At 47.0% G+C, this 144179-nt stretch overlaps 3 protein-coding genes and 2 non-coding genes across 5 annotated transcripts; 3 read left to right on the top strand and 2 right to left on the bottom strand.

Moving 5' to 3' along the window:
• Positions 1–34445: 34445 nt before the first annotated feature.
• Positions 34446–58212, bottom strand: LOC8042646. The gene is made up of 5 exons (XM_029978287.4): positions 58067–58212; positions 47373–47450; positions 44544–44745; positions 42396–42602; positions 34446–37535 (listed from the first exon to the last, which is right to left on the bottom strand). Exons 1-5 carry the CDS (start codon positions 58134–58136, stop codon positions 37391–37393), a joined length of 702 nt encoding a protein of 233 aa, XP_029834147.2. The 5' UTR covers positions 58137–58212; the 3' UTR covers positions 34446–37390.
• A 13725-nt stretch (positions 58213–71937) lies between these two features.
• LOC115315312 lies at positions 71938–95143 on the bottom strand. Its single transcript, XM_029974559.2, has 6 exons — positions 94894–95143; positions 94307–94384; positions 86591–86796; positions 78917–79167; positions 77592–77771; positions 71938–71967 (listed from the first exon to the last, which is right to left on the bottom strand). Exons 1-5 carry the CDS (start codon positions 94946–94948, stop codon positions 77618–77620), a joined length of 744 nt encoding a protein of 247 aa, XP_029830419.1. The 5' UTR covers positions 94949–95143; the 3' UTR covers positions 71938–71967; positions 77592–77617.
• A 12477-nt stretch (positions 95144–107620) lies between these two features.
• On the top strand, positions 107621–107785 carry LOC121837897. The gene has a single exon (XR_006078336.1). It is a non-coding gene; the product is annotated as a U1 spliceosomal RNA (small nuclear RNA).
• A 9531-nt stretch (positions 107786–117316) lies between these two features.
• Positions 117317–118264, top strand: LOC115324817 (the record flags this gene model as incomplete). The annotated part of the gene is made up of 1 exon (XM_040213172.3): positions 117317–118264. A coding segment is annotated over one exon (948 nt), but the record flags the coding sequence as incomplete, so codon positions are not given.
• A 17784-nt stretch (positions 118265–136048) lies between these two features.
• Positions 136049–136213, top strand: LOC115329882. Its single transcript, XR_003920180.2, has one exon. It is a non-coding gene; the product is annotated as a U1 spliceosomal RNA (small nuclear RNA).
• The last annotated feature ends 7966 nt before the right edge of the window (positions 136214–144179 follow it).

The raw sequence follows: 144179 nt of genomic DNA, 5'->3' as shown, positions 1-144179 counted from the left end.
CCGTATACACGTTTGCGCCTCATGCAGGGCACCGCCATCCTGCTCAGTTGGGGAGCGCTTGGGCGAGGACATTACGATAGAAGGCACGCGAAGCATTTTACGGCTTTCTGAGAAACCGCACGAATCCGATGGGTTTTTAAGTATCGGTTTGCTATCGGAACGCATCTCGGCCCCTGCGGCACCGCGCCCCGTGGAAAGATAGTGCAACCAGCCTCTGCTGCGTCGCACGATGACAGCGCAGCAGAGGTTGGTTGCACTATCTCTCCACGGGGCGCGGTGCCGCCGGGACCGAGATGCGCTCCGATAGCAAACCGAAACTTAAAGACCCGTCGAATTCTCGCGGTTTTTCAGAAAGTCGTAAAATTCTTTGCGCTCCTTCTATTGTTCTGCAATTTGTTGATTTGGTGTTTTTTGATGATTCAGAGCAATTTCCAATTGAAACCATGCTCTTAAACACAATATTAAAAAGTTAATTACGCAAAAATAATTAACAACCTAATTATTCCGGACTTTAATAATTTTCCTAAATAGCCTTCTGGTCCAGAACCAAAACGTCACAAGCCTTTTTTTGTTGCGGCGAGTAGTTTTCGCAATATCCAATTTGTCCACCTTTCGTGAAACACCCTCTATGAAAGCGTGCTTTCGTGCGTGTGTTTTTTTCACTTTCGATTATTCTGACCACCAAATTTTTACTTCGGAGAAATCAAAAAGACAAATAAACTATGGCCGAAAATTCCCGATCACAACCATTTTCATGAGCAGGACGCGTTACAGAAAACCGAGGAATGCAGTTAGCAAATCTTCTGTCAACATCTTTCTGTTACAGATCGTTTACCTGTTCGAAAACCCGGCCACGGTAGCCTTCTCTATATTCATGGCCCTATGGGGTAAGTCTTCCTTTGGTTCGTTGGCGAGGGATTTGGGGGAACCACGGGGAACCAATGGTATATTTTGCGAAAGCGTATGTTGCACCACAAAGACCTACCAGACCTCACATTGTGAAGATTCGTTCCGCGCATTTTCTATTACATGCCTGAGCTTTCTGTTTGTTTGTTGGTAATTATTTTTTTTTGTCTCACAGTTTGTTTGTTAATTATGGTTGTTTTATTTTCATTTGGTCAAAAAGCTCGTTAGGCTAAAAAAACCTACTTTTCAAAAGCGTTTTTTTATTGTTTTATTGTACGCGCAATCGGGAGAACCTTTCTTTGCATAAATTTCATTTTTTACACTTCGTATCATCGAACAGATGTAATTTCATATTTGGTTCTCGTGAGAGCGTATGGTTGCATAGCATATTCCTATAGCAGACTGTTTTGTAATATTTCCCTTATATGCACCAATAATTCTTTCGTGTGTATGTTAAACTAGATCAACTACGTAATATGAGTGCATTTTTTTTATTATTATTTTCCTCGGCACATGTACGGAGTATAAATGAGACCATATTTCTCGCTACTGCCGGACCACGCCATGAAAGCTTTACAGGTTTTGACGGGTTTGAATTTTTGTATAAAAAATAGACGCAAATGGTATCCTGTTATCATTTTTCCACATCACATCTTTTCTTCAAATACCGCAGCGACCATCTTTATGGAGATGTGGAAGCGGAGGCAAGCTGTGCTCAAGTGGGAGTGGAAGCTCTCCGATCTAGACACGCTCTCGGTAATGATTCGAATTATATCTACGTTAATATTTAATATAAATATTTGTTAATAAGTTGTTGCCGCATTGCGCAAGCCGTCTCATGAGGTGTGTGGTCTTTGTTCTTGTTCGCTTCCTACTCTATCCAAAAATATCTTACCAGGTTTTGATTTCTTTATAGAACTTGATTAAACCTGATTATGAAGCCAGGGCACGGGTTTACCGCCTGAACCCCGTCACAATGGTAAGTTCAAGTTTGGAACTTGTACACTTATATTGCATGTTTTGTTGAACGTTTAATAAAAGAATACTTGTCGGTGTTTGTCGCTGTTTGCACCTCTTTTCGGTGTTTGCATTTAACCTTATTCCCTTGAAGTGATAAATCTTCACACATTATATATACAAAGTATTGTTCCCCTGTAAAAAAAAAAAAGAAAGCTTTAGAGTCTTAGCTTGAAAAAGTTCTGGAGCCCTTGGACGTTAATACTACAAAGCACAGCAGGCAGGACGCAGCACTAAGTTAGGTACGGTAAAGCGCTGAACACTATAGTCATTGACAGGTTTAGAACCTCGTAAGGGTTTGGGTGCGCTTGCAACGAAGCGCTATCCAGAAAGTTTGCGCCTTAACCGGCCACCATTTAATCGGTGACCTTAACATCCACTAGATGCGAAACAAAAGTACTATACCCTATCCGCAACTCCAGCGTCCTATAGCGTCGCCACTATCGAGCAAAATGACGGCCTTAAAGAGGTTGTGCCGTGCCATCTGCCAGCTCAATTCGCAATTAACGCTCCGGTTTCTGTAGGAAAGCAATGGGCTGAAAATGGTTTGCCCCGATTTTTATTCACTGCGTTTCAAACCTGCGGCGATTTGTTGGCGGTGATTCCAAGGGCTTCACCTTCTTCGGAGAAGCGATGGAAGGACTTCGGTGCTGGTGAACGTTGATAAATGCGCAATCTCTGGTTCACGCGGAAGCGTAGCGCTTGCGTTCAGAGCGGCCTGGCCAACACGCTGATACCACATTAGGAACAAAGTCGGCGGAACCACTGTTCCATCGCGCCAACGGCCGACACCATGTAATCACGGAAACCACAATTAGGGACGAACACAAATCGTGAAAGGACCTATAACTGTTTCGTTCAGTTCAGTGTTTTCTCACCAGGTGCCGTCCGTTTTGCTTTTCGCGAGTAGGCCAACATGTCAAGATTGCGCAGAATTCAGATTCAGTGGAAGTAAAGCTTCAGCGCGTGCGCCCTACCGACAGCAGCGCCACCTCAGCGGCGTGATGGCCACGCGGCGCGTTTGTTTGTTTAGCCATGCTAGAAACAAGAAACAAAAAGACTAAAACAAAGCTGTTGTGTGTTTTAGAACTACGAACCCTACGTGCCGTTGTGGGAGAGAATCCTGCGGATTTCTGGCACGACTTCTGTTCTTCTTCTTATGGTAAAGTATATCCTTCAAGGTCACTCGCTACAATAAATAAATTTCATTTCATTTCATTTATTATACCCTCAGGGCCCGAAGGCATTACAGAGGGGGAGAGCAACAAGATTTTAATGCAAATAACATAATACATATTTAGACACACTCAGTAATAAAGTAATTAGTTATTGTACTTTTAAAGAGCTCAGAGTCCGTGATAATGGCGATCGACCGGGGAAGGTGGTTCCACTCCTGGGATGTACGGGGAACGAAAGATGAATAAAACGTGGTTGTGATAGAGTTAGGAATGCCCACCTTATGTTGATGATCAAGACGGGAGGAAACATAGACAGGCCGAGCAAATAATTTGTCGCGCAGGAAAGAATTATGATGATACATTTTATGGAATAGGGAAAAACGAGAAATTTTACAACGTAGGGATAAATGTGGTAATGAGAGAGTTGTTTTCATAGAGGTGACGCTAGCGGTGCGGTGATAGTTTGTGAGGATGAAACGAGCGGATCTGTTCTGAACGGCTTCCAATGTAGATACGAGAGTGACTAGTCCGGGATCCCAGCCTAACCCTGCTTGCAAAAATACTGTTAACTTTAATCATTGTCGACTCTCTTAAAAGATGTTCTCACGGAAACGCCTCTCTTGCGGTGGACGACTTTTTTTTTCTTTTTGCCAAAAGGAAGTGACGTCTTCTAGCCGCTTTTGGCTGCTTTAAAACGTTTTTGTCAGCGTCAGAAATTTTTTATAAACGCAATTCCCTTGGAACAGGCTTATGACAATATTTACTAAAATTTATTCTTCAAATGCCACCTTTTAAATCGTTTTAAAGCGGCCGAAAGCGGCTGAAAGACGCAAACCAGCAAAAAACGCCGTGCTCGACAAAAACTGAGTTGAGGCGCGCGAGTCCGTCAAGATATCTCTTTGTTAATCAACCAAGACAGGACAGAAAAACACAACGCAATGGTGGTGTGAGCAAATAAAAAAAAAATTGTAGCACATGATTTAGGCGGTACTTAGCGCCACCCAGCCTTAAAGGGCTCGACAGAAATAAAATGTGAGATGACTATACTGCTAGAACCCATTGTATGTCCCTATAATCCTGCTAAATTTGTTTCGAAAATGTCGCGATAGTTTCGTGGATAAATCAATTTATATGCGGGTCCGTCGGATCCGCTCCATTCGAAAAGCCGTCGTGGCTGGGAGGCTGGTGACGTAGCCAGCCTCCCGCGCGGCGTCCCCTTGCACGCACTTACAGACTTGGCTCTCTTGGCGTCTCGAGCTTCAGCTTCCTCCTTTTCCTTCCGCGTTTCCAGCATGCGGTCGGTCACGATAACGCCTATGGCATCGCTCGCCTTGTCAAAGTGTTCGACATTGATGGCAGCAGCGATGAGAGTGTTTGCTCTCAAGAGATGTTGGAAGCTGTTCATTTTGACTGCGACCCGCTGGCGACCAGCTTCAGCGAAGGCCAGTTACGGACGAACTCGCCGTGGTCATCGTCGTCCGGGAATATCTCGCAGGCGCATGCAGGGTGGAAGCTGAACGGGCCGGGGGCGAGAGCGAGAATAATGTTCGGGTTGTCGAGTTGCGTGAGCGGTTTTGATTGCACCGCGGCGAGGAGAGCTTGGGCGATCATAGGGGCGCCTAGAGTGAGGGAGCGTTCATGATCACGTGGCTTATGGACACCATGGCTTGACTACCTTGGGCAGTGTTGCCTGGTCACCAGATGAAAATGATAAAAATCCGTAAATTGATTATTGCAATGGACCATATGCGAAATGTAGAGTGCCATCTAGTAGCGCGCCGGGAACTACGTCCGCCATCTTGTTAGCGGCGAGAAAACGAAACCAGACCCGACTGGCAAAGACTTCGTGTGAGAGATGCGATGTCAACGATTGCTGCGCTGGTAAACCTTCGATTCGTGTGTAACGTGAACGTAAACGTGAAAAGGGTTCACCTTCTTTCCTTACTTTTATCTGTTACTTGAGACGCAGCTTTTGACAAAAACAATCGTTGACAACGCGAAGAAACATGCAGACATTACCTCGCGGCGTAAAGCCATTTATAACTATCGAACTGTGCCCTAATCGTTTCACCAAGTTGTACCAAATTTGTTTCCTTCTTTTTTCTTGTATGTGTGTTGTAGTGTCGGCCTGGCCTTTGTCTTGATGCACAAGCAGCTCAATCCATGCGGACGAGGCCAAGGCTATTAAGCGAGGCAAAAAGATTACAGTTTTAATAATCTACGCCACCAACCATAATCGAAGACGCGTATGGTTAACAATGGTGTGGTTAGGTTCATTGCAGTGGCTAAAAGTTCGACGTCGGCTGCGGCAAAAACTTACGTTGCGGACGTCGAATGAAACAACACGGGCGGTGTCAACTTCATTTACAACTTTCTTTTCTTTTTCTTTTTTTGTCACAGCCGAGGTAGAAATTTTGTTTAGTGCAAAGAAACTCGGGGGTAGTTTTGAGAAAGTCACTGCGGTTATTCTGCCAGGGTTGAACAAATCTTCATTAATAGCGCGCAACATCCGTCAACTGTGCTTGAGGTCAATGCTATCTGAAACCAATTTTAGCCCTTTGCAACGCTTGAAAAAATATTGCCCAGGGCACAGTTTCTTTTAGAAACACACAGAGCGTTCCACCAAAAAAAACTTCCGCCAGTAACAACTAAAAAAGAAAAACAAATAAAAGACCAACCTTGAGTCATGTATTTGCGTGGAGCAGTGTACCGCTAAACAGTATAACTTCAAGGTATATGCATCGAAAAAAGAATTAAAAGTGTTCTCAAAGATGAAAGGCACGACGGCCTAGTCCTTTCGGAGGCCTGTGCGCACGCTCGCGACAAGCCGGAGTGCGTAAGCTTCCACAGCAAAGGCGTAGGACATGGTCCGCTGCTTCGACGAGGTTGTCGCCAGTGTGCACAGACCTCTAAGAGTTTTGTCAGACAGTTGCGGTAGGTTGATTAAACTGTTCGTCCACATAATATGATGAGAAGGCGGAAAGCAGTTGCTGTGCCATCCCATATTGCCCGTTCGGCTCTCTTTGATGAGGCCTCCGCCTTGCTACGGTACCGACGGCGCTTGCGAACATTAAAATGTCGACGTTCTCAGTGTTCTCAGACCACAAAGCAATGTCGCATAAGGCCTATTATCAGAGCTCTGAAAATCGCGTAACTTGATGTATATACTAAGTAGTCTATGAACATTCGATTTCAAGAAAGAATAATCTCTCCGTTTAATTTTTGGGTCATAACTCCTCTAAGGACCTTACCTAGCCTAGCTTCTTGCAATTACGCTGCTTGACCCTGCCATCTGGTGGCAAGCGATTTAACCTTCTTTCACGCTTCGCCATAATTTCATGTTACCGTGCAACAATGAGCCTAGTAGGCTGCGTCTAATTTGCTCTTTTTGTGAGCGACTTTTGGTTTCGTGAATGATGTACCACTCCTCCGTGATGTGCCGTTAACGAAGGAATCGTGGCTCGAGGAATAGCAAAGGTAAGACGTAAAGTACGCGAAGTAAGTGGGTTCAGGTTGTTTCCGTCTAACATCGCAGTGTCGACGATTAGAAGACTGAGTGGCTGCTTTCAAAACGCAAGTTTCTTCACCTGCGGGGGACGCTGACTTCGGAAATAAATACAGTTCGTGGAAAGCTGGTGTTATGCTTTTATTAGCTGCTTCTCTCGCCCCGTACAAAAGACGTAGCGTCCTCATTAAGCCTTATTGAGCACGATTTGCTCGATTCGGGGCCGCTATATTGAGATGCAGGCGACCGAGGAACTTTGCTCCCCTGTTTTCAGGATGAAAGTTTCTCCCTTTCTAAAGAAACTTGGGTTACAAGAGCGTTCCTCCTTTTAGGTAGGGCTATAGAGACCCTTTTTTCTAAGAGTGTGGATCGGAGATTATGTGTGGAACTCCGGATATCTTCCTTTCATTTCTGCTTTAGTTTATCTGAAACACATGGGTTTTACATGGATTATCATTCCACTTACATGCCATTGACGTTCCATTTATCCTTTTCCGTTTAAGCATCAATCTCTTCAAAATAAAACTTCGAGGAAGTTCTTTTTTTTTTTTTTCTTTTACCTTTATCGTTCTGAACGCTTAATTATCTGACATACTGCTCCGCTTAAACTGCGAAGTATTTGCGATTATCCGAAACACTGCTCTGTATATGCTACGAAGTATGTGTGGAACGCGGTTCCTCCTGGTTAAATGGAACTTCAAAAAAAGTTTCGGTTGTATACAAAATTTACGTGGAACCAGATAAGAGTCTACCCGCGCCGACAGTGACGGTTTTTTGCAGCTACTACTGGCGCTCATCGCGGTGTTCGGTATCATCACCTACCGCATCATCCTGACTGGACTACTGCTGCGGGACAAACAGTGGCGGCAGTTCGCGCCCTTGACGACCGCCGTCACGGCGTCCACGCTCAACTTGGTCATCATCTTGATCATGGACAGGGTATTTCTCTGCATGCTATAACACCTAGATGACAAGGCCTGCTCCTTTCCCCCTCAAACGTCATCACTGCATGGATGAATGGATGGATGGATGAGGCCTTTTGAATCGGGCGGCAACTTCCCCCACCTAACCAGTGCTGTTTTTTTTATATTTTTAAATAACACACACTCGGCGTTATTAGGCCTGCCGCTTGGCGGCGTAGTCTTGTCGAGGTTCAGCATGCTGCCACCTGGTGCGGGTGGGGGATTCACTAACGATGACGTCATGAGTTGGCCTTGTCTGCTAGGCGGTATTGGTAGTGTTTTTTTCTCCATTCATGCAGGTGGCATCAGAGTTTGTACTACTTCGTTTTGAATACGAATTATCAATTCCAACATAATTATCTTCTGCGCACTGCTATCTTTGTCTACCGGGCTCTGCAGCCCGTTCTGAGCTTGCGCAGTAGCCGCCTTCTGTGGAATATCGAAACGCCACGCGTGTGTCCACAGTTGAAAGACTCGGCACTTTTCGCCCGGGTAATGTGTGTTGGAAATGTGTATATGTACAAAGTCTCCCCCCCCCCCCCCCCCCCTCACACCAAAAAAGAAAAGAAAAACAAATTACAAGGTTTTTCTGCACCACAGACATAAACTACTCATCGCCGAACACTCATTCTCCACGCAAATACCAGAGATCCGGAACGGATGCCAAAGTGTCAGCACTGACCGTTGTCTTATTCAAACGTTTTATGACCGAAAAATTTAGAACATCACATAACCTTTGAATGCGTTAACGGTTATTGCTGAAACTTTGGGCATCTGGTTTGTACCTCTAGCTCTACATTTGGGTGGAGAATTAACGTTCGGCGATGCGGAGTTTATTTTTTGCGGTGAAGAAAACCTTGTACATTTTTCGGTAGAGCACCCTGTATACGGTCGCAGACAGCTTAAGAAACGCAGGGAGTTGCAAGTCCCAATCGCTTTATTAGTAGTACGCAAGAAATGGGACTGCGGCATTGCCTTGTCGATAAGAACACCAAAGACGAATCAAGACGCAAGAAGCGTGTGCGTAATTAAGCACGCCTCCTTGTTTTTTTAAACTATCGGTACCTTTGAAAGTATTGAAGATTTAAGATTTGCTCTAAAATCGAACCCCCAAAAATGCGAGCAGATCTTGGAGCATTTTTTTTCGTTGTTAATCTGCTTGTTATTCTGAATTGTCTTATTGCCTTTCAGATCTATGCCAGAATTGCCAAATGGTTGACTTATATTGGTCAGTCATTTTTGTTTTTGTTTTTTAAGCGGAACGAGTGCAAACAGTTAATATGACTCCACGAAAAAGAAAAAACAAAATGTTTTATTCGTTGAATTTCCTCTGGGAGACGATCTCTAACATTCTCATTTCGGTTCAGAGGTGCCACGGACTGAAGAAGAATACGAGGATAGATACACAGTCAAGATGTTTTTGTTCAATTTCTTCAACACCTACTCATCACTTTTCTACATCGCCTTCCTCAAGGGCAGGTAGGAGACCAACGTTAAGATGAATGTAACAATAATGCCTTCAACGATTTCTTTCGTCGTTTTATTAATGCCCCTTCCTATAACCTCGTCTCCGGTGTTTTCTCGTGTTTAGCCTACACCGGTACGCTTGTCCCCTTTTTTTAAATTTATTTCTACAACTAGTGTTTTTGTTTCATTTTGTTGACGCCCTTGGATAATCCGTATGAACAAGAATGGAATGAGATACCTTTAATTTACGTCATAATACATAAAGTAGAGATGCCTAAGCTACACTTAATTTGAGATAGAGCGAGCTTGGAAATTTTAAAGAAACTTTAAAAGTAATTTTCTGCAGCGGTGCCGCTAATTAAACTAAATATGTAATGGGAGTAAGGAAAGATTGACAACTGCAGACGTACTAATATAGTGAACGAAGAGGTGAGAAAGTGATTATTTAATTTATTTCATTCATGTTAGGGGAAGCAAAGAGGAAAGGGAGCTGGCGAAAAATTAGGCCAGGAGTGGGGATCGAACCTGCAATTTTCGCCTGTCCGGCGCTTGCGGGTTCCATCCCCGCTCCTGGCCCAATTTTTCCAGCTCTCTCATTTTCCTTCCCCTAACATTAATGCAATAATTCAATTATCACTTTCTCACCTCTTTGTTCGCAATATATATATATATCTTCGGATCACACTAACATATCAAATAAAAAAATACAGAAAAATATATATATATATATATATATATATATATATATATATATATATTGTAACGGGCGAAAGTAAAGAAGACAAACGGGGACATTAGGAGAAAGAGGACGAAGTACGGACAGTAGGAAAAGAACAACGGCTGGAACGCTCCTAACAATATATATATATATATATATATATATATATATATATATATATATATATATATATATATATATATATATATATATATATATATATATATATATATATATATATATATATATATATATATATATAATGCCGCCCGCAGAGCCGAGAAGGCAACGCTTGGTCACGGTCTTCTCGAAGATTCCGGGTCATTCTCGTAGCAGACGTAACGTACGGCAACACCCCACGTCCCACGTCTTGTGCTCGACGTCGACGTACATGGAGATCATGTCAGCGATCGTCTTGTTGACCCGCTCTGTTAGTCCGTTGGTCTGCGGATGATAAGCTGTGGTTCGTCGATGTTTGATGTGACTAAGCCGAAGAACCTCTTGAGTCAGGTGTGCCATGAAAGATGATCCTCGATCTGTGATCAACACTTCGGGTGCGCCACGTCGAAGGAGGATGAACTCGACGAAAAACTTGGCGACTTCCAGCGTTCCGGATGGCAGGGCTTTCGTCTCGGCGTATCGTGTAAGATAATCGGTAGCGACGATGATCCACCGATTTCCTTGCGTCGATGTTGGGAACGGCCCAAGTAAGTCCATTCCGACCTGCTGGAAGGGCGTAGTCGGGGCGAATATCAGCTGCAGGAGTCCTGCTGGCTTCGTCGGAGGCCTCTTACGTCGTTGGCACTGATGGCACGATCGTGTGTACAGATGGACTGTTTTCGGGAGTCTCGGCCAGTAGTACTTGTCACGAATCCGTGCGAGCGTCCTGCTGTAGCCGAGGTGTCCAGCCGTCGGGTCGTCGTGGCATGCTTGAAAGATTTCTTCTCGCAGGCTGGCCGGAACAACCAGCAGCCAGGCAGGGTTGCTCGTTCCAAAGTTGTTCTTGAAAAGCACGCCTCGCCGCAGAATGAAGCTTGACAAGTCTCGGGCCAAGACTCGCGGAACTGAACCTCCTTGACCTTCGAGGTGGTCGATCACAGCGCGAAGTTCCGGGTCGTCTCGTTGAAGTGCTCCCATGTCGGTATCTGTAAATGCGCCGAGAAAACGGGTGTCATCGTCGTCGTCAGTGCTTTCGGTAGGAGATTCGACTGGGGTCCTAGACAAACAGTCGGCGTCGTTGTGCTTGTGGCCAGACTTGTGCACAATGGTTACGTCGTATTCTTGCAGTCGAAGGCTCCAGCGAGCGAGGCGTCCTAACAGGTCCTTGAGGTCGGCGAGCCAACAGAGAGCGTGGTGGTCCGTGACAACGCGGAACGGGATCCCGTACAGGTACGGGCGGAACTTGGTTAACGCCCAGATGACAGCGAGACATTCCTTGTCAGTCGTTGAGTAATTTTTCTCTGCCTTGGACAGTGCCCTGCTTGCGTAAGCGATCACCCTTTCTGCTCCGTCTTGCCTCTGCAGCGGTGCAGAAATCTTAGCAAAATCGCGAACGAAACGTCTGTAGTAAGCGCACAGCCCAAGAAATCTTCTGACGGCCTTCTTGTCTGATGGCTTCGGAAATTTAGCAACAGCGGATGTCTTCGCAGGATCAGGGCTTACACCCTGAGCACTCACGACATGACCCAGGAATTTGAGCTCGCCGTAAGCGAACCGACATTTTGACGGCTTTAGTGTCAGTCCAGCATTCTGGATAGCTTGTAGCACGGCCCGCAAACGTCTCATGTGCTCGTCGAAGTCGCTTGCGAATACCACGACGTCGTCGAGATAGACGAGGCAGCTTTTCCATTTCAGGCCGGAAAGAACAGTATCCATTACGCGCTGGAACGTCGCCGGTGCTGTGCACAGTCCGAACGGCATCACTTTAAATTCGTACAGTCCGTCCGGCGTGACGAAGGCAGTCTTCTCACGATCCCGTTCGTCGGCCTCGATCTGCCAGTACCCACTCTTCAGGTCCATCGACGAAAAGAATCGGGCGTGGCGAAGCCGGTCCAGAGTGTCATCGATGCGTGGCAGCGGGTAGACGTCCTATTTTGTTACGGCGTTTAGTCGAGGATAGTCCACGCAGAACCGAAGAGTCCCGTCTTTCTTTTTCACCAGGACTACCGGTGAAGCCCACGGACTTTTTGAGTGCTGGACGATGTCGTCGTCGAGCATTTCTTGCACCTGCTTCTGGATGACTTCTCTCTCTTTCACAGAGACACGATACGGTGACCGATGAGCAGGAAGTGCGTCGTCATCAGTAATAATTCGATGTTTCGCAACCGTCGTTTGGCGCACCTTTGACGACGTGGAGAAGCACTCACTGAACTCGGCGAGAAGATCGCAGAGCTGTCGTGGTTGTGGGGTAGGCAGGACTGGGTCTATGTCAAACTGCGAATGCGGCGTTGCCTCGTGTGGCCCCGAAGAGATGTCTTCTGCTATTCCGGCGATAGCGGCTGTGTCCACGAGTTCCTCGGCGTGACCCACGGCGGTGCCTTTCGTAAGGTGCTGAGCCTCCTGTCGGAAGTTTGTTACGAGTGCAACAGTGTGTGCGTCTTGGAGCTCCGCGATGCCTCTTGCGACGCCGATCCCTCTTCCTAGAAGCAACTGGAGGCTTCCCTCGAGCAGAACGTCGCCGCAGAAAGCCCCGTCGATCCCGATGGGTACAAAAACACTGGACCGCGGCGGTAAGTTCACGTGATTTGCGAGGACTCGGACCGCGGATGACGTCGCTTTGGGTTCCTCCAGCGCTCGAGCAGGTTTTCGTAGCGTCAGCCGGTTTTCTTCGAGGTCGATGACGGCGCCATACTCGCAAAGAAAGTCCATTACTAGGATAACGTCTCTCGAGCAGTCTTGCAGAACGACGAACTTGACAGGGCACGTCTCACCGTGGATCTCGACGCGAGCAGTGCAAATCCCGATTGATGTGATGAGGTGCCCTCCTGCAGTTCGTATTTGAGGTCCATCCCACGGCGTCGTTACTTTTCGAAGGCGGCGGGAGAGCCACCCACTCAAGACTGAGTAGTCTGCTCCGGTGTCCACGAGTGCTGACGCGTCGTGGCCGTCGATGACGACGTGTAGGTTATTGGACACCACTGCAGGGGCGTCGTTGTGGTCTTTGGTATCGTTCGAGTGGGGGCCCCCCGACGTTCGTGGAGGATCTTGGCGTCGGTCGTTTTCGGCAACTCCACCTCCAGGGGTTGCCGCGCCTAGTTTCCCCTGCGAGGACCGAGGGGGGACAGGCTTTCACGTCGTGGTCGGTGCATCGGCGAAGCTGGACGTCGCGGCGACGGCGACCGGAACTCTCGGCGGGACGCAGGCTCGGGGGACTGAGGTCGTCGCAGGTACTCGTCGATCTCAGTAGGGCGTTCACCATGACGGGGGCGCGGGTCGTTTGGGTGGAACCCGCGTAGCCCGAATCGCCGGTACGGGCATCGGCGTTAGGTGTGGTCCGCTTCCCCGCGATGGAAGCACAGAGGGCGTCGGTCGGGCATTCGCCACACGTCGGTCTTGCGGGGTGCGCAAGGCTCCGGGCAGGCGTACTGGACCTGGTCGTCGTGGCGTCGGTTGTGCTGCGGCGCAGGAGACTGACGTCGGGGTGGCGCGACATAGGTGCGACGAGGAGGCGGTGGCCGTCGGGCCGCTGCGGCGTAACTCAACGTCGGTGGTTCCGGAGGGGTGCTGACAAAAACCTCAGGCTGCAGCGCTTGCTGGACTTCTTCCCTGACAATCTCGGCGATTGAGGGCGAAGCTGGGTTTGCGGCGGCAGGTAAAAGCTTCTTGATCTCCTCCCGCACGACGTCCCGGATAATCTCGCGGAGGTCCGGGCTGTTGCAGCTGGAAATCGAGATTGCAGCGACGCCGGGAAGTCGCTGGTAATGGGAGGCCCGTGCTTGAAGGGCACGTTCGGTGTTTGTTGCCTCCGTGAGGAAGGCTTGGACGGTGATAGGCGGGTTCCGCACAAGGCCGCCGAAGATGTTTTCTTTGACGCCTCGCATCAGGATTCTCAGCTTTTTCGCTTCGGAAGCTTGAGGATCGGCGCGGTTGCTGAGTCGAAGGACATCCTCCACGAAGCTGACGATGCTCTCGTTAGGGCCGTGGATCCTTGCTTGAAGAAGCTCGTCCGCGCGTTCTCTTCGATGTTGATTCGTGAATGTTCTTTGCAACTCAGCCTTGAGTTGCTCCCAGAAGTGATCGAAGCTTCGTGGTTCTCGAACCAGTTCCGGGCGGTTGCTTCCAAGGCGAAGTACGCATACTGTAGACACTGTTCTGGTGTCCACCCGTTATGACGGGCCACTCGTTCGTACTGTTGGACCCAGTCGTCGATGTCTTCGTGGTTTTCGCCGTGGAAGGGAGCCGGTGTCCGAGGAGCGACGGGTAGGTAGACGACGGCAGGAGCCGCGGGGTTCTGTGACTGGTTGGCCATCGTCGTCTTCTTCAGCTTGGGCTTGTCCAGCAGCAAACCGTACTCAGGATCCTCTCCCTTGGTGCGGCGGCTTGTCGAGTTTCAGGTTCCGCGGTGAGTGGTCTTCTTGCCGAGCCGGGAATCGGACTTGCACTGCGGGCCCTTGGAGGGGAACGCTGCACGGGCATGCGGTACCCCGCACCTCCACCTTCACCTTACGAAAGACGCCGTGAACTTCGAATGGGGTGGAGAGCAACAACAGGCATTCGACGAACTAAAGCGACGGCTCCAGTCACCACCGATTCTCGGCCACTTTGACCAATCAGCCGAAACGGAGGTTCACACGGACGCCAGTAATACAGGACTCGGAGCGGTACTGGTCCAACGACAAGACGGTGCGGAGCGCGTGATCGCATACGCTAGCCGGACGCTGTCGAACGAGGAACGCAATTACTCGACGACCGAGAAGGAATGTCTGGCCGTCGTCTGGGCCCATCACGAAATTCCGCCCATACTTGTACGAGACTCCTTTTCGGGTGGTCACCGACCACCATTCGCTGTGTTGGTTAGCGAGCCTGAAGGACCCATCGGGACACCTCGCTCGGTGGAGCTTACGACTGTAAGAGCACGACGTGACCGTGGTCTACAAGTCAGGCCGAAAACACAGCGACGCCGACTGCCTGTCCAGAGCCCCTGTCGAGTCAGCTACCGGATGTGCCAAAGACGACGACGATGACCACTTGGCGCGGTGAGCATTCACGGCATGGCAGCGCTCCAGCGGGACGATCCTGAGTTGCGTGCACTGATCGACCACTTGGAGGGACGAGGGGGTACGATTCCCCGAGCCTTCTCGCGTGACCTGCCAAGATTCGCCGTCCGGAGAGGTCTCCTCTATAAAGAGAACTTCGGGGACAACAACTCGACGTGGCTCCTGGTCATTCTTGCTAGTCTTCGAGAAGAAATCTTTTAAGCATGCCGCGTCGACCCGACGGATGGACACCTCGGCTACAGCAGGACGCTCGCACGGATTCGTGACAAGTACTACTGACCGAGACTCCCGAAAACAGTCCATCTGTACACACGATCGTACCATCAGTGCCAACGACGTAAGAGGCCTCCGACGAAGCCAGCAGGACTCCTGCAGCCGATACCCGCCCCGACTACGCCCTTCCAGCAGGTCGGAATGGACTTACTTGGGCCGTTCCCAACATCGACGCAAGGAAATCGGTGGATCATCGTCGCTACCGATTATCTTACACGATACGCCGAGACGAAAGCCCTGCCATCCGGAACAGCGCTGGAAGTCGCCAAGTTTTTCGTCGAGTTCATCCTCCTTCGACGTGGCGCACCCGAAGTGTTGATCACAGATCGAGGATCATCTTTCATGGCACACTTGACTCAAGAGGTTGTTCGGCTTAGTCACATCAACCATCGACGAACCACAGCTTATCATCCGCAGACCAACGGACTAACAGAGCGGCTCAACAAGACGATCGCTGACATGATCTCCATGTACGTCGACGTGGAGCACAAGACGTGGGACGTGGGGTGTTGCCGTACGTTACGTCTGCTGCGAGAATGACCGGGAATCTTCTAGAAGACCGTGACCAAGCGTTGCCTTTTTTGGTTCTGCAGGCGGCAATATATATATATATATATATATTTGTGCATTTTTCAATTTGATATGCTAGTATGATCCTAATTACGTTCTTGAACAGCTTAAATTAAAATAAATTTATTGGCTGGAAAGCTATCTTATAATATTTTATCTTTACTCAAAGTAACTTACGGTCAGTTTTAACATTACTGCTTGCTTGTGTAGGTACCCTTCTATTTTGTTATCAGCTTAAGAGACTGTCACCTATAAAGCGCTTGTGAATCTCCTTCAACAATTTAATGTTGGCACATTTTAATGTCTTTAATGAAGAATTACTCCCTTGTCGTTTAAACTTGATTGTATACTGTACAAAGAATGCGTGGCTATATTTTTATAGTATATCTTTGCTTGTGCCAGCATTTAAAATGATAATGAATGTTCTGGGCACCAAATTAATTAAGAACTTTAGTTGTGTGCCAGTTAACAGTGTATTTTGGGAGCTTGTATGAATGAGAAGAATTCAAATCCAGTCTATTAATTATGCTTCTTTAGAGAGTCAAAATCAGTATTTTGGAAATGTTAAACTAGATCGGGAAGTCTTTAGAGGGGTACGGACAAAGCATTTGGTATTTTACACAATAACTATCGACGAGCCTCTTCTACCCAGAAAAATGTTTCTAAGGGACTGCCAGTGTTGGTTCCTTAGGAACATTAGGTTACAACTGTAGAAGGCTTGAATCAATGCTTCGGAAATAATTGTACCTTTCACTCATAAACGTTTCAGGTTTTCTGGATATCCAGGAAATCCAGGGACCTTGTTCGGTTACAGCATTGAAAAGGTTAGGCACACAAAATGTTTAGTTAAATTTTTTACACATTTTTTTTATGCATGGCGTATTTTTAATACCAAAGGTTCGCCACTATTGTAAGTGCATTTCTCGTTGTTGTGCGGCGCTATACAATTACACAATCACATTAACATTTTTTGTCATAAAACTGAGATGGACCCAACGCGAGAGATACGTATCTTGTGGCGGTATCAGAGTAAACGAAATAAGAACCTTACGGATTATGAGATGTCGTAAAAGATCCGACTGCCTTGTTTCTTCTTTTCGCCTTCTGCTGGCGCAGTGCCCAGGAGGATGCCTCTACGAAGTCTGCGTCCAACTGGCGATTGTCATGATGGGCAAACAATTCTTCAACCATCTCTGCGAAATCGGAATTCCGTAAGACTTGGTTCGACAATTGAAGCACCTTGGGAGGGAGGAGGAAGTGTGCCTCACGCGAAAGCAATTTCGACGCGATGTGTCAAAATTGCTTTAATTAATTTTTGTCTACATGCACTTTTTTTATTAGTACATACTGCCTGGACGCGATGTGTCGTTCACACTTATCAAAAGACGCTCGAAATTGCTGGCCGAGGCACGAGCAAGTTCACGTTAGTTGCCACCTCCCATGCCGGTGCGTGCTCTGGCGTCTTTAAAGGCTTCACGCTAACACCATGTGTTTCTTTTGTTTTTTGTTTTTTGTTTTTTTGTTTTTGCTTATACGACGGGAGTTTGAACGGTACTTTTGGTAAGCACGTGTTGTCTATTGCTTCGTCTAATTAAACACCCCGAACATATATAGAATTTTGAGACACCTCATCCTGCTCTTCACACGCTTAACATACTGTGTATATTTCCTGATGTTTAGATCTATAAGTCTTAGTTTACAGCACTCGATTCCTCGCCTCAACAAAGAGCTTTCCCTGTAATAATCAAATATATATATATAGGCCGAAACGTCGACCAACTTTACCAATAATATGTTTCAAAAACTCCAACAACCGTCTCAGGTGCGTTTTCTTCCGTATATATATATATATATATATATATATATATATATATATATATATATATATATATATATATATATATATATATATATATATATATATATATATATATATATATATATATATATATATATATATATATATGGGTGGTTTCATCTCAAATCGTGCAGGCAAAAAGGGTTGAATTTTTAATTTCGATGAAAAAAATATATGTTATGGCGCCGTTTTTAAAAACGCAGTCGCCGCAGAACGCAAGTTCGTCGGATTTTTTGTTCGCGACTTATGAATTTTTAAAGAGGCCGCGGCGAAAAGCAGTGTTTTTCACACCCGTCGTGGGTCGGATGTTTCGCTTAATCTCCCGCCGTGGATTTTCAGTCCACATTATATTATCTTTTTTAAAGCACTCTGTGGACACATTTAAAAGGCTCCAATACCATAAAATAATTTTAGGCGTTTTGCTTTTTTTCTGTAAAAATGTCAAAAACGCCCCCTCGGTCAATTGTTGACGAACTTTGACAATTAATTACTGGCGATATACTTGGGTTACATCAATACTTTTTATGTCCACGGAGAGCCCAAAACACGTTCTTTATATGTATTATAAAATGACTTGGTTGTATAAAATATTCTTTGCGGTACGTTTACGTTAATGTTATGTGAAAACCAAAAAGTACCATTTTTGAAATTGATTTTCTCAAAAAACCCATTTTTTATTTTTTTTATTTTTTAGTAAAATGTAGATGTGATAGTTTTCTATGCGAAAATCAAGTCTAGAAAGTGTATATTTTGTTTGTATGTTTTATATTTAAGCATCAATATCGTACAAAAACATGTTTTTACGGCACGAAATGGACTTACGAATTGCGCGTCTTCAAAAGCTTGGAAATAGTTTTTTTTATTTTTTTCAACGTTCCCACATAAAAATGAAATACAGTATTTCCACCCTGTTATATTTATTGATTATTTAAATTTTATTATAGGCGGCAAGCTACATTGGGAGGAGTTCCAAAAAGAGAAAGCAACACTTCTTAACAGACCAGCAGGTGTCGTAAATTTTTAACGTGTAGGAGTCGGCAGACGTCGTATTGATTCGGGGCCCTCATTGGCCTGCATGAACGTCCCGCCCTTTCGGAGCCAGCAGATGACCACGACCTTTCGCGCTCGTTGTGTTAGATGGGACGGCCCGTGACAGTAAAGCGAGCAGCGCACCCTGTGTCACGAGGAGTGAAATGGTACGATTGTGTCGTTGACGCGGCGAACAGTGACAGCCACCCAGGAGGAGTCAGTCAGAGTATTGCACAAGGGAAAGCAAAGGAATCGTTGCCTGAAAGGATGAGGACACCATGGCCTTACAATATCGACGGTCAACAACTGTTCTGCCAGCCAAAACAACGCCGCGTGCGCGCTAAAACCGGCGGCGCGGGACAGAAATCCCACAGACGCACCCACGAAGATGGGCCGGTTTCGCTAGGGATGTGGGGAAATTTGAAACCAGCCATCCGTGCATGCGTGAAACGATACTGCCTGTTTGCCCCAGCTTCGAGCGCCCTATCCTTACCTTGAAACGGCCGTGCTGTCTCTCTCTCTCCGGGGAGATCCGATAGCACCGAAGGGTTATCTATTAAACTTGAGGAAGAAAACGAGAAGGGGCTGTTTAAGTTTAATTATCCCCACCAACCCGCTCATTCTGTCCTTATAAAGGGCTATCTCTTTTGGAAACAGCAAAGCCCGGAGACTGACATTAAAACGAGCGTGTTGGTAAATATACTTGTGTTTGTATTTTGCCCGGAGACTAGTTGGGTCGAAGTCAGCCTCCTTGTCAACTATAACCGTTTGTGAAGAGTGGGCTTCTCCCGAGATGAAAAGTCAGCGCCGGCTGACGTGCTCTTTTGAAAAAGGGATGGGGAAAGAGAAAGTTTGAGTAACTGCAGAAACTACCTCGAAAGCTCCTCTCCCAATATGAAGCTTCAGGCATAGTCTCGGTTACCTTCTCGCGCATCGCCTGCTCGAATCTATTCTTCACTTTCTTTCGCACAGCCACTGTTCCTCACAGCCGTCGTGGATGTGCGTAACAGAGGGAAAAACAAATTCGAGCATCATCTGGACGCCGTCATCCTGCCAGACTTCAGTGTCGTGGGACCGACTCGTGTGTGTTTCTTCGCCCCGCTGAACTAAGTTTCTCGGGTGCGTTTTTGAACGTTTTTTTTTTTTTTTCAATGTTTTCTTACTAACTGTTTGTTAGCACTGTTCAGTTGGGTTTATTTTGTCATGGCGTAGCGGCCTAGGCGGTGATGTAGAGAGCTTGTTCGCACGCATTTGGTTGCGTCCCATTTAGGGAATGCCCGGAGGAGTTGGTTTATCTTCTTGCCATGTGCGGCTGAGTTTTCCCGTCTTTATTAAATTATTGATTTTTTGTTTGTTTTACCTTTACGTGCCGTCGACTTCTTTGTCTGACTCTCCACCAGGCGTGGACCTATCGTCTTGCCACCACTCCAACCTAAATACTTTATTTTTTTAACGCAATTTTCGTTAAGATCGCAGTTGGGCAATTTAATTCCTATTTATTTATTTTTATTTCCTACCCCTCTCCATGACACACTCTCTGTGTGTTGCGGACCGTTTCTGTGTCACCACTTTTGTGTATTACGGAAGTGAAAGGACATTCCCTGGTGACCTGTGCGATGTGCGGTGAACAAACCCCCAGTGTTTGGTTTCGGAAAGAATTGTATATAACATATCGACGGATGTGGTGACTTTCTTTGTCTCAGTAATATGACAGCTATTAGCTAATCGTGCTAGTTTACTGTGAAAGGTTTATAAATCGAAAAAATACAACGTCTGTGCCTTTTGGTTATTCAAAGTCTACTAGGCCTGCTGATTTGGTTAGATATGTATCTCGTGGTTCCCGCTCTTATCAAAACATACATAAATATTCAATACCACAAAATTCGTTTATAATTGATTACAAAATGCAGAAGAAAATTCAAGAAAACTTTTTCACAATTCATAGAGACGCATGGGTCGGAATGTCTGACTTGGGTCTTGCAAAACAAAGACGTTTTTTTCCGATATTGAGGCCTAAATATAAAACATACAAACAAAATATACACTTTCTAGACTTGATTTTCGCGTAGAAAACTATCACATCTACATTTTAACAAAAAATAAAAAAAAATAAAAAATGGGTTTTTTGAGAAAATCAATTTCAAAAATGGTACTTTTTGGTTTTCACATAACATTAACGTAAACGTACCGCAAAGAATATTTTATACAACCAAGTCATTTTATAATACATATAAAGAACGTATTTTGGGCTCTCCGAGGACATAAAAAGTATTGATGTAACCAAAGTAGATCGCCAGTAATTAATTGTCAAAGTTCGTCAACAATTGACCGAGGGGGCGTTTTTGACATTTTTACAGAAAAAAAGCGAAACGCCTAAAATTATTTTATGGTATTGGAGCCTTTTACATGTGTCCACAGAGTGCTTTAAAAAAGATAATATAATGTGGACTGAAAATCCACGGCGGGAGATCAAGCGAAACATCCGACCCACGACGGGTGTGAAAAACACTGCTTTTCGCCGCGGCCTCTTTAAAAATTCATAAGTCGCGAACAAAAAATCCGACGAACTTGCGGTCTGCGGCGACTGCGTTTTTAAAAACGGCGCCATAACATATATTTTTTTCATCGAAATTAAAAATTCGACCCTTTTTGCCTGCACGATTTGAGATGAAACCACCCATATATATATATATATATATATATATATATATACTTTTTTTGCGAAATCCGTCTTGAACGATTGGTACGTCGTCAAAATTAATTTTTGTCTACATGCACACTTTTTTTATTAGTACATACTGCCTGGATCTCCTGGGACCAGGCAGGATGGGCAAGAAAAACATCGCACGTACATCCAGCGTGACACTCAGTGCCGCGATTAGAAGGCAAGCGTCACTACTTGAGGCTGCAAGTAGTCTGACTTCTAACTCATGCACATACAAAACAAGAAACTTCGCTGTCAAATCAACTCACATGATATTCACAGCATCAGAAATGTATGACACTTAGAAATCTTTAAAAAAGGTATGGCACTTATAAATCTGCACAATAAAATAATTCGCCAGGCAATGAATTCCAATCACTTACAGTTTGAGGGAAATATAAAAACTTAAATATATTCATGAGTACTCATGATGATGCCTTGTTGAGCTCGTAGAAAGCTGGCTTAAATAGAAACGGGTATCTAGGGACACTTTATTGTTAACGAGCTTATGAAAGAAAGTTAGTCGAGCTATCTTATGTCGGTGCGTGTTCCTCTTTGTCAAGTTTCGCTTTTTAATTTCTTTTCTTAACTGGTGTTTTCTTGTTTCTTACTTAGCAACTACTGCCTAACTCATATCCTGTTAGGTTCCTAGTTCCCTTTATTCGTTTCATGTTGACATTCTCCATGTACATATAACTGAAGATTCTTCGTGACCGCTGCCCTTTATTAATTTCTTCCAGTCCTTCCCCTGCTTGAATTACGTACGCTTTGGCTCGATGTTTTTTTTATCTGCTCCCACCGTGCGCCTATTTAATTCTAAGGTTACTTAGACTGCATGAATGGATGGATGAATGCATGCGGCTGAATCCATGGGGCGGCGGCACTTGCGCAACCTATAACCAGAGTTCTCCATTTTAACAATTTGGTAGGTGTCATCTAGCGGCTGTGAAAATCAAACCTGACAAGGCCAAGGAATCGTGAGCGCGTTGGCCACACCTATAGTCTGCTACAGGTTAAAAAAAGAAGGACGGCCTCTTCCCACAAAGACGCCCACTCTTTCCACTTGAATAGAGTAAACCAAAAAAAAAAGGAGAGGTAGGCGGAAAGGAGAAAACCGCCTACCATGGCGAGCAGAGAGCTGATGGGCTCCATCTTCTATCCTTAACCCGCAACAGACTATTTATAACCACGCAGTTTTCTATACTCCGTTTCACTTGAAGCCCGTCCGCAGCTGACGCTACAATTTCACGGAGCGAATCAAGCGGCGTCAGAAGTGCATCGTGTCGGTGCTCGTTGTATTCGTGGGTTTGCTGTCACGGGACGCACATACAAAACTTGGAGTACGCTTAAGCTATGGTGCCATGAACGTGTCTCCATCTGGTGTGTTTACAGCGTCCAAAAATGTGGTCCCTCGATTTCCGCCTGACGACGTCAAAGGAGGGTCGTGCTGTCGCCAGTGGCGATCCTGGCGGCGTCCCAACAGCTGTGGTGAATGGTTTAGACACCTGTTCTGCTGTAGGTCGCTCTCCAATGTGGCAGTCCACGGAAGTTACGGCAGCCAGAAGTTGGGACGCCGTGACGACAGCGACGCTCGCGTTTGCTCGTGCTGCTCGCAGTTTCTTGTTATTATTTCTACCACCAACCGCCAGGGTCACGACATGCAACAGCATGACATTCCGGCTTCTTTGACGTCATTTGTTGCCACTTCGGGACCACTTTTGATGTATGAGCAGCATAAAACTCTAAACACACCAGTCGAAGACGCGCTCCACGCACCATACTTAAGCTTCGCCTTTAAGAGTGGAACACGATAGCGTTATCGAGCCCCGTTCGCTGCCGCCTTCTCATTCGCTTCCTATGCTCTTCTTGCCAGTGAGCAGAAAGTGCGGCGTACATAGCCCAGTAAGTATCATGTCTGGCTCGCAACCGAAAAGTCGTGGGTTCGAATGTCGCCTAAAATTCTCTAAGGCGAATTAGTTACCATGAAGTGAAATCATTTGAGACACGCGGGGACCTTTAACTCGCATAACTTATCGTGTTGTTGTTTTTTTTGTTTTTTTTTATGTGACTTTTATTCCACACGTGACGACACGTTTCATGTGAGCGTTGTGGCTTGTATGAAATCCCCGCGCGAGGTCATGTGACCGTGACAACATCACCCTATCGACAAATCAGAATGCCCGCGTCACGCCACCGACGCCGGCATTTCCGCCATGGTATACCGACGCCGGCTCTTCTACGACCCGTGCTTGCGCGTTAAACCCCGAAGGATAGCGGCTTATTCACTGTGCGTAATAGGTTTAGCCGTTGATAGCAGACGTAGTACAAAGGCGATGAACGTCGTGAAGATGTACTCTTGGCGCCGTTTGATTGAATCTATCGGATTGTGTACGTTGGCTGCGGGCCATTGAATGTTGCCAATTTTGAGCGAATCGTTCATTGGTAGATCGCGTTGTAGAGATGAATATAGTGATGTTAACGTGTAGTTAGACCCCAGCTGTATAGAAGCGCACCTTTTATACTGTTCCTCGCAGGTTCGTCAAAAACTGGTGGCGCTCGCGGCAGCACGAAAAGGCAACTTCCGTAGATCGACAGTCGCTCGCCCAATGGGAGGCTGACTATGACCTCGAGCCGTGGACAACGCTCTCCTTGTTCGACGAGTACCTCGAAATGGGTGATCACTCGTTGCGTTCGAGAAAGTCATCTCTGTGAAAAGCTTCCAATGTCTGAGACTGCATGAAATCGAACAGGGCCAGGGATTCCGCGCTATGTTATCGCTGCTCCAGATCACAGCTTATTTAATTTCATTTGCCTGAAACTGGAAGAAACCAAGAGTAAATTAAATTTAGGCATTGACAAGTAAACATATTCAAAAACAACATGGAAAACAACATGGCAGAATAGACGTACCCACTGTATATACGTATTAGAGACGTGGTTCGTGCATGCCCAAGGTGCGATACGTGGTATTGTTCGCAGTTGTGGAGCAGTTATCCGCCGATGGTAAACGTCACTGACAGAATGAGAACGGCAGGGTGTCTCTTTCGAACGCCCGGCCTCCGGCGCGGATTCGTTGCCTTTTGTCGAGCTTTGAATACACGTGCGCGCTCAAGACTCACGAGAAACCGAAGAGTTATCGAGGAGCGCTCGCGCTGTAGGCGGAACAACCGAAGTACCTCCCTCCCGTTCTAATTCTGTCAGTGACTTTAGCGGGGTATAGCAAGATACCGTTGCACACTTTCGCTGTTTACTCTCGTGTCATTGTCTTCCAGCGGTTCAGTTCGGCTTCGTCACCCTGTTCGCGATGGCGTTCCCTCTGGCTCCGCTGTTCGCCTTCCTGAACAACGTCATCGAAATCCGCGTGGACGCGTACAAGTACACCGCCCAACTGCGCAGACCCCTCGCACAGAGGGTGCCCGATATAGGTGACGCCACCTTTACGTTCTGCTCAACCACACAGAGAGTTCATAACGCGCATAATAGTGGGTATACTCACTGGACGCCATATTTGAGCGTGCTGTTCACTGCACATGCTAAGAACAGCTCTCACATTTATACTCTGCTAAGATCGGCAAATGTGAAGGTGGGAAATGCATGTTTTAAATGAACCGTGGAAGCTCGCCGTCAGTACGCGCTCAGCTGCTGCGAGCTCATCTGGCCGGCAGTGGATGCCCACTATACACGTTTGCCAGAGAGGCTCCTGTGCGCTGCCATTCTGAGCGATGCTGGCGCCGCGCAACGTTTCCGACATGTTCGGGTGTGCCAGGGGAACTTCAATGGGGTGCGCGAATGTGGGCCAACCAGGAAATGCGGTAGCCATGACGAGTTAGAAGACGTGTGGGTGTGGTGTAGAGTAGGACGGCCCGGCCAAGGGCGCACGAGGGCTGGGCCCTGCAATGGATTGCAGGGCTTGCTCGGATAAATGTTTGTCATTTCTCGGTGTGTAGCCTGACTTATACTTGCGGGCAAGCAGTATGCACTGATCCCCAAAAACGTCAGCACGACGTGCACCTTGATAGCGGACTATTCGTCATTTCAGGAGAGCATTCGCTGGCGGCGATGGGGGTGTGGAAGGAGCTTCTGCCGCATTCTGATATACGCTTTGATACTCGAGATATTTTTCTAATGTTTTGGTTTGATACTGGTTCGGGTATTTTATCTCTTTTGGCCGAAGACAACGCCTGTATGTTCGATAAATAGCTTTTAAGAATTTCTCGTCGCTCAGTTGTGTCTGCTTCAGCAAGAGAGGCGTGGCAACATTATACGACAGGCAGCGAACGTCCTGGTTGGAAAGCAGCTGCCCTCATCTCGGCGCGCGGCTCGAGGTTAAGTCTGAATCTCACTTGCAAGGCTGTATAAACAAGATATGTGCCAACAGTGATTGCCATACAAACGCCTATGAAACTAACCTTGTTAACTAGCTTTGCCAGTGCGGCCGCTGGTCCGCGCCATCTTGCTGTCGGTGCGTGCATATTGTCTGATAGTGTAGTCTTCCTAACGTGTGTCCTTGGCTGCCAAACTGCTAACCCAACAAAATGTTTTTCTAAGTGGTGATGTCCAGAAAACATTTTCAAGCGTGGTTGCTTTCAAACATGCACTCTGTTGTAACATAATATCTGCATAAAAATGCCCGCCCTAAAATTGTTTAAAAAAAAAAATCTCTACGGAGTCGACTTCATAACTCAAACCATTTTCCTAGCGCCAAAAAAAAAAAAAAAACGCCGCAAAAAAATTTGCAATATATAATTTATAAATTGCCAGATTGATGGTGTTTAGCAACTACCACTGAGCAGAACTTGCCAGAAGAAAGCCACTGGCACAGCAGCTTACAACGGGTTGCTGAGGCCCTAACGGTTGCGAGTAGCAGTGCCTGCGAAAGCGACGAGCGAGCACAGGTATCGCGACAGTCGCAAAGTTTTCGCTCACTCGCTGGCTGCGCAGCAAGCTGCAGCAGAGCAGGCGTCTGCTTTACCCACCTCCGCTGCTGTCCCGCCACCAGGATCGCGGCGATCTACATAATTAGACCATTGTGGCGTCACTAGTCGGAAGTTGAAGTGATACAATAAAGACGCGGCAAAGACGCCAGTCGGAGACCCGTCCCATGCACCGTGGTCATGCCTCACAACTTATCTGTGACCTTTGTCCATTTGCTTCGTGGCTATTCTGTGTAGACACTTTGGGTGAGCAGATTACCAGAAAGCTGAAACTAAGGACTTCATCCTTATCCCACGCAGGTTCCTGGCAGGTTATCTTCAAGGGAATGTCATCCTTGGCAGTTATCGTCAATGTGAGCGTGCTGTCCTGGTGTAGACTAGGGCCATTCGCTGAACACAATTAGTTGACACGAAAATTCCTGAATTTGCGGTACTCATTAGAAGCAATCAAACTGCTTGTAGTCGATTACTTTTTGGTGTACTTTTGTAGTCATTCGCCTGCGTCTATCAGGCACTAATCACAAGAGTAATCTGATTAATATTGAAGCACTATGTTTACTTGTCTTTACTACTTTTACCAACTCTTTCTAATGACGCCCTTTGGTTGTACAAGTTTTCTACCAAAGAAACCTCGTACCCAAGCCTCTGACAGGTTTGGTAAAATTGGTGGATAGATAAGATGTTTAGTTTGTAATTCGGTGATTATAATCAAATAATAGACAGTACGAAAGACTCGTTTTGAAGCCGATACAACAATCTTGTGATCGGAAAAGTAAAGCCTACTTTTCAAGCAACGGTTAATTCTGAAGTAATCAAGTAATATAATTGATTTCTTTTTAACCAAGCGTAATTGTAATTGATTATTCTGTTTCGAGTAACGTGTACAAGACTGCGACAAACTAATTATTTGTACGACTTAGCACCACCAAAACCTCCTATCCTACCCTTTCTCAATGATTCCCCAGGTTTATGGCCGACGTATTTGGCCGCAAGGTCCTTTCACTTTATCGATTAATAAAGTTTACGATGATGATGATGATGATGGCGTTCTTCTTTTTTTTTCGGCGACGGTTCTTCACTGAATGTTGACAGATTACACGAGGGGGGGGGGGGGGGGGGGGGGTGATGGTTGCGTCATCTGATCCGAGGTTTTGCTTTGCGTATACGGCAGGCGTTCCTGATCGCCTTCACGAGCGACACTATACCGAGGTTTGTGTATCGGAGCACGTACTCGAGCGACTTCTCGCTGACGGGGTTCGTCAACTTCACGCTGTCTGTCTTCGACACGAGCGACTTCGAGGAAGACGCCCGACCCGAGAACGCTACGCTCAATGGCGTCGTCATCAAGCAGTGCCGGTATGCATCTACGTCCCGGCGAGGACTCGTCACCCCACCAAAGAAACAAGCAGCAAACGCTGTTTGTCAACACGTCAAAGAACACTGTTAACAGCATTTTATTTTTAAAGTTGTCGTGTGATGTCATAGTGCCAGGTGACACAGATTTCACCTTTAAATTTAGCAAGAAAATTTACGTTTCACGTTGTTTTCATGAGACTCCAGTGTCAATTTCCCCGCTAATTTAGCGAGAAAATGAGTATCACGTGACCTGACATCACATGACGTGAGGTCGCGTGACACCGATACCCCTGCTAAATTTAGCGGCGAAATAATCATGATGTCACTTGAGGTTACGTCACGGTGGAACGTCATAATCTCACTCGGCTTCATGCTGTTTTCTGACGTCACCATGTCACGTGATGTGTCGTCACAACTTCCACGCTATATTTAGTGCAGGAATGTGTCCAATGATAAGATTGGTGTTCATCACGCTGGTTTGACCCTTCAACGGACAATTGAATAGTATCATCCATTGATGATCAGACTTCGAATAGGCAGCGTTTACATCGTTTAATACCGGTGTCTGGCCAGCAGCGGTCAAATGCATTGCCTGCTGAAACACCCCAACTTTTTTGGACATTAACGCCCCGGCGCATACACCAAAGTTAAAATTTGAACTGAACAACAACAAGCATAGCAATGTTTCTAGGGAATATTTTATATGACCGTCATAGAATATCAGTAAAAAGTAATTAAACTTTTGGACACGTTAAGTTTTTATTCCAAGTCTCTGCACATTTCTTGCGTTAAATCCAATAAGCCACATTCACAAAGTTATTAATTTCTGCTTTTATTTACGAAGTGTCGTAATATTTCCGAAGACTATAATGTCCTGGGTACCATAGGACGCAAACCAATTAGAATTTTGATATTTCCTTGATAAGATTTTATTTCAAGGAATGTCCAAGAAACATGGCCATGACCTTTGTAAAAGTTTTTCATACCGAACTTGCCTATGACTACTTTAATGAAAACTTGTTAATAACGATCTCTCTTATAGCTAATTTAATTTAAAAGATTATGCTAAAAACTTGACCATAGCGGATTTTGTTGAAACTCGCTACAATAGTGAACTCTATTAAAGCGAATTCGAGGAAAGCTCGGTAATGTTGAAATTATTTTTAGCGAATTTTTATCGAAATCGAATTCTACTATAGGGAATTTAATGAAAACTTCCTAATAGAGACTATCTTATAATGAATGTTTGTTCAATACCGAGTTGTAACGGAACTGTTCGAAAGTCGATCGGTTCGTCAGGGGCTGGCAAAAATAATTTTAAGCTCTGGTTAGCTCAGTTTGTAGAGCGCTCCACCTGTAATGGAGAGGTCCCGGGTTCGATACCCGGACCAGGCGGATTATTTCGGTCGCTCACCAGTCACCTATAGCTGTGTTTGGAGATTTGTGTTTGTCCTTTGTCCCTCTTATTCCCCTTCTCCAGGGATTATTTTCATCATTCTTGTCCAGCTTGCTTGCACCTTTGCATTTAGTTGGATTATAAAAATAGTAAAATGTATACGAATAAGAACTAAGGGAGATGAAGAGATGAGGGTGAGGCTCGTGAAAGCACTCTTGGGATATGTCTCCGAAGTTGGCGGCATGTGTTCCTTGGGTATCTCGGCTCAATAAGCAAAACCGCCTCCTTCTGTCGACGTTATCAGTCATGCTTTTAGTGTGATGTGTCGGTGACGACTGCGGACGATTGGCTCAATTGACATCGTACCCATTATTTTTTTTTTCGGCAGATATTTTGACTACAGAGAACCGCCGGGAGAGGACAACCCGTATTCGCTCTCCCTCGTCTACTGGCAGATCTTCACCGCCCGCCTCATTTTCGTCGTGGTATTCGAAGTGAGCGGTCCTTTGAATTTCAACTGCGAGTAGTTCGCTTTAAACCGCAACCACAGTCACACTCCTTGTACATGGTACAAAAGACACGGAGTTTCTCTGCAGACATGATGAAGAAATTATCTGCGTCTCAAGCACGTCCGAAGATACACGGCTCAGACAGTGTCCGCATACTGTGTCTTGTATTAGGTAGGCAGTGTGACCGCGACTTTGGGGGTTTTGAATGGGCTGTGTGAGAATTTATTTTATTTTATTTTTTTTACTTTGAGATGTTGCTTACAGTTAATTTTTGGTAAGACGCGTTCGGTTTTTTTTCCTCTTTGTGAAATGGCAGTTGCAGAAAACATTATGTGCCAAAAACAGGCAATGCTGACCCACTTAACTCGTTGCCAGACCAAGTGACCAAGCGGTCTGGCGCCGATGGTACAGCGTGTATACACTAACTGTTCGATCCCACTTTGGACAGTCCGCAAAAATGTGTTTCTCAACGTATCGGGTTGGGATTTAGTATACAAAGGTGCGTCTAGGTGGTGCACGCAGGGAGTTCCGGGCGACGCAGACGGTGCTCGTTGACTTGGAGACGCTGCCGACAGATAGCGTATGTATGGAAAGCGCTTGGGGCGCACCAGTTCTGGTTTCAATAACAAATGATTTGCCGAAATATTTTTTCTGTAGCTTTATTTTTCGGCAGCTTCTCCAAGTCAACAAACACCGTCTGCGTCGTCCGGGAAATGACGCCGTAGACTTCCTGAAACTGGTTGTTCTCTTTTCTTTTCTTTGTTAACCAGGTAGCTTTATCCATTGATATTTTATCTCCCTGCGTGCAGGATCTAGATTCATCTCTGCAGTGAATCCCAGCGCGATACGTTGAGAAACCGGTTTTTGCGGACCACCGAAACTAGGATCGAATCGGGGTCTCACTGCTTATACATTATACAAAAGACGGTCTGCATACAGATTCGAACGCGGGTCACTGCGTTCGAATCTGCATCAAATGCCGCGTGGCAATAAGTTCAAGGAGAAAACTTGACAAGCGGCATTCGAACCGCGGAAATCGAGGTGACTCCTGTTTGCAGTCTCTATTTTGTGAGATGAATGAGCAGTGTGACCTATAGTGTAACCCCGCCTTTAGTGTACACGCTGTATACACCACTCCAGTATTTCCAAGTCCTCAGCCTAGCGTGCGACCTCCTCAGCCTGGCGCGTGCAGGTTCGTCGCTTCGCGAAGCGAGCACATCACGCACGAACACTGAAAATGGAACCGGCCTGGAGCACTTTTAAGGAAGGTTTCTATACGTCGCGACTCCAGCGACCTATAGGGGACGCCACTATCGGGTCAATATGGCGGTCTAATACAGGTCGTTCCGTGCCATGTGACAGCTGAACGCTCAATTCTGGCGCATCACCAAGCGAGCCTTGGACTTAAAATGGTTTGCCCCGCTTTTTATTCTCCACGTTTCGAACCTGCGGCGATGTGTTGAAGTGAGCAAGCTTCCAAAAACTTTCTTCTTCTTTTCTTTGAGAAAGCGATGATAGGACGGTTTACAGCCCTTCCATGGTGCTGGAGAACGCTGCTAAACGCGGAATGTCTGGTTCACGCGGTTGCGTAGGTTCCGTGCAGAGCAATGTGGGAACATGGTGATACTACAGTTACGAAAGAGTCACCGGAACAACTCTTTTATCGCGCAAACCACCGACCACATGTAATCACGGAAGCCGCAAGAGACGAGCAGAAATAGCTAAAGGGCCTGATCCGGCGAGTTCAGTGTTTTCCCAATAGGTTCCGTTCGTTTTCTTTGAATCGCGACGGTCTGGGGTACGCAGGGCATACGGGCCGCGTGCCTTGCCAACTCCAGACATTGTTAGAGTTTGGCTATTCCCGCCACAGCAGCAATCGAACTTGAGCCACTACCAGAATGCTCGCCGAAGCGTTGATTGTCACGAGCCAAAGTGGAGTTTTTCTCACGCTGCGCTCTTGTCTAATCTATGAGCCGCATATGACTATCCTCACCATGGGGTTGTCCCCGTGACTACGACGACGCTGCGATTCCCGTGATTACACTATCGAGGAATTTTGCGAAGCAGCGACTGAAAGAGAGAGTCCGGTTTCGTTTCTCAAAAAGTACACCACCGAGACGTGTAGGTGAATACACGCGTTGTACTTTTATTAAATCAGTTTAATGAAGTGAAATGTGCTCAATCAAAACAAACTTCCAACTTTAAAAAAAATGTCCTGAAAAACGATAAAGAAGCGGACTTTTTTTCCGGCAATTAAAGATTTGACATAATTTAACATATCTTCGTTTCCTACTGGGCACATCAAATTTGTGTCACGCGATTCTGTTGGTGTGGCGTTTGCCAACACCACCCAAAAGATGTCTACACCTTTCCCCACTCCAGCGTCATCACCAGTAAATCCACAAAGCGCCAGCTATCTTGCGCCTGCGTCAATGTCATAGCTTCTCGCAGCGTCTTCGCGAGCGGGAAGCCAGCAGGCGACGAGCCCGAGACGCAAGCGTCCGCCACTTTGCAGGGCACGCTCTCCTCGAACTTCAGCGTACTTGCCGCTTGGTCGGGGGGCAATCCACCCACGCTGACGTATAATGTGCAGGACCTGTCTTCTACAAGATGTTTTTAAGCACTATTCTGGCGCAAAGAAACTTGTATAATACGCCAACTCAACTCTCTGAGCTTACGGGTCCACTGCGGTGGCGCTGCTGTTGGCACTGAGCATGTGCACAAGCAGCACGGGTATCTGGTTTCTGTGCACGCGCAGAGCCCACACCTTGTGCGGACTATATGCCGACTTGTTCGCAAACAGCGCGTTGGTCTATAAATACAAACCAATGAACAGACACGAGGAAATTTTTACAAAATGTGTCTTGAGGTAGTGTATTTATCGTACCCAAATTGCACGAGTGTAGGTTTTAAGGAAAAAAAAAACTGCAAGCATAAGAAATCTCGATTTCTTTCCCTATGCAAAGGGACGAAAATGGTAAACATTGCCTGGTTGCCGCTGCTTCTCATAGGTGGCACAGTATAAAACAAAAACGTAAGCGCTTCTTTGAGATGAACACCCCAAAAGCAACTCCAGAAGATCCTAGGGTGTGTGGAAACATCTGGGAGTAGCAGCATCAACCAGACGTTTTTTAGCCATTTTCATTCTTGTGAATATACGAACGAAACACAATTGTTTAAGTTAAAGTTATGTTTTTCTAAAAGCCACACTCGTGAGATTTGAAGATGATAAATGCACAACCTATTGAAACCTCCGAGTAAATTTTTGGAGCACTCCGTTTATTGGTTTATATTATCCCGTTCCTTTTTCTACGCCCGAATCGGTGGAAATACCCTGTAGGTAACGTTGCATTTATATATTCGTTGCAATGACCTTTCCAGCACATCGTGTTCGCCGTCACGGGACTCTTGGACACCATAATACCGGACGTGCCTCGTTCGGTCCAGGAACGTATCAAGAGAGAACAGATCGTGACACAAGAGGTCTTCTCCGAGCACGAACGCACCAGCCCTAGAACGCCTTCCGAAGCTGTACCGAAGACGCCCGTCGCTGCCATCCAGCCGCCTGCCGAATAGCCTGCAGACATGCTCACACTTAACTACCCCTGTCCCCAGAACATCTCAGACAGACGGAAATATCCAGAGCGTCACGGACACGCTTCCCCGTATGTCCAAGACGCTCTGCTTTCAGCAGTCTTCAGAACGTCTTCGAGACATTGTCCTAGACACCCTGGAAACTGAGCTTAAGCATTCCAAACTCTAGAGCGTCTGAGACATGTTGTCCGAATGTCTGAGGTCATTGGGCCATCTTCTGCTTTTGCCGTCAGGCTTCTGCGAAATCAAGTTTATCCAGGTCATAAGTTTGTTACAGAGTCTGCAGAAGATAGGTATCTTTGCGGAGGGGTTAACTGTGAGTATGTCTGCCCTTTGTTGCTGTTTCTTATACTCCGTTCACCGCTAAGCTGACAAGACAGTAGAAGCTGCGACCTCGCCTGTCCAATCAGTTGTCCGGGTTTTATGACCTGAACCCACTCCTGCGCGCAAAGGTCACGCGCGGAGCGTGGCCTTTGTTTGAGCACAGATTCACATGGAGCAAGACTGACGATAGACTGGCCCGAAGGGCACGTAGCTTCTACCGCCCTGTCAGCTCGGGGAATGGAGTAAATCGACTTATTACGAAGTTGGTTTTACTCAGCAATCATGCCGTTTAATTTGGGAACGGTTCTGTGTGGCGCTACATAGGTTGAGTGAGCACTGGAACGTACAGCTTGAGCCACACTCTGCAGTACATTCGATCGGAATTGGCTGTAAATGTTATTTAATTATTTATTTAAGTGTATACCTGCTGCGCTGTTGAGCATTATGCATGGTGGGTACATAAGTGAAAACATCAAAAACATAAAATGCACATCAAAACACGTCTCGATGATATCAAGTGTGGTCTGACACGGTCCTGATACGAGCAAGCTGGGCAGAACATAATGTCATGTGCAGTACTTACGCCGCTCTGGTTTATCTTTTTGTCACACTCTGATTAATCACGGGACATCAGGATGTCGAGTCACGATGTGTCACGACGTTAAGACTACATTTTTTTGTCGCGTATTTGTTTTTGTAAGGGGGGAAGGGAAATCCTACTTTTTATTTGTTGTATGTAAAAAAAAGTGTGACAACAAAGGTAGCTCTTCCACAAGCTTAATTTTCGCAAAGCATGATATTAAAGGAAGGTTAGACACGAGTTCAGAGGATAATTTGTCTAAAATTGGCCGTGCCACTATTTCAACCTTTCTTTCAACCTTTACAGACACTTTCGATGTCAGCCTTTAGTAAATTTGAAAGGGGCATAGGTCTGCTCTCACACTCTGAGACAAATAACGTGTTCAACGTTTTGCTCATACTTTCGAGTATTGCTCTCCAAAGTATGAGCCATAGCAGGATGGGTTTAAACAAAGGAACGTTAGACACCAAATTTTTTCATATTGGTGGACAATATTTATGATCATTTTCAGGTACAAACCAAAACACGCTGACAAACGCACTCTCACACTTTTAAATTGTATGAAAAAAGAACGTGGTTTATGCTCTTTGAAATGGGCTATGAAGTGATTTTTTCATATATACATTAAATTCATGATTCTGACAGTGACATGGGTGCAGGAAACTTTTGGCACTTAATAGGTGACACACAAGTACTCTCAAAATATATGTCTGTATTGAGAGTTTATTTACTTTTAATACTGAAACATAACTTGGGCTATTCGGTGAACCAGCGATAAAGGATATAGTTTTTATTTTTGGTACGAACACACATTATACACCAGAACAACCTGTGCTTTGTTAAGAAGAAAAACGTCCTCCAAGGCGTTCACGTGACTATGTTGTTCAAACTGCCTTGTGTGTGAGTTTTTGTTGATCTATGACGATTTTTCCCCGGTTTTTTTAAAACAACACTGTACACGGTTCAGGGACTATCATACTTCATAGCATTCATGAAGGGTAGAAGTTAATGCATTGAGATTCCGTTTCTACAAAAAACTGATCGCATGGGTGTTTATTAATATTGACATTACAATAAGCTTCACACACTGCTTTAAGGCTAGAAATCATTCAGTAGACCGAGGACATTCACTGCACATAAGGCTTAACCGTGTACTGTCATCATTCTTCAGGGATAAAATGTAAACATACAAAACATAAAACAATGCACTTGATTTACAAATTCTCTCCTGATGTTGCTACATGTTTACGACGTAATGATGGCGTCCACTAGGTGAGTACAAAGATGCTGGTGCAAGCATTCGCGAATAGGCAAGCTTTTAGGTTGCGGATTCGCGAAGTTTAAGCTTCTAACTTTGCGTTGTTAGTGCTACATTTTTAAATAAATATTAGCTTCTTGTAGTATACGGCTCAGTATTCTTATAAACCAAAGCGATCATCCAGGGTTTTGTCTATAATCTAAATAGTTTCTCTAAACGTTTTCATAAAAGCGATGCATCCTGTGTAATGCCAAATGCAACTCCTTCATTTTGCCGATTGCTGGACGCTATAGGCCTTTTCCGTATGCTCTCGTCCCCAGCCACGTAGTTCACACACCAGGTATGGGCAACGAGAGAAACACCAAAATATTACAACCTGGACCGAGTAAAATGATATAGACCAACACGCGGCCCCGACGTCACGCAGCTGCGGTGGCGCTGTCGACGGCACTGAGCACGCGTAGAACCTTCACGCGAATCCTGTTTCTGCGCGATTGTCCGTCGCGATTGACCGATTGACCGTCGCGATAAAATCCTGAACACCTCCCAGTTGCGTGGCGAGGGCATAACGACGTTTTCCCCCACGCCGGAAGCTCCACAATTCAAGATGGCGGCCGCTACGCGCAAAAGGTATTCACTACGTTTCGCCGTAAGTTCAGACGCAGCCGACGCTAGGAGCAGATGAGACCAAACAAAACGCGTCAAAAGCGCACAAACATGGTCTTCGTAATGTTTCTGTACTCGTTCGATCATCGCTGAACCAACCATAAACAGAAGAGGCCTTTAATGACTTGCTCCTTTGAAGCTTTTTGATTGGTCCACTTACCCCGTACATTTGACTGCGTCTGAACTTAAGCTGAAAGGAAGTATACAGCGCGAAACCAACCAATTATTGGTTTGTTCATACAAAGTACTAACCAATATAAATAGAAATCCTCAGTTTGACTTTTATCGCTTAGGAACTGTGCCCTATTAGCGAATTAGTCTCATGTATAAACACTAGAAAAATCTGTCCCTGTGCTCTACGGTCCACTAGCCAAGAGAAAACGACACCGATGTTTTCTTATGTACCGTACTGAGATGTTCTCTCCTGTAGCCATTCAGAGGAGAATGGCAGGGCGTCTCTTTCTGAAGTCCGGCCTCCGTCACGCGCTCGTTGCCTTCCGTAGTGCTTTGGACGCGATTGCACGCTCGAAGCACGCAAGACGCCGACACCTTATCGGGGCTAGAAAGCTGCGTTGGATGCTGGACAACTAAGGACCTCCCTGGCGTTCTAATCCTGTCAAACTATATCACCCTCTTCGTGTTTCATAGCATAGTGGGACACCAGATGTTTCGAACACGTCTCTGACTGGTGCGTTTAGACGTCCACGCGTCGGTGTGGGTGTACACGAAGCGGTAGCGAGACAACTTAAGAAATGTGGCGAATCGTCGCAATCTTGGTGGCTGCTCCTTGTAGAAGCGGAAACATAACTATACATGACAGACAGATGAGAGTTGGTGTCGCAGACGTTGCGGCGTCCCAACCTGTAGCCGCCGAAGCGTAGACATGAGTGTGGAGCATGAAAATTAATACGATTTAAATCTCGATTTAAATTATTATTTATATATTAAACCAGCGCACTTGCTGATATCGTCCCCTGCTTTCGCGCACTTGCCTCCGTCGTCTGCTATAGCCGATTCTATACAGGCTGCTCCCGGCATTCCTTTCGCTCCACCGGTGGCGCTGTGGCTTTGCAAAGGGTCTGCTATCGGTAGCAGATCGAGCTACAGCTGAACAGGCCTCTATCGCACATCAGTATGATTCGCTGCTATCCGCAGCATTCCTTAACTGTGACGTCACCATTTCAAATGGGGAGGACAGGGGACGCGATAAACGTACCAGTCGCAGACAAGTTCAAGGCACTATAGCGCGACTAACGAGCACTGAAAGTTTGCCCAGGTGCCGGGCAAGTCGCCATTCTTACAGGTCCTGTTCACTCCACGCGCGTTTGACTACCGCAGAAGCGATCACAGGGCAAGGTGCGCGGAAGTGCCTAGCGGACTCCCTTGGGTGTGACTTTGCAGACGCAGTGGTGGTTGACGGAGACGTAGCCCCATTTGGCGGTCCGGTCTTCGCCCTCCAGCGGCCTGTAGTAGAGGTACATCCAGCCCTTGCGTTCCGTGCACTCGCTGTCGTAGCTGCAATACAGGCCGGTAGAAATGGCATGTTGATGACCCGAGAGGGAGAAATCGATGCTGGTACAAACAGCACGCTCAAAATCCCAAATGAAACGCGCATTGACAAGTTATGTACGACGTCAGCAGTGATGGCAGGGCAGGCTTTAGACCGGGTTAACAGCGAAAGTTTTTTTTAACAAGACTCCATTTTCTAATCTAATACATGCAGGCATGTCGGCTGCCAATAGCTACTTGTAAAACTGGTGCGTAGTGGTGACAGTAGAAAATTAAAAACACCAAGAAACTGATCTTGATTTTGAAACGATTGCACTCCGACTGTTTTGCCCACAGACAAGCTTGTCTGTGGACGGTTGGAGACATTCAGTCGCCCCCAACAGACACTTTGACAAATTGCCCGAGCACCATGGAGAATACTGAGGACATAGGTGCATATTCACAGTACGTGCTCAACTTATATGTCTAAACAATTTGAGATAAATCATAAAAACAACCTTTACGAACGTTGTAGGAGAAGCGCTAAAGTAGTGAATAAAAGGTTAAAAAGCGCGAACAAACGAGGACAATAAAGAAACACGGACGACAGGACAGGCGCTTCACTCTCAACTGGTTTTTATTAACACCATTGTCACCTATATATACACATTGCCCAAACCACATCGGATTCAATCGCGACAATCAGAGCCAACCTTCCAGAAACACCATCTCACTCTGGAGCAAATACAAAGACGGAGCGCTGACGCAATTGTTTTCTTTCTTTTTTATGTAGAATGCCTCTATAATCTCTCTTTCCGTTTTTTCCTTTGCCTTTCTTAAAAACTTTGTGCCAGTCAGGTCAGGTTTACATCCACATCGCCCACAATGGTCAGCGAGATGGCCCCCCGCGTTGTTGCGCACACACAAATTATGTTCACGTGCTCTATCATTGAAGCAGCGCCCAGTCTGCCCAATGTAGACTCTGCCACAACTAAACGGAATCTCGTACACCACATTGGTGACGCACGCAGTATATTGCACCGCGTGTTTCTTGGAGCACGGTGCCTTTTTCTGCCTTGTCAACATCGGACATATCCTGGCAAGTTTACACGGTGCAGAAAAAACCACGTTAATGTCGTATCTACCGGGATACGGTCCATTCGTCACATGCACACTCGTCACAGGACGATTGGTCACAGGACGATTCGTCACACAGGAACATTCGTCATAGGATGACTCGTCACGCGGCCAACCGGTCCCACAATAGTTCGTCCCCCCAAAAATGTATTGTTCAATTTGGTTCGGGCGGACAAAGGCGAAGAATTTGTAACGAACGTTTTAGCTTCTGATTCGGTCCCGAACATTGAATGTTGGTTGGGCCTCACAAAGTCGGTCACCTCTTATCTTAGCATGTCTTTCGCTTCTCGAGGTCAAGGAATTTGTAACAGACGTTTTAGCTAACTGGGTCCGTCCAGAACGGTGAATGCGGAGGCCATAGAAGAGCGACTATTTTTGAACTCAGACTCAAAAGGATGGAGCTGATCGCAACAGAGAGAGCCATGGTGCTGCACGAGGGGTACACATTCGGCAGAAGGAATTCCGATACTTGGTTTTGTCGAATAGGTGTATGCAAGGCAAAACTAAAAACTAATTTGGCTGCCAGTCGGATTATTGCTCGTTCAAGCCTGCAACTGAGATCAACCTGCTCAAGACCCATAATATGATGAAAGGAAAAGCGGATGAGTATTGTAATATTAGTTTATATAACCATTGGTTTACGTGACAGTGGAAAATCGCGAAACTCCTCATCAGGGTATGTGGGCAGATGTTGAAATTTACAATTTACTATCGTCCCCTGCTCGATCAAGAATCCCGGACAAAAGCTCACCGGACAAAAGCTCACCGGACAGAAGCTCACCGGACAAAAGCTCACCGGACAAAAGCTCACCCATTTTTTCACTGACCCGGACAAAAGCTCACCCATATTTTCACAGACCCGGACAAAAGCTCACCACGAGAAAATTTCATGTTGGTCTTAACACGAGTGCGGACAACTTAGGTGCATGCGTGCGACACAAAAAGGCAACGATAAATTAAATCTGACAGGCGCATGGTTTGTTGATTTTAGTAGAAACAAGTTTATTTATCGATTGGTTAGAAGCGAATGCAGTCCCCCACTAGCTCCAGCAGTCTTGGTAGATCTCGATGTACATGCAAGCCCTCGCAAATATTTCTAAGACGATTCTGCAGGTGCAGAGTAATTTTTCGCACCCGCTTTACGTTGGGCTCACCTCTCCGGGCTTTTGTCAATGCCGTGGCAACGAGCGCCTGATTTTGCTGTAGGCATTCAATCAGCCTCAAGACGCTTGGATGGGCGTGGCCGACGAGCTTTTCTGGAACCCGGTACTCTATCTTTTGCAGGTGTTGCTCATCCGGTCTTTATCTTGAAGAGTGGTGTCGTACATATTCCACCGTACCGGGGGAAACTCCGGTCACCGTCGGCGCAGAGTCAGGCGAAGGGAAGAATTCGCTCTGGGTGCCGCCGCAGATGGAACAGGAGCATAACGGAAGCGGCCGTTGACATACGTTCGATCAAAATAGTCCAGCAGGTAGCCGATGTCACCGGAAGACTTTTCCCTGGTGGTTAGTTCTTGTTGAACAAGTTGTGGTGGAAGGAATCTGAGCCTATCTAAAATCCCGCACAATTTTTTTTTAAATTGGTCATCTGTCTTGTACTTTTCCAAAAGGCCGAACTCCCGTTCTTTCAAAGTATTTTTAAAAAATTCGCAACTCAATGGTGGATGAGGTACAAGTGCTCCTAAAAATGATCCAATGTCCATTGCGTCCGCACTTTATTTCAGCCCGTGTTTCGGCCGGGTACGAAAAAAAAAAAAGAAATCGAGGTGAGCTTTTGCCCGGGTCTGTCAAAAAACGGGTGAGCTTTTGTCCGGGTCTGTCAAAAAACGGGTGAGCTTTTGTCCGGTGAGCTTTTGTCCGGTGAGCTTTTGTCCGGTTACCTCGATCAATGTGACCAGTTGCCCGCATGACGAGTCATCCTGTGACGAATGTTCCTATGTGACGAATCATCCTGTGACCAATCGTCCTGTGACGAATGCGCATGTGACGAATCGTCCTCATCCCGTATCTACCAGCTACCTTTTTTAGATTATGAGATAGGGTATGCATGTACGGAATGACTTGCACTCGTTTCTTTTCTTTACGTGCCTCGCTGCCTTTTTTACTTCTTTTTAGCTTTTGAAGAAGGCTCTCACAACAACTAGAGATTAGATTAGAGGGGTACCACGCGTCTGTTAACCTTTTTGATTGTCGTTCAAAACTGATTTTCATCTGGTGGTCGCAACTTTTTTCCAGAGCCGCACTTAGACATGTCAAGGCTATACCCCTCTTTACCAGTTTAGAGTGAGCACTTTCAAACAACACCAGGCTTTTCTTAGTGCGCGGACAATACTGCCAACAGACATGTTCTTCAGAAAAAAGGATCAAAATGTCTATAAACTGAATGCAGTTATTCACAGGCAATTCCCAGGTAAAATTAAGCCCGCCTGACACCTCCCTAAACAGTCCGACAATCTTCTCAACCGTTTTCTCCAAACCCGAGTCTGTAACTAAAATTAAAAAATAGTCATCTACGTATCTATACGTCTTTAAAACATGGAAATCTGCAAGAAAAGAAACGAGTGCAAGTCATTCCGTACATGCATACCCTATCTCATAATCTAAAAAAGGTAGCTGGTAGATACGACATTAACGTGGTTTTTTCTGCACCGTGTAAACTTGCCAGGATATGTCCGATGTTGACAAGGCAGAAAAAGGCACCGTGCTCCAAGAAACACGCGGTGCAATATACTGCGTGCGTCACCAATGTGGTGTACGAGATTCCGTTTAGTTGTGGCAGAGTCTACATTGGGCAGACTGGGCGCTGCTTCAATGATAGAGCACGTGAACATAATTTGTGTGTGCGCAACAACGCGGGGGCCATCTCGCTGACCATTGTGGGCGATGTGGATGTAAACCTGACCTGACTGGCACAAAGTTTTTAAGAAAGGCAAAGGAAAAAAACGGAAAGAGAGATTATAGAGGCATTCTACATAAAAAAGAAAAAAAAAGAATTGCGTCAGCGCTCCGTCTTTGTATTTGCTCCAGAGTGAGATGGTGTTTCTGGAAGGTTGGCTCTGATTGTCGCGATTGAATCCGATGTGGTTTGGGCAATGTGTATATATAGGTGACAATGGTGTTAATAAAAACCAGTTGAGAGTGAAGCGCCTGTCCTGTCGTCCGTGTTTCTTTATTGTCCTCGTTTGTTCGCGCTTTTTAACCTTTTATTCAGTAATGGACCAACTAGCCCAAACCCAAGTTTTAACGCTAAAGTAGACTCACTCACCCTCACACTCACACTCACACCAGAAAAACGGTCACTCACGTCGCGCTTCTCCTACAACATGAATATCCAACTCGCCCAAGCATCCATTCTTTACGAACGGACTTGCAAAGTAAAATTTTGTATAATCTTTAGGACGGCTATTGATGGAGGTGCCAGGACGTGAAGCGCGTGTAACTACACCTGCAACATGCTCCTTATGCTTTTGTAACTAAGCAAAGTGCCTACTGAAACTTGCGCTTGCAGTTCAGCCAGAACTTGTAGCTGCTGATCTTGCCTCTTTGCTGCGCGACTATCTGAATTTATTTCATACGACATGACGTGCAGTTTTTTTTGTTTTTTTTTTTACATTTTTGGCAATTAAGACGAACCTAAGTTTTTCAGGCCAAGAAGTGATTTGCTTATGAGAAGTGCCCTGCTCTCTTATCTTAATCTCGAGTTACAAAAAGTCTTGTTCCGTCTTGGTAAGTTGTGAAAGGCATACTCACAGCGCCGAAATGGCTGTGCACGGGTTCTGCGCCGTGGCACAGCGATAGGAAAAGACGTATTGCTGGACCTCGTCTTGGACGATTTCGACCTCGTGACCGTCGTAGTCCTGGGTCCTGTTCAGCTGCTCCCACTGAGTTGTTGTCTGACAGATTTCCTCCGAAGGAAGAACGAGAGCCCCATTGCGCTTGTGGAACACCCACTTGCGTCTGAAACAAAAACAAAACAAAAAAAGTTGGTGGACGCTAAGCTTTGCCTTTAAGAGTGGAACGCGATAACGTTATCGGGCCTCGTTCGCAAAGCTCGTTCCCAAGCAGTGCAAGCGTGTGTGCGTGGTCAAGCGTGACGTCATAGGATGTAACTTCTGACGTCATTTCCCGTGACGTCACACGTGACTGTGACGTCATGACCCTATCGACCCGCTAAACTTAGTGGAACATTTTCCGCTAAATTTGGCGGGATAATGTTTCGCTAAATTTGGTGTGAGAATATTCTGCTAAATTTAGCGGGAAATTTTCCCACCAACTTTAGTGGGTCGTTAGGATCATGACGTCACAGCCACGTTTGACGTCACACGGATGACATCACGCGTTTCTTAATAACGAGAATCTAGAGTTCTTGATCAGGTGAATCAAAACTCCACCCAGACAGAAAACAACCGGCGCGCCAGTGGTCCTTTTCAGGTGAAATACCGCTTTGTGGCAGGCGCTATAAACACCATCGACCTCTCAATTCCATGATATATGTTAATTTCCTAGTAACTTTACGTGTTAGTACGGTAGCGGCAGGGCTTCTTTTTCGGAGGCCCGACCTCTGGCCCGCTGGGCCCGCGCATGTTGGCTTCCGCCGCTCTTTGACCGCAAATGCAAGCTCAGTGTTCATGATACTCCGAAGTGTAATCAAAGGTCGTAAACTGGCGCTGGAGGCGGGAGAACTGAAAGATACCCGTGTCGTTCTCATCTTGTCAGTAACTATACTGGTCATGACGTTCGGAACTATAAGGCTACCGTTATCGATGGCTACATTCTAGTAATCTAGTTAATCGTTCGGTTCCCGGAAACACCGGGAACCGAACGAGGGGCGAGACATATCTCTCCTAAGCCACCCCGATGGATCCGAGGCAAAGCGACGGCCTATGGATCCCTATGTGGGGGATTCGAATCCCTGTCGAGGTGCCCGCAATTCGAGAAAGGCGCAGAGAAGGCGCCGTGTAACCGAGATTTTGGGTGCACGTCGAAAGATCCCCAAGTTGTTGGAATGAATCCTCACTACTACGCTGGAGCTTGACAGATGCCTTACCTTCTTTTGCACACGAAACCCTCCATATTTGACTTTAAAAGCCCCTACGCACATTTCCGTTGGAACGCGGTGGGTTCCGTAGTGGCAGGCGGACGCGTCGCGTCGCGAAGAGCGCTTGCGCCAAGCTTGATACAGACAGTTGCGTTGACACGCAGCCAACCGCAGTCAAGAGCCAATAAGATTCTGCTATCATCGCTAGCAGCCCATAAATGGTAAGCGAAATCCACGGCAACGTGGCGGCGCCCGGCGACAGCGCATAGAAGTGTTCGTTCTTGGGAAAACCCGTCGGGTTCCCCGACGACATTCTGTCAAGCTTGAACCATCGCAGCCACTGGAAAAGCAGTCCCCACCGCTCCCACAGCGAAAAAGCAAGTTCTGCGAGCGGAGAGCCGGATACGCATCGTCGAGTGGTGCGATCGAACACGTGACCCTCCTCCTCTTTCTCGGCTTCTGATTGGTCAAACGCACCGCAACACTTTGCAAGGTTAAGCCTGTCTACTTCCTTTGCGTCGCGCTACCGAGAATTGCGTCTTGGCGCGCCTCGTACCGCAAGCGACAGTTCCTGGCTACAAGGACGCCGCAACGCACTCAAACGCGTTCAAGCGCTGATGTGCCTAAAGCCTGGTTCAGACAGTTGCGTTTGACTGCGTTTGACTGCGTTGCGGCAGCGAGAAACCAGGGCATCCCTGCTTCTTACATCGCGTGCCAAGATGATTCCTTAGATTGGATTCCACGCTTCATAGGAAGCACAGATGTGCCGGTGACTAGCTTTCCGCACTCGACGCAACGCAGTCAAACGCACTCAAACGCAAGTGTCTGAATCGGCCTTAAGTGCCTTATTAGGAGCTCACCTAGCGGTGAGCGCGTGCCTCTCCTTGCGGTCCGTGTCCTTGGTGAGCGGCGGCCTGCCCTTGCCGACCCAGAGCTGCTTCTGGCCCATGGCGGGATGGTTCTGGATGTGGTCGGGAAGCTTCTCCAGCTTCTCCTTCAGCAGGCTTATCTGGCTCTTGCTGAGGCCGTCGGACACCTCCCGTAGTACTTCGTCCGCAAAGGCTGAAGGGGAAACAATGAGCAAATATGAACGTGCTGTGCGAACGTAGAGCTTTGGAAATTTGACGGCCCTGGGTAGGGCTCAGGTTAAATTTCTCTTTCTGTGTCGTCTGCTGATTGGTTATTGTCGTCTGTACTCTTCAAAAGTCCGTCAGTTCACTTTTCCGCAGAACAAGCAGACAGCCAATCAATGCGCACAGTAGGACTCCAGCGAATGGTGAAGCTCAAGCAGAATACAGCTAGCATTTAAAAATGCGGTGTGTGCAAATAAACTTCGCAACTTTCACGGTCTACAGGGGGCGCACGATTTACTCTAAAGATGGCTTTCTTCTGAATGATCGTCATAGACAGCAGTACGAGGTTGGGTCCGCGACACGTAATTCTAATTTTGTGAAATACGAGCGATATAGGCGCCTCACTTCATACATCCACGTTAGGAAGGTGTAAGCGAGCACTTTCGTTCTGAAGCCGATCCTCCAGGAGCTAGGGAGCGTGATTCTCGCACCGCAGTACCACCATCGCTGAAGGTTGCGAATGATGGAGTGCCTTCATACACACGCGCGCTTTTCCTTGAGTGGTGACATCTCAGCCATTTTTCCGCCCAGTCGTTTTTTTATGCATTTTGAAGTGCGCGCAATCCGGTGTCAGTCAGCTCGAGCGCATAGCTTTGGCTAACGCATAGACGCCATTTTACCGCCCAAGTCACGCACCGAGCGCTCGAGAGCGTCACGCGCTGACACATCCAGGGCAACAATGGATGTCTTCACCCTGAGACAGACAGACATGTAGGCACCCTAGCGAATGAACGAGTGAAGCGCCATGCTCAATCTCGCTGCGCAGATCGCGCTTTTCACATCGTATTGCATTTTGAGCTCCGTCGTTTTTTTGGGATTCTTCTCTTGTACGCCGCGATTGGCGGTCTCCGTGTTCTCCGGGAAAAAAAGAAAACGCATGCATTCTTTTTTTTTTTTTTTTTTTTTACAGTATGCTTGTGAGTTTTTTTGTTTTTTTTTATTGGGTGCATCATTTTAGAGTTCTCTCTGCAGTCTTCTGCTAACTTCCTTCTTTGTTTGATATATCCTATCTTTTTACTTGTTTTGCCTTTAAATATGGGCAACGTGAAAAAAGTCTAGGAGCATTATATATAGTCTAATTCTGCCTACATTGGTACTTAGAAGGTAATGAATTAAAAACCGCATCTTCAAAGAGGCTTTTGTTTCACCAAAGCGGAAAAAAAAACCTGCAGCTCCCTTTTAGGTTTTTTCTTGGAATAAACGCAAATGTTCACTACTGGAAACTTGTGCACATGATCTTCTCTCCTTGTGACCGCAGCAATTACATCAATAAAGTGGTTCAGAATGTAGCCAGATTCAAACGAACATTCTGTCAGTGGTGTGCCAAATACTCAACGAAAGTATTTAAGACAAGATACGAAACACTGCTTTTAAAATGTATTCTAAGTAGTTTTCAAGTTACTTTTAGTACAGACTTTCTTAGTACAAATACTCCGAAAAAGTAATTGAATTACATTCGAAGATACTTAACGAGTATGTTGCGAGCTGGTAATATATAAAAAAGTCAGAACGGGTGTTCTGTTTGTGATGACTTCGTTGAAAACCACATTTTACTGTGACCTTTATGACTTTCAAGAAGCGCCTTAGCTGGTGTGATTGAAGTTTGCTTCCAAATAATTCGAGATATGCAACATAATGGCCAGATGCCGACATAGATGCCGGGGCTCACGAATTGAAGACGCCTGCCGTGCTTCAGTTTGCGGCAGGCTCGGCTCATGGAGTCCTTCCACACTAAGTTCGTAATATGCATCGTCGCGATTCGGGAGACTTGACATGTAATCCGGCATTGCATTTAGACCGATCTCACCAGCCAGTTGGACTACGCCACCGCTGCCGCAATGCATCCAGGGAACTTTAGTCTTCCTGCACGTGCGACAACCTCGCTGGATCTCTGCGCGTGAGGAGCATGAAACAGCACGAGCTCTTTCGTGCACTGCCGTTTGCCTCCTGTGAGCTAAAGTTATGGTGGCGTCACGCATGCGCCGAACGCTCGGTGAGATCGGTCGAACGAGACGTTGACCAAGCAGCCTGACTTGTTGATGAGCACACGAGTGAACGACACACGTGAACGCTCGTGACAAACATCGACTCGAGGAGAGTAGCATCTGTCGCTGATCAACAACCAAGACCGAGTCTCCTTGTTCCGCCCAAGTCAAAAGCGAATAGGAGCATCTATATCTTCACACTGTACTTCAAAACGCACATGGGTCTATCCATTTGGTCTTTTTTTGGCATTTGGAGACTGCTTTCTGCTCGTGCCTTGTTCCCTGTCCTGTGTTCGGTTGCTTGGCTCCAACTGTGCAGTCGGTTCAGCTTTGCCCTCGAGTCTGACGATCCCTAGTTCCGCATATTGTTTCGGCGAAAATTGTTTTCCAATGTTGCAGAATGTACTTAAAATATTGAATACAAGATACTGAGAAATGTAATTAAGATAAGGCAGCGAACATCCTAGACTGAATGTATTTGCAATTTATCGAAATACTACCAAAGGTGTTTGAAATACAGTATCTTGAGTAGAGTATTTAAGATAGGCACAAGTAAAGACTCCTTCATTACCTTTTATGATGAGCTTCACCAAGCCATCTTCATAGTAGTCCTTTCCTTGTAGGTCGCTGTTGGACGGGGCCGCTAACGCTGTGAGGGGGAAGCATAAAAAATACAAGCTCAAAATATAATACCAGCTCCTTCAAATACAACGAAAGCGGCTTTCTTTAATCCTGCTCTAGATGTGATGTTCAGATAAACCCCACGAAGATAGCCGCAGTTTCGTCAGGTTGCCCCGCTGGAAGAACTGAGTCTTCTTTACGAAACATCGGCTGTCGTGCAGTGGTTTCATTATTATCTCAATCGCAACTGCTTGCTTGAGACCTCCCTTGTCTTGTCTGCACTAGATAATTCGATGCTATGCGGGGAGAAACTGAAGTAGAGGAGGAGATGAAAGAGGGCTGTGTGACCTTGTTCGCTCTGACTAGAAAGACAGTGGTTAGAGAGGAAGGCTGCTAGCCTTTGCGTATTCTCACACTCCTTCCAATCAGAGCTTGGTACTGTGACGTCGATGCACGCTCTCATTTCCTCATCATCAGTTAATCTTCAAATTCTTGCCCGCTACATCATCATCACGCCATTCGAAGCCGCCATATGCATGGGGGGGGGGGGGGGGGGGGTGCACATCTTTTAGTTGTGGACGAGGCACATCTGCATTTAATGCGGTTTTAATGACATTATGACAATGTATTTGTACACTCAGTGGGTTGCTTTTTAGTTTTGGTTCAAAGAATAAAAGAAGGGAAGGCCGCGAAATTCTGGGAAAGGAATTGTCAGCAACGAGGTCGCGAGAATCGTCACTCAAGCAACGGGTAGGTGAGCGGCGTTTGGCAACTTCCGATTCCTTACGAAATTTTGTTTAGCTGTTAGCAAACAACTACGATTATCTGCAAGCTTGTCTAAACATGGTTCTAAAAACTACAATCTGGTGGTTCCAGAACCATGGTTGCACAGGCTTGCAGATCATTGCCGTCGTTTGTCAACAGTGAAACAAAATTTCCTAAGGAACCGGGAGTTGCTAAACGCCGCTCACCATCCAAGTGAATGGTATTTTATCGAAGAGGTTTGCTGAAGGGTTAGTACTGGACTTGCAGCAGGTGATCATATTTTAGTTCTACGACTCCCACTTTGCCGGCACTGCTGTCTCTCAGCCGAAACTATCGGTAAGGGAACCCCCCAATGTGGCGGAAACTTTATAATTAATAACATAAGCGCACAAGATGGCGCTTCTTTTTTCATATGGTCCATTACGAATTATTACTAAACAAATAGGGAGTATTCACTGGACGCCATATTTGGGGGTGCTGTTTAGAGCGCAAGCTCAGAACGAGCTCACATTAACAGCCTGCTAAGACCGGCAATCTTGATGCTGGGGAATGCACGTTGCAAAAGGACTGTGGAAGCTCGCCATCAGCACGCGTTCAGCATTCGCGCGCACAGCTATGGCCGCCAGTGAATACTCCCTATAGGCACTTTTTATATGCTCCATGGCAATAAAGAGAAATAATCAACAAACAAATGACATGGCGTTATCGTCTTATCCGCGTAGACATAAAGCCGGAGTCGCACTGCTCACACCATCATACAAAAGACAGTCTGCAAACACGAGCAACCGCAATATCCGGGGTTCGAATGCCGCGTGCCAAGTTTACTTTTTAAACCCATTGCCATGCGGCATTCGAAGCACGGATCTCACGGCGAGTCGCGTTCGCATCTGTATGCAGACTGTCCTTCGTATGATGTATAAGCTGTGTGACCCCGACTTAAAGGAGCGATGCAACATTTTTTGTGCTTTGCGCAAAGACCGCTTAAAACGGATCCCTAACGTTAATGACCTATGAAACACTCGTTCGTTCTTCACCCCACGCAATAGAAGTCCCAGAAAAAAATTTAAGAAAAACAATCAGCGTTCACCCCCTCAACTCACAGCCGGAACAAGCGGCCACGTGATCTGGAGCCGATTATATGCCGCCAGTGTTGATCATAGCCACGCGCAGGGGTTGGCAAAGCGCAGGACACGCGCTGAGTTCCAGACATTGTTATGGCTCGGCTGTTGTCGTCGTTGCAGCGATTGGACACGGGTCACTACCCGAATGCTTCTCGAGCTAGCAATTATCACGAGCCCAAGTCGAGTGCCCACGCAATGCTCGGATCCAATCTATGAACCGCATTCAAATATCGCCACTTGGGTGTACTGCGATCCCCACGTTACGTCGTCAAATTTTGCAAAGGAGAGATTGAATGAAAATGATCGCTTTTGTCCTTGAAATTGCACCGCAACAAAGGAGTTTCTTGGCCAGTGGCGTTGCGTGTGGGTATCCTTGAGTCTCAGGTGTGCCAGTAAGCTCGTGTAGAGTGAAAAACATTCCAATTGAATATCGTTGCCAAGGTCCCTTAAGGCAAAGTTGGTTGAACATTCATTCGCAACCTTACAGAAAGCGCTCATTGATTTTGTCAGTTCCTTAAAGGGGTAATAAAACGATGTTGCAACTTATGTCTCCTTAGCTTTCATCCTCAACTCAAAAGCAAATTCAGAAATCATGTCGTCGTGACATGCTTGGGCATTGGTGTGGTGGCTCCAAGCTTCTACCGTGCTTTTTAAGAACACCATAGAACGCCGGTTGGAGCGCAGCTCTTGAGGAGGAGGATGGAAGCGTACTGAGGGACAGGTGACTCTTAAGGTCACGTGACCTCATGGGAAGTCGGGTGACGTCAAGGGGGTCACGTGACTTCAGGGGTCACGTGACCTCAGGGGGTTCACGTGACTCCAGGGGTCACGTGACCTTAGGGGGTCATGTGACCTCAGGCGGTCACGTGACCTCGGGGGAGCACGTGACCTAAGGGGGGTCACGTGACTTCAGGTTGGTCACGTGACCTCGGGGGAGGGGATCGCGCTGTGCATTATGGGACATTTCCCATAATGCACCGTGCGGTTACGCCGACGGCGACGCCGACGCCGACGCCGACGCCGCTCAAGCCGGAAACGGGCGCCTAAGAGCTGCGCTCTAAAAAGGGATAGAAAAACCCCGGTTTCCGCCACCCGCCTGGAGTCTTCTAGATCCTGCTATTTCTTTCTCCTTCTTGTTGTCTCTATGCCACTCTTCGTCAACATCCTGTTTGGTGCTCGTCTGGGTTTCATAACTCGGGCCCCGTCTCTTCGCAACCCGAAAAACCCAAGAGGGAGGGGGAAGCTCCCAACAGACGCCAACGTGTCTGGTCCCACGAACCGGGCAAGGCGCCCAAGGACAGGTCTTAACCCTTTTTTTCTGACGAAAAATAAAAATGGGGCGAACGCAAAAGGTAGAAAACCGCTCTGGCTCCAAAATAACCGAAGGCAGCAAGCTTGCAGCTGTGTGACCCGACGCACTAGCACCTAGAAGTCTAGGCCTACTCATGACGTCATCGTTAATTGGTCCCCGACTCGCCCTTGGCGACAAACAACCCGAAGCTCGGAGACAGAGGCTGCAAATCGGCAGACACGTCTGTCTTGGCGTTACTAAGTTCTAGCGTCGCGCTGGGTCTAAGACAGACTTGTGACTATCTAAGATACTGTATTCCAATTGCTTTTCCTAGTAATTTGGTACGTTGAAAATACGCTCGATCGAGAGTATACTTGCTTTTCTATGTTTAATTACGTTTCTCGATATATTGTACTCCTTATCTCAAATACTTTTTTTTCAATGTTAGAAAACATGTGTCGAAGGAACATTTTATGTGAATAGGAATCGCGCCACACTTTCGCGCAATGTTTAATTGATTGCAAACTTGAAGCGGAAGCGACCGAACACTGAACAGGAAGCAAACCAGGACCAAAGATGCAGACTCGAAATGCCAGAAATAGAAGGAAATAAAGAAAAGGGATCCGACCAACTCGTCGAAAAACAACCCGTCGACGGCCAACTTGTCGACGGCCAATTCGTCGAATAGGCTAATTCGTAATAGGGCAATTCGTCGAAAGGCAACTTGTCGAAAGGGGAAATTTGTCGAAGAGCGATTCGTCGAATGGGCTGAATAACGGTTCTAGGTAAAAGTTCGTGGTTCCTCGTTATCGTTTGACCTAAATTTTTACTTGTGTTTGGACTAAGGACAGCGCCCTTCTTAGGTTACAAGACGGAAAGAAAAATCACAAGAGGGCGAAGACAGGACAGCACCTTGAGACAAGTTGAGAAATGTCCATTTAGGGATCGTACTTTTGTTTGTTTCGTTTAATACTTTTTGTAATGAGCCACCGCAGACTGTCGCCGCGAAGCGGCGTGACTAGTGGGCTAGGTGGGTTAGCATTTCTGTTATGAGCCGTAGCCGACTGTCGCCGCGAAGCGTCGTAAACGGGTGGGCCGGGTAGGTTAACACGCGCCCCAGTGATACACGCGCGACGTAGTGATCGTCCCCAACTGTACCCTGAAAGCGGCGAAAGCTGCAAGTCTATTACCATGCGGTGATATTACGCATTACTATAGGGCAGGATTTGCTTAAAATTTCAGGAAAAAAAGTATATAATATGGCTTTCAAACAGCGGCGCCCATTTGGCCTCTTTGACGAGTTTTCCTATGACGGATTGGCCTAATCAACGAATGGGCCGCAGACGAGTTGGCCGTCCACGACTTGGCTTTCGACGAGTTGGCCTAGACCAGAAGAAAAAATATCGGAAGAAAACCCAAGTTTTTTGTTTTGTTTGTTTGCTTGTTTATGTTTTGTTTTGCTTCGGCAAGCCCCATGACAGTTTGACCCACGCCCGACCCTTCCAAGAGGACAGAGAGTGCAAGATGGCAAGAAACAAGCTGCGAGATTGAATGAACCTTCGAAATGCGAACAAAGAGTCCTGCCGAAGTTGCACGTCTTTCTGAAGAGGTTCCCAGAGCTAAGTTTGAGGGAAACAATAAAGAAATCGACAACCGCGAGGAATACAGCAGTGCTTCTCCCTGTCCTTGTGTGCCTTTCCTTTTGAAGTTTAGTCATCTCACAATGCAACGTTTTGGGTACCCTGCTTCACTAAGGCGCGACAAGTGCCATGCCTGCTATTCCCTGGTTCGTTTAACATAAACTCCGAATATAGAAACTCGCGCCGCATAGTAAAACGATGGCTCCGAGGTGGGCATTATAAAACCACCAGAAGATGTGATTTTCAGCGATGTGACCAAAGCCGGCGACAACCATTTTGTGCTACGTTGTCAAAGCTAGCTTAATTTTCATGGTGTTCTAACTCTGTCAAAGCCAGTTGCGGGAGCGCATGCAAATAAGGCGCAAAAGACAAAGCTACGCATTCTCGTAGCAATGCGGGACTGCTGCACATTCGAAGCTGCGTTAGCCTTTACAATGTAGCACAAATAATTGACACAGAGTATATAGTAAGGTCTTTTTGCTCATTTGTTTTAAATATATATGATCTTGTAACATGCACCAGTGTACTGAAGCTACATAGAACACCACTGAGACTTCGTTTTGTTTGCTTACGTTGCTCGCAAATAAAGCATTCTAGTGTTACTCCAGTCGATATAAGTTACCCGAATGCGGAAGTGTCTTCCGAAGTAAATTCATCACATTTCTAAATATTTGTATTCTACTCTAGATATTTTGCAGAAAAAACAAAATACTTTGAGACTGCAATCTAAATACTTCTTGAAGCAGATATTTTGTAAGTGATCTTAAATACTTTTATCGAGTGTCTTGTTCAACGCTGGTGTGAGATGCTGCGAGGCGCGCTGGTGGCGAAGCCGACGCGAGCTAGGCGACGCGGCGTGGGCCCACGCATAATGACGTATGGAAAGCAAAGGTTCGGGCCTTGTCTTCTAGGTGGTATCGCCTGACGACGCGGAGACGCTGAAGGATTTGCGACCTCTCGGCGTTGACTGGTCTGACTTCTTGTGACGCCTTCGAGTTGCGGCAGAGAACGGTTATTTCTGTGGCTTGTCCGTCGCCTCGGAGAGAACGGCGTCGATGACTTGAGCAAGAAGTGTCTCGTCTTCTTTTGTGGCTTTTGTCAGCCGTGGCTCGTACAAGGGTAGTCCTGCGCCGTTGCCAAGCTGTGGGGGTGTCTTTGCCCCTTGTGATTTTCTGGGCTCGGTGCTTGGGGAGCTTATGGGATTTAACTTTTTGGTGTGTTGTCGTTGTGTAGATTTGCTTGGATCTGTCAGTGCAGTCGAGTTGTTGCAAGGGCCTAACCTGAGCTCGCTGGTTTCCTCTTTTTTTTTTTCTGTTGGAGCATAATGAGCTTAACGATGGAGTCGGATGCTGACAGGTCGCTCAATTTCGTCAAGACCAAGTTGGCTATTTTTTTTTAAGTTATCCTGAGTTTTGTACGTACAGACGAGGTGTGATCTGATGCGGGTTTTGACTCTGATATACGTATACTATGTTTAAGCAAAACCTGCAAATGGCGAAAGCAACTGTACTAGAGAACCAATGAAAGCTTCGGTTCGAGATACCTAATAACGCACTTTCAGAATGCAGACCTCTTGTAGGGAACTGTCATGTGTCTTCGCACTGTCGTGCTAATTGGCTCACGGAGCCAGTAGCTTTTGACTACTGACAAGTGACTCAGGCACAATACGTAGTATGGTAGATCCGTAGTTGCAGACGAAGACATTTGAAACTTGTCAGAAACTGGTGGACTAATTAATTCGCGTGTTTATCTCCCTACTTAACAAGCCTTTATTGTATTTATCCCTAACCTAGATACGTAGTGTTGTATTTATGGTATTTCCATGATTGTATAGTACTCTATTTTTGCATTATAACGTATCAAATCAAGAACGGCGGCTTGCATGATTTTGTCCTGCATACATCAAATGATATATATATATATATGATAGTGCCACTGTAAATATAAAAATCCTGCAAAGATTTGACAATTAAGCATATACTAAAGAAAAGCGGAAAAATAGTGTGACCTGGATCATTCAATATGCCATGCAGAAATGTCGATTGTTCGGAAAATTTCTTTTTTACACTATTCAAATCATTCGCTATTGAGCTTGGTTGTTCCTTTACAACAACTTTTCACATAACTGCTAGGTCCAGCAATATGGCTGCACCATATCTCGGGAAATATAGCATCTGAGTTCAGTGCATACTCTACAGCAAACATCAATACCGCAGCCCATTATTCGCGCCACCCATGTTTATCATACCCACACGCTGGGGTTGCCAAAGCAGAGGGCACCCGTTCAGTTCCACACGTTGTTAAGGTTCGTCTATTCCCGTCATCGCAGCGATTGGGCACGAACGACTACCCGGATAACAGCGAACTAGAGGAGGAGGTGGGGGGGGGGGGGGGGGGGGGGGGGGTGAGATCAGGCACAGACGCGCTTCATGCATTGCTATGAAGCGGCGAGTGTGGAAAGGATCCGGATGTACGCAGCGGCGCTGCGGTGGCATGGGCTGGAAGATCCAAGCGTTATGAGGGCCTTCGGCGAGCAGGTTTGGCTTGGCGGTTTGGCAGCGCGAACTGCCTCCCGTTCAGATCTTTCGCCCGTGTTTTCTGTCGCTTATCCCGATTGAAGTGCAATGCCGAATCGACTGCGGCGACAGCGACGACGACGACAACGACCATAGCGCAGCAACTGATGTGTGGTTTATGCGCTACTACAGCCCATGCTTCAGTGGCACCCTCTCGTGCCGTCGACACGATGCGCGGCAACCGTGAGCACTCGCTGAGCTAACTACCCCTCCTCTACTTAACTTTATTCGGAGGCATGTCGAGGCATTGATTACCACGAGCCAAAATCAAATGCCCACGCACTGCTCGTGTCCACCATATGAGCCGCATTTAAATTTCGCCACCGCGGAGCTCTACTTTGGCTTAATGCTACTTACAATCACTCCCTAACGTTAATAGCTGAATGCACTTGCCTGAGTTTTTCTTTCTAGGAAATGACAGTCGCCATAAAAGTTCAAGAAATATGAGCATCGTTCATCCCCTCAACTCGGAGGCAGAAGAAGCGGTCACGTGGCCTGGTGCCTACCCTATGCCCCAACGTTAATCATAGCCACACGCCGGGGTCGGCAAAGTAGAAAACGCATGCTGAGCTCCAGGCATTGTTAGAGTTCGGCTATTCTCATTCCCGCAGTGGTTGGACACGAGCCGCCCGAGTGTCCGCCAAGGCATTCACTGTTACGAGCCAAAGTCCAGTGCTCACGCAGTTCTCGTGTCCAATCCATGGGCCGCGCTCAACTGTCATCAGGCGGGCGGTCTTGATCCCACAACTACGTCAACAAGCTTTGCTGAGGCCAGACTGAAAGAAATTGTCTTCTTTTATCCTCGCTATTTCACCGCGACAAAGAAGCTTCTGAATCAGTTGCGGTTTGTGCGAGCATACTTGGGCCATACAAGGACCACGCCTTTGGAAAATCATAAACATTCCAACCCGATATCGTATATCGTTTCACGACACTTCTAAAGGGGCCGTGCAGCGATATTCGCTTGGAATGTTTTTCACTTTACACGAGTTTACTGGCACTAGTGAGACCCAAGTTCGCCTCTGACCACGAAACTCATTTGTTGCAGTGTAATTTCAAGAGCAAAAGCGAGCGTTTTCTTTCAATCTCTCCTTCGCAAAACTTGATGACGTAAATGGGGGGTCGCAGTACCCCCCAGTGATAACATTTGAGTGCAGCTGATAGATTGGACCCGAGCATTGCGTGAGCACTCGATTTGGCCCCGTGGTAATCAACAGCTCGACAAGCCTTCCTGTAGCGGCCCGTGTCCGATCGCTGTAATGACGACAATAGCCGAGCCATATAGCAATGTCTTGAACTCGGCGCCTGTCATGTGCTTTGCCAGCCCCAGCGCGTGGCTATGACCAACATTGGCGGCATATAACCGGCTCCAGATCACGTGGCTGCTTGTTCTGGTTGCGAGTTGAGGGGGTGAATTAAGAACAAAAAATAATGAAAAACCAACTAGCCCAAACCGAAGCTTATTGAGGGGATGAACGCTGCTGGTTTTTCTTTATTATTTTTTGAGACTTCTATTAAGTGTGGGGAAAAACGAACGCGTGTTTCATAGGTCATTAACATCAGGGATTCGTTCTAAGCGTTACCTGCACAAAGTACAAAAAAACGTTCCATCGCTTTTTAAATGACGAAATCCAGGGAATCGCCTTTGTTGATAACGCCAACATAAGGATCCCCACAAGTGCGTCAGCAAATTTCATGAAGGAGAGACTGAACGTCTGTTTTTTACCTTGAAATTACGCAACGATCAAGAAGCTTGGTCGGTGCGCCGCGTACGAGTATACTTGGTCTAACTAGTGCCAGTAAGCTTGTGTAAAGTAAGAAACACTCTTACCAAACAACGTTTTACGGCCCCTTTAAGACAAGAAATTGATAGTGCAAGTGACAGAATGTTACGGTTGGAAGGCAGAGACTGGGAGTATAATATATCAGCAGAGAACAGTTTCGCAAAGATCACTAAAAGGTCTACGAGCGTGTGAATGAAGTTTGATTGGTGCTTCTGCTGTACGAGCTTTCTTGCAAGTATGGAGCTGTCAAGAGCGATGACCTCGAGCTTGCTGCTTAAAATTAACTTCCAACTGGCGATCGCATCACGGCACAAAGTATATCTTTGCTCTCATTTTATGGCCCCTGAACATCTAACGACCAGCTTCCTTATTAAAAAAAAAAAAAAAAAAAAAAAAGATAGTTCTACGGAAATTATTGCATGCGCGCTCTGAAGCATAATCATATGCACCTTATTTTACGAGAAAATAAATTAAGAAAAAACACGTTGGGTCAATCACTGGGGTCTATACGGAGGGGTCGTGGCAACACGCGGCCGAAACAAAAGCTTTTCGACTTCAGAATGCAGCATGCATTACTGCGGGATCGACCATAACGTGAGTGTGTGAAACATCTTAATTAGTATCGTATACGACGGAGACAAAACCCATTCTTATTTTTATGTAAATGTTCCTTATCGACCAAGTGGTCCACCCGAGGTCCCTCTATATATTATTGCGGGGATTGACATTCCGAGTTTGTCTGCAGAAACAGTATACGCGCACTGGCATATCTTTACGCCCCGGTCACACTGTCCTTGCACCATACAAAAAAGACCCGCGGAGTTCTCTGCAGAGACGATCGCAGAACTGACTGCGGACACGCCCCGAGCATGTTCGAAGCTTGTTCGCTTCATACGTGCTTGGAAAATGTCCGCAGACAGTTCTTGTATGACCAATGCGACCGCTAAACGAGGAAGAAACAAGTCTTAGACAGTGTCTGCATGCTATATTGTATTAGCAGTGTGAGGGCGGCTTCGGGGTGCGTGTTGTTTGTACCGCGACATCACCGCGAGAGCGTGATACCACTGCGGTCACTGACAGAATGAGAAAGGCACGGATGACGCTTCGATGTCTCGTTCTCTTCAAACGTGCACGCGCAGCCGATGCACAGCATGCGTACTACAACGAGCGCTTAATTCCGCGCACAAACAAATACAGACAAAACAAGGGACGTGGCCAGGGTGGGATAGGGTTTATGGGTCTGAAGCCCGGCCCCCGAAACGAGCTTGACTCTATGATACTATGATTTTTAGTTATATGCATAGCAGCCCCCTCCCCCCCCCCCCCCCCCCCCCCCCCCCCGATACACACAGTCCATGTCATGGACATCCGAGCCAACCCAGTCATCCCAGCCCCACCCCCTCAAAGGTTAAAAAAAAAAAAAAAATGTTGGCCCCGCTATTGGACAAGACGCCCCGCGTACTGCACCTAGTCGGAGTCCTCCGAGCGTCGCCAGGTATCCAAAGAAGAGCGCTACGGCGGCGAAGACCTGCGGCATCGTGTCGTGTCCTGGTGCAGTCGTCACGGAGCCGGTGCGGGAGCGGGAACTGACAGCCTTCCAGAGCGAGAAGGAAAGAGCGTCGTCCGCGGGAACCCTGCCAGTGCAAACGCCGGGCAACGAATGGGATATACGCGTGTGCAGAGTCGGACGTGGCACGTTGGTGCCGGGATCCTTGGGAAACCGTTTTAGCGGTCCGAAAGGGAGAGGTCGGAGAAGACGTGCTGGCGAGTCTGCTGCAAGCCGCCAAGAGGGAAGGTTCTATCCGATTCTGCGACCCCCCCTCTCCGCTGGTGCTCTTGCCTCCTGGTGTTTGTTTCTGGCGCGTCTTTGACAGCCGCTCATTGTAAACGGGCAAGCCTCTCTCGCCCCCGTCCTTTATTTATGTTTGGGAGAGGGAGATTCGGGTGCGACGTGGGGAAGTCGGCTTCTCTGGTTGAAGTCTGCGGCGCGCCCAGAGTTACGCGTGACTCGGCTCACGTGGGCATGCTGTCGCAGGCTGGGTGAACCGGAGATTTTTTTGGGGGGAGGTGCTACGCGCTGGCGTCATTATGTGTCTGCCGAAGCGCTACTGCAGAGTACTTGAGACTTAACTCTAGAGCCGTAGCTACTGCAGCGATAACGTTATTGACTTTTAAAATGAATTTAAAAAAAAAAGTGAAAGCCGTTTACAACTCCCTGTAACGCCGAATTTGAGCGCAGCTCTTGAGGAGGAGAAGGGAAGGGTACTGGGGGGGTGGGTCACGTGACCGACGATGCCGATGACGTCATCAGTGACGTCACTGGTGACGTCATCAGTGACGATAACGATGCGGATACCGATGACATCATCAGTGATGATGACGATGCGGATGCCGGTGACGTCACTGATGACGTCATCAGCGATGATGACGATGCGGATGCCGGTGACGTCGTCAGTGACGATGACGTCATCGCATCGTCATCAGTGATGATGACGATGACGATGCGGATGCCGGTGACGTCATCAGTGACGATGACGATGCGGATGCCGGTGACGTCATCAGTGACGATGACGATGACGATGTGGATGCCGGTGACGACATCAGGGACGTCACTGATGACGTCATCAGTGATGATGACGATGACGATGCGGATGCCGGTGACGTCATCAGTGATGATGACGATGACGATGTGGATGCTGGTGACGTCATCAGGGATGATGACGATGACGATGTGGATGCCGGTGACGTCATCAGTGATGATGACGTCATCAGTGATGATGAGGATGACGATGTGGATGCCGGTGACGTCATCAGTGACGATGACGTCATTGTGGGTCACGCGACATCGGCGGGGGTCACGTGACTTCGGGGGGTCACGTGACCTCGGGGGGTCACGTGCCCCCCACGAGGTCACGTGACCCCGGTGGGGGGCTCGCGCGGTGCATTATGGGACATTTCCCATGATGCACCGGGGTCACGTGACCTCGGGGGGTCACGTGCCCCCCACGAGGTCACGTGACCCCGGTGGGGGGCTCGCGCGGTGCATTATGGGACATTTCCCATGATGCACCGCGCGGTTACGCCGACGGCGACGGCGACGGCGACGGCGACGCCGACGCCGCTCAAGCTGGAAACGGGCCCCTAAGAGCTGCGTTCTAAAAAATTAAGCACTTTGGGTTACCTCATCTGAGAACGATCAATCAAGTTATGCTCAATAAGAGCTTTAGAAGTTGTGATAGACTACAAAGATGTAACGTTGAACATTTTATCCTTTTTTAGGGTTTTGAGGATTATTGAACTAGTCAACATGAGCTGGGCCATATTATCAAGGACGTATTGCTCAATCAAACACAGCACATACAACGAGTGCCGGCCTCAGGAAGCGACAGCACGTTCCCTGGTTTCACGAAACATTGCTCCACTTATCTTAACAGAGCTAGGTTACTTTACGTCAAACGCTCGCTTACACTCATTTATTACTTTCTCCGCAACTTCATGAAAGACATACAGTTTTAAACTGCAGTGTCGTATAACATTGTGACAATCAACTTGGTCCCAGCAAGAGTGAGGTCAACGATCTTCCAGTTGCTGAAGTTTCCTCGTGTGCCGTGGGTCTTCAATGACTTCGACAGGCGCTTTAGGGTAGTTTTCATCACTTGTGTAGACCCTTTGCCAAATTACCCAAGCACACTACTCGCGCTCGCCTTATTCGTATAAAAGCTTCGAAGTAAATAATCAAGATAAAGCACTGATGATCACGCGACCCGGCGCGATGTGTTATTGGATTTTTGCTTTCGAACATATGCTGCAGAATGCAGCAAGAGCAGCGCGTGGAACTACGCTCACGCACGTTCACTGGTGCTTGGGTAATTTAGCAAAAGGACTATTATGGTAGCCACAGGTACTCAGAGCTCCGGGCTACAGAGTAATAAAAGTTTAGATTCTTGGGGCGCGTGACACTCGCGCACGATGAGACAGAGAGAACAGAAGTATGGGGGTGTTCACTGAAGGCCATATTCCAGGGCGATGCTCCGAGCGGAGGCTGAGAACGAGCTCACATTACTAGGCTGCTAAGACCGGAAATCTTGATGGTGGGGAATGCACGCTGCAAAAGAACTGTGAAAGCTCACTGTCAGCACGCGCTCAGCAGTCGTCTTCGCAGCTATGGCCGCCTATACACAGTAAGCACTGATCCTGTCGGTTGAGACCACTGATCGTTATAGCAGTAGGCTGGATCGCGGACCGCAGCCTCGGCAGCTGGGGCCGAGTGTCGCCACCGGCGGCCATTGATTGACACCAGCCAGTGCATGGGGCTCTATGGGAAAAACAAAAAAAGTGCCATTTCTCCCGTTTCTCAACTTGTTTCCTCACTGAAACTTTTTGACTACTTTTCGGGAAGCCTGGCGAATAGCATGTGTACAAACATTAAAACTGACAACCCTCACAGTTCTAATAAATAAATGTTTTGTGGTCGAGAGTGATTCCGCTGGGCGAGAAATGTAGTGCAGCTCATTGAGACCAGAGTTACCTTTAAGTTACCGCGGAGTCAATGGCGGTTTTGACAAGTTGGGTTTAGCCATGTTGAGCAGGCGACAAGCTCGAGGGCTTTGCTACGCGGAATTCGCTCACCCCCGAAAAGTGGCTGTCAACATGAAATGTTTTCGACATTCATCAACTTCTGGGCTTCCCCGAGGACGGTCTCACTGACGGCAAGTTCCTTTATTTACTTCACTACGAGAGCAAGTTTGCCAGCTCCGCCGTAGGTGCTCCGGCACGTTTGATATTTTTAATCGGCATTCGAACGTTTTACCAATACCGATTCGATCTCCAAACACCCGACATAAGGATCGCAGCACACCATAAAATATTCACTTCCGAGCACAGCGTACATGCTTCAATATTCCTACTTTTGTGCGTATCTCCCATAGACTTGCGTGTATTGCCTGCATGGTGTCAAGTAATGGACGCCGGTGGCGACACCGAAGGGCTCCCGATCCGCGATCCAGCCTACCACAATAGAGATCAGTGGTTGAGACACTTTTCCCGCGCGCCGGATTTGAGTCGCCATATATCTTACCTTTTGTCGCCTCATCGAGATTCCCGACCGCCGAAATAGGTAATGACAAATTCACTCAAAGTCTGCTTCGGGGACAAGAGCACTGTGGTGTCCGGGAAAACCCTAACCTCTGGCAAAACCACAGTGATAAAGAAAAGCAAAGAGAATAAAAGAAGAAAGAAAAAAAAACCGCATCTCTACGTGGTGAATAATGTTGATTGGGGCGAAGCTCTGGTGGTGCACGCTGATGATACTGATTTCTTTCATAGGTAGTGCTGATGGTGCTGATTTTTTTTTTATTGCTCATGGGTTATATATGCATTTGAGCATTTCACCGCAGCGCCCTCTCGTGTATAAACGTTGATCCAATGCATGCAAAGTTTAACGTGATTATATACGCATTTGACCGCAGCGCCCTCTCCTGTATAGACGTTGAGCGACTACATGCTCCAATTCGTCCATGACATCCCCAGCTCTTGAATTACTACCACATCTCAGAGTTCCTTACTCGTCCCGCAGTCGTGGCCGAGTGGTTAATTCGATGGGCTAGAAATCCATTGGGGTTTACCGCACAGGTTCGAATCCTGTCGACTGCGGAAACATTTCTTTATTTTTTTTTTAAGAAGACAGATGGGATGGCAATCGATGTGAGCACGGACGCCGAACAAGGCTAGACCCTAAGGAGCTTCGCCCCTAAAAAAGAACGTGAAGGTTGACCAGTTATGAGTCACTGCCAGCTTAAGAAACATATGCGTGGCATATTACCTTCACGTTTCTAACTTCGTGGTTGGTTTATCGGCGTCCTTATTGGCACGCCGCAATCCCATTGGCTGTTGAGCGACGAAAAAGATGGCCGACACTTGTCGGCTGCGTCTGCACTTTTAGGTCCGGACGTAGCCGAGGCTTCGAAGTGACGGGGCCATTCAACCAGCAGCGTCAATAGCGCAAGTCACTGGGCCTTTTCTGTTTATGAATGGTTCAGCGATGACGGAACACGTACAGAAACATGAGGAACACCATGATGGTGCCCTTCCGATGCTGTCTGATCGGTCACATCAGCTCGTTTCCTGCGTTTCTGAGGTGTCCTCTTTCTTTGTTTGTTTTTTCAGCGAAGCTGTGTATGACTCACAGATCGGATTTCTCAAATTCCCTCGTGTCGTCGTCCTCATGGGGAAAAAAAAATTCATTTAGCGATTGAAGCAAAAGTGCATATCACGCAAACAACATTCAGCGCAGCGCTCCTTTCAATAAAGAACAAGCACAAAAGAATCATCCGAACCTGATAATTGAGCCTAAGGCGCTCCTCATAACCATGCGAAGCATGTAGCGCTCAGTGCACATGTTTTCCGGTAAAGATTACTGTTGGTGAAGCTGCCGTGGTGACGGCAGCGTGCGACGTGGGGAGCCACGTCACTAGTCATTCATATATGAAAAGTTTTGCGAGAGTGCATTTACTTTCTAGAGTCTATACTACCATTTTGCTGTTTACAGACATGAACTGCCACTTGCGTCCCAAGCGACTTCCGGTCGCACCGTCTCTGCAAGCCTGTCGAGCTTGCTTATGTCACCAGTGCTAGAAAGCATAAATGCTACACAAAAAACAAAGTTTGAGATTGAACGACAGCCTTCGGCTGTACAACATTCTTGGAAAAGACAAGTTAGTTTACAAGGATTCTCGAAACATTTTGACAGAGGCTCGCACTCCTTCGTTCTTTTGGCGTTCACCTGAAGGATAGGTGGTTAAACGTTTCATCCACATTTCAAACAGTGATGGCCTTTGTTCACTCTTTTTTTATAAACCGGAAGTTCTCTGAAACGTCAAAGACTGGACCACCACCTGGTGTCGTTTGCCATAAAAAGGGGCAATCGTTGAAGGTGATACCACAGCTTCGCTGTCGAACCGCCTTCACATCGTCGATTGGAGCCCTATTTTTTTTTTTTTATTATTATTATTATTTTGCTTGCTCGCTCACGGCGCACGGGGTACGCTCTATAGGTAAATGTGTTTCTGTGTGTCTTAAGACAAAGGGAAAACAGTCAGTCCCAACGGGCATCTGTTGTCTCCGGCGTAGATAAATTTAACCACTGCAGAACCACTGGTATCATGGGGTCTTTAACGTGCACCACGCAGTATAGTTATACACAACCGCACCCCGGTACGACGCCCATTCATACCGAAAGAACAGAGCGGGGGACTGATACTGAAGGATCCCTAGGCTATTCCCTGGGTTCTGCAGCGCAAGCTTTCACTCTAAGTGCTTCAAGCTGTGTTTCGTTCACAAACTTGGCCAGATTAGCATCTCTGGTTTTAACGATGTTATTTCTTTAAGAGAAAGAAAGAACGAGAATGAGATACTCTTGTCTTTCTTTCTCTCCTCCCTCGTATCATACAAAGCCATAGGTCTATTGTTAGAGTACGGCGTTCAAGTTTACTAATACGCATTTTCTCAAACACAATCTGCCCGCTTATCGCAGTCGGCCAAACGCCCGCTCAGAATGCCAGATGGCCCCTTCGAAGCGTCTGACGTCGTCGGTCCAGCGTGACGGCTATAGGGCCCGGCCCACCCGCGACCTTCCTACCCTTTTAGGTCCCATTTCCGTCCCTCGTAGATAGAACCAAGAAGCTACGTACGACGCGGCCTTTCAAGATCGCTGGAAACAGGAATGACTCAGTGCTAGCCGATTTGGTTTTTTTCCCAAGATACGACTAGAGGAAAACAGCTGGAAACCAACCGCCCTCTCACACACGCACACGACGTACCACCTCAGGAATGCTGTTTGTTTGAACAAGGGGAGATACGCAAAAGCGGTCGCTATTTACGCCGGTGCCTCACGATCTTTGGGAAAGAACCCTCCAGCCCCACACGCACATACCATCAGCAGACACACATGGATCCTCTGTTACATACACACACACACACACACACACACACGAATACAACGCAGACACGCGGGGTGAGAGAGACGGTGGTTAAACTTAGAAGCGAACGGAGTCCGACAGACTCCATCGCGAAGAAGGCCTTAGGCGTCAAGCTGTCTGGCGCTGCCGTGATGCCCGCTCTCTTGTTGGTGCTCGCTCGTCTAGGGCAGCTTCCTCTCTTAGCGTTCCGGGTTCAGACTTGGCCACGCCTCGCGCGCGCGTTTGGGTCTTTTTAATATTTTTCCTTTGACTTTCGGTTGACGCGGGTCTTTTTCAACCTGCCGGAATAGTATGTTCTCTCGCGGGGAAAGGGAAAGAGGTACGGGGCCTTTAGGTGTCCGAGCACGGGTGGGAGAACGGCTTGGATGTGTGGAGTTGGCGGCAAGCCTAAGCGGACCCGCCTGTAGTTACAACTTTTTTTTTTTTTCAGAGTGCGCAGTAATTCATTTTTAGTGTGCCGACGTCTCTGCGGCGCCATTAACGCTGTCGCTTCTTCCGATGATTTACTGCCGCGAAGCCCTTTTCTGAGAAGGAACGACCGCGTCAACAAGCGACAGAGCTCAAAGACGCTTGTGAAGGCGAGCCGTGAAATTAAAAGAAAAAAAAAAGCGCGGCGAAAACGAAACTGTTTTATCGTTCATATTCACGGTCCCACCTGGACTTGTTGATCTAAAGCCGCCGTCACATTGATTATACATTATACAAACGGCACTGTTTTCATTTCGGACGTAATGACAAAATTATCTGCGGACAGACATCAAGCATGTTCGAAGCCGTTTTACTTGACATATTTCTATGCTTCGAACCTCTCTGCAGACAGTTTTTGTATGGCAAGTGTGGCCGTCGTACAAAATAGAAACACGCCTCAGGCAGGGTTCGCAAACTGTCTTTTGCACGGTATATTAGTAGTGTGAGCTCGTCTTAAGAGACGCTGCTTCACAGCTGTTACAGTGGAAAACCCGCTTGCTCTGAGACTTTTTTCCTCTTTTCTCTTCTGAGCCCACCATGAATGACCTCTTTCATCTTTACTATACCTGGGGATAACCTTTCTTGGCAATGAAACCAAAGCCAACGTGCTGTAATCCTGACCTGCCCACAGAACGGCTCCGCAGGACTCTGTCGACGATGAAGAGCCTCACATTGCCATTGGGGACGCTCGGCAAAGGCTTTTCTGCGACGACTCAAACGCGGCAGATCACAGCCTGCATGTCTAGGGCATGGTCCGCACTGAGCGCGGCTGGTGATATCTGTTTATCGGGTTTCTCGGGAACAGCTACCGTAGCGTGGCGCCAGCAGGCTGCAGTACAGCAGTTAGTAGCAGGATACTGCTACTAACTGCTGTATAGCACAGCATCGCTCTCATGTTTGCGTTGATCAAACGAGCGCGTTTCTCAGGCACAGAAGCGCAAGAGCGTTTGTTTTAGTTCCGACTGCTCTCGTGCCATCATCGAACTAAGTCGCGTTCTCGGATCCCACATGAGTAGTAATTGTACCTCAGGTGAAAATATGAAGTGGTATTTTAAGTGGTACCTCTTGCTTTCAAGTGGTACCACTTGCAAGTCAAGTGGTACCACTTGCAATACAAGTGGCACCACGTGCAAGTCAAGTGGTAGCACTTGCGAACTAAGTGGTACCACTTAGACCTCAAGTGGTACCGCTTGGGCTGCAAATGGTGCCACATGAGCTTCAAGTGGTACCGCTTGGTTGCAAATGGCACCAGTTTGCAAAATCACACATATCACTAATAAAATAAGTGAAAGCTGTTGCTCAATCTGAAAAAAGTTTCAGGTGTCTTAAATATGTTTCTCCAAAAAGCCTAATTCAAATATTTTGACAAGATTTCGTACATGTATACAGTGTGATAGAGGTATATGTATATTGATGTGCTAATTTTGACATGAGTACAATATTCTCAAAACACGCGAGAAGAAATCTTTCGTACGAGATTCACTAAGCCATTAGAAATTTTAGAAATCTTTTCCCGCAAACAGTAATGCACTTCCTGGAGGTATTTTCTTTAAATTAAAAAAAAATTGCAACAAGTTTCTTGAGTTCGAGTTCAAGAAATGCATGCAGGGCATGGCGAGTCATGCGCGTCTCGTCATCCCTTCACAGCCAATGAGAATGCGAGATTAACCGACTCGACGGCCGGAGAACCAATCACGAATCAAGAAGATAACGAGTCACGCCCAGCGTTTCTTAAGCCGTCATTTGCCACGTGTACTGCGTGTACCCCTTGGGGGTGTCGTGTCTTCATTGTTATAGGGAGTATTCACTGGCGGCCACAGCTGTGTGCGCGAATGTGAGCGCGTGCTGATAGCGAGCTTCCACAGTTCTTTTGCAACGTGCATTCGCACCATCAAGAGTGTCGGTCTTAGCAGCCTATTGATGTGAGCTCGTTCTGAACATGCGCTCTAAACAGCACCCACAAATATGGCGTCCAGTGGATACTCCCAACAGACGGTTTCAGCGCGCGCCGAATTCAGCCACCATAGCCGACCTTCTCTTGTCTTACCGAGATGCAAAGCACCTCAAGCGGGTGTTGACAAGCCTCCAGAAAGGCCTATGCTGGGGAGAAGGACGCAGTAACGCCTAAGATGGCGACAACCTGTCTTGCTGTGGCAATAATGAAGTGGAGCGAACGGAATAAGAGGGAACGAAAGCTGGAGGTTGGTTATGGCGGCGCCCATGCACAGCTGCCCTGAAAGCGTCTATATTTTCATATATTCGGATAACTTCGTCTTCTTTTCTGTGCGCTATTCACTTACTTCTTCTTCACCATCATCATTTTTGAATAAAGTCTCATGAGAGCAGCAAAGGTGACTGGACGTTCTTTCCCGACCCGCCGGGTCCACCGAGGACTCCACATTCTTTTGATGGCGGAATGGACGGCGGATTCGTCATCAAACTTTCTCAAGACGTTTTGAGTGAACCAGGGAAGTCGGAAATCCCTTGGAACGATGGATATCGCTCTTCGAATGTTTCATGGGAGCATGTGGTGCTCACGCACTGCCCTCGGAATGTCATCGATACCTGGGGTGCTATGTTGCGCTTTTTGGACTCCCAGCAGACTAGGGAGAAGGAAGTGACGTCAACGACGCAGCAAACGCAGATCGGTTGTTGATTTCGTTTTCTTCTGTCAACATCCAATCTGCGTTTGCTTGTCGTTGACGTCACTTCCTTCTCCCTAGTCTCCTGGGAGTCCAAAAGCGCAACATAGCACCCCTGCTGCGCCAATGCCTGAGAGTGGAGGGTCAACCGGTCTTCGACGCATTGCCTTCATCCCGCGCTGTCGCTGTGCCGTCGCCAGCAACGACGTTAGCGGCCGCCGCTTCTAGAACTCCGACGAGAGACGTCTACCAATTGGAGGCTGCCGACACCCGCAGTACGCACTATGAAAAGTCGAGCAACATGGGCCTGGAGCATCATCGGTTCCGCCAGCGATATATGAACAGCCCGAAGAACCATTGGCGGATTATTAGACTACTATGGGAAATAAGCGCCAAAAGAACAGGGACAAAGAGTAGAATAACAACGACACAGGGCGCACTCTCGACTGAATTTATTAGGAAAAAACACAAACTTATATACCAACGGGAGCACACCATCAGACACCACACGTCACGTTAGTCCCCGCCCAGACCACGTTTCAAATATTCAAACTCATCCGTAGACAGAGCCAGAGATGTATCGCAAATGCATTTTTCACCCCTACTCCTAATCTCAAATGCCTCGTGAAGCTCGCGTGACACTCTGTTTTTGTACTTCGCCAATATTTTAGTGCTGTCAAATGACGGGGTGCAACCGCATCTGTTGCAATGTACAGCCAAATGCCCTGACGGTGTGGTCCTAGTTGAAGCGGCGTGCTCGCGGACCCGATCATTGACACATCTTCCAGTTTGCCCTACATAGCTTAAACCACACGTCATTGGGATTTCGTAAACGACGGCGGTTGTGCAATCAGTGTATTTATTCCTATGCTTGGTATTGCACGGGTTCGTTATCGGTTAGGGGTCATTGATTCTCCTGCATAATCGCGACACTTTGTTAGGCGCTGAAAATACGACCGGAACATTATAGCGCCCAGCCACCTTCTTAAGATTATGGGAGACACCGTGCATATATGGTATCACCACATGCTACGGATTGTCATTTACTCACGAGGCACCTAAAGACGGAATTATGCAATTTCTTGACCTCAAGCTCAGTTTTCTAGGTGAGCATATTTGCTGGGAGTACTCCCCTAGATCTAAGAAGGGGATCCTTCCCTTGGATTCCTGCCACTCCAAGCTCGTAAAGAGAGGCATCGCGAGCTCGTGTATGGAGGCTTCTCTCAGAAAGTCTTGCCTGCATAGCGCCTAGGATAGTCTTCTTAGACGAGTAGATCGTCTGCGAAAAGGGGATTTCCCAACGAGCTCGTTGGTCGAAGTGGCTGGGAGCTTGATAAAGAAGTTCAAGGGGACGCAGAAACCACAGCGCGAAAAGAGCAACCTACGGCCTTTGGTGATACCATATATGCACGGTGTCTCCCATAATCTTAAGAAGGTGGCTGGGCGCTATAATGTCCCGGTCGTATTTTCACCACCTAACAAAATGTCGCGATTATGCAGGAGAATCAATGACCCCCAACCGATAACGGACCCGTGCAATACCAAGCATAGGAATAAATACACTGATTGCACAACCGCCGTCGTTTACGAAATCCCAATGACGTGTGGTTTAAGCTATGTAGGGCAAACTGGAAGATGTATCAATGATCGGGTCCGCGAGCACGCCGCTTCAACTAGAACCACACCGTCAGGGCATTTGGCTGTACATTGCAACAGATGCGGTTGCGCCCCGTCATTTGACAGCACTAAAATATTGGCGAAGTACAAAAACAGAATGTAACGCGAGCTTCACGATGCATTTTAGATTAGGAGTAGGGGTGAAAAATGCATCAGCGATACATCTCTGGCTCTGTCTACGGATGAGTTTGAATATTTGAAACGTGGTCTGGGCGGGGACTAACCTGACGTGTGGTGTCTGATGGTGTGCTCCCGTTGGTATACAAGTTTGTGTTTTTTCCTAATAAATTCAGTTGAGAGTGCGCCCTGTGTCGTTGTTATTCTTCTCTTTGTCCCTGTTTTTTTGGCGCTTATTTCCCATGATGGTACAAACTGGCCCACCTAAGCATTTTATTAGACTACCCTTCGGGACTTGGCAGTTCCGGCCGTTCCGACCAATCTGGGCACCACCATCGGCTCCTATCAAGCAGAAAAAATAATGAAGCAGACCAAACCAATTATGGTAGCCAAAGACATGGCGCTAGCGATTTGGGGTCGCGTGGGACTTGCGCGAACGACTTTTGGGGGCAAGGTGGCACAGAAGGACAAACAAAAACAAAATGTGGTGGTCCGGAAGGAACGGAGTCCCCTCAAAGTTGGCCTTGTCATAGGTAAATGAGTTCAATCTGTTCAATCATATGACTGTATCCCAGGGCCGTAACCAGGGGGGGGGGGGGGGGGTTAGGGGGTTCTGACCCCCCCCCCCCCCCCCGAAATTTTTTTCTGGGTACGGCCCCGGTCGGTGCACTGGCAGCCAGCCGATTTTAATCTCCACCGCTGCGCACGCGCAGTGGCGCCGGTCGGCTACCGGGTACCGAACCGGGACCGGTTCTCCGGTTTGCTGTAACTCTCCATTATATGCCACCGATGCACATGATTCATAAGCGAAAATAAGACGATAGGCACTTTCAATATGGCCGCCGTTGTCCCCGAAACCCCCCCCCCCCCCCCCCCCCCCCCCCCCGAAATTTTTTTCTGGGTACGGCCCTGCTGTATCCACATGAGCTGTTATTAGATTAGTATTTTTCTGTTGTCTTTGCAGAAGCAGTGCATCATTGGAGACATCAGAACAAGGTGCCTGTTCAGCAAGTCATCACTAAAATGTCGACAGTCCTGTCACAAAAGATCCAGGACTCCCGAAAAGCTCGGAGGCACCTGGGTTTTGGGGATTTTTAATCTTCATCAGCCCTAGTACTTCTGCTCTACAAGCGCTCTCAACTGCAAATTAAAAGTAAGAAAGACTAACATCTGGCTTTGTTTTTGTGCATCTATATAACAATGGTACCACTCGCAAGTGGTACCACTAGGAAGTGGTACCTGCTAGTGGTACAACTTCCTAGTGGTACCATTTCCTACTGGTACCTGTTTAATAAACCACTTGCAAGTGGTATCACTTGCAAAAAAAAATTTTTCACTTGGGGTACTGCCAGCCAGCGCTTCTATTGACTGTTCAAATCTGCCACGCGTACACTGACTAACGAGGTTGATGGCCTGACAAGGGTCCGCGAGGAGAGCAGGTCAGGAGCAGAGAACGCCGCCGCGCCTTGCGCGCCTTCGATTGATATGCGCAAACCGTAAGAAACAACAAAGCCTTTTATGCAGCGCCGCGAAGTCACGGTCTGACCAAACGGTGTGGCCGCGGCCATGTGCTACATTGAGCGTCGATCACAGCTGTGCTCGCGAAGTGACAGAAAAACTTGTCCTCGTGTAATAGACCTTTCCAAAAAAAAAAAAAAGCTTGTGAGTAGTGACCGGTGCCTTTTTGAGTGTTCGTGCGTATGGCGCATGTTTTGCTCGCTTTCCGAAGCGACGAATACGCACGTGCTGGGCTGTGACGATCGCACGCTGCACTGTGATTCTATAAGCATTGGAAAGGTCTATATATAGAGCCCCCTTTACCGCATTGAACTTCGGAGCCTGAGGCTTTTGACGGACCCAGATGTTCATATCACTCTCTGCACGCCCAACCTTCTTTCTCCTATAGATCGTCTCCCTCACCCCCTCGCCATTTCTACGATGCCATCCTATGATGAGTCTCGGGAGCCAAAAACGGACGCTGATGAGCAAAATCACAGCAGTGCTCTCCGATAGCACAACAGGCTGCTCTGCTGCGAATTCAATGACGGCCACATCCAGCCATAGCCTGCTGAAAGTCGACAAGGTGTACACAGGCAGGCACGTAGCCAGGATTTTGTTTCGGGGGGAAGAAGGGGGGGGGGGGGGGGGGGGCGCCCATGACAGAATACAGTATGAAGGGGAAAGGGGAGGGGGGAGAGGAGGCCCCAACGAAATGGAAGATTTCTGGGGGGGGGGGGGGCATGGGCGCCCCCCCCCCCCCCCCCCCCCCCCCGGCTACGTGCCTGCGTGCTTGAGGGTCGGAACAGTGGCCAAGCCGCTCTTTCTCGGCGACCATATGGCAACACGGAATCTGTTTTCAAAAGAAGACATCGTCATGGAGTGCACCGGACGAACCGGAAGGGGTTTATTTTCATTTTATGCATACGCGGTTCTCGGTGTGATGTCTTTTTTTGTTGTTTTTTTTTTTGTCTTTTTTCTGCTCCATTTCCTGAAAAGAAAAAGAAAAACGAAGAATACCATAAGAGATGACGGATCTTAAGCAATGTCAAGGGCACGTGTAATCTGACGAGTAGACATGGCAGGTTTTAAGCCTAATGACGTCATTGTCCCTGATAGGACGAGGACGCAGGGGCGTCCCACTTATAAAGCCGGCCTCAAGTGCGCGCTCGTGCCTTCCGTCATGCTTCGGCAGCGCGTGCACGCTCCGAGGCTTACGGGACACGGAGGCGTTATCGGAGGTAAGAGGCCCGCGCTGGAGGCGGAACAACTAAAGAACCTCCCTTCCGTTCTTACCCTGTCAATAACTATGGTTCTAAATTGTTTCACCGACGATTTGATCGGTGAAACATCAGTTTCAATCTGATCTCAAAACAGTGGCTGGTCAACCAGATTGTACTATATCTGTTCGCGTTTTCACACACAAAAGAAAACTAAGTAGAGCTGTTTTGTTGTTGCAGCACACGTCGGCGCGATCGAGCGTTCATCATTTACGCTGTATTTGAACATCATCTGGCTGTACAAGGCGCTTTCTTTGCCGCGAGTATAGGCTCACAAAATAAACTTGGCAAATCTGGACTCTCACTTCAGGGTCCTTAATAACACCGCACACAAAGTTGTCAGACGAAATAGTAAGCCCAAAACAGCAACGCATATATGAGGCCTCCTTTGAAAGTTTCTACAAAGAGGGAAGCTTCTCAATCTACCGGTATCTTGAAATGATGCATCTGCGCCACTCAGTGCAGATGCATCATTGCAGGCATAGAGAGATGGTGTCAGCTAAAATTCATGCATGCGAACACCGGGGACAAATAGCACTTTCCAGAAACGATTCATTTAACTCGCTATATTTATACAACGGTCTGAAAACACTCGTTGCACTCTATATAGTCATGCACTGGATCATGGCCTTGGTGACCACTGATTCAATGATTTCCTCTTTTTGTTGAGTGGCGTAGGAGGGAAGCCCGTTTTAGTGGTGAATTTTTAAATCGTAGCCCCCCATCTCAGAAATTTGTCAGTTGGCCCGTCCGTTCATTTCCTCGCTAAATTTTTAAGGGAAATTAACGTCACGTGATATGATGGCATCGCATGGCCACGAAATGTGAGGTCACGTGTCGTCATGACGTCAGCTGACACTTCGACGAAACCGTGTCGTTACGCCACGTGACCTGACATCACGTTGTCAAGGCGTGGTGTCCCTTGACGTCATCACCTCAAGTCACGTCAATCTCTCCGCTAAGACGCCATTTTGAGTCCTAATAGGAGTCCCAAAGAGAAGAAACTTTTTGAGATTTCTTAGTTTTTTCCTGTCAACTTGAATTTGGGAGTTAACTACAATAGTTGCTTCCTTTGTTTTCTTAAGAAGAAGAATTAAATTGCTCGTATTAAGTTTTAAAAGTCTCGTTTTGGTTGTGTTTTAATTAAATAAAAAATCTCCAGTTTATGCACAAACGGCCCTACTGAGAGCCATTAAAGTCATGTGGGTAGCGATGCCCGGAACTTTTGAAATAGCCAAAAGTTTAGTTCACCTCATCTATTCAACATATAATAAAATTAGAAAAGTACTTTTTGTTCTTGCTGACGAATGATTTCTTTTAAAGAGGAGCTTCTCCGATCATGCATCCAGTCGCTCGCCTCGTAGGTGACGCGACCCGGCGTTCGCCAGCGAGGCGTCAACGGTGTGAGACGCCGCCGCAAGGTCTCCAACGCTCTCCTGAAAACACGTCTTATTCAGTTTAAAGGAACGTTATCCTGACTCGCATGCATCCGTATCTTCTTTACGTTACATAATGATACTGGCCGTCGTAATTTTACTCTACTTCTGCCCAGGTAACTGCCGACGAACGTAGGCCCGCATCGCCTGCTTCCTGAGCTTGGGAATCCATACTGCGCGTCGGCATGGTCTGCCGTATGTTTAGATATAAAAACAATTGACGTTTTGCCGAATTACCCAAACATCCAAAAAACAAAAAAAAAACGGGAACATAGATACGTTTTCAGCTCTGACTAGTGCCACTAAATAAGGTATACGCTTCAGAGTATATGACACTTACCCATCGTGTGGCTTAAATTCATGGTTGCCAGCTATCTGAAGCTTTATCTCAAATCATATGAAACGCTTTTTCGTCCTCCACAAATGTTTGAACAGTTCGCGGCAGAGCAAAGAAATATTACACGAGCTCCCTAACACCGAACCTAATGCTGAGTACGTCGCACATTTTAATAATAACAATCGGCATGTTGCGTCTGTTCTGTACTAAGCACCAAGATGGCGGCGCCCACAACCAAATCGAGGAACAGAGTGCCGACACTCTAAGCGTAGCTTAGTGCCACTCAATAAGCTACACTTCAGAGTAACGGCACTTGGCCATATTGTGTCTTAAAATCATGGTTGCCAGTTATCTGAAGCTTTATCTGAAATCACAGGAAACGCTTTTCTGCCTTCCACAAATGTTTAAACACTTCGCGACAAAGTAAAGCAGTATTACATGACCTTCCTAACACTGAATCTTATGCTGAAGATGACGCGCTTTTGAATCATGACGATCGGCAGTTGCGTCTGCTCTGCATACGAGCCAAAATGGCGGCGCCCAGAACAATGTCGGGGAACGGAGTGCCGATACTCTAAGCGTAGCTCACTTAGTGGCTCTAGCTCTAACTGTTCGAAAGCAAAAATCTCAAACAAAAGAAACTTCGCACGCGCGTTCCATGGACGCTTTATTTTGGTTCTTTACTTATAATCTTTTTTCCAAATGGAAGGTGAGCACGTGCAGCGCGTGCACCTATGGTCCCCCACGTTCTCTTTGATGCTTGGGAAATTTAGCGAAAGTTCTATTCAGACCGGATAGCTCTTCACCGGTGAAAAATGATAACAGTGACGTCACTTCCTCATTGAGCATAAATGCATTTTGATAGAACTAAGATGTATTGAAGTTCGTTGCCGTATTCACCAAGGACGCGCTGTCGAGATAGTGACGACGTCATGAAAATGACTACGACACTCTTTTAAGCTTCATTGTGGGCAGGGCTTGTGGCAATTTTTTAGCGAGCAATACTGAAATTGGGAGTAAAAACGCGAAAACTATCAATATATAGCATCTAAGAAACTATTACCCGTTTTTCAAATTATGTCAATTGGTCAAGCCTCTGAGAGTAGTCGGCGTCAATACTGCAATTGCAACATGATCATTTAAACTATTAATTAAAAATGCAATCAACAATTTGTTTCATAAACCGGCTTACTATGAAGGTTATTACCTCATCTAATGTCCGCCGAGTCTGACACTTAGATGGCGAAGACGGCACCCGTGTAACTCCCACCTCTTATCAAACACTTTCTCTAAAGATGCTAGTGATTTCAGAATTCGAGACATGCCCTGCTGGCCTCCCATTGTATTCCGGAGTCAAAAAACTGCCCATGAACGGAACCTCAGGCGTGTGAGGCGTCCACCGCAAAAAATAAAATGCTTTTTTTTTTTTTTTTTTTATCAATACACTGTTTTTGGTAGCACTACATATTCTATCGACATACATTTAAGTTTCATGGGAAAGCGACATCACCGTTATCATTTCGCATTGGTGAAGAGCTATCCGGTCTGAATTGTTTTCATGTCTGGACATACGACAGACGAGGCCGACGCGCAGTACGCATTCCCAAACTCGGGAAGCAGACGATGCAGGCCCGCGTTCTTTGGCAGCTACCTGGGCAGAAGTAGAGTAAAATTAAGACGGCAGTATCATTAGGTAACGCAAAGAGAATACGGATGCATGGAAGTCAGGATACTGTCCACTTCAACTAAATAAAACCTGTTTTAGCTTTTCAGGAGAGCGTTGGAGACCTTGCGGCGGCATCTCACACGGAGTCACGACGCCTCGCTGGCGAACGCCGGCGTGTGTCACCTACAAGGCGGGCGCCTGGAGTCATGGTCGGAGTATGCTCATCTTTACAAAAAAAAAAATAATAATAATTTATCAGCAAGAACAAAAATAACTTTAGTGTGTTTTTTTTGTTTTTGTTTTTTTATGCTGAATAGATGAGGGTAATTGAACTTTTGGCTATTTCGAAAGTTCCGGGCACTGCTGCCCACATTGTTTCGTATGTCCTTCAATAGGGCTGTTTCTGCATAAACTGAAGATTTGTCATATAACTAAACCGCAACAAATCGAGGCTCCGAAAAGCTAATACAAGCAAATCTATTATTAGCCTTATGAGAACAAAGCAAAAAAGTATTTTACCTAACCCCAAATTCAAGTTGACAAAAAAAAGTCTCACAACGTCTTTTTTTTTTTTTTTTTGGTGGGTGGGGGGAGGGGGGGAGGGGAGTTATTAAGACTAGAAAAAGCGTATTTTAATATTTGTATTTGGAAGTAAGGTAGGGCATATTATTAAGTAATTAGCTGCACACCTAAATTTGTGTGGTAACAAATGTTTTTTTTTTCATTGTGTGTTTTTTAAATACATAGAAATTTGATGCAAATTTGAGAAATTTAAAGCATGATACCCGCAAAAAATAACATTTATTTTTTCACGAAAAATATTTTGCTTGAAGTTTAGAGGCTTCGTTATCTAAATTAATTTTTCGCTACATACCAAGTCATGAAAAAAAAAGTGAAAGCCGTTTACAAATCCCTGTAACGCCGAATTGGAGCGCAGCTCTTGAGGAGGAGGAGTGAAGGGTACTGAGGGGAGGGTAGACCCCTCCCCCTTCTCCTCCTCCTCCCCTCATTCTTTAATATGCTCCGGGGGGGGTGTCACGTGACTTCGGGGAGGGGGTCACGTGACCTCGGGGAGGCGTGACCTTGGGGTGACCTCAAGGCCACGTGACCCCAAAGGTGACCCCCACGTGACCTTGGGGTCACGTGACCTGGAGGGGTCACGTGACCTCGGGGGGTCACGTGACCTCAGAGGGGTCACGTGACCTGGGGGTCACGTGGGGTCACGCGACCTTGAGATGACCTTGGAAGGGGTCACGTGACCTCGGGGGTCACGTGACCCTGGGGAGGCGACCACGTGACCTCGGGGGTCACGTGACCTCAGAGGGGTCACGTGACTTGGGGGTCACGTGACCTTCGAAGGGTCACGTGGGGTCATCTTGGGGTCACGTGACCTTGAGATGACCTTGGAAGGGGTCACGTGACCTCGAGGGGTCACGTGACCTCGAGGCGTCACGTGACCTTCAGGGGGTCACGTGGGGTCACGTGACCTTGAGATGACCTTGGGAGGGGTCACGTGACCTTGGGGGTCACGTGACCTTGGGATGACCTTGGTTACGCCGACGCCGACGCCGACGGCGACGGCGACGCCGATCAAGCCGGGAACGGGCCCCTAAGAGCTGCGCTCTAAAAAATTGCCGCGTCTTCTTTAGCATGGATATGACCCACTTTGAAGATAAAGGTTGGTTGGCGTCGGAGCAGGGCAGGGGCGGCAAAGGGAAGGAAGAGTAATGGCCTCTCCCCTTCCCCCCCTTATACATGTAGATGAATTTCACGTAAACAATACGATGGAGGGGCCAGAAAATCTTGCTCCCCCCCTCCCCCCACCTTCCGGGTAGTTCCGAAGTTTCTGTAGAGTAGGTCGCTGGTAAAGTTTAACAAGAACACAAACATGCGTACCGGGCGGAAGATATTCAGCTCGGAGTTCATCTGGCTTCAGGGAGGACCTTGGGGGTGATCTTGCAGGTGCAGTGATGCGGCACTTCGACCGCTCCCCAGGACGGCGTGTTGTCGTCGGTGCCGATCTTCCGATGGTACAGAATCATGAAACCGGGTCGTTCCGTGCATTCACTGTCATACCTGTGTGTGCGCATGAAGGAGACACAAAGGGGAAAGAGGAACGGGGAAAGGCAGGGGATTAATACCATCACGTACTCTCAAAACTATATAGAATCCTCGCCACTCGAAAGCTCCCGTGGGTCCATCTTTTCTCAGAGCATTCGGGAAGTAAATCACTGACCTAGCTACGGGAAGAGCATGGAGCAATAGTTACTGAGCCCGGGAACGATATTCGGAAAGGAAAAGCTTGTGGATTGAGGCAAAAGGGCTGATTTCGGCACTCTAATTGGGCCGCTTTCATAGACGTCGCATCGCCCGGTTTATGGGGGCAAACAGAGGAAAGGGGGGAGGGCAGAGAAGCGAAGCTCAGGCAACACCTCCTATATAACAAAAGTCCTAGTGCTGAATGAAATGGCGTGATCGGCGAAGGCCAACGCTGGGCACAGATTGGACACGACGATTGCGTCAAGGTTCGGCTCAAACTTGACTCGAAGCCGAGTGCTGATGCACCACTCGCTTACAATCTGTGTTCAGCGTTGGTCTTTCCGATGACGCCATCTCATTCAGCACTACGGCTTTGTTATCTAGGAGGTGTTGGCTCGGGTAAACACGTTTCAGTGATTCACGCGCTAGCCTTATCCGGCTCCCAGATTTGCTTACGCTTATTGGAAGCAAACCTGGGAGCCGGCTAAAGGCATTATTCACTGAGACGTGTTTGGACTGTTTACCCAACACGTCTTAGAAAGCAAGGCCGTAGTGCTAAAGTATTGCCGTCGCCTGCAAGAGGCCAACACAAATCATGGATGAGACACGAGTGCTGCGCCAGCTTCGGGAGGGATTCGTGTTCAATCAGTGAGAACACGAGCTTCAGCCAAACGCTGACGCGGCACTGGTGTTCAATGTGTGCTCCGTGTTTGCCTTGATCTTGTAGGTCAGGGGTCGGCGGCCATTTTGTTGCTTCGGGCAAACTTGTCGAACTTGTCTGCAGGCAGTTTTTGTAGGCCGAATGTGACCATCGTACAAAGAAGAAACACACCTCCAAAGATGTCCGCAGACTCTCTTCTGCATGATGCGTTACTGAACGCGGCTTTAGAGGAGGAAAGTCGTAGGACTTGTCTTCTAGGCGCTATTGTCAGAACACACGCGTCAAAGTCTTCTATACTCACAGGGCGTCGATGCCCACGCAGGTCGTTCCCTGAGTGGCGCAACGGTAGGCGAAGACCCACTGGGGGAAGGCCTCGTCCTGTACCACTTCGACGGCGTTGCCGAACGAGTCGACCGTCTTGTTCATCCGCTCCCAGGCCGTGCTGGTCCGGCAAATCTCCTCGGACAGGGGAGCCAGGGCGATGTCGGGTGGGTTCCTCTTCACGCCGCGTGGAGCGGGTCCGGACACTTCGGGCGCTTTGCTTCTCTTCGCCTGAAACGTGGCGAGATCGGAGTGGTTCTGCCATGAGGTTTCCAGGAGGCGTTAAGAGGCTGAAACTTTGGGCATCGTCGTGGGACGCGCAGAAACGTTTACGTGCAATAGTCACTGACCAGATGAGAGTGTCTGGGAAGCCCTTCAGTTGTCCCCACTCGAGCAGCGTTACTTACCTTCGATAAACCATCTGCACCTTGAGCCTGCAAACACAGCCAAAGCCCAAATGAAGCTAGGCAATGAAGCTAGGCAACGAGGCCTGGCGTACAGAAAAGACGCACTGCCGGTTCAATTTTGTCGGTGGCTATTGGCGACGAGATGTTTTTGTGGCGCCTCCTATGGTTTCGTCTCGTGACGTCATTACCTGGCAAAAATCAATCTAGATGGTGTTTGTACTGAGCATGGTGGAAGCTTGAAATCATTGTGTTCTGAAAGCAACACGGCCAACACCGTCAAAACTTAAGTTCTTACATTACTCTTATTTCTTTCGCTGAGAAAACCTTTGCTGACGTCATTATCAGTAATCGGCCAATCGTAAAAGGCCGACCACAGCGACGCTTTCGATCGCGCACGTCGCCAATAACTCACATTACCTTGACTCAAGCCATACATGAGATATTATACTCCGTTCACCCTTCAAGTGGTCATGAAACGATTTTTCTACTTTCGCTAAATACTATCACTCTCTGACGTTAATAACGGAATAAACTAGCCTGAATTATTCTTTCTAGGCAACGGCAGTCGCCAAAAAAAAATCGATAAATATGAGCATCGTTCATCCAATTAACTCGGAGCCAGAACAAGTGGCCACGTGTCCTGGTGCTTATTCTATGCCGTCAACGTTAATCATCGCCACGCGCTGAGGTGGGCAGAGGAGAAAACGCACGCTGAGCTCCAGGCATTGTTAGAGATCGGCTATTCTCATTATCGCAGTGGTTGGACACGAGCCACTACCCGAGTGTCCGCCGAGGCGTTGATTGTTACGAGCCGAAATCGATTGCTCACGCAGTTGTCGTGTCCAATCAATGATCCGCTTTTGATAGTCGTCGGGCGGGTGGTTTTGATCCCACAATCACGTCATCAAGCTTCGCGAAGGCATGAATGACAGAAATAGACCCCTTTTATCCTCACAATTTCACCGCGACCGAGAAGTTCCTGAATCACTGGTGGTCCGCGAGACTATACGAGGGCCGGACTAGGACCAGCACACCTCTGCAAAGTCACGAACATTTCAACCCGATATTGTTTCATGACTCCTTTAAGCTGAGACTAGAAGCTCCGCCTTCAGCGCGAGCTTTTTGCCCTCGCTATAGACCTTTACAGAAATCCCCTCCTGCGCGCTGCCATCTTTGTCTGCTGGGCTGTGGAACGCCTTTCAAGCATGCGCTGTTGATCTGCTGTGCGGTATATCGGACGCTGCGCATGCGTCCACAGCTCAGTGACTCAGCATTTTTTGCCCGCTCGCTTCGTTCGAGACTGCCGCTGGAAAGGTCTATACTCCGCGACAACTTTTCTTGGCAATGCAGTGGAAGTATACACCAACTCAACTCTCCTACGTCACGCCGCGGTGGTGGCGCGCCGGACGCACTTCCGGTCTGTGGCGGTGGGCAGAAGTCGCCGTGCCAGACAGGCATTTCTGTGTTCCCTTGGAAGAAACGAGACAAAAAACCTGCTTTCTCGTAAAGATGCTGCGACGGGGGTTGTACCAAGAGAACCTGGAAAGGTTTGAAGATCAGTTTTCATGTGTTTTTGCCCCCTCCGTTCGTCCGAGAACGTGGATAGTAGCCGTGAAAAGGGCAAACCAGACGCTGTCGAACTACGATTGCGTGCGCGGGCAACACTTTGTGGTCGCCAGATGTATTTGCTTTGTTCCAACATGAACGAGAGAAAATTGCCAAGTTGTCCGGACCACCCACGGGTTCCCCCAGTGCGTCTTCAAATTCACACGGCCGCCTGATCGTTCGAACTTTCGTCTGCTCTTTCAAACTTGTCTGCTTTTTGTCGTCTGCTCGTTCAAACAAAAGCGGCCCGTCGACCAAACTTTGACCCGGTGATTGCAATAACAAGTAATTGCAGGCCCCAAAAGACTTAAGCAGGCTCGGTGGAAACAGTAGATACAAAATGTTGATCATTGGTACCGGTGGCCATCACCGACTTGTTACGCTTGGTCTGTTCCCGCTTCCGATTTCCAGTATCGACGTCGATCATCGCCGTTGCCTTCTACACTTTTTCAGCACGAGCGACGTCGCGACCGAAAATAGCTAGAAGAATCTCATCATGGTTTTGGCTTCCATTCTGCGGCGTTCATGCGAATGAATCGCCGCACGTCAAATTATTTACGGAAAGTTTAGCGGCATAGCGAGCCTTGATAATTTCGCTCAGGCGATTGAAGTGGTAAGACATTGCGATGAGGACGTAGAATCGACAATTCCAACGCGAAAAAGAGTATGCAGACTCACACAGACGCCGACAACGTGATATTCGAATGGTTTGTTGACGCGGGACGCGGTGCTTCTTGCCCGCACTCCATTGCGCATCCGTTCGAACTGTCGTCTGCTCTTTCAAGCATGGCTGCTTTTTGTCGTCAGCTCCTTCAAACGACAGCGGCCTGTAAACCAAACGTTGACCCGGTAATTGCGATAAGAACTAAGTGCAGGCCTCAAAACACTTTTGAAGCTTGGTTGGGGTGAGGAGGCTAAGTGTAAACTAGATACAAGAAGATGTTGATCATTGTTACCAGTGGCCATCACCGACTTGTAATGCCCGATTCTACTTGCGGTTTTCAGTATCGACGTCCACCATATCAGCTACGGTCCACGCTTTTGCAGTCCGAGCGACGTCGCGACTGAAAATAGCAAGCAGAATCTCATCGTGGGAGTCAGGCTGTAGCGCCCATTCTGCGGCGTCCACGTGAAATGAATCGCCGCACGCCACATTATTCACGCAAACTTTTGCCTCGTTAGTCTTTCTGAAGCCGCTCAAGTAGTCATACATTGTTAGGAGGACGTAGAATCAACAATTCCAACGCGAAAAAGAGCACGGGGACTCCCACCGACGCCGACAACAACGCAATTCAATGGTTTGTTTATGGGCGACGGCGGGCTTTTTGCCCACCATCTACCGCGCATGCGCGGCGCCGGTGGCGTCCGCTAGGGGCGCTCCGGTTTGTTGGTAAACATGAGTTGGTGTATAGACCTTTTCCACAAGGGCGCCGCCATCTTGGAATGTCGTCACTTCCAGTATGGGCGACGACAAAATAATGAAACGTTTCAACCTGTAACTAGCAAAAAAATAGAGGGGAGCCAAAACGAGAATGTGTGACGGTTAGGCTTATATCCTAAATGTCTTCTATTGGTGTGGCGACGGCAAAACAATGTTTTCGCCCATACTGGAAGTGACGACAATTCAAGATGGCGGCGCCCTTGTGGAAAAGGTCTATACAGGCCCGCGTCCCCTCTCCCATTTTGAGTGTACGCAGGCTCTCCTCCTCCCCCATTTCCGGGGAGAGGAGGAGAGCCCGCGCACACTCAAAATGGGAGAGGGGACGCGGGCCTGTACCTTCCACTGCATTGCCAAGAAAAGTTGTCGCGGAGTATAGACCGACACGCTGTTTACAAACAAGCCCGTGTTTGCCCACACCAGGTGTGGGCACTGCGCGTGCGCAGAGACCGAATTCGTGTGAAGCGAAGCGTCTGCGCATGCGCAGTGCCGTCAACAGCGCCACCGCAGCTGCATGACGTTAGCTCCGCGTGCACGAGTGTGAACGCGCAGGCACGCGCAACCAAAGCACTGCGGAAGCCAGCGAGCACGCGCTGAAAGCGGAGCTTCTAGTCCCAGCTTAAACATGTAAAAACAACAAAAAAAAATCGCGCTTTCTTTTTTTTTTTTTTTGCAGATTGAGTTTTACGCAAATTACGTTTTTGCAGACTGAGTTCCACGCAAATGACGTGGAACAACACCTCGGCTATGTTCCAAATCTTACCCGAGTGACCTGCCTCCTACGTCAGCGGGTAATACCACGTGACATCGCGAGTAAACATGGAGTAAACGATCCGCGACTCGATTTTGGAACGGCCAGGATAATCACCTGGATACTACGCGGATTGGCTTCGTCTTTGGCAACGGCAAAAAGAAAACGCAGCAGCGATGGCAGAAAATAGCAGACGATCCTTTTTATCATGGAGAAAGCACCCGAAGAACGGCAATGTTAATGACGACGCGGTGTTTTTTGAGGTGGATCCACCAGCTCCTTTTACTAACCTTCGTTTTGAGCTGTATATTGAGATCAAAATTACTTACTCCTTACAGCTATACTTCGTTTCAGCTTCGGTCCAGACGCAGCCAAAGCTACAAGCGCGAGCTCCGGGCTTTCAGCATCCCTGCCAAGCACGCGCGCTCGTGCAGTGCAAGCACTGTTCTGGGCCACATGTTCGCGCTTGTAGCATCGGCTGCGTCTGGACCGAAGCTGAAACGAAGTATAGACATAAAAAAAATGTGTTTTTATTAATCAGCGCGATCGCTGCAATTCTAGTCACGGTGCCCTAAACGCATATATTCCACGCATTGTAATTTGCACCGATTATGTTTTGCAGAAATATATTCCACACGGTGTAGCGGTACAGCGCGAGGGTGCTTTCTCCAGAATGATATGAAACTCACGTTCGCTTTGACGCGAATGTGATTACAGTGAAATTTTCGAAGCCTTCACTGCTTTACAAACGTTATCCTCTCACTACACACACTCTGGAGAAAACAAAAATACTACATTATCATATACCGAGTTCAAACATTTTCGGCCTTGGACGTCAGAATACGGCATTCCCCCAACGCCGAGGACGAGGATACGGAGAAGCTCTTGTTTACGTTCGCACTCAGATAATAACAAGTACACGTTCCCGGGGAAGGTGGACGGTCTGGATGTAATGCAGTCAATTCCTGCGTTGACAACAGCAAATCGCCATAACCACACATGCTGCACCTAATTCTTTGTCATTTCAAACGTCCGCCACCAGAACCAACGGAGCAAGCGAACTTTGACGGCTGTCGGCGCAGAAAGCAGACGACGAACAAATCACGTGACGTATTTACTCGGTTTGATCGGACTTTACCCCCCGATCGAGGAGGGTAGCGCGAGTAATTACTCCGGAGTAAACAAACCGCTTCTGGAACGCGAGTTCTGACGTCATCGAGTAAGCTCGAGTAAGTTTTGGAACGCCACGGTACGAAACTTTTACTCCGGAGTCGGATCGAGTAAATTTTGGAACACAGCCCTCATGAAGGTAGGGCGAGGGTGCTGCTGCAGTGCTTGGTCGGAGTCACGTGGTTTACTGGTCGCGTTTTCAGTAGAAGCTGCGAGGGGGAAGCGAAAGTGTCCATCGTCTGTAGGCGTCTCCAAGCTTTGCTCGGCGTCTCCGCCCGCGGTCCTCCTCGGTACGCAACGATCGTAAGCAAGCGCACATGCAGCGTCTAGTGACAGTCTCTAAAATTCGTATGCAAGCTTGTTAGCTCTTACGGTCTCCATGCTGAATTCTTTATGTATATCCTGGTAAAGAAAAAGAAAATGCCAAATTGCTATTGAGCAGGAGATCGAACTATAGGGGGAGCTTTATCGAGCTTGTTGTCCCCACAGCCCGGTGTTTACTAACACAGAATAACAAAGAAATAGAACCTCGCCATGCACGGTCTGGACACGAGCGCTCCACTCTTACCAGTGCTTTGGTTGCACGAGGAGCGGCTATTCGGATCGTCACCATCGATATCGCTGATCAAAAACAAACAAGAAAATTCGGTTTCTTGTCCCCACTGCTGAAGCGTCCGCCAGAGGCGTGACTGTTCGATCTCCTCCCCAATATGTGTGTCGATTGGAAGGCATTAGATCCAGACGTAGCCGACGCTACGTGCTGATGGCAGCAATCAGACAGCGTCCAAAGCGTACCATCATGGTCTTCGTCATGTTCATGTGCATGCTCTATCACTGCTGGACCAGTCATGTACGGGGAAGACATAGTGACTTGGATTTCGACGCTGTTTGATTGGTTCCAATAGATCGCGTGGGGTCTGCTGAGGGCCGCCATAATTGTGACGTACAGCCGAATTTCGGAGAAATAGCAAATAACTTTGTCTAGCGAATGAAAGGCGGTAGAATTAAAGGGGTTCGTACCAATGGTTCTACTCTTCTCTTGGCTATACTTTTTTTTTTTCATTGCAGTTATGATTAAACTCTTAACTTTAGTTTTTGTCGCAGAACGCGACTATGTACGTCGTATTTCAACATGGCAACCGTCATTTCGAAAGGTTACTACTTCTAGGTATTCTATTAATGTCCGATATTCTTTTTATAACCTAGTTCTCTCGAGACTTTATTTTGGGGATTCAAGCCCAACTACGCCAGAATTTAATATGGCAACCATCAAGGGAAAACTGTCTGCTGTATCAGCGAAGACTTAAAAACTGATAAAAAAAAATGCTAAGAAAACAAAAAATAAGATATTTTTGGGAACAACGTGCCAGTCATGTCGGACAGCAATGATTGCAAAAAACACATGAATTAGCTAACTGATTTCCAAAGATTTACTAAATAAGTTTAATTATTAAAAAAAACACGATTTCTATTAGGAAATTAATGGTCATCGTGGAAAACGACCAAATCAGCCGATTGGAGAAATACTTGTGGTGTGTGCTTCGTCTCCCTGGATTCCGGATTATGCATTGACTTTCGACGCGTCTGCGCGTTCCTTCCGTTTCTTATTATCTGAATTTCCGCACCGCAAGGGGTAACAAATTTAGCGCGCATCGGCGCACCCCAATTTTTTTTTTTTTTTTTTTTATTGACCGATTTAGTTTAAATACAGTGAGTGTGCAGGTGAGCTGTTGGATTTTGATCATGTCAAAAATCATCCGAGACTGTGGTAAACGATAGAGAAACTCAGTAGACAAACAAAAAAAAAGTTTCCCATCTTTTACCGGCGCAGTCGCGGGTAATTTTCAACGTGATTTAGTGGTTTTCAATGACGACCACGGCAGGATTCTAATTGAAGTTATATGTTTACTTTAACTAACAAAATGTCCGGGAGTAAAGTTTTGTTAATTATTGACCTAATTAGTGCAGAGTTTAATTTTTTGTTACAATAGTTGACGTCCGCCGTGTCTGGCAGTTTGTTCCCGAAAAGTTTGTTTCTCTCAACCACCCTGTTTTTAGGAATTTTTTCAAGTCTTCCCAGAAGCACACACGGTACCTGTCTCTAATTATGGTGACGTACAAGTTAACAAACGCAGGGCATATGGTTTGTCATGTTCACGGTCCGTGATTGGTTCTTGCATCTCCTTATCGGCTAATTCGGTAATCTCATTGGCTAGTGGGCGACGATACGATGCTCCAGGCTCGCAACGACCCTGCTAAGCTGTCAATGCCTACAGGCGTTACCTGCTGGCGGCGGGCGGCGGGTGTCTCATCGGGACTGACGTTGGGCCTGTCCTTGCCGACCCAGAGGTACCGCTGGTGCAGCGCGGGGTGACGGCGGACGTGCTCGTACAGCTTGTCCAGGCGCTGCCTCAGGAACTGCGCCTGGGGATCGGTCAGCTGCAGCAGCGAGCTCGAGCTCAGGTCTCGGATCAGCTCGTCTGTGAACGCTGGGCCGAGGAACGCAGCAGAGTCAGAACTCCGGCAGCCAGCACCCGACGTATAGCGAGCGTGGGCCTTCGATCTATTTATAGGCAGGCGAATACTGCGAGATCCCCGCACTCGCTCGCATTTCCTTCATAAAAGCACAGTCCTTTAATGCGCTCTTATATAACTTTGCGTTGGGCACTAACCCGAGCTTTCTTTAAACTCTCTACCACGCCTTTCAGCAGACCCATATTTTTTCTTTAGTGTAGCATTTAAAGAGGCACTCCAGTGCTTTTTGTAGAAGCTTGTTTTTGATGGCGTATTGCTCGTTGGGCTTTCATCAATAAAAATGGCCAGTTCTAGATGGCAAGACCTCCTAGTAAAGTCACAGCAATAGAAATAAACGGTCACTAATTTCTTTTGACGGGGACATCCTCGGGTCTTGACCGCTTCCAAAAAAGGTTGACCAATGAAAATAGTTATAATTAGGTGGAGATTCCGAACGTTACTACTATTGCTCGTTCTAGGCACGTTGTGAATTATATTCACAAGAACGTCACATCTTTGGGCGTAGGTGTCGCAATACGGCAATTATTGGTTGAAAACGACGTACTCACTAAAAAATGCCTGCGCGTCTACTTACCCGAAAAACTCTCAAAGAACCTATCTCTGCAATCTACGAAATCAGCTCAGCGAATGATGAAGCGGAACATCTGTTTAGACCTCAATAGTAAGTCTGCGCTGTCGCATTACGCAATGCAAGCATGACGACTTGCATTGCGTAATTTATGCCACAGCGCAGACTTAATTTTGAGGTCTAAACAGATGTTCCGCCTCATCATTCACTGAGCTGATTTCGTAGATTGCAGAGATTGGCTCTTTGAGTGTTTTGCGGGTAAGTAGACGCGCAGGCATTTTTTAGAGTGCGCGACGGCGTCCCCAGGGTGGCTGCTCCAAGGCGCAGAAAGAGGGCCGTGTCGCGATCTTCGATTATACTGTTAATAGGGAAATCGGTCACCCATGAATGTAATTTCAGATTTTTTTTGTCTTTAGAGTTTTTATTTATACAGGATCTCAGCATCCATTTGAAAACGCGAAACGTTTCTGATCCAGCATTGGGGATATTCTTTAACTGCACGCAGAGTAAACGCATCAGTTAGCATTGAGTCACAGATATAACATTGACGGAAATAAGACCCTTTCTTATTCTGTCTCTGTCGTATGTAACAGACCGTCTTATGGACGTCGAATGCATAATCGTAAGACATTGCGACGTCCTGAGGACGTCCAAGAAGCATTTTATAATACATGTTAGCGTCTTGATGACCTCACGGGACATTCATAGGCCATTGCAACGACCTAAGGACGTCCATGGGGACAACTATCTGATATTCCAACGATCCAAGGACGTTCACGAGACATTTATAAGGCATTCGATGTTTTGAAGACGTCCACGGGACGTTTATAAGACGTTGCAATGTCCTCAATGTGTCTATGCATTATGCTAGGAGTGATGTTGTCACCCGATGATGACAAAATAGAGTTCTGATGACCGTTCCGAAACAGCGCGAGAATGAAGCACCCAGAACATGTTGTGACTGCTAGAAGTCGGGATAAATTTAGTTTCCTTATCTCAGACATTTCTGCCAGCATTATCTAGATCGATCCACTGCTGTGTCGTACTTCTGTATTCGCAATTTTCAGCGATGGTGGTACCGCGAGGTGTGAAACTCGCGCTCCATATAGCTCCTGGATGATCGGCGGCACAATAAAGTTGCTTGCCTGCACCTTCCTGACGTGAAAAAAAATATATATATGTTAAGTAAGTCTCTAATACTGCTCGTAGCAAAACTAGAATTACGCGTCGCAGTCCCAGCCGTTCCACGACGATCATCCAGACGACAGCCATTTTGATAGGCACCAGTGTGCCCCCTATGGGTCGTGTAAGTTGCGAATGGATGTGTGTATTTTGTGCACATGGTTCCATGTGATTGTGCAATATCATCCGTATCTTGGTCCTGTATAGGACCGATAGTATTCCAAATAAATAAATAACAATACCCGATGCTACGCCGCTGCCTTTGCGAATGCATCGTATCGTTATCGGTGGTAGAGTAACTACATACTAAAGCTCTCTAATGAAGCGTCTGCGAACACACGCTTTCTATGAAGGATCAGGTACTCATCCAGCTACTGTTGCCTTCTCGTTACGAAGAGCCACCATTCTTATCCGGATGGCAAGTCGTCTGCTTCTTGCGCAAGAGTTGCAGTGACGTCAGAACGACGTCGAGTTCTGACTGGCTTTGATTGGAAGGATAGTGGGTAGACTTCATTGCTAGATGTCTCGAGGTCTACCCATTATTTGTTTTTTCAATCAGCCAATAACAACTGAGCGTTCTGACAACATAGCAACCCGTGTGCAAAAAGCAGACGAACTTTTGCTCCACATGGACTGTTTGTATGATCTTCACACATTCATAGGCAACCAAAACACTATGCATTCTTACAGGCAGATGTCTGGCATGCCCACTACATCCAGTTGCGATTAAGCTTGTTTAAGGGTTCCTCAGTGTTATCCAAAGCGCACCAAGAAGTATGAAAGTAAAAACATGTAGAGGAACCACATCAGACACACATTACTAGTTAATCAAAGGACAGATGACTTACACGATATTTTAGTACCCTCTTGTTACTTATCGTTAGGGATGCCGCGAACCACCCTAGGTTTGAAATCGAAAGGTTTTGAATTTTCGAACCGTACTGATGTTCGAATTCGAAAGGTTTCGATATTTCCGACCGTTCGGAGGTTCGAATTCGAAAAATTCGCAACTTTCCAAAATTGTGAGGTTTGAAATTTGAAAAGTTCGAAGCTTTCACGGTTTCTAAAAGTTCGGGTTCAATTATTTCGAATATTTCTTTACTTGAGGTTCGATAAATTAGAAGATTTCGAACTTCCCTAATTTGAAAATCGAGAGATTCAAATGTTTCGAATTTCTTTGGACCTAAAATTCGAACATTTCGAATTTTGAAAAACAAAAAGGTCGATAAATTCGAAGATTTCGAATTTATTTCTACATAAAGTTCGAAAAGTTCCAAGGTTTCGATTCTCTTTTAAAGCTAAATTTGAAAAAAAAAGAACTTCGAAGGTTTCCATTTTTTTCCAAGTCCAAGTGCGCAAAGTTGGAAGTCCGGTTTTCATGTTCCGCCACAGTTTCAGTTTCAAATAACGTTTTCACGCCTCACTGGTTTTCACGAAATCAGGTTTAGAAAAGTTCGGGTGTGATATTTAAACTGCGCGAACTTGGTCGGGCAATTAAATGAGACAACGAGTGTCCCGGATGTGCTGGGATATTTGCCAGTGCAGAGTGACGTTTGACAATATATCAGTAATTGTGACCGCCAGCCCGGGGTGGTCATTAACATGCATCACGAAGTAGTGATCCTACGAACGCACTGTTTAACGATACTCATCCAGTTCGAAACGGCCAGGGGCAGGCAGGTGGTTGAGGACCAGAAAAACCTTGAAGTGATCTGGCAAACTGCCCCCCTACCCCCTTGCACGCTGGTAGTAATCCGATCAAACACCGCCCGAGTGACGCTGGCATATAGTAACTTTAGTTTGTACATGATGCAAAATCATGAGACTGGGAATGAAATTTGAAAGAAAAAGTGTAAAAAGACAAAAAAAAAAAGGGGGGGGACAGGACAACGTCTCAAGCTCAGCTCAGGACAAGGTCTCAAACTCAACTCAGCTGAAAACTCAGCTCAGGAGAACGCCTCAAACACAACTCAGCTGAGTTTGAGACGTTGTCCTGTCCCCTTTTTTCTTTCTTCTTACACTATTTCTTGCGAATTGCATTCCCAGTCTTGGGATTTTGCATCATGATCAACATTCACCAGCTCGCCTGCACCTTGACAATTTTTTTTGTTTGTAATTGCTTTGGAGGTTTATTTTCTGGGGCGGAAGAAACGCCGAGCAAAAAGCACAGAAGCTGACGCAACTTGAGGTCGAGGAGCGCACATGAAGGCACCCTAGTTCTACCATACGAGCAGCGTCGGAAGAAGAAAAACGGGGGAAGGGGGAGGGGGGGGGGGGCTCCAGTCTCCCCCCCCCCCCACCCCCCCCCCCCCAGATATTTCGGACTGTTACAGAAAACAATAAGAAGAAAGAGGGCATGGTCGAGCTTATTTTAATCTGAAATTATTTATGCATATGTATAGCTACTGTCGCTCTTCACTGCATAAAAGATCGCGTAGATGGTCATTGTTAGAAACTCGTTGTCAGAAGGCACTACTCGTCACATGCTTAGTGGTTCGGAAGTTCGAAGCTATGTCTTTTCGACCTAAATAACTGTGCCATTGGTAAAAAAATAATCAATAAATAAACATAACAATAAATGCAAAAATAAAAAGCTGGAGAAAAAAAACTATCAAGAACCCGCCGGAAGTGTTGTATTCTTGCATATTCAGAGGCCCAGAACTATTAGCGAGATCGTTTCACGGCACTCGTGCCCACGCGTGCCCACTCGCAGCGTCGAGCGGGTTCGTTTCGGCCGGCACTCCATGAGTAATTGCACCCTCCGAGTTTGTTTCATCGCTGACACCCCACGCGTGCATGCACTCGCTGCACCGACAAAATCGAGAGTGCGAAAAAATGCAATCCCGTCATGCCTCGCTCCGGCGAGGCCGGCGAGGAGCGGGAGCAGACGACGAGGCTTCGTCAGCTACGATGTGTCGCGAAACCGATAGGGAAAAAAAAAAATATTTTCTGATAGAAATCGCGTCCCGCGGGCAACAGAATCAAACGCGAGCTTGAATTGTGAGCGTCTGCTATTTCATGACGAAAGCAATGGACAAACCGTGCTCTACTTTGAGGTTTTAAGTCGCTCTGTTGCCATACAAACGCTGAAATATACTAGTGTGTAAAGAAATGCTGAGAACAAACACATCAGCGGTCCCCCAGATGTTTATCACCATCAGTGTGTGGGTGAAAAATTTAACATTTGTTGACAAAACTCCCCCAGCGGAAACCTCTGTCTGTTCAGTAAGCATCAGAGAAAGCTAAACATAGTGACTTTACCCGAGGTTTGGGCAACCTGATCATGTTTAACATTTACCTACGTCAGCTAACTTGCCCCGTCGTATTTGGTTTGAAAAAGCTCTCGTTCTTGACGCCCTCAGCAAGGCTAATATCTGATCCACCTGTAATGACGATCGAAACCGAAAGTCCCACGAAAAGTTTTGCTGGATGTTCCAACAGACTAGTTTTAAAGGGATTCTGAACCGAAATCTGGATTCCCCAAAACAGGCGGCAAAAGCGTGCAACGGGATGCTACAAACCCCAAAACATCACTCATACAGCCATATTTCAAACAAATGACCATATTAAAAAAAAAAAAAAAAAAATAGGCGCATTTGGCAGTAATGTTGACGTCATGTTTCTCCGAGAATTAGAGGGAACGGCCTCGCGTCTTTTCCGCCTCGCGGCATTGAGGGAGCGAAGCGAAGAGAGGAGGAAACTAGGTATCTTGACGGTCACGCGCCTCGTCGGCCTGGTTCAATCTTGACCTCTTTTTTCAAAAATATGGCCGTCCATTTGAGATATCGCCTTACTAGTAGTGTTGTAGGGATTGTAGCTCCCCGCCTACATATCCAGCATTGTTTTTTTGCGATCCAAATTTCGGTTCACCTTCCGTTTACCGTACCCTTACAGTGGTTCACGCATAATACCATACTACCATGCTCAAACGGATCAGGCTCCTCCTCGGACAGCATCATCAGTTGCTTTGTAGGCAGCTGGTTGCGGAAATTTACGCCGTCTATAACTATCTGTACGACAGCCGAGTTGCTTGAAGTCATCGCAACTTAAAACTACAGGTTGCAGCGATCAGCGTTTGTAGATAAATGCTGGTAGCGACTGCATCCTCGCATTCCCACTCGTCACTCCGAACAGAAAGGCGCTAGTTTCGATAGAGGCCGGTACCTTTTCTACAACATAGATGGCGGCAGCATCAGTCTTCTGCGCTCGGTGCCTTTGGAGAGTTCGTTTGAGTCCAGTTTCCCGTGCAACACTCTGCGAGTGCGATGCATTCTGGGAGAGAACTCGAACGGTGCCAGTGCGTGTGAAACGAATTCGCTAAAACAAATTTCTCCTATCGAAATGTGCACAGGCCAAAATATACACGTCCCAAGAACGTAAAATGAGAAAAAAAAAAATTATGACGTGCTGAACTTGAACAATTTTCGAAATCTGCCCCCATGAGTTAATTTATTCCTCCAACGTGAAAAAACAATAAATACATTGTTTGGTATTCTACAGATGGTAATGATATGTACTGTCTCTAGTTTTAATTTAAATGCAATACCTCAAACAATGTAGGCGAAACAAATTACCAAGTTTAGGGCATAATTGCCACTAGCTACATGTTTGGATATTTCTTCGAAACTCGTCTTGAAGAACAATAATCATATCTTAAGACGACACTTACCTAGGCTATACATAGATCATTCTTAGAAAAGTTTAACATCTCTACCATAAATAGCTTCGGCTATAGCGCGCTTCAAATATGGCACAAACGACAATTGCCAAAAACTCGTCGTCCTTCCTCGCTCCTTCGGGAATCTATTTCTTTAAAACCAAGCATGCCAGATGATTGAAATAAATGGCATTGTCTTTCGCAAAGAATGCGGCACCGCATGTAAAATTGCGCAAAAAAAAATTACGAATGTACCTCACTGCTTGAATCCAAATGAAACCGCCCGCCGGTCTTTCGAAGTTTGACGAACTTCGAACTTTTATCCTATAAGGTCCAAGTTCGTCGAACTTTTGACTTTTCAGGAATCGAAAGTTCGACAATTTTCGAATTCTTTAGATCAATAAGTTCGAAAGTTCGAAAATTATCGCATTTCTTAGCGATGGAAGTTCGAAAGTTCGAAAAGCTTCGAACTTTTTAGTGCAAGAAGTCCGAAAGTTCGAAAATCATCCGATTTTTTAGTTTGTCAAGGTCGACAGTTCGACAAGCATCGAATTTGCAGCGTAATAAGTTTGAAATTTCGAAAAAGCGTCGAACTCCTTAGTTTAATAAGTTCGAAAATTCGAATTCCGTTGAACTTCTCGATGTGGAAAGTTCGAAAAATCGAAATCTTTTGAACCTTTCGGACCGCTTGATTCGATCATCGAAACTTCGGTTCGAAAAAAGTTCGCAGAATTCCTACTTATCATACATCGGTTGAACAATAATGAAAGACATTCCTTACTAAAATACCAGCTTTTGGTTTGTGATGCGATGGTTTGTGATGATCAAGCGTGTGGTTCCTTCGTTAATTGGAGCTATTGACCACTAAACGTAATTAAGAAATACTCGAGGTGGTAGAATATGGTGAATCCATTGGTAAGCACTCAAAGAGTACTCATACAAAAAAGGATGAATCATCAGAGAATGTGGAGTGGATGTACTCAAGACGTGCTGGAAGTGATATCCTTTAAGCACAAAAAAAAATTAAGTATTCTGAACAATAGCTATTTACACTTACACTTCACGATGAGTCGAACGACGCCGCTCTTGAAACTGAATGGAGGAGGATGGTTGGTCTTGAGCACCTGACCGAGGGCTGGAATGGAATACGTACAATCTGACCCCCAGAATTATACCACGAAGACGTGAGGCGTGCTTAACATCTTCATCGACCAATCATGGTGCTTAAGCCGTTGCATTCATTTAGTTTACAATCTCCATCCTCCAAGCCCATGATACGCCAATAAAGCCGCGATCCCACTGCCGATACATCATACAAAAGACAATCAGGTGACACCGTCGAGGCGTGTTTCTTGCTTGAATTAGTCTCGTCAGATTCGTAATACAAGAACTGCCTGCAAAGATGTTCGAACAGTACATATGTGTACAAGGTGGCGCAAGTTACCGCCCGTTACAAAGGATATAGCCCTTAACATCCACCCATCCATTCATCCGTGTGAAGAAATACATGCTTCGAACATGCATGAGGCGTATCCGCAGACTATTGTCATCGTGTCTGCAGAAAACACCGTATCTTTTGTACGCTGTATGAACAGCAGCGCGGCTTGGGCTTTTGATACTTGCATCTGTGGTATACCAACTCACCTGCCACGGCGAGGACAGGCAGCAGGATGATCCGGACTGTCCTGCCTGAAGACATCCTCAGCCTTCCATCTCCTGGCGTCCGCGGCCTCTTAAAAAGGACATCCTGGCCGAGTCACGTGACTTCTGCCAACTCTCCTGGCGTCTGCGTGTCGTCCCACAATCTGCCAGATGGACGAGCCGCCCGTTAGGCACGGCCATTGGCTCCACTTGGGTCAGTGGAGCAGCGAGGATGGCCCCGTGGAGGAGACTGCGCAATCTTCGCTTTGTATGGCATCCCTGCACTTCCAATCACGGGTTCTTTTTTTCCACGACTGGCTGCGGATTGCAAATTTCCGAATGGATTCGTGTCGTTAGTCGCTCCGGGTTATTTTGAGCAGCGGCGTTTCCTCTCCCGATATTTCCCGGAAACTTTTTTTATCTTTATCTTGTTGTAATTTTGTTTTTGTATTTTGGTCTACGGACGCATAGTGCGGTGATATCCGTCTTCCTTGTTAACGTAACGTCTTATATATGCAGCTTCGCGCGATTCTACCGCTGCGATGCTGAACAAAGTAATCTGGTGCACGACTTTCATAATTTACCCGCCGGGAAAATAAAAGAAACGAACAAACACACACATCTGTGAGCCTTATTTGCTTTTTCTTGTTAGTATCACCAGTCTCGTGGTAAATTACGAAAATCTAGGCTCTAGGCTATGGGATGAATGCCTTGTAAATAGGAGAATCGTTTCTTTTTTTAACATCGGGTGAACTGGGAAAAAAATTAAGAACAGCCGATTGAAACTATCTGTAGTAACTTCTCCACACACGTTTGCAGATTAAGGCACTTATGACGGGGCGCAAGCTTTTGGATGATCTCTCCGAAAAAAGTTTGCCGCCTGGATAATTACTTGTACGTCATTACAAGTAATAAATTAATTATAATCGATTATTTTTGGAGAAACTTTGTAATCACATCATTACATTTATTAGGAAGTAATCACAATAGTAATCTCATTACTTTTGGAAGTATTAAAATAACTTTTAAACGTTACTTTTTTCCCCGCCTCTTTCCAATGCCCCTCTTTGTTTCTACAAGTTTCCTACAAAAGAATCCACGAACAAAGTCTCCGACAAAGGGTTTCTTTACAAACGTTAGAGGATTAGAAGATAAGTAGTTTATATTTCTCTGATACCAGTCTAATAATGAACTGTATGAAACGTTTTTAAACCGGTAGAAACATTTGTTTTGAAAATCGGAAGTAATCAGAAGAGGACCCTTTTTAACCGAGAGTAATTGGAATTGGAATCGATCACATTTTTCGAGTTACTTGTACAAGACTGGTTATCGTTGCAGTCATTTCCTCACGCGTCAGCGAAACCGTCATTCGCCACAGAGGGCCTGGCTGTACTGCAGAATTAGCATGGCGGAAGCTGCATAAAGTTTCGGGAGGGACGAACACACGTTCATGACGATGGGGGTCGGGAAAGAACGTCCGTGGCGACCGGCGGCCATTGTTAAGCTCGTGATGGAACGACTGTGTCGCAATTTTGAGCAGGTATCCTTCGCTAATGCGCACCAGTTCTTTTTTTTTGTTGACGACTATCAACTTCGGGAACGCCTTCCCAACATTTACCAAGCGTCCGTTCCAAGTCTTCGACGCCGCATCCCATTCCAGTGGTGGTGCATTTATTAAAGCACGAAATACACCAATCACAAAAATTTTGTCCGTCCGTCCGTCCATCCGTCCGTGCACTTTCCACTAAATTTAGCGGGGAAAGAAGCTTCACAAGACGTCACCTGATGTCACGTGACATTGACACCTTGGGAAAATTTACGGCACGTGAACTGTACGTCAACTCAGTTTCCCCGTAAATTTAGCGAGAAAATTCACGTGTTGTGGCCAAAACATGAATCCAGTCTATCTACGCTGGAACGCAAACTAAATGATGTAGAAAACTGCATTGGGAACTGATTGGCTATTCTCGGGTCACGTGACATGACGTTGAAATGTAGTTTTTCCCAGAGCCTTTTATACTGGGAGAGTTCGGCGGTTCTTTGATCCTGCCGCCAGTCTGGCAGCACTGATCAAACAGTCCGGCAACTGTGCGCATCCGCCATGATGTGCCTTGCCGTCTAGCTTGATTGCACCTTTGCATTTAATTGCATTATAATTATAACCTTAAATTGCAAGCTTCACCCTTGTTTGGTGTAAGGCTGGTGGCGGCTGATAAAACCCGTTTGCCCTACTGACTCGAGCCGGCAGTCGGCTCGCTAGAGTCCATGGAGCGAGAGACGACGATGAAAATGATCGTTCTGCGGTGCGCTCTGCCAGACGTTAGATGAAAAAGAAATGGGGGGCTGCAGTGCCGTTGGGTGCTCGAACAACGCGAAAAAGGGGTTCAGGATGTACCGGTTCCCGCAAGGAAAAGAAAACCGCGCAAGGCACAAGATCTGGGAAACCAAACCAAGAAGGGCTGACTGGAAGCCGAGTTCTCGATTGTGCGAGGTAAGTTTATGATTAACGTATGATTAACGCAACAAAATGCTTGATTTTTCGACTTTCTCCCTACGCCAACAAAAGCGCAAACGGCAAAACCTACACGCGTATACATCGCATGTCAATGGGGACCCACTCGCCGGGAGGCACTGTTATGAGTCGACGCCCAGCCTGGTCTCTCGGGTAGCATGGCCATCTCGCTGGCGTCCAACCTTTCTCGCGAACAACGTCCCAGTCAGACAGTCGGGAAACGGATTGGGAAAACTTGACAGGACAGAAAACTAGTTTATTTACATGGGTATATCGTTTAGCATATTGGCAGAAGGAGCGCGCCGAATGTGCAGCGAACAGGTCCTTATATAATGAAATCGGGGTTCTGGAGCTGCCGTGCCATTGGTTGGTTAACGCCGCATTCCAACGTTGGCCTCGACGTCAGCCTCCTCCTCTCGGCTCCGATGTTCGGTCGTTGTTCTTCTCCGAATTGAGGGCGACTAGTAGGCGATTGTCTTGCATGCGGTAGACGCAGACACAACAGACTGCCCATCTGTTCAGGGTGGGATTCTGTCTGGCGCTCCCGTGGAATGCAGACGCCTCCGTGGAATGCAGACGCCGTAAACAGAACGCACCGACGGCCACTTCGGTTCTGATGCCCTTGAGCCGAGGCCCGAGAGAAACGCTTCTCCGGTTTCGGTCGAACGTGCAAAAAGGGTTCGGATCGCACGCCAACCGTCTCGACGTTCGCTTGGTCGTCGTCCGCACCAGAATGCAAGGTCAATCCTCACAAGTACAGGGAGATGTAGACGGGTCATAACAGCACATCATGACGGAAGCGGCGCCCGCTGAGTCCGCTAGACCTAGCGGGCCGTAAGCCCCTCCCACCCGCCGAACTCTCCCGGTATAAAAGGCTCTGGTTTTTCCCTATGCAGTTCGAGCTATGCTCGTGAAATGGTGCAGTTGGCGGTGACGTCAAAATGTCGTCACGATGCACTTTGACGATGCAGTTAACTGAGTGGTCGAGACGAAGCCAGAGATCAATCTGCATCTTAAAAAATGGCGGCCCTAACATGTGCATCTCTACTGTTGGCTTCGCCAGCGGATCGAGTTTTTAGAGATCACCGGGATGCTTTCTAGACGAGCGATGCGAGGTTTGTGGGCGAATACCGGCTGACCAAAGGGGGGACTCGCTGGCTGTGCAACCAGCTTCGCGGAAAGCTTCAGCGTTGTCGTGAAGGGCCCCGTGTGCTGACGGTCGAACAACAAGTCCTCGCAGCTCTACGTTTCTACGCCGCTGGCGGCTTCCAGGGAACCGCCGCGAGCGACGAAAACATTGGTGTTCACCAGTGCTCTGTGAGTCGCGTACTTGGTGATGGCACAAACCCTATCACCGATTGCCTCGGATCGAAGTGGCTGTGTTTCCAACAAATTCAAGCAGAGAAGGCGTTCACAAAAAGGAAGTTCTTCGAGCGATGCTAGTTCAGCGGCGTTATCGATAAATATTCTAAATACTCTTACACGATTTAATACGATTGTGTTTTCATTTGAGTGCACCCCATATAGGCGATTTGGCTGAGCGAAAAGCCAAGCAAGCATTGGTGACAGGCTTAAGTTGAGCTAATTCGTTCATACTTCAGGCAGAGAGAGAGAGAGGTATGCTTTATTTTAAAGCAACTACTTCAGGTAAGGTCAGCTGAATTAGAATAAACATGCACATAAAGAAAAGACCATACACACCGTGGGACTAACAACTGATTTTCTTTTTCCTCCTCTTCTACTTGAGGGGAATATTCTCTTTTCTTCTTTTTTGCTTTCTACTTCACCGAACATTTAACCCCCGATGGAACCTTTTTTCTTTCTCGTGCAGCACGAGAGAAGTTGCACTAACGCAGTCAAACATAGTCAAAAAGTAAAATTTGTCGTTAGTTGTTTATACAGCAGGAGGTTAGTCTGCTTGAACATGGCGACATTGTTACCCACTGTAGATGAGAAATTTAGCCAGTGCAGTACAACCGCTAGCCTGGGGTCTTTAACGTGCATCAGGCAGTAGTGATGCACGACCGCACGCCGGTACGATGCTCATCCAGATCGAAGCTGGCAGGGGCGGGGATTGAACCCAGGATCCCTGGGTTCTGCAGCGCGAGCTTTCGCTGCACGTGCTCCGAGCTGGTGTGCGCTAGCCTACTCGGCGGCGATTCTCCGAAATTCCCTGTAGGGAAAAAAGAAACGATGTAGTTTCAACTGAATCGCCACTGTTCGGCGACGTCACCGGACACCGTCACGGTGCAGTTCTCTTCCGATGTAGTTTGTTGGCGATGGAGATTAGGCTCCTCCACCGGCGACGTCACGATGCAGTTTCTCCACCGCTTTTTCCAGCATAGACAGACAGTTTCCCCGCTAAATTTAGCAGGAAATCGACGCCACATGACCTACACACCGTTACTCGCTAAATTTAGCGGGAAAATGCACGTGTAACCGCGATGCCAATCCAGTTTCCCCGCTAAATTAAGTGGGGAAATTGACATCACGTGACCTGACGTCACGTGATCTATACAATCATTCAGTTTCCCCGCTAAATTTATCGAGAAAATATAGGTCACGTGACACACAAATTTCCTATAATGAATTTCAGGCGTTGGTGGGACTTTGAAGGTAAATGTTGCTGACAATTTTTTTTATTATTATTTACATTTTGAATTTAATATCTACTTATTTATTTGTGCTTTTTTCGTTTATTTATGCATTTTTATGACATCGTTTGTTTTTATTTATTTGTGTGATAAATATTCATTTTCCCTTTTTATACATTCAATTATTTATTTATTTATTTGCGTTATTTACATATAGATACCCTCAATGTAATACACTGAAGAGTGCGGATAGCTTATAAAAACACTGTATAAAGTGAACAGATTAAGATGATTGGCCATCTTTATATGCCGATGTGAAGGGCTGCAGCAGCTAAATGTGACCAATCACTCGAGTGCAAGCGTCCAAAAGGCAACGGGCGTCAAGTTTCGCAGCACTTCAGACTTCGTGTACTTTCGAAACTCTAGACGATGATCTCTTGCACTGAGAAGTTGTCGGACAAGCAGAAAAAGCTTCGTTTCAAGGGACAGTGAACTTGACACTGGTGGAGCTTGAACTAACTGGTGGAGCTTGAGCGCTCTTCCAGCACAATAGAAGGCGATCCCAAACACAATATGAAGACTACATAAGAAGTTGCGTTAAAAGCTGGGTTCCGTGTTTTCGGATAAATCCGAAAAACTGCGAAAAACACCCGCCGGTAAAATTTTGGTCAATGCAGATTTATCCGATAAACTTCCACTGTTGACATGCCGATGCACCCCCCCCCCCCCTTTCCTTGCACCTTCCCCACTCCTACACTCCTGAAAAACGGTATTTGACAATTTGATCAGCTCAACAGGTAACCCTGTACATTCAGTTCACGACAAAAGGTATACTGTTCTGGTGTACAATTCGGGCCATACGATTTAATAATAATAATAATACTAATAATAATTTTATTTAAAAAAAAACTAGCATGTCCACGTCGCAAGTCAGGTTCGTAAAAGCCATCCAGGGCTTGTATGACTGAACCTATCGGCAGCGGCCTCAAAAAATAACAATGCCACGTACTAAAGAAATTTGAGTCAGTTCCAATAACATTTGTGACACTTAAAACACTTAGACTCAAGGGAAATCACGTATACACACACCTGCACATATGCATAAATACTCAAGCCGGTCATTGTCACCATTGAAGAAGGTCTTGATAGATGTTATGTGCTTGGTGTTGTGGATCTTGAAGCAGAAAAACTGGGTGGTGTAAGTCGTGTTGATGTATTCAAGCATAAACCAAATAAAATTAAAATAACAAAATTTGGTGTTAAACATTCTTTATATAACTGCAAAGAATTGTTAAATAAAATTGTGACAGATTACAGGGCCTCGTTGGTAAATAAAAAATGGCAAAGCGCTTTTTTTTTTTTTTTTTTTTTTGATGTAAAGTTGGAGAAGGCGGAAGGTAAAGAATTGAACATCTGAGGGGCATAAAAAGATCGCAGGTTCTTGCCATAGCGGGTGTAATATACTGGAACAAGAAACCGTGAAGCCATTCTCAGTTCTCGTGAATTAGGTCGAAGTGTTTTGAAATCCTTTGTCCAATAGCGACTCAAAATAACTGATTCCAAAAACAGTGATTCGAAGGTGGGCATAGGTAAGGCCAGAAAAAGATTCACGTTTGAGGTTGTAGGTTTGTTATTAACCTCTCGTGCAATACTTTTTACAATATTATTTACTTTCTTATGCCATAATCCAGAACATTGGCCGAAAACTGTAATGCCATAGCGAACTATACTATATCCTAAAGAGTAGGCTAAGAGCTTGCGAATTCCGAATGGCAAAATTGTCTTAATCTTGTAGAGTAAGCATAGGACGCTTCTTAGTTTTGAGCATACTATTGTCAGGTGTGAATTCCGTGAAAGGTCCGAATCAAAGTGGATGCCTAAGTATTTCACCGTCTCTGAGTAAGGAATTGGACTGCAATGACATCCTACACAGTGTGATGTGTGGAGAAAAAAAGGAATATTTGGAACCACAACTTTTAAAGGATTGCGAAAGCAGACCAGCTTTGTTTTGGAGATATTTATGTTTATTAGATTGATTTCAAACCATTTCATGAGTTTATGTGTACATTACTGAAGCATTTGTATTGCTGTATGATAAGACCGATGGCTCGTTACTAGGAGAGTATCATCCGCATATTGAAAGAGGGTACAGTTTGATACCATGGTAGACATATCATTCACATATATATTAAATAGAAGAGGAGAAAGAACGGGAACCTTGAGGAACACCGGCTTTTAAGAAAACTTTGTCACTGTATACTCCGTCGATCAAAACCACTTGAAATCGATCTTGCAGAAAATTTTGTAATAGACACAGGAACGCTCCCCGGAAACCAACAGAAGAAATTTTTTGTATCAAAATTGAATGGCTCACAGTCTCGAACGCCTTCACAACGTCGAGGAAGTATGCACAACTAAACAGGTTGTGTTCTAAACCTAAACTTAGGTTGCCAGAGAGTGTTTCGAGCAGTGTTTGTGTACCCTGTTCTGGAATAAAACCGTATTGAGAAGAAGCTATTATGTTATATTTATCAACGAAAGAAGCCCTGGCTCTATAAATAAATTTTTACAATATTTGAACTAGGCTTGATAGAATAGATATTGGTCGATAGTTTTCCACTTTATCTCGTTGCCCTCTCTTGAAAAGTGGTTTTACAATGGCAGTTTTCATTTCATTGGAATAGCCCCAGTCTCGATTATTTCGTTAAACATAAGAAGAAGTGTGTCCTGCACGTATACCTTAAATTTCTGCGAAGATTCATAAGAGATATATTATCGTGACCTGTAGCTTTATTATGTTTGAGCCCTAATATGATCGACTCCAGGTCATTATTAGACATTTTAGGGAGAAATGGGGAAGTTGAGTTTGAATTTGGAAAAGAAGACGATGTGGCATTTGAGAGCGCTCTGATCGAGAAGGAGGCGAAGAAGTTGTTAAAGATATTGGCCGTAGCTGCGCACTATGTTCAAAAACACTATTGAATTGTTTGCTTTTAAACGAGGCGATGTAGCTCCGCGCAATTCGTTAATTAAAGACCAGGTTTTAATTAAGTTGGATCGAGAGTCAGCGAAATGCTTCTGAAAATAGAGCCGCTTCGCAGATCGAAATAATAATAATAATAATAATAATAATAATAATAATAATTGCGCTTTAGAGGAAGGAGAAGTTATGTTTTTGTGACTGTGAAAGCTACGGACCATAGACATTGCATAAGATGGGGAAGAGGACAGAACTGGTATATTACATTCTTTACCACTCCAACACCCCCGGCCGCGGAGTAGGTTGATGAAATACACCTTTCCAAGAAACATTCGACCCCAGGGGCAGCAAACCGTTTTCGAGCTCATTCACTGGGTTTGAGGCTAGTCTCACACCGGCGTCCCTGTTAACCCGAACCGAGTGGACTGTGATTTCGATAGGCGCAGCCTGCGTAGCCGCAGTTTCAAACACTGCTGGCGGCTAAATTCTCGTCTTTTTCCGCTGTATTTTGTGTTTCATGGTGCATGTATTTTCCCGAGGTCATTGAAAAAGCATTGTACCACACTTGAAAAAAAAAACCAATAAAAATTTTATAAGCTATTTTTGTTGGGTACGCGCGCAACAGAACGAATGCGACTTGAATATATAGTTCGTTTTTTTTTTCGTTTTTTTTTACGATAAGCTTTGACGGCGCCGCGCGATTCGCCGCATGTCAAACGACAAAGCGCTTAGTTGTCGAAAATAATTCGCAACAGAAGATAGCCGAAAGGCATGCATCTTTCACGTTTACAAGTAACGTGCTTACCGATGGACAAGAAACGGACATAAAATTTAGAAAGCGTTAACATTCTATGAAAAAAAAAAAAAGCGGTTGCAAGCTAAGAAAAAACCGGAAATGCCTCTCAGAGGAAAATGTAATCCTACGCCGAGAAACGCCAGCCAATCGTTTTCATGACGTCACGATTCCGTGGACCAATCGCGATCCTTTTGAAAAAAAAAAAAAAAAAAGCTCAACGTGGCTGCTGGCCTTAGCAACGTGACGCTAGTTTCTCGTGACAATTATTCTGCTTTTTTGCACCGTGTTTTACGTGCCCGAGGTTACGCCACAAAATCTTAATGGTATCGGCTTGCGTTTGCAGCAGTTTTTGCGCGACAACGTGAGAATCCAGCGACGCTATCGCCAACGAAAATTTCGAAGCGGGCGCGAGGCTTAGCACTGCTGAGAGGTGAGAACCCGACCTCGCTTGTGCTTCTTGAAGAACCGCTTTTTTGTCGCCGGTAAGGCTGCACCAGGCTGTTTCGTCCAAGAAGAATCAGGGGAATCGCTTTCCGATGTCACCTCAGTGGGATCCAGGACGGAAGACAAAGAGAGCGGGGCGCGGTGGTGGTGTCGATGACTTGGGAGGGTGCCGATTTGTCAAAACCCGAAAAGTATCATTATTCTTGTTTTCTATTCATCCAACAAAATAAAGGCACACATTTCGTGCGCAAAGCCCACAAAACTAAGTAAATCACTAAATATTTATTATTTGCAGGAACTATAAGGGCTTCGCTTTCCCTCAATCGAAGGCGCTGGAAGACGGTATGTTAGACAGTATCTTGGACAGAAAATGAATTGGGACGACGGTACATTGGACATGACTTTCTTTCTTTACTAAACAGCTATTTCGTTGACAAAAACGTATTCTAACTTATTTAAATGTCCTGAATGAATTAAATAAATATTGTAGTAGTTTAAGACACGTTTCCTGGAGGAAGAAAAAGCAACGTTGCTACGAACTACTTTCTCGACGGCGGAGGCACTTCAGATGGGCGCAATGCGCTTGTGGGTAGAGCTAAAAGATTGTTCTCAGGTTGCATCCGACTATAACAATATATTGTACGTACCACATGATGCAGCATTATCTGAAACGAATTTATTTGAGAAAGATCTCAAATAACACAGTCACAGTCGACGACAGTCACATCTGGACGATCGGACGGAATCCAAGATGACTTCGTTTTAAGGTGAGCTTCCTTTTTTCACAACAGCACCAAGGCAAAGTAACAAACGCGATTGACCCGGGCCGTTTCCCACCCCAACCCGGACAATTATTTTGGAGATGACTGAGGATTCTACGCGGATTATCTCTGAGAGGGGGGAGAACAATGTTCGCAAAATCGCGTCGTGGGCCGTTCGACGTCCTTCACCTTCTTCGTTTTCCCGTGAATGTCAAGCAGAAAAGCTTGAATGGCAGGCATGCACTTACCAGCCTTATTTTTCACTATCGAAGACAACACAAAAAAGGGTACGCAGCAGGCGTAAAAAAAAATTAAGTGGAAACTTGCAAGGAAGGTTAGAAAACGTCGAATGCAAAACCGCAAAAACGTAGGTTGAAAACCGCGCTGGGTGGGTCTTCACAGTCCAAGAGAGTGGCAAACAATTTCTAGCCGATAGAGGGCGCGAGAGTCGCACCAGCCGCATCAGCATCAGCAACATGGCGGCGGCGTAGGAGAACACGTTTGCATGTCTGGCCTCAGGGCGCCGCCATCTTGCCCAGTGGGGTGCGCTTGGGCGCGGCCATAATCCGATTATGACGCCTTAGCGTGGCTTCGTAATCAGATTAGGACGCGTCCAAGCGCACCCCAGCGAGCAAGATGGCAGCGCCCTGAAGCCGGACTTGCAAATGGAATAAATACAAGCTTCCCAGCGACTACCTCCGGGAGTTTGTTGATTTTGAGGTATGGACGATTATCGAAGCAGGACTTGTGTGCAACTTTTCTGGTAGGACAAAATAGTAGTTCCGATGTCATTGACATCAACACTATGTCGATCTGAAGAAATATGGATTGACATAAATATGCTTTACTTTTTGTCAAGCATACGTTCACACCCGGATAACATTTATTTATATATTTACTTATTTATTTTTCATGGAAAACGCTGAGATATTAAACTATGAAATTTTTGAGGATCGGGAATAAAACAAAAATAGAATCCGATAAGAATCGAATTTTCCGCAAAAAAATAAACTCCGAAAAACAGCCTTTAAATTTGCCGAAAACAAAAATCGGAAAATACGGAACCCTTGCTAAAAGGCATGATGGCAATCCCCTTCCTGAATATCCATAAGCTATGTCATACGTCTCGAAAATGCTTTCACTTCTTGATTAACACCGAATTTTACAAAATAAAGTTGTCATACTGATACCGCTTTGTTTTTATTGGAACATACAGTATATTATTTTCCTTATAGGCTATTGGCGACGTGAGCGAACGAAAGCGTCGCTGTGGTCGGCCTGCTACGATTGGCCGAATGCTGAGTTCTGACTATGACGTCAGCAAAGGATTTCTCATCGACGGAAAACAGAGGAATGTAAGAAGTTCAGTTTTGACGGTGTTGGCAGTGTTGCTTTGAGAGCGCTATGATTTCAGGCTTCCAGCGTGCCCATTACAAAAACCACCGAACTTGTTGTTCACAAGGTAATGACTTCACGAAAGGTAACCGAACGAGGGCGCCACCGAAACATCTCGCCGCTAATAACCTCTTCTCTGGCGAAGGTCACCAAGATTAGCAGCGTGACGGGCCCTTTATGACCGTTTTAAACCGGAAACAAGCAGCCCTATGACTTTATTTCCTTCAGGTAACAAAGGCTGTGCTCGAAAGCTTACCCAAATGGATCCGAGTTCCTCCAGCGGATCGTACCACGTGACAGCGCATATTGAAAAACGCTGGACGCGGGTAGGTTTCAGAACGCCTAGGGTAGAAAACCCGTACCCTGGAGTAAGATCGAGTAAATTTTGGAACGTGGCCAGCAGCGTGCACGGTAAAGAATGGGCTCACGTGCTGATTTGGCACATTCGCGTTTGAACGCGTTTGAGTGCGTTGCGGAGTCCTTGCGGCCAGGCGCGGTCGCTTGCGGAGCGACGCGCCTTCCCGCAGCGCTCGGTAGCGCGACGCAAGCGAGTCGTTTTGGGGAGCGGTGGGGACTGTATTTTCCAAGGCTGCGATGTTTCAAGCTAGAGTGCCTTCATGAAGGCTCCCTAGTTCAAGCTTGACAAAAAGTCGGGGAAGCCGGCGAGATTGTCCCAAGATCGAACAATTCGACGCTGTCGCTGTGCGCCGCCATGTTGCCTTGGATTTCGCTTACTATTGGTGAGCCACTAGCGACGATAGCGCGTTCTTATTGGCCCTTGACTGCGGTTGACTGCGTGTCAACACAACCGTGCGTACAAGTTTGGCGCAAGCGGTCTTCGCAACGCAACGCGTCCGCTTGTCGCTACGGAACGCACCGCGCTCAAACGCGAATGTGCGTATGGGCCTTTACCATCTTGTCGAGGCGGCTTAATAAGCTCCCCCCCCCCCCCCCCCCCCCCCGAAGCGCGTTCGCTACAAATTCGAAATCAGATGTTTTATCGGGCCGCCGCAGCTGCAGCCGATCAAATGGTGGGGAAATTTATATCTAAAATTAACAGTGGCACATATATAAAAGGAATTTGTAAATTAGAGATTGCCTCTAAAACGGTCAACAGATATGCTGCTTGTTTAAACATGAGCTCTCCTGTAACTCAAATGCAATATTTGTGACGTTTGTGATGGAACTCACTGGAACAGACAGGTACCCCGTCGAAGAAGACGACAGTTTTCAAGCCAAGAAGACTTCATACTTACCTGGTGTCGGGGAATCCGTGATCCGCGAGGCAGAGCCCCCAGGGCGAGGCGCGGTCATTGCACTTCGGCCGTTTTGACCCCTGCCACTTTCTCAAACTGAGATAGATGGGACATGCAATTTTTGGTAGTGGGGGATTGGCGTACGCGCTATCCCCCTTCCTAAGGAATCAAAAGTGAGGCTCTGACAGGAGCAAAACATTAATGGAACTATTGCATTATTACCGAAACGCCAAGGAGAATGCAGGGATCGGTGTCCCAGGCGCCGCAGGTGCCTAAAACGAATGGCATCTTGGACGCGCGTTCGTCAACGCATTATTTTGGTTACTTACTTCGAACATTTTAATAAGGGGAAGGCGTGCGCGTGTAGCGCGTGGAACAACAATCCTTGCATTCTCCTTGACGCTAGGGGCCAGAGTTTTTAGTTATGGTGTAATGGGGCGAATCACCGGATGTTCGGATTCGGGCTGATCTGGAAATTTCCGAAATTTTCGGGACGAATGTTCGGATGGTTGGGCCGTCACATCTCGTCTTTCTTCTATCGTTCGCGAATATAAAACAGCTTTGGAGGGTTTATTTACGGCGTTAATTGAAGAGAAACGGGAAGCCCGTCGTTTCGTTTAATGTGCGTACCTACAAGCTTTAATCTCCGCCGTTGGCATCATGCGAATCGGAGACGCATACGAGTAAGGCTTAGCTAACGCCCCAGGATTTTCGTCAGGAATTAGGATTGAGTGAGTAATTATTTCATTCCCTTCAACCTTTTGTATGATACGCATTTCGAATGTAATATGGGAACTTAATGTGTCGTCTATGATGCACGTATAATAAATATATTTGAGTAAGAATAGGATTTATCTCTTCTTCCGAAGGGCGTGGTTTGGCAACGTTCCGAATCTGTCCGAATCGCTAAAAGATTTGGTCAATTATCCGAACCTTTCCGAATCTCCAGATTCAGGTACGAATTTTGGTTTTGAAATGAAACTCGTCCCATCACTAGTTTTTTTTTTTTTTTTTTTTCCTTTTCTGCACCAGACATTTTAGGCGAAGGAAGAGACACAGAGGGAAACATCTCAAAATCAGCAAACTGGTTTATTTCTCAAGCACCCTATATATAAAGTCACCGGATCTGGTGAAGTAGCGCTCTTGCCTTCCCTCCTGCTAGCCGGACACAAACAAACACTAAAATACATTTATTTAGTTTACTCATGATATGCACACTGGTCTTCAAGCTTATTTACAGTATTTGGACCCTTCGATACAAGGCCATACTTTACACAGGAACTGAAAACAGTATTTCACCCTTCATCCGAAAATTGGGGAGGAGATCGAACAGTCACGCCTCTAGCGGCACGCTTCAGCTGTGGGGGCAGCAAACCGAATTTTCTTGTTTGTTTTTGATCAGCGATATCGAAGATGACGATTCGAAGGCCAGCATTGGTCAGAGTGAAGCGCTCGTGTCCAGGCCGTGCATGACGAGGTTCAATTTCTTTGTTATGCTGTGTTAGTAAACACCGGGCTGTGGGGACAACAACCTCGATAAAGCACCCCCTATAGTTCGATCTCCTGCCCAATAGCGTACAAAAACCACTGATTCAGTACCAAGACCACTATGGAGCATCATCGTACTGAAAGCGTTCCTCGGCCAATATGAGTGTCTTCGGCACTGTGCATTCAATAAACGTATCACTCATGCTTATTTCCCCGGATCTCTTACAATTATGTTGCTTTTCTTGTGTGTTTCAAGACTGTACAATTCTTTTTCAATTCCCCCAACACCGACACCGCGTGTGATGCCGTACATCTTTGTACCACCATCACACGCAACGTCAGTGCTTGGAGGCATTGAAAAATAATTTTACTGTCTTGAAACACGCAAGAAGAGCAATATGATTGTAAGAAATCTAGGGAAATAAGCATGAGTGATAACTTTATTGCGTGCACAGTGCCAAAGACGCTCATATTGGCTAAAGAACGCTTTCAGTACGATGATGCTCCATAGCGATCTTGGTGCGACTGGTTTTGACGACCCTTTCGAAGATTTGAAAGGGTCCAAAATGGCAATCACCATAGCAACCGACAGCGATGAGCCAATCACCTCGCGTCGAAGGCTCGTATTTCGGGCCCTAGGAAACCTCTACCTGAACGCTGAGATTACACCCCGTTTCTACCAAACGGTGGTGACTTTTCAAGAGGATTTAGGCAAAATGGTGCCAGACCTATGGTGGCGAGACGAGCCACCGGCTCGTATAGTTGAGGAGGTCTGCTTGACGCGGATCACAGCTGATGAGCGAGTACGGGCAAACGCTTTTCTGTGGGACTCCTTGGTTTCCCGCCGTCTTTATGGGCCCGTGGAGGACCTCGAGTGGCGTCGAGGAGGGGGGGTTCTTCCGACAAGGGATCGTCTGCAACGTTGGGGCATGGTGCCCGATTCCCGGTGCTCGAACTGTGAAGAAGTGGAGATGAACTCCCACGTTTTTGCGACTTGCAGCGTTGCGCGATCATTTTGGCGTCTCGTGCACCATGGTTTTCGCACTCTGGGCATTGTGCACTACGTCTCGGGCCGCCGCTATCCTCGAGGAGGCTTCGCCCTCCTCCTATTAGCAGTCGACCAGCATGTGCTTTGGCAAAACCATTGTGCTGCAGTGGGCCAGCAGCGTCGTACGCGAGCCATGTGGCCTCTGCTGTCCCGTCTTCGTGGTTCCTTGTACCGTTATCTAGACCGCGAACTCTTTTGGCTGGGAGAGCAGAAGTTCCTGAGACGATGGTCCTGCCTCTACGTCCGTTTGGCCAACGGCCGAATCCTTCTTCCTTTCACGCCACTTCCCTTGGTGTGATAGGGCCTTTACTGAAATGGCATCCGAGTTTGCCGTTTTTATCTCTCCTCACGTATTTTTTTTTCCTGAATCAGTGTCTTTGGTACGCTATTTTTTGCGTGAGGGATAATATAGTGTGTTCAGTTCTCGTGTAAAGTGTACCCATTGTATCGAAGGGTCCAATAACTATAAATAAGCTTGAAGACCAGTGCGTGTATTATGTATGTGTCCAGTTCCATTGAATCGATGTCAATAAACTTTTCTGAACATCACCTTGAGAAGTTTTGTCGTGTGTATGTTGGTATTTGTTTGTGTCCGGCTAGCAGGTGGGAAGGCAATGGCGCTATTTCCCCAGATTCAGTAACTTTCCCCATATGTATATACCCACACGGCCACTCTCAACCAGTTACTACGCAAAAATCTCCTTTGTCGAAAGCACTTTCAAATACAAGGACCATAACATTCACAAGGAAACAAATGGTCCAACCCACAATAACATCATTGTCAACCAACTTTACGCAAAGATCTCCCTTGTTGAAAACACACAGAAAAAAATACCATACACTTACAAGAGACCAGGCGGTCAAACCTACAATACAATGCCCTTATCATCAAGGACGACGGGAAGGGATTCGGGGACTCGGGAGTTTATTCAGGATATCAGCTTTGGGGGGTTGATGGAAATGTTTTGTTGTTGTTGTTTGGGGGGGGGGGGGGGGGGGGGGGTTATTCTACGGTACTAATAGACGTGGACTGTATAATTGAAAACCTTGTTCAAATAACTCACATAAAGTCTAAATATCAAGAGTTTGATGCCGATAAGAAAACAGCAACAAAAAATGAAAGACGAAAAAAAAAAGATATGGTTGCTCATACTTATTAAACCTTTTCAAAAGGCATCCAGTGGTTAATTTCGGTTCCCGGACATTTCATCGAACGCCGTTTCGTCGAACGCCGTTTCATCGAAAAAATGGACGTTTCATCGAACACCGTTTCATCGAACGCCGTTTCATCGAATTGCTGACGGCCGTTTCATCGAACGTCTTTTAAATAAAAAGTGTGAAAGATGTTCTTTTTTGCACGGATCGAGTGCATTTTCGTGTCATTCACCCATTTCATTGTCTGTTTTTTTAATGTCCGAACTTGTAGCTGTTACAATTTATTTTGATGCAAGTAACCCATGAGGATATTTGTCCCGATCTTTGTTTGTTTCGCACATTGTGCATATCTGTTCACCCCCTCTGTATTACCCGATTGGCCTTGAGGGTATTGTAACAAATAAATAAAAATTCGCACTCCCGGTGAGAGCACACTCCAACTCATGGAGGCCAGAAGGCGACATAGGTTTTGTGCAGGCACAACGACTTTAGCCATGTGGGCCTCCTAGCCTCTCATGTCTTTCTAATGATACTTTTTAACTGCCCGAAGCTTGCAGTAGCTAAAGCTGAGGTGCTATTTATGAAGCTACAACGAAACATTGTTTTTTTAGTTTTAAGACTCAATGAAGTCAAAAGTAAGTACGTCACTTTAAATATTATTTAAAACTTTCGGGGTTTCATGTGTTCGTGCGACAGCCATTCACCGTTTCAAATGATGAGGATTTGCTCTGAAAATGTCCCCCACAGCCATGGTCCGTCGGTTCTCATAAAAATGTCGGACCTTCTCATTCCTTGTCGCTATATGGCCATCTTCTGGCGAGGAGGCTCTTGGGAACTCAGCACCGCCTCCAGCTTGTCTTCCGTCAGTTGATGTTCTGTGGCGATGCAAGTCAAAAACTTCCAGGACCTGGGATGGGCACCTCCGACCAGCTTCAAGAAGCGGGAATGCTACCCTGGTGTTCGATAAGACGGTGTTCGATAAAACGGCGTTCGATGAAACGGCTTCGATGAAACGGTGTTCGATGAAATGTCCGGTCCCAGTTAATTTCCTCGTGATAATATTTTTGGATCTAGTAATTGTATACTGTAAACGACTTATTTTTCGCCACCTCAATATTTCGCGATTTAGGTCAAACCTGAAATTTTAGAATAATTCGCGGGTTCTAATTTTCGTGACAAGGTGATCTCAATATAGATTCTAATGTGTCTGCATTTTACCGGAATTGTTCGCGGGACCTATTTTTCGCGAACTGTAGGCGATTCGCAAAATTCGCGAAAATTAAGTCGTTTACAGTATATATATATATATATATATATATATATATATATATATATATATATATATATATATATATATATATATATATATATATATATATATATATATATATATATATATATATATGTATATATATATATATATATATATGGGTGATTTCAGATAAGATCGACCAAAGGATGGCTAGTCGACATTTTCAAATCAACTGATGTTTTTATATGTTATTGTCTAGTGTCTGGTATGAACGAATCCAAACTTAGTTTTGACTAGAAAAAATACTTGGGGACAGGGAAAATCGTAAGGCATGAGGTGGTGGACAGTTGCCTTAACGCGCACTGATGGAGGGGGCCCGTTTGAGAGTGAATAACTAAAGCGATAACATTAGGAGAACTCTAATACATTTTAGGCGCAAACTATGGGTATAGCTTGCTTGTAATATAAAGTAATCATATTTATTTAAAATTTATTTATTTTTCTAAAAATTGACAAACATGCCTGCTCGAACGACAAATGGCAAATTTTGGAGGTCTGTATTTCATGAAATAATTTAATCATTATGATATAATTTGCAGATATTATTCTACTAATATATAGCTAATATTTAAAAAATAACTAAGGTATCTGTGTGATGCAATAGTTAGGATATATTTAGTCAAACATGGAAAAAAATCAAAGAAAAATTCCGATGCGAATAAAAAAAAAACACCACCCTCGATTTTTTTAAAATTTAGGTAACCTGTTATACTCTATTTCGGCATTCATTTCCATTAAAAACATGTTGCATCATTTTATTGAGAAAGAAGATACAACTCCCCAAGGTAGGGTCCTTTTTCAAAGCCTACACTTAGCAGTGTTTTATACAAGAACTGACTCTGAGTTCCAGTTTCATGAAACCAACACACATATTTTATATATTTTTATTCAGATGAGGCCAATGATAACTAAAGAAATCGTTCACACACTTAAATTAAGGAGAAACTACTGTGTACAAAGAGGTATCATATTACGGACTAGTGATCCGAGAAAAGATCATGCAGCCATCGGCCACTAGGAACTTTGTTTACTTTATTCTCCTGCGACACTATATGCTATTCCCTCTTCCGCTCTACCTTCATCTCTCTCTCTCTCTCATATATATCCCTGATATATATCCAGAACAAAAACATGTTCAAGCATTCCCTTTCTGCGTGGTAGTGTTCTGTGGCTAGCAAAAATCATTTCCTCGCTAAGCTCACGATTATGGCAAAATAGTTGCCGGAAACCGCAGACGACACTCGTCGCTAGTTCTGGCAAAACGGCCGATACAATCTTTTTTTCGCATTTCCCCGCTCGCTGTCAAGGACAAGGGGGTTCGCTTCAACCAGCAAAACATGGCCGCCGACGCCTGTTTACTGAGCAGTCATGCCTGTCGCCATCTCACTCGCTGGCGTCACGGGCGATAATATCAGGCACAAAGGGGCACACCAACCGGCAGCATTATCCCCAAATACTCGAGCCTCGCGTAAATACATAGAGTGTAAACGCTGTCGCCATGTTATCGTAGTAAGACCCCCCCCCCCCTCCCCCAACGGGGGACTGCAGTACGCGACGGCGTACTAACACAACGGCGACGATATCGACATCGCGGGCTCCGAATTTTCCCATAGTTCTACTCCACGGGCATTTCTCGAAACGCTTGATATTGTGTACGCCCGCCTGGAAGGATTTCAGGCGCGTAGTTAAGATAAGGCGGTTCTTTGCGGCAAAAGAAAGCAATTTCACAAAAGCTTAAAAGCGGCGGCGACGCGTGTGCGGTGAACGCTTGTAGTTTTGGTGTAGACAGGGTGTGTGTGTTCTCGTTGTTGACACCAGCCGGCGATAAGGCACTGCAGGCGGTAGCTCAGTACAGCAAGGGCTAATCCGAGTGACCATCAACGTAACCCCACCGCCAACCCCTCGCGAACCGGTCGCCGACATGGCTCAGGCTGTGTCATGAACCACGTGGTAGAAGCTCGGGTGCTTTCATATCAGCGCGTGGAGGGACGACAGTGCGATTCCGGAAAGTCTTTTTCGAAGGCCGCTGACCACAATTTTTTGTCTGGAGACTTTCCCTATTTCTTCCTTTGACGTGGATCAAGCTTTGCCGACAGCCTCAGTTGTGACCTCTCTTTTCAAATGTACGTTTGCAGTGAGTAAGCTCCTCAGCCTCGGACTTGTCACTTGTGCACCCAGTAGTTCTTTCACTTGGCAATTATATGCTATCAGTTGGGGTTTAATTTCTATTATTTATGTATACATTATGAAGACGTCCTGGAGCTCCGAACCAGTGTTTTGTGCAGATTACTTTTGCAAACACAAAAAGACTATACCAAAGCAGCGGAATTTTCGAAGTGTTGGCGAGTTGGACCTAAACTCGTTGAAGCAAATTCTTCCGCCTGACTGTTCCACCAAAGTGAGTGCGACGGACTACCTGTGCTACCATTGCTTCATGCACATCACTAAGGAGATCTCGATGCGAAGCTCAGAGCAGTGCCCTGACATATTTGTGCCAGCTGAAGAAGCAATTGAAGATCTAAATCGCAGCATACTACCTACAGATGTGTCGCCGCTGAGACAACCAAGCGTCGTAAGAAGTTGGGACAGGCCTGCCTATGTCAAGAGAAAGCAGACAGAACTGGAGCAGGTTGCTGTCAAAAATATACGCTCAAGGCTACGCATTGCGTACGACAGGGACGCACCATCGGGGTCGTCCGAACCAACATGCTCCACATGCACTGAGTGGGTGGACAACTTTCGGCAGGCCTTTGAAACCGCCACCTCTCTCCGGGAACGTTGTCAACTGCTTACACTCCTGCCGTCAACACTGACGAAGAATGAGGTTCAAAAGATGATTCCACGGGCCTCAATGTACCTCATCAGTAAATCCCGAAAACTCAAGAAAAAGCATGGCGTGTGGTATGAGCCGGATCCTTACACGAGGTGCAAGGTGAGCCCTGAGAACCTGTCTGCTGCCCTAGAGTACTTCACGAAAGACGAGCTACAATGTTCGCGCCAAAGTCCCAACCAGAAGGACGTCATCTCTGTCATGCTCAACGGAGAGAAAACGTTCGTGCCAAAGCGCTTCATGACACGCTCAATACGAGGGGCCTTCCGTATATACAAAGACAAGCATCCCGATTCCGGCGTTGGGCTAACGAAATTTTATTCGTTGCGCCCTAGATGGGCCCAATGTATTCCACACCAGGAAGTGTGCGTTTGTGTGCGCTGCGCCAATTATTATCTTTGTATTGCCGCTCTAGAGAACGTTACAGGCTCAACATTCAACACTGGTGAAATGAACTCGGCATTTCTGTGCGACCCAGCAACAGAACTGTGCCTTCAAGGAGACTGTGATCACTGCCCAAAAGGCCAGTTTCTTACACTCCAGGAACTTGATATCCCGGAGGATGAAGAGATTGTGCTTGCAACATGGGAGTCCGGCGACCTTGTGAAAAAAACTTTGGAACCTGAGACTTTCCTAAAAGTCATCCAAGTGACGGTTGGAAGTTGGATACTTCACAACCATATCCGGCAAACGCAAGGTAAAGCGATCTACGATGAAAAACAGTGCATGCAACGCGGGAGCATTGTCTTTCATTTTGACTTTGCTGAAAACTGGACCATCGTGCTTCCTGACACGTGCAAGCATATCACTGGAAAAAAAAACAAGTTTCGATATTTACATGTGTAGTGACGACAAGAAAATCTACAAACAGCTTTGCCATTATCAGTGAGGACCTGTGTCAACGCGCCGCTCACGCTTGCTTGGCTCTAGAAAAAGTGAAGGAGTGGGTTGAAGACAACGTTGCGGTATACTCTGTGGGGACCCTCTCCCTGGCTCCTCCGCGCTCCGTGACCTCGCCGGTCCCTGTCGCCGTGCTGCCGGGCGCTCCTTCGTTCCCCGTGACCTTCCCGTTTCACGTCGCCGTCCAGTCGCGGAATGTCCGAGCTCTCCGGGAGGGATGGGGCAAGCGCCCCCTCACCCAGCGCTGACGTCGGAGGGTCGGTCGCAGCAAGGTTCCCGATTGGACGGTCGGCGGGACAAGGACTTGGGAAGGTCTTAAAAGGGGAACGAAGACAAAGGAAGGGGTCTTGGGCTGCCGACTTCGAAAGGGACCGGTCAGGGAGGTCATTGGGACGACAGCGACGAGCGGCTCGCAGACGACGTGAGTTTGAGTAAACTCTTTTGAACACGCACTGTGTGGGGGTGACTTCTTGGGGAGCGAGCGAGGCACGTCCCGATCGGGCGTCGATCAGGTAGCGACCCACATAATCTGGCGCCCACGTGGGAGCCCGATCGGTTGGCCGTTGCTTTCGCTCCTCCCTGAGTGGTCGCGCACTTTGCGTTTTCGCGGATTTTGGAGGTTAGCGTGCTAGAATTTTGCGAATTGTGTTCGAGTTGGTAGAAAGTGACAATGGTCGACACCAGGTCGACCACCGGCGCGAGTAAGGACGGTTCGTCGGAGGACGAGCCTGGGCGAGATAGCGCGGGGGCTGCTCCGATTAGCGGAGACTCGGGCTCACGCGCGCCCCCGGAGACTGGGACTTCGCCCCCAGCTTCACCAGCGACGGAAGGCGTGCTAGACGCCGGTGAACTGATGCGCGCAATGACGCGGATGATGGACGCGATGTCGCGGCAGATGGGGACAGCCCCAAGCGTCGCGAGTGCCGCGCCTTTGCCGATACCCCGCCCGCGGTTGAGCGTGCCTACGCCGACGTACTCGGGGTACTCCGACGGGAAATCGGTGCACGATTTCCTGCAGGATTTAGACGCGTACGTAACCGCTTTGGGGGCATCGGACGCAACAGCCCTGCTGCAGATCGTGCCGATTGCACTGACGGGCGACGCCGCGCGTTGGAGACGGCTGCAAACGCCGTTCCAATCAATGGCGGACTTCCGGGCGCGGTTTCGGGAGGAATTCCTTCCTCCCGACTACGAGATGCGGATTCGCGACGAGCTGGCGAGCCGCACTCAGCACCCGGATGAGAGCCTCGTGGAGTACGTCCGTGCACTCCAGGAGCTCTACTCGCGGGCCGAACCCTCCGCGCCTAACGCGGAGAAAGTAGCGAGGGCGATCCGCCAGTGCCACCCCAGATTTAAGGCGTATCTTCGAGGACGCGATTTCGCAGACCTCGAAGCACTGGCGAGAGAGGCGCGCACGGTTCAAGCGGGATTGCTCGCTGAGCTGCAGTATCGGCCCCCTCCAAGAGCCGAGGAGTCCTTGGAGCCGGGTTGCGCGTGGACGGGACGCGCCGCGGACGGTTACGTCGAGTCGCAGACGGCGTACGTGGCCGTCGCGGATCGCGGGAATGGCGGAGCCATTCCACCTCGGGCCCTCGACCCATTCGGCTTCGAGCAAAGGCGCAGGGTAGCCAGCGCACACTCAGCCGGGGCGCAACCCCGTAGGGGGGGCGGCGCGGTCGAACACCGCGGAGACGTGACGCGTTACGACGCTCGCGGCAGCGACAACAGCGCTCGGCGAGGCGGCGCGCCGCGTGCCGTTAGCGACAGATCAACTGTAGCACGCGACGACCGCGCCCAAGTCAGGTGCTTCAGGTGCCACCAGCCTGGGCACATCAGGCGGCAATGCACGTGGGCAGCGGCCGAATCCGGATACTCGGAAAACGCGCGGGGCCGGCGCCAGTAATCGGGTTGCCCGAATCAAGGTTGCCGGCCGCTGCCGAGGCCCCGGGTCAGTTCGCCGACGGGGCGGAAGTCGCGGGCAGCGATCGGGTAGCGTTCGCGCCGTCGGCATGTCGGGCTCAGGACTCGACACCTGAAAGGGGTCCGTACGTGCGGGTAGAGATCGGTGGTAAAGATTATCTAGCATTAGTCGACACCGGCTCAACCCTCTCTCTCATCGGAGACTCCGTGTACACGGACTGCCGCAAAAGAAACCTGTGCATGCGCGAAGTTGCAACTCCGTTGCGTTTAGCGGCAGGATCGGCCGAGGCGCAATGCGCAGTTCGCCTTCACCTCGGCCTCGACGGCAAGCGAAGGAGGCAGCGCTTTGTTTACCTGCCGGGCATGTCAATCCCAGTTATTTTGGGACAGGACTTCGTTTGCCGAGAGGGGATCATTCTAGACCTAAAGAATAACGGGTACCACTACAACCCGCTGACCCCTCTCATCCCCTTTGTAGCCCCACCTAGTTTGGGGAAGGGATCGGAATGTTCGCTCGCTAGGCTGCGCGAGGAGCAGGTGTTAGCTGCGCGGGCCGTACCACATAACGTTGAACAGATCGTGGCTTCTTTCGACGGGCCGGCCGAACAAAGGCGATCGTTAGCGGACGCTTTGTCTAGACACGCAGCTATGTTTACTGAGAGGCCGGGAGTCACGCATGTTTTACAACATGAGATAGACACGGGAGACGCTAGGCCGTGGGGTTGTAACCCCAGACCGCTGAGTGTGCACAAGCGAGCTCTCCTAGATAAGGCTCTCAATGAAATGTTGGACACGGGGGCCGTACGGCCGTCGCAAAGCCCGTGGGCATTTCCGGTAGTGTTAGCGCCGAAGAAAGACTGGACAACCCGTCTTTGCGTAGACTACCGCCGACTCAATGAGATGACCAAAAGGGACGCGTATCCTTTTCCATCTATTGAGTCCATCATGTACTCGCTGGGTAGCGCGAAGGTCTTTACCACGCTGGACTGCAGCAGAGGCTTCCTGCAGATCCAAGTAGCACCAGACGACGTCCAAAAGACAGCGTTCACTTGTCACAGGGGGTTGTTTGAGTTTACCCGCCTGCCGTTCGGATTATCGAATTCGCCGTCTAGTTTTCAGCGGCTGATGGACATCGTGCTGGGGGACGCGAAGTTTAACTTTGCCATGGCTTACATGGACGATGTCGTAGTATTCTCGAACTCGTTCGAAGAGCACCTAACTCATCTCGAGATCGTTCTGAGTAGAATGTGGGAGGCTGGGTTGACGATCAACCCAGATAAGGTACAGCTCGCAGCCTCGAGGGTTAATCTCTTAGGCTTTATCGTTGACAACGGTACGTTGAAGCCGAACGACGATAAGTTGGGGGCCATCCTCAATTATCCAGCGCCGCGTGACGTAAAGAGCCTTCAAAGGTTTCTAGGGATGGTCGGTTTTTATCGGCAGTTCATTCCGGGATGCGCGGAGCTAGCACAGCCATTGAACCAATTGCTGCGGAAAAACTCAAGGTGGATCTGGGGGAGGGAGCACGACGCGGCTTTCGCGTCTCTCGCGAAGGCAATAGCTGATACAGCGAGCTTACATTTACCAGATCTAAACCGGCATTTCGTCGTACAGACGGACGCGAGCGACTACGGTGTCGGAGCGGTGTTGCTACAGGAGCACGATGGGCAGTTGCGCCCTGTGGCTTTCGCGAGCCGAACGCTTACACCGCCCGAGCGCAACTACAGCGTTACGGAGAAGGAGGGGCTGGCCGTCATGTTCGCTTTGAAAAAGTTCGATCTCTATCTAGACGGTTCGACTTTTGTCATACAGACGGATCACGCTGCGCTAACATGGATCCAGAGGTTGAAGGAGCCAGCGGGAAGGCTGGCTCGCTGGGCTCTGACCCTGCAGCGCTACTCCTACACTGTCGAATACCGAAAGGGCTCGAGCAACAAGGTTGCGGACGCGCTCTCTCGGGCGCCCCAGGACGGTGGTCGGGAGGAGGAGACGCGACCGTTGGGGGGCGAAGAGCGCGGGAGAGGAGGGAGAATACCTCCGTGCGCGGGGGAGAAGCCCCCCGCGATCGCGGGAAAGCGAGAGAATGGCTGGGAGGAGGGGAAGCAGCCGGAGTTCGTAGCAGCGGTGGGTCACTCTACGAGCGAGCAAAGGATCGTGGCTTGGGGGGAAGTGGTAAGCAAGGCAGAGCTTGTCGAGGCCCAGGGAGCAGATGGATTTTGTCAGCGGGTGTTGGGAAAACTTGCGGAAATTGCGGTTGACACCGGGAACACTGACGGACGAATCGGCGCGCCGTTCGATTCGTATCTGCTGGGCGAAGATGGGTTATTGCTCCGCTATATCCCCGCGATCGACGAAGAGGAGGGGAACGACCCTCCCTTCAGGGTGGTGATTCCTAGGAAGCTACGCAGGAAGTTTATCAGATACTTCCACGACTCGGCTCTGGCCGGTCATGGCAGCGGCAGCAAGACTTTTCAAAAGTTATGTCGCGTCGCGACCTGGCCGGGAATGAGGCAGGACGTATTTCGGTACTGTCGTAGCTGTCCAGCTTGCCAGAAGGCGAAACCGAGAGGCGGGAAACCTCCGGGGTTGATGCAGCCGGTGATGAGTCACTACCCGTGGGAGATAGTCGCGTGCGACATCGTTGGCCCGCTGCCGAGGAGTCCTCGGGGAAATCAGTACCTTTTGGTGGTCACTGACCATTTCTCGAAGTGGGTGGAGCTGTACCCCCTGAGAAAACTGGTCTCGGAGCGAATCTGGGAAAAGTTGTTAGACACTTTCCTGCGTTTCGGAACGCCCAAGTGTCTAGTCAGCGATAATGCTAGTTATTTCACTAGTAAAGTCTTCGTGGACTCCTGCTTGGCCCTCAATATTAAGCACAAGAGGACGACACCGTACCATCCTCAGGCCAATATCACTGAGAGAGTGAATCGCAACCTGAAGAGCATGCTGATCGCGCTGACGGAGAGACACCGGGACTGGGACGAACACATCGTCGAGATGGGTTTCGCCATTCGGACGTCAGTGAACCGATCAACCGGGTTTACACCAGCGTTCCTGAACCTGGGTAAGGAGCTCCCGTCTCCACTGGAGAACGGGTTAAGAAACAGCGACGGGGCATCGGGTCGCCCACTCTCTACGTACGCGGCCGGGCTCAAAAGCCGCTTGACGGGCGCGTTGCACGACGCTAGAGAGAACCTCGATGCCGCAAGGATCGAGCAGGCGGCGCAGTACGACAAAAACCATCGCCACCTGGAGTACAACGTCGGAGACCTGGTTCTGAGGAGAATGCACCCACTGAGTAATGCAGCTTGCGGATTCGCAGCATCGCTGGCTCCGAAGTGGGATGGGCCCTACGAGGTAAGTACGCGAGTGTCGCGGCTTACGTACAGACTCACTCGGCCGAACACAACCGAGGAGTCTGGCCCTGTTCACGTGACCGATTTAAAGGTGTACTACCTTCGCGACCAGGACGGCGATGGACGAGAAGCGGCTGATGAGGACGGGCAAAGCCCCGTCTCGGCCGGACGGCAGACGCAGTCCGGAGCACGGATGGAGCGCGCTGGCCGGACGGTGCATGACACTGTCGGCGAGCTCACTTCTAACAGGAGTTTCTGCCGTCACTACAATCTGCGGCGCAGGGTTTAATCCATTTCTGTGTTTTTAACTGAATTTCCTTCCCACAGAATGCCCTTCTGGAACGACGCCGGACGCCGAGCACGTGCCGGCGCTGGACGGGGACGACCCCTCCCAGGAGGCCCGCCAGGCCAGAACGGGGGCGCTAATGCTCCCCCAAGTACCCGGGGTGGGCGCCCCGGGTCGAGGCGGCCCGACTCCCGAGGTCGGCGACCATGGAGGTGGCCCCACGATCGGGCGTCGGACGCCGAGTCCGGACAGCGCCAGGCGGGCTCCGCGGATTCCGCGAGCCACCGCGCTGGCACACCGCAGAGTGGGTCGGGCCCGCCTGCGCGGGGAGGACCAGGCTCGGGCAGGCCTCTTCGCCCCGCACGATTTCCTTCCAGGAGAAGAGAGGGACCGTCACCGCAGGGGGGACGGGCCTGGAGCCGGCGGCCATGCCACACCGTGGCAACCTGGACGACATGGGACGGGCAGCGGGACCTCCATTTCGTGTCCCGCCAGCGTTGGCGGGACCAGCCGAGACCGGTCCACGACACGCCCGGTGTCGAGGTCCCGCCGCCCTTCCTGGGGCACACGCTGCCCGCCTTCGAGTTGGCCCCGGACCTGCAGGACCCCTGCTGGCTCTGCCGGGTGCCGGTGGTTCACCGCGAGACCCACGAGGCCAGCCCACGCCACCAGGAGCTGCTGAGGGCGGTGGGCCCCCCCACGTGCGTCGAGGCGGCGCTGCGGCTCCTCCAGAGGGACCGGCCCGACCTCCTGGCCCCGGCGGCCCGGGAGCTTCCTGAGGAGGGGGCCACCTCTGCAGCCTCCACCGCCGCTGCCTCTACCGCCGCGACCGCCGCCACCGCGGTCTCGGACACGCTGCCGCCCCCGCTGGCGCCACTCGCCTGCCCGGCCGAACCCCTCCCGCCTCCGCCTCCGCCCGCCGAGGACACGGTGATGGCGGAGCTGGAGGAGTTCCTGGCCGGGGACCGTCCACCCTTCGCCGACTCAGGCCCCCCGGGGTCCGAGCCTTGAGGGAGGGGAGGTGTGGGGACCCTCTCCCTGGCTCCTCCGCGCTCCGTGACCTCGCCGGTCCCTGTCGCCGTGCTGCCGGGCGCTCCTTCGTTCCCCGTGACCTTCCCGTTTCACGTCGCCGTCCAGTCGCGGAATGTCCGAGCTCTCCGGGAGGGATGGGGCAAGCGCCCCCTCACCCAGCGCTGACGTCGGAGGGTCGGTCGCAGCAAGGTTCCCGATTGGACGGTCGGCGGGACAAGGACTTGGGAAGGTCTTAAAAGGGGAACGAAGACAAAGGAAGGGGTCTTGGGCTGCCGACTTCGAAAGGGACCGGTCAGGGAGGTCATTGGGACGACAGCGACGAGCGGCTCGCAGACGACGTGAGTTTGAGTAAACTCTTTTGAACACGCACTGTGTGGGGGTGACTTCTTGGGGAGCGAGCGAGGCACGTCCCGATCGGGCGTCGATCAGGTAGCGACCCACAACTCGTACGTGACGTACGTAAGTGACGGCGCCGCCAGTCATTTCAAGAATCGCTACCAGCTTCACCAATTTGCAAGGGACGATTGCCCACAAGCCCAGTGGTTATTTTCTGCATCTGGACATGGGAAAAATGCATGTGACGGAGTTGGCGGACTCGTGAAGCACCAGGCCACGCTGAACAACCTGAGAGAACGTTCAGTAAGCCCAATTCAGACGGCCAGGACAATGGTGAGCGTTCTATCAAAGAAACTGAAAGGCGTGCATCTTGTATATCTGGACGAAAATGAGGTTGTTCGGTATCGTGAACAAAAAAAAAGAAGAGTGGCTGACGGTGCGCGCCTTCCCTGGCATTCAGTCTTGGCACGCGTGGCGGCTCAGCAAGTCATCAACAGAAGGGACCTGTGACGTATATGTAGCACGGACAGTCGGATCTGCTTGGAAGCAACTTTATTAAATGGGTACAGCGAGGAAAACCTTAGCGTAAAGTGCCGAATTTGATTTCCCAAGGACTGCTCATTTTGAATGCAGGGACATCTTATTTATCACATTTTTCTTCCCGGGGTATTTAACCTACTGTTTTGTTGGTGGTTACTAATAATTTTTATCTGATCACTATAAAAAAAATCCCAAAATGTTATCCTCGAGCAGGATAAAATATATCGGCTTGCCACGATTCATTCATACACCGAGAGCATCGAAGCTGCTCCAGTTAGGCACTATGGCATCCGTCACCTGAAATTGTTTGTAATCGTAAATACACAACCAACCTAAATATCTTACTATTATATCTTTGTTTTTGTGTGTGGAAGTAAAGTTATTTATTTTACTCTAGATGTAAAATATACCGGAAGGTACAACTTCACACTGCATCATCTTTTCTCAAATCATTAGTCTCTAATATGATACCACTTTGTACGCTTATGTAAAATGCTGCATATAGTTTCTCCTCCCTTTTACTGTGTGACCGATCGCTCTTTTTATCAATGACCTCATCTGAATAAATGTATATAAAAGATTTGTGCAAGTTTCATGAAACTGGAACTCAGAGTCACTTCTTGTATAGGACACTTCTAAGTGTAGGCTTTGAAAAAGGACCCTACTTTGGGGAGTTGTTTCTTCTTTCACAGTGCAATGATGCAACATGTTTTTAATAGAAATGAATGCCGAGATAGAGTAAAAAAGGGTACCCAAATTTTAAAAAAATCGAAGGTGGTGTTTTTTTTATTCGCATTGGAATTTTTCTTTGTTTGATTTTTTTCCCATGTTTGCCTAAATATATTGTAACTATTGTGTCACTCAGATACCTTATTTATTTTTTCAATAATAGCCATATATTAGTAAAATAATGTCTGCAAGTTATGTAATAATGATTAAATTATTTCATGAGATACAGATTTCCAAAGTTTGCCATTTGTCGTTCGAGCAGGCATGTTTGGCAATTTTTAGAAAACTAAATAAATTTTTAATAAATATTATTACTTTATATTACAAGCAAGTTGTACCCATAGTTTGTTTGTAAAAAGTTTTAAAATTCTCCTAATTTTATTGTTTTAATTATTCACTTTCAAACTTGCCCCCTCCATCAGTGCGCGTTATTGCAACTGTCCACCTCTCCCTGCCTTACGATTTTTCTTGTCTCCAAATTTTTTTTTCTGGTCAAAACTAAGTTTGGATTCGTTTATACCAGACACTAGACAATGTCATATAAAAACATCAGTTGATTTAAAAATGTCGACCAGCCACCCTTTGGTCGATCTTATCTGAAATCACCCATATAGTTTTTTTTTTTTTTAAAGCTTTACAGATTTGTTTAAGAAGAAGCCGTGAAAGTTACACTTATGCGGTTGGTGAGTTATGCAGCCAGGGGGACATTATGCGGGTGGCTAATCTTTGTGATAAGTCGGCTATTTAATTAAAATTCGTTAATTAACTTCTTAATTAGTGAAAATAGACATATGGTTTAAATTCGAAACTCACTGAGCGTCTTCGAAAACCACTACATTAGTCCATTTGAGACCGACTTGAAGCTCCTGAGCGCGCCAAAGTTACAATTCGTGAAGCAGGTGCACAAGTATACCAGTGGCGGAACGCGGATGAAAAGATTAGGGAGTTTTCGTAGATCGTTTTCGCCGTCCCGCAACGCCCTCAGCAACCCGCTACGATACCCAGAACTCTACAGCCCTCCTTTCCCTCGAAAACTTTGAACCTGTAACTGACTGTAGCTTTTCACCTGCTTTGTGAGTGGTATCTTTGGGGCGCCCCCGAGTTTCCCATGAGCTTTAATTAAGTCGTTCTAAAAAGTGTTCATTTAGTGGTTTCTGATGACGCTCAGTAAGTTTCTAATTGGAACCTTGCGTCTCTTTCACTTATTAAAAGGTTTATTAACAAATCTTAATTAATTAGCCCACTTATCACAAAGATTAGCTACCCACATAATGTCCCCCTGGCCGCATAACTCACCTGCGCAAACCGCATAAGTTGCTGAGCGTTATTAAAAACCATTAAATCAGTCATTTTCAAAAAGACCTTCGGCGCGTGAGAAGCGTAGTATTGTACTAAAGTTACCACTCTTGGAGCAGGTACAAGGCTGGGGCTAGATAAGAGACGGAAAAATCGCGCGGGCGCCTTATCGCAACCACTAGCTTTGTACCTGCTCAGAGAGCGGTAACTTTAGTGCACTAATACGCTTCTCACGCGCTCAAAGTCTTTCTGAAAACGACTGATTTAGTGGTTTTCAATAACGCTCAGCAACTTTCTAATCGGAACCATATGTCTATTTCCCCTAATTAAAAAGTTAATTAACAAATTTTAATTAATTAGCTGGCTAATTAGTATTTTCTTGGCAATCCCTGACGTCCGCCGTGGCTGGTAGTTTGTTCCCGAAGACAGTTTCTTCTTTTTTCAAACGCCCTAATTTTTAGGATTTCTGAAAGTCTTCGCAAAAACACCCGGTATATATATATATATATATATATATATATATATATATACCGTATTTTCCGGGCTATAGTCCGCGGACTATACATGTTTAAAACTTGAAATTTCTGGCTGTGCGGACTATCTACGCGTGCGGACTATACAGGAATTATGTTTTTCAAGATCGTTTATTATGACGAGACAAATTTTGTGCACGAAAGTGTATGTTAATGATGATTCATGCACATTATAGGCTTTATTGAGAGCTAAAAAGCAGACATTTGTAAACGTGTGCCGTCTATGAGAAGATTTTCGTGTCGACTAAGCACCAGGTGCGGACTATGCACCGGGTGCGGGCTATGCGCCGGGTGCGGGCTATCTAAGCAAAATCTTTTCTTTTTGACCCCAAATTTCCCCCTGCGGACTATACACCGGGTGCGGACTATAGTCCGGAAAGTACGGTATATATATATATACATTTACTGTACCTATAAACACAGTAAAGCTTCTAAATATTTTATGGGGAGAACATTTCTAAAACCCACGACGGAGGCTACAGAGAGGGGACAAACACAGCCACTAAATTTTATTCAGTGCACTTAGAAGTGTCCTGAATAAAATTGAGTAAAAAATAAAATAAACCTTTTACACCCGTCTTCTCCACACCGCCCTCCACTTGCACATGGCCAAAAGGTGTGCTACAGTTAACACGCGACTACAAAGAGTGTCATAGGGTTCACAGGAAACAAAAAGACATTTCTGCTAGGGGGAACTGCGTTATTCTTAAAGGGGCCACATATCTAGTCTCATATCAATATTTTCGGCATGGCAAAAAATTAAAAATGCATTGGGGACATTAAAAAGTAAAACTTTAATTTTTTTATAGTTGGCGCAGAGAAAGTCTAGAAGATTGTAACAGCATTTTCAAAAACGATGTTTTATATACAATCTTCACATAACTTGTCCATGATCGCCACACAACGCAGTCCTCTACACCAAATGTTCCCCTCCCACTGCCGCTCTGTCATGGTTCGTTTGACTTGCCTTTGTTGTGGTACTGCACGAAATATAGTTTCCGCAATGGCCGCATGTATATATTCAGAATATAAAAAGCATCTTAATGGAAACCTACTGCAAAAAGAAAGCTTTACAAAGCACGACGAGTTTTAGAGCGCAGCTTTTAGGCGCCCGTTTCTGGGTAAGGCGGCGTCGCTGTCGGCGACGGCGTAACCGCGCGCGTTGCATTATGGGACGTCACAGCTTCCCCGCTAAATTTAGCGGGCAAACTTAACCCGCTAAATTTTGCGGAGAGATTTTCACTAAAATTCCCGCTAAATTTAGCGGGAAAATTTCCCCACTAAATGGGAGGGGAGGAGGAGAGGCATACCCTCCCCTCCGTACCATCCCCTCCTCCTCCTCAAGAGCTGCCCTCTAAGTCGGCATCACAGGGAGTTTTAGACGTCTTTAATTTTTTTTTTCGCCCCATATATCATACGTTTTGTTGATAAACTTATGCAGTGCTTGACTGTCTCCTCATCCGTGGCGTGTCTAATGTTGGAGCCTTGCAGGGAAATTTTCATTAGGGCATCAACATGGGCGAAAGTCAGAGACCTTTTTTATGGAATGATCCTGTTCATGGTTGAGAACGTATACTCTCTACACCAGCAGTTCTCTGCAGCGGCAGACAGGACAGGAAACAGCTTTCCTCTCAACTCCGCACGCAAGTGCCAACAGTTCTTTTTGCGAAGCAAGGTCGCCGAAATATATTTGGGAAATCTCATATTCGCTTACCATGTCCTCTTCGCTCGTCCCGCACAAAGGGATACTTCAACGAAATTTGAAATATATCCGTCGTGTTCAAAAATAGGTTGAATATGATCCACAATATCCGTAAATGACAATCGCACGTTTGTATTTCGAGCCTGGTGGCTCTATTCTTTTGTTATAAACGGCCCACTCTAGCAAGCCCTCGGAGAAGGCCCAGCTTAGAACACGTGACATCCGACGCAATCGTGACGTAGGTCGTCTCGAGACGAGCAAAGCTACGGCGAGGCTGACGTCGAGAGGATGGCCTTTTCGTTCCAGCCACCGAAGCGGCTGCTTTTGTATACGAATTTTCAGTGACGGGTTAATCTTCTATAATCTCGTCCCCTCTCCTCTCGTGGTGGCCGGAAGCGAGACACTCACCGTCACTAGCTGTCAAGGTTCCTAGACGGACATTACAAACGAGGCGTTAGCGACGTCCACCAGGTGCTCTTTGCTAGCAATGGGAAGGAGCTGAGCTAGTTGGTTGTACATACTTAGATTGTGGAAACCAGCTGAACTTACAGAAAAGGGTGAGGAGAGAAAGGAGAAAAGGCATCCGATCGCTGGACTACCAACTATTTATTAACCCTCGGCTTCTTCTTCTACTGGTCTGGTGGCTGTCCTTTTCACGTCTTCTTCTCTTTTTTTTTTTTTTTTCTTGATCTTCCTCTATCTTCATGGGCATTTTCGTCTCGCAGGAACTTCTTTTCACTTGTTTGTAGGGCAATGGATGGTGAACTGACGCAGTTGTCTTCTTGTTGTTCTATGGCTAAGGCCTCAAGTACTTCTCGGGCGAACCGGTCTTTGTGGTGAGCTAGGATGCTTACCGTTTCGAGCTTAGCCTCACACATGCATTGTCTACAATGAGCTGCTAGATGTCCAGGTGCAGCCAAGTTTCTTAAGTTTGCGGCATGTTCTCGCGCTCGGTCATTGTGTGTGCATTGGTTCAAAAGTGGCCCCATATTTGAGCGACATCTTTCCCGCCGTATGTGGGGTAACCATACAGCAAGTTTTAAAAGACCCGCGAGTTGTCGCTATTTTCAGGTATGTTGACGATTTTCTTATTTTATGTACAACTGGAGTTGACGAAACAGCAGACGGATTCCTCCACACAACCCTCAGGCATTTCCAGACAAGCTGCATGGGGCTCACATTCACCTACGAGCCCCCTGTTGATAATTCCATGCGGTTTCTTGATTTGGCCTTGAACTTCCAAACAGAACATTTGTGTTGGAGATATGAAGTGCGATCGGGGAAAAGCTTTCTTCCCTTTGAATCCGAACATTCCAAAATTGTAAAACAAGGGGTCGCTACTGCAGCTCTTTCAGACAGCCTTAGAAAGACCTGCCCCCATCAGATGGTAAAAAGTTTTGAAACCCAAATGTCCAGGCTTCAAGAGGCCGGATATCCGAAACACTTCCTGGCCTCCATTTGCGAAAAGATTTGCCGCAACATAAAAAGAACTTGTCAACGCACCGACCTTGATCCACCGAAGCAGATCTCCCGTTCACCTTTTGCGGTGGTCCCATACATACATGGGGTAACTCACAGGTTAAAAAGGATCGCAAGCAGACACGGCGTAAATATCGTATGCTCGGCACCCAACACGGCACACGCAATGTGCAGGAAGGTCAATTTAGCCCAGGTTAACAATACAGGCAGGTGTACCACCAAACACAAGACCAAATACGTTCCATACGACAAAGGAGTCGTATACAACATACCATTGTCATGTGGACGTAGCTACATCGGACAAATGGGACGTTGTATAAATGACCGAGCGCGAGAACGTGCCGCAAACTTAAGAAACCTGGCTGCACCTGGACATCTAGCAGCTCATTGTAGACAATGCATGTGTGAGGCTAAGCTCGAAACGGTAAGCATCCTAGCTCACCACAAAGACCGGTTCGCCCGACACTTATGGCCTGAATGTCCAACGAGACTGAATGTCCAACGAGCCTGAATGTCCACTCGGTCACGTGAGAGGCGAGACGGAATGTACACCGAGACGAAAGATCCAATCGAGACGGAATGTCCATCGAGTCTGAATGTCCAACGAGACGAAAGGTCCAACCGAGACGGAATGTCCAACGAGCCTGAATGTCCAATCGGTCACGTGAGAGGCGAGACGGAATGTACACCGAGACGAAAGATCCAATCGAGACGGAATGTCCATCGAGTCTGAATGTCCAACGAGACGAAAGGTCCAACCGAGACGGAATGTCCAACGTGCCTGAATGTCCAACGAGACGAAAGATCCAACCGAGACGGAATGTCCAACGAGCCTGAATGTCCAACGAGTCTGAATATCCAACGGATATAGAATGAACGTTGCAAAGAATTTAGAAGACATTTCTTTGTTGAATTGTAGGATTACTGATAGTTACGGCGGTGAAAAATGCGTTCGATGAAATGGGGAACCGGACATTTCGGTGCGGAGATATCGGTACGCGATCATTTCGGTACGTGGTCGCTTCGGCACCGGGCTTTTCAGTACCGGGATTTTTTATGCACGGCTGTTTTGGTGTGCCGCTGAGCTTGTCCCATTGACGTTGCCTCTGTGAAGTCCCCAAAATTAAATTAAAAATACGCTCGTGTATTTCGTATACTTCATAAAACCCCAAAAAACGATGCATTTATTGTTCGTTTTATATATCTAAATATAAAGATGATTTCTATAATTTAAAAAATGACGTTTAAAAGGTCACATATGCCACAAGATAAACAACCGAACTCGTTGACTATTGACAATCTGTCACGCGTTTGATTTTAGAAGGGTCGTTCCTCTGGAGCGGAAACAAATGTGAGACCCACGAGAGTTCTTAGAATCGTTAATCGTGCTTATCATCAGCCACAGTTTTTCCGTATTGTACGAGTTGCTGTATTTTTCTTATTCGTGTCCCTAGACCTGCAAAGATGATGTCCCTCGCATGAGAGAAAAACGCCTGATTGAATTTTAGTTTTATCATTATTGTTATGTGAAGTCGGTGTAGTGTGTAATTACACTAAATGGTGGTTCTTGTTTTCTTTTTTACAAAACGAACGTGAAAGTTTTAGACATTTCTAATTGAACTTCTCGGTCCCCAGAAACAAAAATTCGATCCTCATATCAAAATCAGTGATAGAATACAACGTCCCTTTCATCAAGCCTTTGTGCAGGTAATGTCCTCAAGTGGTGAGCTTTTTCCAGTGATTGCCCGGAGGATTCGGCACATTGACGCTTATCGCGACGATTAGTTTCGCATGCTTCGGCCACCAAAGTGATTGCTGTCGCAGTGAACCATGTATTAAGCAACAAATAGGCAATATTATTAATTAATACAATACTTTTTTAGGATTGGCTTCCGTCGTTTCTGCTTTTTCTGGTAACGTGGCATGCAGCATTCGCACCGATACGCGCCCAGGTAGCATACCAAGGCTGTGATCGGATTTCAACTGGTTCTAACTCTGCCACAGAGCCGCTGCGACAGTGCGACCGTGATTTATTCATATGCGCAAATTACAAGTGCACATATGACCACGGTATCAGGAAATCAGCCCCTCGCTCGGTCTTCCCAAATTCCATCATGCTAGAGTTTCGAGTGAACATATTCACGAAGAAACCGACTTTCATAATTTTGAATGACCCGGGTACGATTCACTATCGGACCCTTGCCAATTCTGAGAGCTGCATTTGTCATCCTCTCTTTTTTTGGAAAGAAGGTCTTATTGTTGACCCCCACTGTCACCGGCAATCTACAGACCCAACCCTAATCAACTCTTTTCGACAGTTCGACAAACGGGCACTTTCGCCCCATTCTTCATTCTGCGAATCCGCCTAGGGCTAATTGCCCTTTTCGACGAATTGTCCATCTTCCAGTTGTCCAGAGACCAATGGAATTTCGACGAAGTGACCGGATTCGTGGTGCAATACGCTTTTCCTACAAGAATAGAAAGCCACGTGGACCGATCTATTGTTATATTCACACATGATTTAGGCTATTAGTACATCCGGGTGTAAACTTTCGGCTGCACGCCGAGATAGATGCGTTCGCGTCCTTTATCAGCAGTCAAGCTCCCACCTACCAAGACGTCATGAACTACCTCGATATAATGGCGAGCTTTGGAGAGCTTCCAGAAGCCAGTTAAATTACATGGGCTTCGGAAAACCACTATGCATGTCACATGCAAAAAAAAAAAAAAAGTTGCGTATTGCGTGATACTAGTATTATCGCTCTACTCACTGACATACAAGCCTATTGGCAGGGAATGCATGCGTGTGTAAACTACTGACGACTGCAGTGTACAGTGAGTAGTTGTCTGTTCCAGAGATAAACGAACAAAAATAAAAATTTGTAAAATTCACACAATGGTTCTGCATTTACTCAGGAATTGTCGGGTCACACCCCCTACCGCCCCCATGCATTTATAGACGCATTAGATGTAGATTTTATTATTAAAAAAAGATATCTATATTTTTTATTAGTGGGAAATTACGCTTGTGCAAACTCTTGATGCCTCGCACCCACAGCTCCCAAAGCTCCTTTTAGAAAATTAAATATTGACTCTGCGCATAGTCAGTGGCGCTGGCGGGCGGTCATGTGTTTAGAATGCGGGTCTCCGTATGTAGCTCATCTATATAAATCGAAATGGGCATGGATGAGGACTGAACTAGAAATTCCTGGGATCTGAAGCGCGGCTTTCATAGACGTCCCCCAATTCCGATGCACTAGAACACCCGGACATTGCATCCCTATTATATATTTCAAATTGGCTGACCTATGTCATCGGAACATTCCAAACATTTGAACTGTTAAAATCAAAAGAGCGCTTGGCGTCGTACAATCGACACCTTTAACCGATTGGTACATAGCTGCGCATCGCCACTCAGCTAACTAACCATCAAGCCTTCCTATAGATGAAATTATTATATTTGTGTCTGCTCTGTTTCTTTGTCGGTCCGTCAACATCGCCTTTTGTGGCACGACATTTTAGTATGATGAAACTACAGCAATGCCTGCAGGAACGCGGACTAAATATACACACAAGTTTGTACATTTAAGAAGGAAAATTATTCTAGCACGTGACAGGCGAGACGGAATGTCCAACGTGCCTGAATGTCCAACGAGACGAAAGATCCAACCGAGACGGAATATACAACGAGCCTGAATGTCCATCGAGACGAAAGATCCAACCGAGACGGAATGTCCAACGAGCCTGAATGTCCATCGAGACGAAAGATCCAACCGAGACGGAATGTCCAACGGGCCTGAATGTCCAACGTGCCTGAATATCCATCATTGGATCTTCCGTCTCGTTGGACATTCAGGCTCGTTGGACATTCCGTCTCGTAATCTTCGCCCGAGAACTACTTGAGGCCTTAGCCATAGAACAACAAGAAGACAACTGCGTCAGTTCACCATCCATTGCCCTACAAACGAGTAAAAAGAAGTTCCTGCGACAGGCAAATGCCCATGAAGATAGAGGAAGATCAAGAAAAAAGAAAAAGAAGAAGACGTGAAAAGGACAGCCCCCAGACCAGTAGAAAAAGAAGCCGAGGGCTAAAAAATAGTTGGTAGTCCAGCGATCGGATGCCTTTTCTCCTTTCTCTCCTCACCCTTTTCTGTAAGTTCAGCTGGTTTCCACAATCTAAGCTCTTTGCTAATCGTTAAAATCGTTTTAAAATTCCTTTTCGTGACTTTTTTAAAAAGATATTGGTGTGTTCGATATGATAATGCTCATTTGAACACATATAGACAATAAAATAAGTGCCGAAATTTCGGGCCCCAACCATAATACCGTTGGCAGCTGTGCTAACGATCCTGTTTGCGGTGCAAATGTCGCGTGTGTGCGCGCGCCACGCTTTTGGTTATTTTTGCAAATAAGTCTCCAATTCATCATCACTCTTTTAGTGTATAATGTAATATGCATTTTTCAAAACTTAACCTACAATAAGAAAACAAAAAGTGCAAGTTTTGTATTTTTAAAGACATACCTCTACGCATTCCAAGTTTTCAGACTTGTAATGCATCCAAGATGCGTTCATATTCTATTATTGAATAAAGAAAGGTCTAATCTAGTTTCGTGAATGCGTGCTTTTCCTAATTAGCGCACTCACATTTTTTTTTTAATATCTATTGAAAAAGAACCTTTTTTTATGCTACTCTGAAGTGTCGTAACTTAGTTTCATGTTATAAGGCAGCCACGACATTTGAGGGAATGCTCCTGGTAAACATAGGAACTCCGCATAAAAAATATTAGAAGTGCAACTACAGCAGTTTTTTTTGTAAACACCACTTGATTGTAATAAAATTTCAAAGAATCCCCTTAACGCGTTCTTGGTTTTCAGGTTATCGTTCTGGCATCTGATTTATTTTTTCTAAATTGTATGCTAGGTGAACAAGGCTGGTTCTCTGTAAGGCTGGCTTTGTTGTATTTATATTCGGATTTGTTTTAAAAAAAAATTTGAAATTGTGGGTCTATTTTCAAGCTCGACTCTGTATTCAAGAAACCGGTTTCAAAGAAGAGGACAGCTATTTAAGCAACGTTTTTTTAGTTAGAGCTATCCTCTTTCTAATTAAAATCACTTTCTATGATTGTAATTTTTTAAAGCGTACTTATTGTCTTTAATATTAAAAAGGACTTATGTTGTAACAGACGGCGCGCACTTGCGCCATCTTTTGAAAGGTGGCTGAAATTCGAAGTTGAGAAGTTCAGGAAAAGTGGCGCTGATTAGCGGTGAAAGAAACGTCACGTGACGTTACCTGACGTCACGTGACCTATAGACCTGGGGGAAATTGACGGCACGTGAAGTATACGTCAACTCAGCTTCCCCGCTAAATTTAACGAGAAAATTCACGTGTTGTGGCCAAAACATGAATCCAGTTTCCCCATTAAATTTAGTGGGAGATCGACGTAACGTCACGTGACCTACCCACCAGTTCAGTTACCTGCTAAAATTAGCGGAAAAATTCACGTCTTGTGACCTCGACGCCAATGTAGTTTTCCCGCTAAATTAAGGGGGGGAAATGGACATCATGTGACCTGACGTCACGTGATCTCTACAACCATACAGTTTCTCCGCTGGATTTATCGAGAAAATATACATAAAATGCGTTGTAGGACTTTGAAGGTAAAAGTCGCTGCCATTTTTCTTTTATTTATAGTTCTTATTGCTTATCTATTAATTTATTTATTTGTACTTTTTATTCGTTTCTTCGGTTATTTTTTATTTCATCGTTTGTCTTTATTTATTTATGTTATAAATAATCATTTCTATTTTTATATCTTGAATTATCTATTTATTTGTTCTACTTTCATATAAATACCCTCTATGTAATACACTGAAGAGTATTGCATTGAAGAGTATTAAAACCTAATTTTATAAAATAAAGTCGTCATACTGATACCACTTTGTTTTTATTGAAACATACAGTATATTATTTTACTTATAAGTTATAGGCTATAACCTCTTCTCTAAGCAAAATCACCAAGATTAGCAGCATGACGGGCCCTTTATGATCGTTTCAAAGCGGCCACAAAGGGCTGTATAACGTCACTTCCTACGTATAGAAAAAGCGTGCACGGTAGAAAACGGGCTCACCTGCTGATTTGACTCACAGCTGCAGCTTGTGGAGGCCGCTACGAAGTATGTCTGATAATAAACGAAGCGCGTTCGCTGCAAGTCCGCCTCAAGTGTTTTATCGGGGTGCCGCAGCAGCAGCTGATCGAATGGTGGGACAATTTATATCTAAAATGAACGGTGGCACATATATAAAAGGAATTTGTAAATTAGAGATTGCCTCTAAATCGGTCAACAGATATGCTGCTTGTTTAAACATGAGCTCTCCTGTAACTCAAATGCAATATTTGTGACGTTTGTGATGGAACTCACTGGAACAGACAGGTACCCCGTCGAAGAAGACGTCAGTTTTCAAGCTAAGAAATCTTCATACTTACCTGGTGTCGGGGAATCCGTGATCCGCGAGGCGGAGCCCCCAGGGCGAGGCGCGGTCATTGCACTTCGGCCGTGTTGACCCCTGCCACTTTCTCAAACTGAGATAGATGGGACATGCAATTTTTGGTAGTGGGGGAGCAGCGTTCGCGCTATCCCCCTCCCTCTAAGGATCAAAAGTGAGACCATGTGAGGTGAAAGCTGTGTGTGGGAGCTAACTGCTGAGGCGAGCTGGTGGTAGCAATTCATATCGTTCAGGAGTTTCAACTAATGCAGGAAGTACTTTTTTTTCCACTTATCTCAGACGCAGAACGGAACGTCTCAAACTCAGCTAACAGGTTAAAAAATGTGGTGCTTGTATGTCTAGAGCCTTGGCAGCCTCCATAGGTGACCGGTCTCTCAACTGCAGATGACAAATTTAGCCAGTGCAGTACCATCGCTAGGGGTCCTCAACGTGCATAACGCAGTAGGGCATTTTCAGATAAGATCGAAGAACCAGTGACCATTTTTATTTTTGATGAAAAAATATATTTTGCTGTCTCAATGTCCAGAAGAATAAAACCAGTCCAACACTCTCAGTCACGTGCGTGTTTTGCGTATTGCGCGATATTGGCATTTTGGGCGGCTTCCATAAAAATCTGTCCTGGTCAGGAACTCAAGCCGAAAAATTTAACGTTTCGTTTACGGTTACCGTTTTCTATTGGTATCGGTTTCGCGGGATTTTTTACGCTTTCGGTTACCGCGTTTCGGCATCGTCATTCGCTGAGCCGCCTCCGTAGGCTGCGTTCTTTCCTCCTCTTCCTCCTTTCCTCCTCCTCCTCGAGCCTGGTGCGACGCCAGAGTCCAGTCGAATCTGTGTCGGCTCTCCGAGGACCGAGTGTTGCGCAAAAAAGTAGACGCACTTTTTTTTCTTCTTTTCTTTTCTTTTTTTTAGAGTGCGGGTACATGTTTTTAAAAATCTTCTTTTTTTTTTTCGGTTTCTCCAGCATCTAGTTTTGTTGAAATGCTAGATAGTCGTTTTATAATAAACGCTTTAAAGTAATCCCAGATCCAACAACGGGATATTCACAATAACGAGAACTCAAAAACGACTCAGTACTTCTAATTGGTAGAAAGTTGCACTCGTTTCTAGCTCCAACACTTGTTCACTGCATGTATTTGCATTACCTAGTTTGCTACCCAAGCACACTTGTAACCCCCAATACTCGGGGGTTTATCGCATTCTATTCGCAACTTTCACGACCTATAGGGGGCGCACTGGTGCCTATCAAAATGGCTGTCATCTGGATGATTGTCGTAGAACAGCGGTACGAGGCTGGGTCTGCGACGCATAAGTAGTTCTAGTTTTGTTGCATACGCGTAGTGTTAGAGCCTTACGTTATTTTTTCACGCCAGGAAGGTGTAGGCAAGCCCATTTATTATGAGGCCAATCATCCAGGAGCTAGGAAGCGCGATTCTCAAACCGCGGTACCACCATCGCTGAAAGTTGCGAATATAATAAAAATAAATATCGCCACTTTGTTGATAGGCAGCGTTTGTAGTAAACAACCCTCAGAAAGTTCCCACTGGGTGCTGGAAGAACAGTTCGCACCTTCCGTGTTGCAACCTAAGATATGCAGAAGAGGCTTCGCCCATACTGAAGGAAGGAGCAGAACGATTGCCCTCCCCTAGTAAAATACTGCTAAGCGGAATGAAGTAATAAAATGTTGGGCTGGGCTAGTTGGTGAAAGCCAAACATAATGTAAATGCAATAGCGCAAAACAAGGAACGCTTAGGAAGGAACGAACAGCACAGAAAGCTCTAAAGATATTGTAGCGGTGCTGCCGAGGCGCGTGCGAGAACCCACCGAGGACGACGACGAAGCGCGTGCAGACGGCGCGTGACACACTTCGAATTGGGTCTGATTTGGTTATGGACGTCCTTTTCTAAATTAAAAACGTAACATTTGGTGTCAGAAGTGGGATTTCTGGCATGGCGCCTCAAGTTACCCGGAATGCCTCCTCTCGAGAAGAACATCCTCTGCAGTGTGGTCAGCGCCGGCGTCTCATGGAGTCAATGGCTGGCGGCTGGATTGCCTGACGCCGCTAATCTTCATGACGGTACCGCCACGAGCAAGTTACCACTTCGCCATGTTCCCCATGACTATTCTGTGGTCGTGCAATGAAGATCCTGCGTTGGCCTATGGCCACATTAGCATCCCAAAGCTTCAAGGCATCGAGGCGCGTAAGTGCGCGCCGGACTTGAATGTTTTTCTGGCTGTCGTTCTGGACATTCGGCGAATGAGATCATGAGCAGCAACGTTAACATAACGTTCCATCTTCTGGACTTTGCCCTTACCGGCGCATTTCATTTTCGGTGTTGGTTTTCAAAATGCGCAAATGTGCAGTGATGCTTTGCACCGATATGATATGTGCCGGCATCAGAGTTCTCATTAGCCATGTCACCAGGGGTGACGAAAATAGAAGCCAGTGGCGGCCAAGTGTCAAGTGCCCGTGCATCAACTTCAAAAAGCGCCAATGTGCTGGATTTTGGTGTTGCGGAGGAACTGTCGTGATGAGCATCGGCAACGACACCTGGAAAAAAGAACTGTCTATCTTTAATGAAACGTGGCGAGGTTGTTAAGCAGAATGAACCAACCTACAAAGAAACATCACTAAAAAACTCAGAGGGGAACTAGTGTAGCGGTGCTGCCGAGGCGCGTGCGAGAACCCACCGAGGACGACGACGAAGCGCGTGCAGACGGCGCGTGACACACTTCGAATTGGGTCTGATTTGGTTATGGACGTCCTTTTGTAAATTAAAAACGTAACATTTTGGGATTATGTACAATATGTACGTACTGAGTTGTTCGTTCCTTTCCCTAGTCCCTGTTGTTGTGCGCTGTTACACCTAGGTCAAGTTTGCTATTTCCAAGCAAATGCACGTGGTTATAAAAGCGCACGTTTCTCGCTATCTGATGTTGTGACGCTAGAAAAATTGTGCATTTATATAGTAGCGCCATTTTTCTCCGGGGTTTGGAGGCGGAGCTTCTTTTACAGATATGCTGCAACAAGGGATGTCACGAACTTTTGTCGAACCGGATTTTTACGTCGAAGCCCAAGGTTCGACTTGTTCGACGAACCTTCGAACTTTAAGCCAGGTTCTACTAGGGGTGTCGCGAACCGGCCGCGGTTCGAGTTCGACCAGGTTCGACTTTTTGAACTTTTAGTGGAAAGTTCGACGAACCTTGTATTGAGTTTCGACTCGTGTGCGCATGCGCGACAGGCTGGCCAGTTGGCTTCGGATTGGATGGTAATGGCTAAGAGGTGAATTAAGTGCAGCGCTGATTGGCTATTTCAGTTAATAGAGTACTAAAAATTAAGTTATTAACTTCTTCAGTAATTAGAATGTGTTTCTTTTAATCGCAGCTTTTCAAAAAATAAAAACTTTATTTGCATAAAAAAAAAATTCTCCAAACCTAGACATGCTTGTATCAAGGGCTGGCCACACTGTCCACAAAGTCGAACCGGTCGAATGTGGTGGAAAGTCGAAGGTTGGTCGAACCCCAAAAGTTCGACCAAAAAATGGGTTCGACAAAAGTTCGCGACACCCCTAGGTTCTACAAGGTTCGACTTTGTGGACAGTGTGGTTAGCCTTTGATACAAGCATATCTAGGTTTAGAGAAATGTTTTTACGGAATAGCTTGCTTTATTTTATAACTATATATGTTCTGTTGATTGTAACAATCAACAGAACATGTTTCTAATAACCTAAAAGTTAATAACATAATTTATTCTTGCTATATTACCGAAAGGTTAACCTAACAGTTCTGCCCTTACTAAAAGTAGGATGTTTGACTTGATCATTTGTTCACCACCGTCCAATCCAAAGCCAACTGGGACAGCCCTTTGCGCATGCGAATAACAGTCGAACCCTAGTCAAACTTTCTCGCACTTTCCAGTAAAAGTTAGAAAAAGTCGAACCTGGTCGAACTCGAACCTCCACCGGTTCGCGACATCCCTAGTTGCAGCGCACGTATGACATTAAACGGGAACTCCGCTGATTTTTTTTTATAGTCTTCGATTTGACTGGAAATTGACAGACCGTATCAATAACCCTTTCTCAACTAATAGACAAAATAGTTTATACAAACAAAATGTTTAATTAAAGTTTTTTTTTTTTTTTTCATTTATAAGTTACGCCAGCCGCGAGGGTTCTAGGAGGCGAGACTACTAGCAGCAATGAAAAATCCCAACTTTCCCCTACACGCGTACGTCACCGGCGGGCAGGCGGACAAGCGACCCGGGAAGTCGCGAAGTGGCTTTCTGGGCGCCAGCGATTGAGATTATTTTTTCACAGCTTCAAAGTTTTTCGAAAAAGTCTTTGCAATGGGTAGCAATCTTTGCTCCGTGGTAGATTGTAGGAACAGTGCCGGGAAAAGCATTTATACCCCCGTTTTCGTAAGCAAAAAAAAAAAAAAAAAAAGCGCTTTTTGGCAGCAGTGGAGGTTAGCCACGCCAAGGTGCTTTTGAATAAACTGTGTCTTTTTCTTTCTTCGCGCCTCTTCCAGCACAATAGAAGGCGATCCCAAACACATTCTGAAGTCTAGATACGAAATTGCGTTAAAAGTACGGTTCCGTGTTTTCGGACTCCGAAAAACTCCGAAACACACCCGCCGGTAAACTTTTGACCATTGCGGATTTATCCGATAAACTTCCAATGTTGACGTGCCGATGCCTCCTAAAAACCTGTATTTTACAATTTGATCGGGAAAATGCCACCGCAATTATCCTTCAAATCTCAGACCCTTGTAATAAAGGGGTCTTACCGCTTATCTCGTCAAGGTCCATTGTTTATGGGGTAGAGAATTCTCAAATAAATAAAAATATCAACATTTCTTTTTTCATGCTTATTTGATGGGGTGCGGAACTTGACCTCAGATGTATAGAGGACGGATATTTGAAACATTTGTGGGGTGAAGGATGGCAATTTCAAGGCAAAGTATGACAAACTATCCTCACTGAAATACATAGTTAGAGAGAGAGAAAATCACTTTAATTAGAGCACAGATTAAGTACCCAAGATATCTTCCGCCTGAAGTACCAGGGCGAGCTGATCTTCCAGTTGCGGCGACGCCAACCATGCACTCCAGGAGGGTGGTGGGGGGTTAGGAAGAAATGAGGTGGTGTAGGCGACCGGGCAATGAAGGAGACAATGTTCTTGATTGGCATAGGGAGCTGGGCAGTTGGGACAGGAAGGGTCTGATCGATAGCGGAAGAGGTAAAGGCGAGCAGGTGTGACGAGGGTGTTTGTCTGGATTTTACGGAGAATGTGGGTCTGCGCGACACTAAGCTGTGGATGTGGTCGAGGTAGAAGTTCATGAGGTATACGAATCTGTTTGTAATGTAACTTGAGTGTTTTTTTGTACTCTGCTGCCTCGTCATTGGTCGGGGGGCTTAGCCAGGGGATTGCAGGTGCCCGGCTGTGAAATTCGCGGGCGAGCTGATGTACCAGCTCATTACCTGCTATCCCTGCATGACCAGGGACCCATCGAATCGTGACCGAGGATGAGGAGAGAGAGTGTAGGGCCATTTCAAGGTCCTCTCGAAGATCGGCAGGAATTTGTCTCTGTTGCAAGGAGCGTATAGCATTTATAGAATCAGAGTAGACAGTGTAAGCGGACGTGCGCGGCAATTGGGAGAATGATATGATGGCATGGATAATGGGGACAAGTTCTAACGTGGTGATTGACGGGGGGTCGCTGTATGGACCGCACGTGTGAAGAATAGGTAAGGAAAGTTTAGGTATGTAGATTGCGTACGCAGCCGTGCCGGTGTCCAAGATGGAAGCGTCGGTATAGGCTACCGTCTGTGTCTGAAATGGTGGATTATGATGCAAGGCCTGAGCATCTCTGCGACCGTCGTCCAGGCCCGGAGCCATGCGGCGGGGCAGAAGAGCGAAACGCAGATTAGAGGGCAATGGCGAAGCGGGTAAGTGCAAGTAAAAATCAATTGGTGAGAGTCCAGCTTGTTCTAGGATCCAGCGCCCTTGATGTGACCCCGAGAGGCGGGCTAGCTGTCGGTCAGGATGGAGGTGTAGGAGTGAGGAGAGGGGAAGGAATAGGCCGGTCTCGTAGAGTCTTTGCGTTGAGGTATGGATTGGAAGGTTAAGGGAGGCCTTGTACAGAGTGCTTAATGCAGAGCTGAGTTTATTAAGTTGCTGTCGTGTGAGCGTGAAATATGGAACCGAATAAAGAATTTTACTAAGAGCCAATGCATGAACCAATTGACTCGCTTGTTTTTCATTGAGGCCCGCACGTCTTTGCACGACTCTGCGGACAAGATGTGTTACCGAGTGGCACGTGTTTATCGCCGGAGTGATGTTAGCCTGATTTGATCGATCGTGGAGATGGATGCCGAGGACCTTGCATAAGGATACTCGCGGGATGGTCTGATGGTCTAAATAGAGTGAAATGAGATGGTTTACAGAGCGCTGATACTGGGTTTGAGACAGCAGGAGTAATTCCGATTTTTCTGGGGCCGGTTTCAGCCCTGCTTGGGTTAGGAACGCAGTTATTGTGTCTAGACCTTTCTGAAGAGTAGATTCAACTTCCCCTGGTGATCCGTGAGTGCACCAGAGGGTGAGGTCATCAGCATAAAATATGTGGGAAAGGTGGGGTATCTGCTGCAGGCAGCGAGCTAGCTGGGCCATACCCAGATTGAAAAGAGTAGGGGAGAGGACAGCCCCTTGAGGTGTACCTCGTGTGAGTAAGAGTGGTTGGGACAACTCGCCCCCTATACACCTTTCCAAAAGACACTCGAACCCAGGGACAACAAACCGTTTTCGAGCCCAGTCACTGAGTTTGAGGCTAGACTCTCACCGGCGTCCCCCCTAACCCTAAACGAGTGAACTGTGATTTTAATAGGCGCAGCCTGCGTAGGCGCAGTTTCAAGCGCTGCTGGCGGCTAAATTCTCGTCTTTTCCCGCTATATTTTGTGTTTCATGGTACATGTATGTTCCCGAGGACATTGAGAAAGCATTGTGCCACATTTGAAAAAAAGCAAAATAAAACTGTAAACAATTTTTGTTGGGTACGCGCGCGACAGAACGAATGCGACTGGAATGTATAGTTCTGGTTATTTGTTTTTTTCTTACGATAAATTTTGACGGCGCCGCAGGATTCGCCGCATGTGGAATGACAAAGTGCTTTGCTGTCAAAAATAAATTCCAACAGAAGAGGGCCGAAAGTCATGCATTTTTCACGCTCATAAATAACGTGTTTACCGATGGACAGGACACGGACATACAATTGAGGAAGTGTTAACATTCGAACAATATATCGTACGTACCACACGATGAAGCGTTATCCGAAAAGAATTTATTTGAGAAAGATCTCAAATAACACTGCCACAGTCAACGACAGTCACATCTTGACGATCGGACGGAATCCGAGATGACTTCGTTTTGGTGCACGTCTTGGGGAGAGCTTCCTTTTTTCACAACCGCACCAAGGCAAAGAAACAAATGCGACTGACGCGTTTCTCGCCCCAACCCGGACAACTATTTTTGGAGATGACTGAGGATTCTACGCGGATAATCTCTGGGAGGGGGGAGAACAATGTTCGCAAAATCGCGTCGAGGGTCGTTCGACGTCCTTCACCTCCTTCGTTTCCCGTGAATGTCGAGCTGAAAAGCTTGAATGGCAGGCACTTACCAGCCTTATTGCTCACAATGAAAGATAACACAGAAAGGGTACGCAGCACGCATACAAAAAAAATAAGTGGAAACTCTCAAGAAGGGCCTGAAAACGTCGAATGCAAAACCGCAAAAACGTAGGTAGAGAACCGCGCTGAGCGGGTCTTCACAGCCCCAGAGAGTGGCAGAAAATTTCTAGCTGATAGAGGGCGCGAGAGTCGCACCAGCCGCATCAGCATCAGCAACATGGCGGCGGCCTAGGAGCGTTTTTTGGAAAGGTGTATACGAAAGCATGCAGTGCGGTCCTTAAAGGCCGACGACCAGACTCGAGATTCTGCAAGGCAGAAGACCCTCCTCTCCACGCCTTCGGGCGAGGGAAGCGAAGGATAGAAAGAAGGGACCAAGAGGGGCGGGCATGGGTGGAAAGGGTAGGAGGGAGAGGAGGAAGCGGGCG

Source organism: Ixodes scapularis, unplaced genomic scaffold, assembly GCF_016920785.2.
Source record: "Ixodes scapularis isolate PalLabHiFi unplaced genomic scaffold, ASM1692078v2 PGA_scaffold4__175_contigs__length_147842914, whole genome shotgun sequence".
In the NCBI taxonomy this organism is placed as follows: domain Eukaryota; kingdom Metazoa; phylum Arthropoda; class Arachnida; order Ixodida; family Ixodidae; genus Ixodes; species Ixodes scapularis.
This window is presented reverse-complemented; position numbering and strand designations above follow the sequence as displayed.

What these genes read in the sequence shown, in the direction of transcription:
- LOC8042646 (XM_029978287.4), bottom strand. Translation starts at nt 58,136, where the DNA reads ATGCCGCAGGTCTTCGCCGCCGTAGCGCTCTTCTTTGGATACCTGGCG. An exon ending in GCTCGGAGGACTCCGACTAG is followed by an intron (nt 47,451 to 58,066) that starts GTGCAGTACGCG and finishes TCCCCCTCACAG; the next exon opens with CGTTAGCGGCCCCGTCCAAC. An exon ending in TGCACAGCCATTTCGGCGCT is followed by an intron (nt 37,536 to 42,395) that starts GTGAGTATGCCT and finishes CCTGTATTGCAG; the next exon opens with CTACGACAGCGAGTGCACGG.
- LOC115315312 (XM_029974559.2), bottom strand. Translation starts at nt 94,948, where the DNA reads ATGTCTTCAGGCAGGACAGTCCGGATCATCCTGCTGCCTGTCCTCGCC. An exon ending in CCGCCGCCCGCCGCCAGCAG is followed by an intron (nt 79,168 to 86,590) that starts GTAACGCCTGTA and finishes GCCACGTTTCAG; the next exon opens with GCGAAGAGAAGCAAAGCGCC. An exon ending in TGCGTGGGCATCGACGCCCT is followed by an intron (nt 77,772 to 78,916) that starts GTGAGTATAGAA and finishes GCGCACACACAG; the next exon opens with GTATGACAGTGAATGCACGG.